This window comes from Gobio gobio, assembly GCF_949357685.1.
Source record: "Gobio gobio genome assembly, chromosome: 3".
Lineage (NCBI taxonomy): Eukaryota > Metazoa > Chordata > Actinopteri > Cypriniformes > Gobionidae > Gobio > Gobio gobio.
Window position 1 is genome coordinate 22,625,002 of NC_137099.1, and position 120,265 is coordinate 22,745,266.

The window sequence follows — 120,265 nt, forward strand, 5'->3', positions numbered from 1 at the left end:
GTTCTAAAGAACAGCATTTATCTGAAATAGAAAGTAAAAAAAAAAAGTTTTTGAAGGATTATGTGACTCTAAAGTCTGGAGTAATGATGCTGAAATTTCAGCTTTGAATCACAGAAATTAAATGCATATTCAAATATAAAAAAAGTTAATAAATGCAGCCTTGGTGAGCAGAAGAGACTTCTTTAAATACCATTCTCAAACTTTTGACCAGTAGAGTGAGAGTGTGTGTGTGTGTGTGTCTGCATGAATGTGTATTATATTTATATATATATATATTATATATATATTATATATATATATATAATTTTTTGTGAGATCAACATTTTCAGAAATGTGCATGTTTTTTTTCCATAATTAGGACGCCACATTTACCATATCATTATGTCAGATGCACAATAGTCACACATGGCAATAAAACAAACAAAATGCATGAATCTTGTTTGACAATAGGACAAATAAGTACAACTTAAATATATAGATACAAACAGTGCTTTAGTTTAGGTAGGCTACTGTTTGTTTTTCCCCGTTGTTGTTGTTTGATTAATATGAACTACATAGACAGGAGTGGGTATAGGCTTGGCTATATTGGGTTGCTTTCACTTTAAGACCTACAGTAATGCACACATTCGGTATATATATTTACATCGCTTTTTTAGTGCTATCGGGAATATCATAATTTTAATTGGTCATTATGCGAGATGGCAGGTAAGAAAGATTCGCCTTCGCTTTCACGATCGCGTGAACTGGAGAACTGAAGCTGAAGAATAAAATCTGTTTGATGTGTCTGTGGTACAATCCAAAAGAGCCTTGCGCCAATAACATGAAAGCTGATTGGCTGCAATTTAAGATGCATGCTGGTCTCATTTGTAGTTGTAAAATAGCGAACTATAGTTGGACTAGCGAAAGAACGAACTACAACACACACACACACACACACACACTAAAGCGCTGCCGGAGCATTTAAATGAGCAAGAGGTAGCGTTACATGGACGTAGGAAAATTAAGACCCGTTTAAAATTATTTAAGACCTAGAACTCAATACTTAAGCGAATTTAAGACTTTTTAAGGCCTAAAATTTTGATTTTGAAATTTAAAGACATTTAAGACTTTTTAAGATCCCGCGGGTACCCTGTAACTCTTGTGCATTTACAGCAATGTCAATTAATGTACACTGTCCCTGTCAAATAAATAAATAAGACTATAGAGCCAATGTCCCTCGAGTTCCAGTCTGTGTAGTGGCTGACTGCAGCTTGGACTTCCCCCAAGTCCCAGTCCCACAGAGGACACTGTATCACCTCAGTTGAGTCAACTGGAGGATTATGAGATTTTTGGTCAAGACTCAAAACCCAATACAGATAAACTTTTGATATAATATCTGTCTTTACACATGTCAACTTCTCCTATTTTTCTTTTAAAAGACTGTTACGAACTTTTAAAGATCTAGGGTTGGAACGTAACGTTTAGATATTAATAATGCTGTAATGGAGCGGGCAGCAGAAAAGACCAGACACGCAGTGAATAAGGCCAATTGATTTATTGGTACATCAAGCTGAAGCCACTAATATGTATATGTGTGTGCTATATTACAATGCAGTAAGGAAATATAAAGGGAAATAATAAACTACATGGGGAAAGAGGAACTAGGGCGGCGCCAAATTAAAGAAAAGAAGAAAACAAAACAATTCATAAACTAAGTTCCCCAAAACTCTCTAAACTTACTAACCAAAGAAAGATGTGAAAAGTAAAACCGAAATCTTCGGCGCATCCGACGCCATAACTAAACCTACTCTACATAAGAACAAAAAAAATACAAAAGGGGCGCTCACCTCTTACCTGGTGTGTATAACATTTGATAACTGCGGGCAGTATGTATATCGCGCGACCTGCTTACCTGTTCTCTAATTCCCCAGAAGGTAATAAATTACTCTCTCACATCTCACATAGTGCAAAAATCAAGTGTTGGATTCACACGCTAAATAACGAAGGAGATACAGGGTATAACAGGCTCTGAACACACACACATAAACGCTCTTCCTAATCAGGACACGCCGGAAGCCTTTAACCACCAGGGCGGCACTTGATTGGCTGTAGAGACGACACCTCGATGAAGAGTGACAGTCGTTTCCTCCAATCAACGGAGACCTGAGAGCAAGACAGCACAACCAGAGAACAGAGACAACAAAAAAAACAACATCCGAAACACGCAGCACGTAACACTCCTGCCCACAAAAATGAACTATATGAAATTTCATATATTTGTTGTTTCAGCAAATAACAGCACGATTATACTCTAGAGAGGGCATCGGCAAACACGTTCTCCGCACCTCTCTTGTGCTTTATTACCAAATTGTAACTCTGTACAATCAGGGACCAACGCATTAAGCGTTGATTCTGATTGTACATGCACAACAAAAATACCAGATGGTTATGATCCGTAAATACAATAACTGGACAGTTGGACCCAACATACACGTCAAAATATTGCAGGGCCATAAGCAGTGCTAGCGTCTCCTTCTCGATCGTTGAGTAGTTAACTTGATGTTTGTTGAACTTGCGCGAAAAGTAACAGACAGGATGATCAATCCCATCCGCATCCTCCGCACTGGCATCCACCTCCAATTTGAAAACAGAAGCAAGGTTAGGAGCCATCAAGACAGGAGCACTACACAAAATGTCTTGATCGACATAAACGCATGCTGACAATCGCCAGACCATCGGAACGGACAGTATAGACTTAAAAGCGATGTCAAAGGTTCCGCAATGATAGAAAAGTTCCTACAGAAGCTGCAATAATAGCCAGTCATACCCAAAAATCTACAGAGTTCTCGCCGAGTGGTTGGAGTTGGAAATTCAGCTATGGCTGTCACTTTCGCTTCTGACGGGCACACTTGACCTTGGCCGACTTCTTTGCCGAGATAGGTAATAGTTGCTTGGGCAAACTAGCACTTGACCAAATTCAAGGTCAGAGAAGCTTTAGCCAGACGCTCAAATACAGTGCGCAACAAAGATACATGTTCTGACCAATCAGTAGAATACACCACTAAATCGTCCAAATACGCATTACAGTTTGGCACCCCGGAAAGCACGATGTTAATGAGTCGTTGAAAAGTAGCAGGAGCGTTGCGCATCCCGAAAGCCATAACAGAATATTGTAAAAAACTGTCAGGAGTCACAAAAGCTGAAATATCAGAGGCACGGGAGGTAAGGGGCACTTGCCAATATCCCTTTAATGCGCGGCAGGGGAAAACAGTCTGGAACAGTAACTGCATTTACCTTCCGATAGTCAGTACAAAATCGAGCGGTGCCATCACTCTTCGGGACTAAGAGGCATGGTGAACTCCAAGGACTGCCACTAAACTTAGCAAGTCTGTCCTTAAGCAAGTAGTCAACCTCATCTCGCATGACAGCTCTCTTCGTGGCATTCACACGATACGCGTGCTGCTTTAACGGAGTAGCCTCACCCACCTTAATGTCGTGCTGCAGAACTGTAGTGCGAGAGGGAACATCATTAAACAAACAAGGGAAATCGCTAATTAGATGCATAATATCACCCCGTTGTTCTCCACATAAATGATGTGAGATCGTAATTCACTTAATACCTCAGAATTCTTGAGTCTAGCACATTGTTGATATGTATGTCAGGACCCTATACCGTCATCCTCAGCATCACAAGTGGCAGTCACTCTTCCTTACAGAAGAGGCTGTAGATACGGGAGCTAGAACAAGAGCTGGCACATCAACTGCAGCGACAACTTCAATTCGAGGAGATTCCCTACTGTGATATGATTTTAACATGTTCACATGGCACACACAAGACTTTCTCTTTCTGTCAGGGGTACAAACCACGGTGTCACTCAACTTCCTCGACACCTCGTAAGGGTCCGAGAAACGTACAGATAAAGCAGAACCAACGACCGGGAGTAACACCAACACCTGATCTCCTTCTTGAAACCAGCGCTATACAGATTTATGATCAAACCGACATTTCATATTTTTCTGAGCAATAGCCAATGAATCTCTCGCCATAGAACAAGCTTTATGTAAACGCTCACGGAATTTACTGACGTAATCCAATACATTAATGTTAGAACTGGAATCGAAGGACAGAATATTTTCCTTGAGCATTTTTAAAGGACCTCGGACAGTATGTCCGAACACAAGCTCAGCGGGACTAACTCCAAGGCTTTCCTGCACAGCCTCTCTAGCCGCAAACAAAACCAGCGGTACCCCCTCGTCCCAGTCCTTGCATGTATCCAGGCAGTACTTCCTGAGCATCGCTTTCAAAGTTTGATGGAAGTGTTCGAGAGCACCTTGGCTTTCTGGATGGTAAGCGCTCGAAATATTCAGGGTGGTCAAGACTTGTGAAAAGAGTTTAGGTAGAAAGCTAGTGCCTTGGTCGGTTTGCACGATCTTCGGTAAACCAAACGTAGAGAAAAATCTCACAAGTGCTTTAATGACCACCGGTGCTGTAATCTTTCTCAGCGGAATCGCCTCAGGGAAACGCGTACCACTACAAATAATCGTTAGAAGAAATTGATTACCATTACGTGTTTTAGGTAGGGGTCCCACGCAATCAACGATTACCCGCTCAAACGTTTCTCCCACCACTGGAATAGGGACGAGCGGCGCAGGAGGAATTACCTGGTTCGGTTTGCCAGTCATCTGACAAATGTGACAGGTGCGGCAAAAATGAGCGACGTCAGTTTTCAGGCGAGGCCAAAAGAAATGCCTCAGGATTCGATTATATGTTTTCTTAATTCCTAAGTGCCCAGATAAATCATGGTCATGAGCCAAGGATAAAACTTGTTGACGATAACACAAAGGAATGACAATTTGGTACATCACACTCCATTCCGATTCATCCTTAACATCGGGACACCACTTCCGCATCAATAAACCATTCTCAACAAAATAAGCAGATTTTCTCCATTGTGCTTCCTCCAAGGAAACAACCGCAGATAAACATTTCCGCAAAGTAAAATCTGTTGTCTGTGCAGAAATTACTTTCTCACGGGTCACAGGCAACTTTAAACAGTGCGAACTGACAGGAGAGGATTCTTCAACAGCCTTACATTCAACCGGCGGTAAAACGTCATCTGCAAATATAGGAGCAATAAGAGGACAACAAATCCAAAACATCTTTCTTATGAGCTTGGGCTCGCGTAACAGTGCAAACTGGAAATATTTAAGGATACGTCTCGGACAACTCATCAGCCTGATCTAGCACAGGATTATCAAAAACCTCCAACACGGGAAAAACCTTCCCACCCGCTAGATCATTGCCAAGAATAAATTCTACCCCTTTCACAGGCAGACATTCACAAACCCAGTACATAACTCAGATTGCAAATGCACATGATGTAAAGGAACTGTGACGTGACCCATTTCTATGCCCTGTACCAACACATTACTGCCGCAAAAAGTCTGCGCAGTGAACGGCAGTACACCTGCAACCACAAAGGATTGAGTAGTACCAGTGTCACGGAGCATTTTAATTCTCACCTGTTCTGTAGGCTTACCCGTAATAGAAATTAACCCTTCAGTCAGAAATGGTTCATAACTAGAATCTGGCTTATCATCACGCTCACCATTATCAACATCAACAGCCTTCACAAAACCAACGCTCTTGGTTGCAGATCCCTGCTGCTTTCGTTTCAGCACAGAACAATCAGCAATTAAGTGACCAGACTTGTGACAGTAGAAACATTCTCGATCTTCCTTTGGCTTCGGAACACTTGTTTTCGGTCGTGACTGATTAATCAGAGGAACAGACACGGTTTTATCATAACGGACGGTGGTGAATACGTTCTTATGTGTCAGCGCAAATTCGTCTGCAAAGACAGAAGCTTGAGATAAAGAAGTCACCTTTTGTTCGTTTAAATAAACAACGACACGTTCGGGAATAAGTTCTTAAATTCTTCTAAAAGAATAAGTTCTCGTAGCGTCTTAAAATCTGTGACTTTGCTCGACACGCACCACTTGTCAAATAAAATGCCTTTCTCTGACTGAAATTCTTTTTGTGGCCTCTAAACCGCTGCCTGTAGGCTTCTGGTACCAACTCATAAGCACGCAGAATTGCAGCTTTCATCATATCGTAATTTAAACTATCTTCTAAGGATAGAGTGGCACACACCTCCTGAGCCTTACCAGTTAACTTGCACTGTAGAAGTAAAGGCCACACTTCCCTAGACCAGTTTAGTGCAGTCGCGATACGCTCAAACACCCTAAAATGAGTCAACTTCTGCTTCTCGAAATTGCGGTACGAGGGAGATATGCTTGCTTAAATCAAAGGTGGATCCTGCTAACCCAGCCCCCGACGGAGCGCTAGCAGTCTGCACCGGTGGAGCTACTGGGACAGGTGCCTTTTTAGCTTCGTTCAACTCAAGTTCACGCAGTTTAACCTGCTTTTCCGTATCAATTTCTAACCTGCGAACTTCAAGACGTAACTTCATCTCAGCCCGACGACTCTCTCCTCGTTCATGCGCTTCCATTTGGACACTCGCCAAACAAACTTTCAGCTGGGTATCACCCCCAGACCCAACAGAGGACGGGGAAAAAGGCTCAAAGGGCGGCAGAACAGCTTTGGTCTCAGACCCCTCCACCTCAGCCGTTCCACCCTGCTCCTCATCACCAGACACACATGAGTGAACTTCGGAGCCAAGAGAATCTTCCTCTGCTCCAGCAGGCAAAAACAAAACACCCAGTTCCACCAACCTTTGTAAGAAAATGCTCTTTATATCTCGCTTCAGCTGATGCTTCGTAACCGCAATTTTATAATGAGCAGCCACACACAGCAAATCATCTTTTCTGCATTTATTAAGCTGCTCCACAGACGGCGCTTTAACGAAACTCAATCGTCCAAATCAAAATCGGCCATTGCCACGCCAAAACAAACAATAAACACTAACCACCCGGTCAATCAATCACACCCTACAAGCAAATTACGAAAATCATGGCCATTCTACTTCCCACTCCAGCAACATTTAATATCACAGGAAATTTTATTCCGGACGAGCCCCCATTAAATGTTACGAACTTTTAAAGGTCTAGGGTTGGAACGTAACGTTTAGATATTAATAATGCTGTAATGGAGCGGGCAGTAGAAAAGACCAGACACGCAGTGAATAAGGCCAATTGATTTATTGGTACATCAAGCTGAAGCCACTAATATGTATATGTGTGCGCTATATTACAATGCAGTAAGGAAATATAAAGGGAAATAATAAACTACATGGGGAAAGAGGAACTAGGGCGGCGCCAAATTAAAGAAAAGAAGAAAACAAAACAATTCATAAACTAAGTTCCCCAAAACTCTCTAAACTTACTAACCAAAGAAAGATGTGAAAAGTAAAACCGAAATCTTCGGCGCATCCGACGCCATAACTAAACCTACTCTACATAAGAACAAAAAAATACAAAAGGGGCGCTCACCTCTTACCTGGTGTGTATAACATTTGATAACTGCGGGCAGTATGTATATCGCGCGACCTGCTTACCTGTTCTCTAATTCCCCAGAAGGTAATAAATTACTCTCTCACATAGTGCAAAAATCAAGTGTTGGATTCACATGCTAAATAACGAAGGAGATACAGGGTATAACAGGCTCTGAAAACACACACACACACACACACACACACACACACACACACACACACACACACACACACACACACACACACACACACACACACACACACATACACACACACATAAACGCTCTTCCTAATCAGGACACGCCGGAAGCCTTTAACCACCAGGGCGCCACTTGATTGGCTGTAGAGACGACACCTCGATGAAGAGTGACAGTTGTTTCCTCCAATCAACAGAGACCTGAGAGCAAGACAGCACAACCAGAGAACAGAGAGGCAGAGACAACAACAAAAACAACATCCGAAACACGCAGCACGTAACACAGACGTCAATTCATCCAGCTATGAAAACGTCAGGAAGCTCAGTGAAGGACGCTTCGGATGTGTTTATGCAGGGATTCGCTTGACAGATGGCCTTAAGGTATCACTTATTTGACTTACAATATATTTTAACAAATTGTTTCTCACTCTCCTTAGTGTATCTTATGTTCACTACTTGAACTCTCAGACCTGTTTAAATTGTTAGACATGCTCTACATGCTTAGAGTTTAAATTCATGAAACTGATCATGTCTGTTCAAGGTTAATGAAATAATATGAACTCTGCTCACTTATTAATTGTAAATAATTCTAACAGAAATCAATTTTTTGTTTTGTTGATCTGGAGGCACTGAAATTCGTTGACAACATGGATATAGAATGGATCGACATTGTAAGTATTCAGTCAATTTTTCAATAGACAAACTGATAATTGTCAGTAGTTGAGGACTGGTCTACAGCCGTTCTCCATATAAGCTCATAAGAATTGTCTTTCTTCTAGGAGGGTTATCCTGAACCAGTTCCACAAGAGATCGGTCTGCTAATTCTTGCCAACAAAGGCCCCAGGGTGCCCCAGATCATCCAGCTTGTGGACTGGGATGAGCAGCCTGAACAATACATTGTGGTTCTAGAGAGGCCTGCACCTTGTGAGGATTTGATTGAATTTCTAGAACGCCACGGAGGCACCATCGAAGAGGACATGGCATCATTTATCATGAATCAGGCAGTACTTGCTGCCCAGACTTGCTGCCAACGTGGTGTGCTGCACCGCAGTATAACACTGGAAAACTTGCTGATTATCCCGGACACCCTGGAAGTCAAACTAATTGACTTTGGGTGCGGCGAAATCCTGACCGACGCTGGATACACGTCCTTTGCTGGTATGTATTATCCCTTAGAGCTGTCTTAATCTTAGCTGGAGAGTTAGAGGCTGTTTGACTTGAATGATTCAAGGTCTTAAAAAAGCACCATGTAATGGGATCCACCATTGTGAATCAATAGCATCAAATAATTTCTTGCATGCTAATGACTACCTAGTCAAAATGTTGCTTTAATACAAACTTTCTTTCAGGCTCAAAACAATACTGCCCCCCAGAGTATGATATAAACGACGAGTATCACGGGGAACCAGCGACAGTTTGGTCGCTTGGGATACTTCTGTTTGGACTGCTGTGTGGGAAATTTCCGGAGTCAGACGACTTGGAGGAGCTTAATGATACGATATGGTCCAAAGATGGTTTCTCACAAGGTAAGATCTTTGTTTCAGGACACTTGTAATTCTAATTCATACAAAATAGAACAAAGTAATAAAAAAATTGTCGTGTGAGTAATGCAGTAACATTTGGATCTTTCAGCTTAGACTCTTAATCAAAGAGAGCAGATGCGAAGTTTAAGGCAATAATAGGACTTCTCTTATCTTTCTTCACAGAATGCTGCGAATTACTTTGCTCACTCCTGCAAAGAAACCCAGAGAAACGGCTTGAATTGGTCGATGTCTGTCTCCACGACTGGTTTAAGTATTTTTATTGTCAGCCTCAGGATAACTGTGCGTTCACACCGCCGCCGGCGAGAGCGTCAAAGTGGCCGGAAGTCATTCATTCTCAATGGGAGCCCGGCGGCGAGCTCCGGCGAGAGCGGCGCGGCGCGTCTTGGACGATTTGGGCGTCAAGGAGAGTTGAAGTCAGGTCAACTTTATGGTAATGAGCTATGACGCGGTTCGGCGGCAACCAATGGGAATGTAGTAGTGCTCCGCTTGAGATGATTCTAGAGAACGCAGTGCTGTAAACTTCGGTTCCGACCACATTAGTTCCCAAGCAAATTAGAGGAGGTTGATCACTGCTGGTGCGGCGGGTTTGATAAGAAGACGTGCAACATTATTTATCCACCACACAAATGGCTTTTAATTGGTTTATTTCGTTAGCAAACATGTAACTATAATTGTTAAGTTCTTTCCATCGATCTGCTTTTTTTAAACTTTCACATTTAAATGATTTCATGAGGTTATATTATACGGTTATACCCTACTTGTGGTCAGTCAGCACAAATGCCGGTCAACATGAATGTTTGCTTTGCAGCCCCTTTAAATGCCGTTTCAAAAAGACCAAGCATTCGATCTACGTCAGAGCGGCAGCGCGTCCACGAATCTTTCTACAGCGTCGATGGCAGGGCGGCCAGAGCGAAGTTTGACGCTCTCGCCGGCGGCGGTGTGAACGCACAGTAAGGAGATTATTGGTAAGTAGGGCTGTCACGATTATGAAATTTGGCTGACGATTAATTGTCCAATAAATTATTGCGATTATGACGATTAATTGTCTGTTTTAGGGCTTTGGCGATTAATTGCCTGTTTTAGGGCTTTGTCGATTAATTGTCATACAAATTGTTGTGATTATTTAATTGAATCCCTTGTAAGTTGTCACTTGCAATAACACATTAATACACTTAAAGCCTTTAAATATTAAAGTAATTTAATCAATGAAAAATATGTATCTTTCAGAAATGTGTACATTTAAAGAAACAATGTAAATGTATATGAAAGTATAAATAATAGAAACAATCACCATAAAGTTACCATAACACATAAAGGACTGTCAATATCTCATTCCAAACTAAAGTAAAATATATATATATTTTACAACTTTGAAAATTCTGTAAATAACAGAAACAATGAATCACAAATATAAACTATGACCATAACAGAACAGGCCATAAAAATCAAATTCTGAAATAAAAACAATCATGCTCCTTAATGGCTTGGTAGATTACGGGAAAGAAACACTAGCATGTTGACTTTTTCTGGTTTAAGACAGCATCTAACTGGGGTGACAATGTTGCCAGCTGTACTGAACATTCTTTCAGAAGCAGTACTTGTTGCACATATGCACATGTAGGCTACTTTCTCGCCAATTTGGAAATTAAAGGAAACCTATGTATGACACGCCAATTCGTTATGCCATTTTGGAGTGCTATCAAGACGCATAATCGCTTTTCGTGTTTATCAACGCCGTTTCATTCTATCCCCCTACACTGCCCCTACCCATCACACACACACACACACACACACACACACACACACACACACACACACACACACACACACACACACACACACACACACACACACACACACACACACACACACACACACACACACAAACACACACACACACACACACACACTGCCCCTAAACCTACCCATCACAAGAAACATTCTGCATTTTTACATTTTCAAAAAAATAACATAATTTAGTATGTTTATAAATCCATTTACATTCACGCGGAATCACACGGCGTAGACATACACGTGGAGATTATGGTTTGTTTCGGCGTACACATACAAGCGGAATCACACTGCGTAGACATACACGTGGAGATTATGGTTTGTTTCGGCGTACACATACACGCGGAATCACACAGCGTAGACATACACGTGGAGATTATGGTTTGTTTCGGCGTACACATACACGCAGAATCACACAACGTAGACATACACGCGGATAGCTCAAAATGCGTACTGATAACACGCCATTTGGCTTTAGAAAGTTAAGCAAAGCCATGATGTCATGTTGATTGGCGTTGTCGTTTTCGGCTTTGAAACTAAATCCATCTTTGTTGAATAACTGGGCTGCTCTAACTCAGGATGGAGAAATCAACAGGGCAATATAATTTGAACGTAATGCTCAGCGTAATGAATTCAGAGGGAGACCGGTAGAAGTAGAGTGCTGCAGGTACGTCGTTCATGAACGAATGATTCTTTAATATGACTCGGGACTACCGAGTTGTCTCAGAGAGTGATCCGTTCATTTTGTTGGCCGCGCGTGTGCGCAAAATCCCATAGGTTCTGTACATGAAACAGAAAATGTTAGTTCATCCCTCGAGTTCGGGTTGAGTCTTTCGTTCTTCCTGTTATGCTGAAATGACTCAATTTTTTATTTTTTTTTCATTTTGCTGAACGAGATTCAAAGATCCGAGTCTGTAAAATGATCCGAACTTCCCGCTACTAACTACAGGGCCCCCTTGTGTCTTCTAATAGTGGGCAATAATAACGATCACCTGTAATGACCGCGATTAGACCAATTAATCGCGATCAAACGATTATTTTTATAATCGTGACAGGTCTATTGGTAAGTTTACTGTCAAAACTCCAACATGATACAAGACAAACAAAAGTTTGATACAATATCTGCCTTAACTCAGGCACAAAGCAGTTTTCATTTCAATCATCTTGTTTTTCTTTTAACAGACATCAATTTGTGCAGCTATGAGATCGTCAGGAAGCTCGGCGAAGGAGGCTTTGGAAGCGTTTATGCGGGCATTCGCTTGACAGATGGCCTTGAGGTATGACTTATTTTACTTGCATTACTTATCTATCAATGTGCTCTTGCCCTGTCTTATACTCAAATCACTGTCTTCTTTTCAAGCATTCTTAGTGTATCTTATGTTTACTACTTAGAGCACTTGACCTCTCAGACCTGTTTAAATGGTTAGACATGCTCTACATGCTTAGAATTTAAATTCATGAAACTGATCATGTCTGTTCAAGGTTAATGACTGAAATTATGTGAACTCTGCACACATATTGTAATTAATATTAACACTAGGGATGGGTCGCGATTTTCGAATATTCGATTAGTTATTTAATTATAAAATATCGAATAGTATGTGCGATTATCGTCCAAAAAAAATCCCCATGTTGTCGGTGCTGACGCGTTCATGTAACCAGAGGCGCTGCCAATAACGCTCCTAAAAGCTGCCAGTCAGCTCTCAGGGTGTTTTTATACTGGACACGTTTGCTGCGGTCCGAGTCTGATTGTTCCCTCCGCCTCCGCAGTGTTGGTCTGGTTTCACACTCAACTTGAACCCTGGTGCGTTTGCGTTCATCTTACGTCATAACAAACGTGCACAGGCGTGATAGAAAACAGAACGCGGGTCAATATATTGGGCTTTTTTCAATTAATTTGGTGCTATTATGTGCAGCTGAGTAAACGACACTTGGGTTTACCGTATGTGTGTCGCTTGAAGGCGGCTTTGCTGCTTGCAAACAGACTCTTTTGAGGAGACGGTGAATTGCCATTCATTTGCTGCCCTGATTGCACTCTATGCGCGAATACACTGCAGGCTCGCTCTCGCGATCGTATCTCAGCTAAATCATCAACACTATCATCTCTTACGTGTATGTTATTGAACTAGTGACATTGTAATCGGCTAAAACGCATGCGCTGGTTACTTTCTTCCACAACAAGTGCGCACCCGAGTGCTGTTTGCACATTCACGTGAATCACGGCTCAGCTCCGAGAGCAACCGAACTCCGGTTGTGTGTTCTCGGGTTCGGTACCTCAGTGCACACCAAGCTCTGTAGGTAAGCTTTCACATTGGCAATTTTTCATGCTAACCGTGCCCCATTCCGAACTAAAATGCCAGAGTAAAAACGCCCTGAGACAACAGAAGATTAACGTCTCACGCGCACGCTGTAGACTTGTGGCATTTATCAGGTAACTTGGGGCGATGTCACATTACAGTCATATGTTTCAGCAATAATATGGCTTGAGTTGATATAGCCTATTCCCTAATGAATTAAACAGTTTGTTATCATACAGATTGAGAGTGTGAATGGTCTCTCTCCCTCTCTCTCTGTTTATGTGTGTAGCCTATACATGCGTACATGCGTGCATGCGGGGGAGGAGTTGCGATTTTCGAATAAAAATCGAATAATTCCCAGCGATCTTCGAATATCATTTTTGCTTGAAATGCCCATCCCTAATTAGCACAAATCTATTTTTTGTTTTGTTGATCAGGTGGCACTGAAATTCGTAGACAAGGTGGATATAGAATGGATCGACATTGTAAGTATTCAGTCAATTTTTCAATAGACAAACTGATAATTGTCAGTAGTTGAGGACTGGTCTACAGCCGTTCTCCATATAAGCTCATAAGAATTGTCTTTCTTCTAGGAGGGTTATCCTGAACCAGTTCCACAGGAGATCGGTTTTCTAATTCTTGCCAACAAAGGCCCCAGATAATCTGGACTGGGATGAGCAGCCTGAACAATGCATTATGGTTCTAGAGAAGCCTGCACCCTGTGAGGACTTGTTTGAATTTCTAGAACGCCACGGAGGCACCATCGAAGAGGACATGGCATCAGTTATCATGTATCAGGCAGTACTTGCTGCCCAGACTTGCTGTCAACGTGGTGTGCTGCACCGCGATATAAAACTGGAAAACTTGTTGATTAACCCAGACACCCAGGAAGTCAAACTGATAGACTTTGGGTGCGGCGAAATCGTGACCGACACGGGATACACATCCTTTTCTGATATGTATTATCCCTCAAATCTATAAGGTTTGTCTGAAACTTTGGTGACGAGTTAGGGGCCATTAACAGGACAAAATCTCTTTCTTCCAGGCACAACACAGTACTGTCCCCCAGAGTATGATAGAAACGGCGAGTATCACGGGGAACCGGCGACAGTTTGGTCACTTGGGATACTCCTGTTTAATCTGCTGTGTGGGGAATTTCCAGAGTCAGAAGCAGGGATGGAAATTAACTTTTTTGTCCACCGGCCACTGTGGCTGGTGGATTTCAAAATCTACCAGCCACTCAATGTTTTTACCAGCCACTTTCTTGTTTTAAACTGACAATGTGTAACTGCATGTGAAAATTAATACTACAAGCTCTACAATACTTAAGCAGTTTATTTAATCTCAAGTCTCAATGAAATACTGACATTTTCTCTTTCTCTCTTACACACAAACCATGAACTGATATACATTTCATTCAGTGCTTTAAGTGGGCCGGTACGCGCCAGTACTCAGTACCGCCACTTCCAAATATAGCTCTTGAGCGTACCGCCACCTCTCCGTGCGCCCAGAACGTGCTTTTATCGTACCGGTACGCTCATTTGCGAGCAGAGACTACATTACCCATACACACATGAGTTTTACAAGTGAAAAGCGCATGCATCGCTTTTGCCGCTGTCAGCGTCAACAACTCAAAGTGGTCCGGAGAGGGTGTGCGAAACGCGCAACCATAGATGCTCGTTTAAAATATATGGTTAAAATACAAAGCACTTGTTCCGCGGTGACGAGGACGAGAGTGGCACCACTTCTACCGATGACAACAGCCGCATGTTGTAGCTGGGTCGTTCCTGTTATACAGTGACTTTTCTGTCTTTATGATTTACTTACTCATATTTTCTATAAAATGAGTCACATAAGAAATGGCTTAAATTATAAATGTAGGTCTTCTTTATCACTTAAACAGATATAATAGGTATTAAAAATACTATTTTGTATTTTGCACACCTTTTTATTGATATATGCATTGAATTTTATCATGTCCTCAGTGCAAAGTAATCAACTTCCACAAGAACTATAAACCATGAAATGATAAAAATCTCAAAATATTTTTAGATTATGTTATAGAATAGGCTAAACTACCTCTAGTTATACATATAAATCATGTGGAACTATAGTTATTTTTTTTACAATTGTCTTCATTTACTGTGTCCCTGAAGTCATCTTCCACCCTGTTAGTATGTATTTCTCGACTTCCAAAAAAGACCACAATTTCATTGAGACAATTTTCAGGAAATTACATAATTAGTTTTTCCTGCTGGAATTCAACCGTACAAAATTAAGTTATGGTCTTCCACCCTGTTAGGCGAGTCATTTTTAAATAATAATTTGACAGCAACGTTAAATGTTTTGCATACTTATGTTTTATTTTGGGAGGTGAGGATCATTAACAGCATATACAATATATGTTTTTGAACACATTTTTTTATTATTTACCATCCTGTTGGCAAAAATGGGTACAAAAAGTACCTGTTCTTAATAATCTAGACATTCTATTCATCAATAATAGTTTTATTATTGTTTCAAGAATTAAAAACAATACCATGATGGCATAAGGGACATATACTATCCAAGAAAAACTTGTTATTGTTTAACATTTACATTATTAACATTTTGTGATAACTATGTATATGTCCCTAACAGGGTGGAACACCTTCACGGCCCGTGTCCGAACAATGAATCTACCCATAATTATTATTTTTTTAGTCCCTGAGCTTGACCAATATGTATTCCGACTAGTTAAACATGTCACCATTTTGGTAGAATGCTAAAAACTGAAAATCATGTACTTTTTTTTCAAATATTTATGAAGCCAAAATGTTACCGCATACCAGGAATGACCCAGCTATAGTTTCTAACTGTGTTGCTATTTGATTAGAAAAAAGAAAGAAAAAAGTTAACATTGGCCTGTATGGTAGCCTAATGAGGTGCTGTCAATGGTCTTGCTTTGTAAATAAACCCTTATTGTAACAAATGCTATAGTTAAACAATTACAAGAACTATATGTTAGTTCTAAGGCTGAGAACAAGTTAGAAAGAGCTTTAAAATACGGACCTTCTTGAATTATTGACTAAACAATCCCCCCATAACCACGCCCCCAACAAAGCCCCGCCCCCTCTGGTGAGTGCCGGCACTTTATTTTTTCCACTTCAAGCACTGCATTTCATTAAATGCCAGATTAATGGATGTGGCATTTGGATGATTCGTGGTCTTTTATGACCTAATACTTAATGCAAAGAGTAGCTCCTAGTGACAAAATTCTAAGAAAATTCTTAGAAATGTGGGCGTTTACTCTTAATATTAACAAAAAATTTCTAGTAAAGAAAAAAGTAATTCAGAAAGCATCTTAACCCTTAAAAGAGGTCTTAAGGTCAAATTTGTTAGGAGCACGGACAAGGACTTTTAAGAGGCTTAAGAGATTCTTTAGCAGCGGAGAAAATGACGAAGAGGGAGAAGAAATGTGTTGCAGACAATGGATGACAGTGACTTAGTAAGACGCTATAGATCGTGCAGGGATCATGTTTGTTGCATTAAACCCAACTTTCAAACCACCAATTAAATAGACATGCCAGCAATCAGTGTAATTGGAAAGAGTGGAACAATGTTTATAGTTCTAAGCCAATCAAATACCTTAAAGGAAATTAACGGCATGGTAAATAATAAAAGGATTTATATACACATATATATATATATATAAATATATATAATGTGTGTGTGTGTTTGAGTGAGAAAGGACAATTTGCGCTTGTAATTTCAAAGTGAAGGCTTAGAATAGACCCTATACTTAAAAGCAGTCCTTTTTTCCCCCTTTTGGGCAATCAACCAATCACAGTCTTCAAAAAACAGTGTCATACGTAGCAACGGGGTCAGCCCCGCCTCTTCACTAAGATAAAAGTTTTTGTATTTTCCTTGCTCAGAGTTGCTCTCAGATCGGTCCCGAATAGCTCTTAAGCTAAGACTCCTACGTAAAAGTTTTTACGCTAAATTAGGAGTTTTCTGAGAGGACTCTAAGAATCTTTATGAATACGGGCCCTGCAGTTTAGTTTAAAGAGGAATTAACCTATCCTTGCTGTCATTAAAACACCGTGTCACAGGAAAACTGATCAAAGTAGCACCTCCACATGTCTAAATTCATATAATTTTTGTTTAAATTCTGAGTAATGACTTTATGTAATTTCAGTGCATATCCCCATTAATGAAACTGTAACATTAATGTAAATGTGTATATCAATATGAAAACCGTTTTAAATTTTTCTTACTTCATTACACTCTAGTAAAAGAGTTTGTGCGCATTTTTCTTCAATACATTTTGAATTACATTTGGATTTTACTAGATGTATATAGCCTAAAACAACAGGCACAAATAACAGTTGGATTTAATCTGGCTGATAATGTGGATATAACATATGAAATGGAGTGGAAATTAAATGTCATTAATTCTTATAATCGTTCTTCTCACATTTATTTTCTACAATCTAACTTCAGTTCACGACCTCACCATCTGTGTCGCCAATTCTCTTTGTCTCCAGAATGTGCGTACGCACGGCTGTTAATCGGCCCTTGGGGTCCAGCTGACCCCACTGGACTTTTCCTCCATTTTTAAAAAGTGTTCCCTTCATCTCAGGGCCATGAGACTCTGTGACTTTTCCTAAATAATCTATCTAAACATGCACACACAAAAAAATCTGGGCTTGATTTGGTTGTTCTAAAAGGTGTGTAAAAAAAATATATATATATTTACCGTTTAAGTCCATTGAAAATGAATGGGAAAGTGTAAAAAAAAAAAACATTTTACTAAATCCAGTATAAATCTGAAAATTTCTACATTTATATCAAGGTCTGGTCCTAGAGCATAAACACAAAGTAGAACGCACACACACACTATTTTTATTGAAATTGGCAAATCTGAAAGATTTTCATACATAAATGAAGTACTAATACTAGAGCACAAATGCAATATGGAACATTCATGAGAAAGAGAGGGAAAAGGGCAAATAAAAGAAAGATGAAAGGCAGCTTAACTTTTGCATAACTTCCCTTTGGACCTCTTGTGGAAGTTTTTCCACAAACCTACAGATGGTAGTATTCTATCCCTAACACAGAGCAATGTCCAAAAACTATTTATATTTAATTAACCCTTTAAAACCGCACGCATCATATTTGATACACGAGTTTCTAAGACATATATTGAATCAGTGAGAGCAATACTTTCTTTGAAAACCTATTTTATCTATTTTGGTACGTGTATTCTGCCATCTTGTGGAATTTCACTGTACTGCAGGCAGTAGAGGGGTGATTTTTTAGCTTTTCAAAATGGCGACTGCCATTGGATCAAGACAGACGCTTTCGGCAGGAAAATAAAGGCTAATTTCAAGTTGTTAAGGTAAAAAATAATATTGGATTGCGCCTGATATAATTAATTTAACACTTTCTGAATTGAAATAATGCATAATTACTTAATAATTGAATCGTTAAATTACAAGTAAATCATGTTGGAAATTGTGTATCAAATTTGATACTGCAGGTATTAATGGTGCTACCACAATGCAAACACACACAATATTGGGATGATTCAATTAATGGTAATAATGAATGAAATGCCATATTAAAATATATATCGTGTTAAAAATGCACATATTAAATTTAAAACTGCAGGAATAAGGTTCTTTATCCCTGAATGTAATCTACAATATGCCTATACCACAATGTCATCTTACAATACATTTAGGTTATTTTTACAGTAACAATTCCTCTAAAATTATACTCAATATGCTGGAATCATCAATTTTGTATGTGTATTTTTAGATGTCAAAAAGATTAGAGGAAGAAGAGAGAAAAAAAAAGCATCTTCAAAATGTAATCGACATAATAATGGATGGCAATTCAAGTGACCTAGAGCAGTTAGAGGAGGAGGAGGATGATGATGAGGAATGGATTCCTCAGGCCATGCATGATGATGGAAGTTCACAGCAGTGATGAGGAAGATTATCAAGCATTGCACCAACAACCACTTCTCGCATGTGTACTGTGAGAAGTGCAAGGTGCATCTTTGCCTCAACAAAGACAGAAACTGCTTTCGTGACTACCACAAAGTGAAATAAAAGGACTGGAAAAAAGATCTATGTAAAAAAAAAAATAAAAAAAAAAAATAAAAAAAAAGAGAAAAACTGCCTAAAATGTTCTCTGTTTTCAAAATGTTAAAGGCATAATTGATTTTTTGTATATAAGGTCTACACTGTTGCAAGCAAAACGTTCCCCAAAAGCCTGATGTATCAAATGTGCTACAAAAAATATATCATAAACAAAATGAGTTGGCAAAAATTTTTTTTGATTTTGATTCAAGGCTTAATAAACATCTAATTTCCAAAAATATATAATTTTCTGCCATTGTTTTAATGTGTCAGCCTTTAAAGGGTTAAGATCATCATTCAAGTGATTTTTTAATAAAAAAAAATATATTTTTAATGAGCCAATTTATGACAGTTAAGTATTTGTGCAGTAAACAGGTAAAAAAAAAAACTACCAAATCAGCACAAAAACAGCATAAATGTAAAAAAAAAAAAAAAAAAAAAAAAAAAAAAAAAGTATATTTCCTTATGCAATCGCTCTGTACAAGTTTGGGGTCTATCTGACCCCAAGGGACTCAAACGTAAACCCTACTTGAGGGACGATTAAGGGTTAAAGGTGCGCACATTCTCTCGTCAAGTTTATTTTTTATAGATCACAACCTTTGCGTGAGAACTAGCGTACGTACGTTTCCAGCCCCGTTTTGTGCGTATGCAAAAGGCCACGCAGTGACAACAGTCTGCACAAACGCCGATCAGCATGATTGTTTGCTTTGCAGCCCCAGTTTTAAAAAAGACCAAGCATTCGATCTACGTCAGAGCGGCAGCGCGTCCACGAATCTTTCTACAGCGTCGATGGCAGGGCGGCCAGAGCGAAGTTTGACGCTCTCGCCGGCGGCGGTGTGAACGCACAGTATACCCAGCCCACTGGCTCCGCCGTTTTTTTTCCCGCCGACGGAAAGGGGAACGGGAGAGCGCGAGGGACACGCTCTGAAAAGAGCGCTAGCCGCGAACGGAGGGAGGAAATGGGCATACCCTCGCAGTGAGAGCAGCCGGACCCGACTAGAGCAGCGTCCACGTGGGCCTTGCCCAGACAGATCACACACCCGTCGTGGTCATCCTTCTAGTGCAGGTAAGTACTGCACATGCCACACAAGTGATATGTTTTTCTCCGTATTGTATAGAAAGGATACACCGTAGTGTTTCACCAAAGAGCGCAGGGGAATGGCGTGACAGCTCGCGGGATCGCTGGCGATTGAGCGCGCTGAAATACAGCAGGCCGCTGACTCTCGCAGGATGTCCGGGCTGGCTAGCTCGCTATTCCGCTGCAGGCTTGTCAATTCATGGTGAAAGGTGGTGTAGTTTGAGTTTATCAGCGAAGATCGTCGATGAAGGAGATTAATCTGACGTTTTTGACAGTTACAGGGTATTTTATATGCCCCTTTCGCGGGTTTTGCGCTCTGCTTCGCGGGCTTTGTGCCCATTGGTTCGCTCAGATTACGCTGTTCTGCCATTGGTTCATGCAGTTCCCACTGGCCAGCCAATAGCATGCGAGATGTCTCGACACTGTTTTGACTGGGCAGTAGCACTGCGTGATTTTACAAATTACAGAGCGTGTCTCAATCATAGACCAAGCTCTCCATTGACTTTGCATTGCGTCGCGTGAGGCTGCATCCTTGTCATTTGTAGTCGAGACCAAGACCAATGTGTGTTGAGACCAAGACAAGACCAAGACCAAGGCAGGACAAGACAGAGTCAAGACCAGAGCAGCACATTACCACCTGAGAAATGACTTATAACTTATAGTAAATTACTTATAATTAATATAATTAGAATTAGACATGGAACTGTTACTAATCAAATGAAATCATTAACAACAAAATTCATCTTTGTGCTACAGAGGTCATACAGAAGATGCATCTGAATTGGTAAATTACAAATGCATAAATGATGTTGAGAATAATGTTTTTTTTTAAATATTGAATGTTTGTTAAAGCAATATCATGTTTGCAGTCATGCTCAAATTTGTGAAAACAGCTCTCTTGCTCATGTGATATTGGTTAATTATATCATGTTATAAATCCAGATCTCATACAAGAACTCTTTGCAACAATATCTTGAATTTTGTGAGCATTTGTATGAATTTTTGGTGCCATTTTTGACACATCATTAATTTCTGAATCGGCTATATATTATATTGAATATAATTAATATCATAAATTATTACTGATAATATGCCCATATTAAATTTAAATTCACTGATTCGTGGTACCTTATTCATTCCATGCTTTAAGTAGATTTTTTCAACTTCCATTATTCAAACTATTTTATTTGAAAACATGTTTATTGTGACTCACAATAATTTGTTTAGAAGGCAAGTTAATTTTGAAAAACAATGTCTGGCTTGGAGAAGAGCCATTTTCCACAGACAGTTCAGGATGCTCTTCGGGACCACACACACAAGATCAGAATTAGAATTAACATAGCTTTTAACAAAAATAATTTTGCACTTAAAATATATTTTATGAAGTTTCTTTCCATAAGACCATTTGACCTTTATACAAATAAATGTCTCAAACAACCTGGGAAACATAGGCTAACTTTACTGAAAACAGCCCACCTTCATACATACCAGATCTCCACACCTTGTTATAAAATAGAATAATTATTTTTGGTGTAAACGTTTTCCTAACAGTCATCCTGAAAGATAAGTGATTGAAACATATGTACTCTTTTTGTTGAGAAATAATGAAACTTTCACAATCCTAGAATAACTTACTCTACTCTTACTCTATCCAAACTCTGTGAAGTGTGAAAAGCTGTTGAGACGTTGACAGGTCAAGCATCCCTTCCACTAGAGCTCAGACACTGAAGTTCAAAGATCTTAGAGTACCTCAATTCCACATTTCCTGGTTAAACCACCTCTATCACCATTATTCAATCAATATGAGATTTCACTACAAGATACTTTCAAGGTCTTTCCTTTGAACAGTCATTCAGTGTAATAAAGGCAGGTAAAATTGACACTGAGTAAACTTGTGATGCTTGCTTTAAAGTGACTGAACGGTTTAGGCTTATATGGTGGTAAACACACAAGTGAAAAAACACAAACTCACAATAGTCTTTGTGCACTGCTTTATTCAAGGCATGCAAGTATAAATGCTGCGGGAACATGGCAATAACCTAGAAAGTTTGATGCACTCGGTCCAGTGGCCAAAGACATCACAGATGTCACAGTAAGTCGCCCATCATTGGGACTGCTGTGTGGTGTGCAGCAGGGAATCTAGCATCTGGTCCTGGGTGGGACAGTCTTCGGTGTTGTGTAGGTCGAAGCAGTCGCATTTGTCACAGAAGAGATGAGGAGGGGGGTATTAATCGTTGACTCAGCATGTAGTAATGTATGAACTTATACATTAACAGCTTTTTTGCCCAATATACTAAATTTTATTTGTATATGCTGTCTTCAGACTGCCGTGGCGTGGCATGTGGCTCTGCAGTTGGTCTGCAGTTTACACTGTAAAAAATTATATGGTCAATAAGTTATCACAACATATGTTTTTACATTATTTTAACTCATCAAAATAAGTTAGGCAATTTTCAACTTATTTTTATAAGTTATACAAGATACAACTCATTTTAAACTGAGAAAGTCAGTTTAACGTAATTTAAGTTGAAATGACTTAAACATCTAAGTTGATTGTACTTAAAAATTCCATGCTGCAACTTGGTTTTTTTTTACAGTGTATTGGCAAACCATAATAAGCCCTCTACCATACAGCAGTTTGTTGCCCATAGTGTACTACATGTTTTGACCAACAGGGTGCAGCATTGCAGCAGTCTAGACTCACATTATTGTGCCCTAAGGCGAGGTCAGCAATGCATGAGGGTCCCCACACCTCTGAAATCTGTATGTATTGTATACCTATTCTTGCTATTAAATAAAATAAATGATCAAATTAAAATAAAATTTAATGAGTGCATGGACAATTTCAAAAATCATGTATAATTGCACAAAATTAATTGATTGATTGAGCTTTATTGTAATTGTCACAAAACAACGAAATTTAGTTAAGCTCTTCAAGCAATGTCCAGGGTGAGTTGAGTCTTTTGTGATACAACTGGCTTTCTTTTTCAGTCGGCCAGTGTATATGTCTGACAGGGGTATGAGTGGGGTCCCAATTATTCGCTGTGCTGCTTTCACCATGCGTTGTACGTCTCTCCTGTTTTCTGCAGTGCAGCTGCCATACCACACACTACAACAGAAGGTCAATAGGCTCTCACTGCCCGCACGGTAGAAACAGCAGCTGTTGTGGGAGGTTGGACTGCTTTAACATCTTAAGGAAGTAGAGTCTTTGCCGGGCCCCCTTTACCTGGTGAGAAATGTTAACTGAACATGTAAGGTCTGCTGAGATGTAAACTCCTTGAAACTCTCCACTCTCTCCACCTCCCCTCCTAATACACAGAGAGAGCGATGCTCAGTGCATCTGGATCTTCTAAAGTCTATATCATCTCTTTAGTTTTTGTGATGGTAAGGTCCAGATTATTGTAAGTACACCACTCCACCAGATGTTGAACCTGTTATGCGTTATCAGTCCTATTATAGTAGTATTGTCTGGAAGTGTAACTATGGTGTTGGAGGGGCGAATGGGAGTGCAGTCATATGTGAAGAGTGTGTAAAGGAGAGGGCCGATGACACACCTCTGTGGTGCTCCTGTATTTAGGATCAAAGTTGACAAAGTGCAGCCTCCCATCCTGACAGTTTGCGGTCTGTTACTTAAAAAGTCCAGTATCCATAAACTCAGTTAACTGTCCAAGCCCAGATGTATCAATTTTTGGAAAACCTGTTGAGGAATGATGGTATTATTAACCCTTGTACGGTCTTCGTTTGGGAATTACACTCAGGGTCTTTCGGGTCTCAACAGACCCCAGGCAACAAAATGTAATTTTGTAACAAAACAATTGTTTGTTTTTTTTTAGAACAAATGTAATTTTACTCTGTTTATTAATGTTTTTACTCAACATCTGTGCAGTTTTTGGAGTATTTATAATAATTTTTAAATGTATATAAATAAATTTAAAATATATTTTTTTAATGGATTTTCACACAAAATCACACGTTTTTTTTAAATGTAAAATTCACTTTATAAAAGACCCAAATTTCTAACTTTCATTCGTGGGGATAACATGGATAATTTGACATGGTTTAGTGTGAGATTGTTGCCCATCTTTTGGACAATACAGTTTTTAAATTAAAATAAATGACTTTTACCAGTAAATGGCTGCAGAGCTCCACTATTTGCTATTTGACTGACTGAAAGACATCTTTTCACAAGTATTTTTCAGTTGGATTCATATCTAAATGTTATGAAATCACAATCATAATTATAACAATTCAAATGAATATATTTTGTCAAAGTTTAGCATTTTTTTGTACTGAAAAAATATTTTTTTCAATGATGTTACATTAGAATCAAACCTGAACAAGAGTTGGAGTCTTTAGAGTTTATCATTTACTTCAAACTGAATTTGAAATAAATCTGATTTTCTCATAATTCAACAAATTTAATCTACACTTCAGTTACTAACTGTAACAGAACAAAAATGAACAGAAATGAACAGTTATATTACATATTGAGTAAAAAATACACAACATGAACATCAAAATGCAATGAACTGAACAGCAATAACAAGCAATAACAAATGTATTCCTGTGTGAGTGTGCGCATTATCATTTTGCATTGTGGATGCTTCACTTCATTTCTGTATGCGTGTTTTGTGTTGTTTCTGTTTTTGAGGATGAATTTTGTCCATTTTCTAAGCAGCTTGAGTGTGACTTTTTTTTGTCACACGAACATAAAAACAGATATCAATCCAAGAGAGTGTTCGAGAGTGTTGACAACCGTACAAAATATCATGCCATTTGGACAAAGGGAACTTTTTCTTTTATTTGAGCAAACGTCCTTTGGGGTCAGAAAAAAACAGAAGACCGAAGAAGGCTGAACTAAAATCAACGAACAACATCCTCACATTTTTGACTGGTCCAGATGTGAGGGCATGTGTGAAGAGCTGTTCGGATGATTGCGTCATCCGTTTATCTGTTGATCAGATATGCCAACTATAAATAAATAAATTATTATTTATTCATAATCCCAAACTATTTTTTGTTACTACAATGAAGTCAGCAAGTTGGTATTAACGACCAGTCATAAAAAAATAGAAAGTAACAAAATGTGAAAAGAAAGTGGTAAGTGAAAGTGGTTTTGGGTTAAGTTTACCGGAAACTACAGTTGGTAAATAGAACTTGTTCTTTGACATTTGGATGCATTTTTGTGGGGAGAAGCAAATGGAAACCTCAGTATATGTGTGTGGGCGAAAGACAGGATATCCCACAGCACTCAGCCATTAGCATCACACCCACAAAAGCATGAACAATCTAATAGAACTATTCCCTGAGCATAAACTTGTCCCTTTGTGTCAGTTATTGACTTCTGCTCATAGGAAATTATTGATCAATTTCCACATCCTTTCTTGAGAAAGACTAAATCTGTGTGTGAGTAAATTCCACACACAGATATTACGAATATTAGATCAAAATTGTGGCTCGTTTTATGAATCCCTATACATTTGCGAGCAGTGTTTCTCCAGTGATCAAAAAGACTCGAGAAATAAATCCTCATAACTACAGTATGATTCTCTTTGCAACCTGTTGCTTTATTTAGGCTAAATAATATTTTTTTAAATAATATCTGCCATTCATGTTTCTACAGAAATGAAAATGTATTTAATGTACAGTATATTAAAGTTCATGTCTACTCTTGACTTTAACACTTAATTGAATATGGTTTGATATTTACTGGTAAACTGGCTAGTTTGGAAATTATTGGTGATTGGAAATTGATTGAAGTAATATCTGCGCTACTATTTTAATATACACATGAGTTACAGATTATAATTAGGGGGATTGAAAAACAAGAATGTAAGGTTTGCATGTTAATGTTTTCACATCTTATGTTTATGGAAACAAAATATGTTGTTAAAAACATAAAATATATTATGACATTATGGCCATAATTTGCATATTTTGGACTGTAAACGCTTTAGTTTCCTAAAGAATCCTTATTTTGTTTTAGTCTATTGACTAAGAGTACATTTGGAAATCCTTGGACTCGTTCCCAGCACAGTTTATTGGACGTGGCCAAATCAATACAGTGTATCATGAAGCACTTCAGAGCATCCCATTGTCTTTCCCCAGATTCAGACTCCTTGGCCGAATAAAAAAAGATTCCACATCACTGGCAATGGTGTGTAAGTCTCCATAGTTCTGTCCACTCTGCCACTTCACTATTCAATTCACTGCAATATTTATAGATGTACATAGATCATAGTCATAGATAGATACATAAATGTAGTCTAAAGCACCACAAAATATAGTGAAGAGATGAAGTACTGGAAAGAGGTTTATCTGTGCTTTGGTGTTCTGAGTGACTAATGCTGATATAAAAGCACTATGGACAGGATGTAAACAACCATTTAGCTGAGCTTTTATCTAAAGTGACTTTTTACACTTTTTACAGGTAAAGTCCCACGAAAGCAACCGGAGGTCTTGACAATTCAAAGGCGACAGTTCATAATCTTATAATGTTTTGGTTCCACTAACCCACACTACAAGACTGACAGGCTTGAGTGTTGTGTTTTAGTCTCACACTGAATAATTATAATTATATACATTGAAAAATAATTATGCTTCCAAAAATGTTACAATTATTACCTGATTTGCATACAGAAATAGGTGTACATGATAATGAAGTAAAGATTCCATCAAATGTGCACACCCTTCTTACTTTATTGAAAAAACATAGTATTGAAATACTTATTCAATGTACTGTACATCATGGCCACGGAAGCCGCTTCAAACTCACTTATCTCGGCCATGGTGGCCGTTCTCAAGTTCTCTCTTTATGTTTGACCAGGTCTGCCATGGTCTCACTCCAGACACCCAGCTGGCACTCCAGACACCCGCAAGTCAGCTGGCAGTCCGGAAGTCCATCTCTCAGTCAGCTTTCCTCAAACGCTCATGTGACCCAAAATACACTGCTGAAAAAAATTAAGGGAACACTTAAATCACACATTGGATCTCAAATAATTAAAAATTCAAATGTGCCTGTATTCACTCACGACAACGTCTGGGCATGCTCTAGATGAGATGGCGGATGGTGTCCTGAGGGATCTTCTCCCAGACCTGTATCAGGGCATCAGTGAGCTCCTGGACAGTCTGTGGTGCTACTTGGTGGCTTCAGATGTTCCAATACATAATGTCCCAGAGGTCCTCAACTGGATTTAGGTCTGGGGAATGTGTGGGCCAGTCAATGGCATCAATGCCTTCATCATCACCAGGAGGAACCCAGAGCCCACTGCACCGGCAACAAGGTCTGACAATGGCTCTGAGGATTTTCTGTACCTAACATCAGTAAGGGAACCATTGGTTAGCACGTCTGTACGACCCTCCAAGGATATCCCTCCCCAGACCATTACTGACCCACCACCAAACCAGTCATGCTGGATGATGTTGTACGCAGCATAACAATCTCCACGGCATCTCCAGACTCTTTCACATCTGTCACATGCTCCGTGTGAACCCGCTCTCATCCGTGAACAGAACGGGGCGCCAATGGTGGACTTGCCAATTCCAATTCTGACAGTTTGGTCAATGCCAATTTTCCAGGGATATTCCTCCCCAGGCCATTACTCACCCACCACCAAACCAGTCGTGCTGGATGATGCTGTACGCAGCATAACAATCTCCACGGCATCTCTAGACTCTTTCTGACAGTTTGGTCAGAAACATGCATACCTGAAGCCTTTGTAGGGCTCTGGCAGTGCTCCTCCTGTTCCTCCTCGCACAAAGGAGCAGATACCGGTCCTGTTGCTGGGTTGTTGCCCTTCTATGTCCCTGTAACGGTTTTGCTCCCGGTATCTCCTCCATGCTCTTGAAACTGTGCTGGGAGACACACCAAACCTCCTTGGAACGTTACGTATGGATGTGCCATCATGGAGGAGCTGGACTGCCTGTGCAACCTGATTGGGTTGCAGGTACTGCCTCATACAGACAGTGAAAAGAACCCTAACAAAACACAAAACTAAAGACCAGGGATGCAAACGGGTGAGGGGTAAAAAAGAACATTGCGTGGATAGAGAAAACATTCTCCGAGGTCAGGACACTTATTTTTTAATTTTATATATTTACTTTTCATGCTCATTTCTAGTCACTATTAAAAGGGCACTTGAATGTGCTGGGAAGATGAATGTGTATATGAACTGTAATTTGTGTAGTAGAAATGTGAAATTATTTTTGAATTTGGTGCCTTCTAGACTGAGAAAAGACAGAAAATGTATTTTTGTCTCATGTGGATGAAAGACAACAACTCCCAGAATGCACTTGCTTCGCTGCCGTACGAGGCCACTCCCAAAGCCACGGCTATTGGTTATCACTTGCCCACCATGACACCGCCCCATAGTCGTTTTGATTTTCATACAAATACAATAATTTCGTTCAGTTAGAGAATAGACACTACAATTAAAAACTGAACGTGTTTTTTAAATAAAGTGTGAGTGAGCCGAAAGGAAGTCACGTCACAGACGCCGCAGGAGTCAGATTTCATTCATCACGAGAGAAGATCTGAGCAGAGCTGAGGTAAGCGTGGCAGTCATTCACGACGCGTGTCCAGTCTGGCGCGTTATCAGATCGCATGTGGAAGCTAAACTTTCATAGGAATTAATTGAAAAGTTGAAACACTCACTTTGCTTCGCTCTGCTATTAATGCCCGAGCCAAGGGGCAGCGGCCGTGCGCATTTACATTCTATGAGTGAGATCCCTCCCCTGTGGGCGGGTTGAAAACATGCGGAACTAGCTCCTGTAGTCTCTAGCCTCTGGACAAAAATCCTCCGATGACGCAAAATGACGATATTTGCGTCATCAAAGGATTTTTTCCAAAAATAAAATGCATAATTCTCTCGTCTCAGGGGGATATGAGGGGGAAAAGTACCATAATTTGAATATACTACCGGGTTTCTACTGATACAAAGCTTAATGCTAAACCACTGAAGTAACCCTTTAAGTATCTTTGCATCTGCCTGAAAACTAATTCTAACAGGTAGGTAAAAAAAAGTGTTTGTTTTATGTAGGGCAAAACAACCCTTTATAAAACACAAAAAGGATTCAATAGATGTGGGAGCTGAAGATCCCGCTGGTAACAAATGCATCAATATTTGGATACTTTGTAAACAAAAGACCAGTGTTGGTTACGCATTACAAGTAACTTGAGTTACGTAATAATATTACTTTTTCCAAGTAACTACTAAAGTAACGCATTACTTTTCAAATTTACAACAAAATATCTGAGTTACTTTTTCACATTAATTTGACTGACAGCTCTCCTGCCCCAATGTTGAGGAAAAATAAGTGCAGAGGCGTGTGTGTGTAAACATGATGGTTATTGTAGTTCCAGACTAAATGTGAGCATTTATTTATCTCACTTGCACAATAAAGATTCTGTACTCCTCAAAATGAATAAAATCAGTCAAATGCAAAATCAGAGTCCTATGCAAACCTCCAATAATTAAATGTTAAATAAAACAACAATTTTTATGCATAATCTACCTTTTATATTTAATTTACCAATGTCTTGCTGCTGACCTCTGATGATGAAAATTACTAGATTTTTAGTTTTTATTGGTAAAACTTTTTTCTCCTGCATCCTATTCTACCAGTATCCAGAATGGCAGCACAGCAGAGCTGTGCCCTCTACTGTTCATGCGTGAATTTGCATTTTTACCTCAGCCTGGGGCTTATTATTTCAATTTTGGTATGAAGAGGTCTTTACCGTTGCGCAAAAATATAACTTTTTTGTTATAAACAAAAACAAGCCCAGCCCAGGTGAGAAAAAGTAACGCAAAAGTAACGTAACGCATTACTTTTCTTAAAAAGTAACTCAATTAGTTACTTTTTAAGGGAGTAACGCAATATTGTAATGCATTACTTTTCAAAGTAACTTTCCCCAACACTGCAAAAGACCACCTCGTAAGTTAAACCCTACTTCGTATGACGTTTAGCCACCCGAATTTCAAGGGCCCGCTTCCTTTGTTTTGCTGCATGTCTCAGCCTTGCCCGCTTTTCTTCCTCCAAGGCAACCCTCTTGCTCTCTGCAGCACTACTGGATGGCCGATAACCATACTCCTCAGACCTCCTCCTGCCTTCCATTATACTGTGTTGGTGTCTGGCTTTGTCTGTTGCTCCAGCAGATTTAATATTTTGGCTCAGCCTTTTATCCACTTATTCTCAATTCTTTCATTCTAAAAATAACACAAAACATTACATTTTAGCATCCAACGCCCCCTTTCAACCTAATCAAATCCTTATAAAATTAGGAAAAATAGTCTAAATATTATGAAAATTAAAATATTATTTTAAAAACCTCCAATTAAAAACCCCTACAACTGTTTGATTTTGTGTTGCTGTTGAAACATTGAAATATATAACAATAAGAGAATAGAGCAGAACATAACTTTGCAGAACTGACTTTATTTGCCTGTAAATCTGTCATGCGTTGCTGTAGAAATGCAAACAATAGGAACATTCTGAAACGCCAAACATGAAAAAGCTTAACGTGGCTTAATTTACTAAGACAGTGTTATTAACAAACCAAACTTAGTAAACACCATACTAATAAAGCATAGGCTACATACACAGAAAAGCAGATGAGCCCAGAATATGAACGCAACACGTTTAATTACTTATTATTTTCCTCCCATAAAGAAATCGCTTAACGTGCTAAGACATTGATATTAAAAGACCAAGGCCCGGTTTCACAGACAGACCTTAGCCTAAGCTGTGAAACCGGGAGCAAACGTAGTATACTAATAAAGCATACTATACAGAAAAATTGGGTTTGTGCAGAATTTTATGTTTTAATCACTAAGCATTTTCTTTATAATGGTTTTGGGAGGAAAACACAACGTGTTGCGTTCATATTCTGGGCTCATCTGCTTAGCTGTACACATAGTATGGTTTAGTATGATGTTTACTGAGTTTGGTCTGTAATATCACTATACATGAAGCCAGGGGTTTTCAAACTGGGGTCCGGGGACCCCCAGGGGTCCTCAAGAAGGTCCTAAGGGGTCCCCGGAAAATTTCAGAGAAGACAAAGCAAAAATGGATAAAGTCTATCAAACATTCTGTTTAATTTCTAAATGTTTCTTGTTGTATACATACTTTACAGAATTGTATGCTTGCTTTGTATCTTTCTAGTGAGTATTTCTCACTATAGTCCCCTTTATCTTGCTCACTGGGGTTTGTAAGGCAGTATTCTTAACGCAGGACGTGAGCTGCTTACATACATTTATTGTGAAAGCTGCTCATACAAATATTTTTTCATTGAAAAATGTTCTTCTTCAGGTTTATAGGCCTACATCCAACATTAAGTAGCCTATAGCCAATTTAAGTTTGGAAACAATATGTTGTATTTATAATGTCACACTTGCTACTTATCTAACAGTTTAAAGGTATTTTCATACATAAAAATATATAGATGTATTTTAGGAAGGGGGGTCCCTCATAAAATTTTCATCATATTTGGGGGTCCTCCTTGGCATCATAAAGTTTGAAAAACCATGCATTAAGCCACGTTAAGCATTTTTCACGTTAAGCGTTTTAGAATGCCCCAAATAAGATACCAGGTGACGTGATAAAAAAAAAAAAAAAAAAAAACGATTTCAGAACACAGAGTATGAGGGGAGAGCAAGTGAAACCGTGCACGTGCGAAAAGTCCCTTAAAATATTATCTCCCGCGCGCAGCAAAATTTCTCGCATCCCCATGCTGCCGCCCTTCACTGCTGCTTTAACATATAAAGCTAAAAATATGGCAAGTTCCGAAACTGAGGAACACGTTTGTGTTGTCTGTCACAAAACCCAACAAATCGGCAGTTGGCATTTTAACATTTCTCTACCACCTCACCTTACTAGGCAGTTGACTGGCTAGCTAAATACTGTCCCTACGTTGACAAACACACAGGCCTCTTTTATACCTTTATTTAACATTATTAATACATTTTATTAATAATCATTTTAAATTGCAAAAAAATAGAACAAAAATAAAAATTAGAAAAAGCGCATTACTCACGGTTTCAAGACTCCTCCTCGTCTCCTCAGCTCATGCAGTGAGCGCTGCAGTCCAAATTATTGCTGTTGTCATGGTCACGCACAAGACGCATTTATTTTAATTTTTTATATATGTATAACCTTGTAATGTCACTCTTCACAAAACGAGAGAGAGAAAAAAAATCGGCCTGAACGGACCCCCCAAAAATCGGATCTCGGATATACGCAAAGTTACCCATTATCTCAAAAAGATGAATTCTCACCGAAAGGAGTTTGCGTCTATGAAAGACAAATCAGTCGGAGCAAGAATAAGGAAAGAACAATTGTCTATGGCCACCACCTGCAATCTTTCCCTTTTGGGAGGTTGTCGTGGCTGCTGTTGCCTCTCCAGTGACCTGTTGTCACTTACATTTGCACCAAAACAGAAACTGATTCAAAATAATGTATGCTTCCTAATTGGACAGATTGATATCCCTGAAGTTAAATTGACTTGGTGTTATACTGTGATGATTAAGTGTTACCTTAATTTTTTTGAGCAATGTAGCCTATATAAAACAGTGAAATCTTCTACCTGGTCCTCTCTTCCTGCCCTGTCCTGGTCGCCTACCTGCTCATTCTTGCTGGCCACCTAATCAGGGTCTACCCTGGCTCCTCGAATCGTCGGATGTGGTGGTCTTCTGTGTTGCTCCGGGGATCTTCAGTTTCATCTGCTCAGCTGCTCCGCCATGTCAAGTCAACTCACCGTTATTGTTATTAGCGTTTCAAAGCAGTTTTACAGTGATAAGAAGAAAATGTCATTGTCCAGTTCAATGTGGATACATTTCTGTTGTAAAAAAGTTATTAATTTAGTACATTTATACAGCAGCTCTGGAGAAAACAGTGATGTCATCGTCCAGCTCACTTCAGTTCTCATACAATGGTGTCAGTGCAGGCAGATCAATTGTATTGTTGAATATTGAGTGTCCTTTCTTTCACGAATGCACCATTCCTCCATCACTGCTGCGCTCCCTCACTCACACTCTAAGCTCCAATTCTCGTCACCTGCCGCATACAGGTAAATCATAGAGGTTTGGAACGACATGAAAGTGAGTTAATGACAGAATTTTCATGTTTGGGTGGACCATCCCTTTAATCCATTACTTCTCCATTACCTAAGGAACTGCACATGCATGGGAGAGTAAAAAAAATCTAATTTATGACCATCCTTTAGAACTGACTTTAACAGCAGCCACAAGTAAAGCCTCAAAGACCAACTAAAAGGTACTCCGAAGACTAAAAGCAGAGGTAATTTCCTTCTTTTGGGTAAATTGTACCCGAGTGTATAGTTTCAGACAGCAGTATTTTGTTAATGATTAATTAGTTAGCCTTCTAAAGACACAGATGGATATCAAGAAGGCCTCTACAGCTACCAAAAAGTCTTTATCAGATGCAATCAGAACACTTGTTTGTATGAACGTGTTTTGTGGCTATAAATTATGCATCTGTATATCCGCTGGATATCGAATCTTTAAAGGTTGATGGGACCACAGTCAATATGTGGGTTATCCCTGTAGAGATTATAATTATAATGGTTTCTAACTGCACCTCGTACGATATAGATTTAAGAGGGAAATGTGTTTTCATAACTAATTATGTATTTCCCCCAAGGGCATTTTAGTACAATCAGTCAGACATGGCTCATCTAAGCCAGGAGTGAGTTTGTTAGTGGTTGTGTGTGTGTGTATGTGTATGCGTGATCAGATTATAAAACACTAAAATCTTTCACATATAGGTTAATAATAAAGGGAGAGCAAATTCAACAATGAACAGACAAAAAGAAGAGAGATGAGATTTCAGACTTGTACGGATGGACTGCTCTATATAATTTTTTTTTTTACATTATTTAAAAAATATTATCTGATGAGTGAAATTGCTCAAATATTATTGTCTGTTTATAAGCAATTTACATTTGCTACATTTTTTCATTGTCTAATCCAAACATATTTGATATTATTTTGTTTTAATCTAGACATATACCCTGATTCTATTTAAATATATATAACTGATTAAATATATATATAACTGACTGATTATAATTTATATATATATATATATATATATATATATATATATATATATATATATATATATATATATATATATATATATATATATATATATATATATATATATATATATATATATATATATATATATATATATAAATTATATATTTTACAAATGTTATAATTTCAAAATATTTTTGGCAACACATACAGTACACAAATTACTTTTAATAATGATTCCTGACACATCCAAGCTTACTTATCTCAACCATTGCCGTTCTCAAGTTTTTAAATGTTTCCATGGATTCATTTCAAATTAGCTTTTGAGAACCAAAAATAAATAAAACATTTGAAATAATGGCACTATTCAGGAAAGTTGTAACTGAATTTATAAAGTGGAAATCTCTTTGTAAGTAAGTATGGAGAGAAAGAGAGAGAGAGAGTGAGGGGAGGGGGGGGTGGAAGGAGGGCGATAAACCCTACAAACCAGGTCCACCTCAAGAAAACATTTTATCCCTCACTCTGCTCTTGCTCTCTCTCACACTTAAATTAATTTTCTCTCTCTTTTTTCTGCCCGAGATGTCATCACTGCTGAGGGAAGAGATGGACAGAGTCTTGTTCCGAGCGGAGGGACAGAAGCTGGTGGAGTTTATAGAAATAGAGGAGCAACAGCAGGGACGGCATTTTCTCTGTGTTTCTAGTAAGAAAATTCAGCTTATTTTGTGCATAATTATTTGAGGTGGCATGCGCTGAACTATTTTCCATCAGAGAAATGAGATACTGGATGAGATACTGAGGAGAATAAAACGAACAGTGGGATCATCTGGGGACACAATCAGATATTGTCTGTGAAGGAGTAAGAATTGTAAAATATATCACTTTGTTTGATGAAGGCGTATAGTAAAAAATAGAACCAATGTGTGTTTAGTATCTAAGGACAAAGAAGCTCAGATCTCAGTGGTCTTGTGTCGGAGAGTTAAGCATTCACGGACCAAGAAGCTGCAGCACTGTGGGCTGGAGGACAGCTATGAGAGAACAGAGATCTGGGCCCTGGAAGAACTGCTGATTCTGGATGGTAGAGATCCAGATGTAGTGAGTTGAGTTCAAACATCCCCCTCCAATTTTTTATGATTATACCTGCTATGTAACTGCGTGAACGTACAGTATTTTGTAGTTAAATCTGAGCTAGACTTCAAAATAACGGTTTTGATGTGTTATATTATACTAGGAAGAGGTGTCTATTTCTTTCCATTGAAAGATGTTCAATTTGTATTTCTCTGCTGTGTTAGGATGATCCCTATTTCTTGATGCATTTCGACTCTGTGCGGTCCGTCAGAGCAGTGAGCTGTGCTGCGAAATACACTCTGGCCCGCTGTCTGCTGTCCCTGAGCAGGAAGCATCACCACACGGCACTTAAATTTAAGAACTTTGACTTGACGTACATTCAACCCACTGCAATGTATTCAGATCGTGGTGACTGTGTTGTCCTTGCGCAGATCTGTTTCTATGCCTTTAATCTGGTGTGTCTTTCCTTGTGTCCTGTGCCTCTGTAGAGAAAGCAGACATTCTGTTTAATCTCTTATAAACTGACCTTAAAAACATAAACTCTTGATGTTGACCAAACAAAGTTAATTTCAGTGTAACCTGTAATACCCTTTGGGAGTGCACAAAGACCATGCTTTGTGTTTTGAGCACTTAGCCATGCTTTGAGCACTTAGACCACTAACTGTAACATAACTCCAGACTGTCCACAGTGTGTGTGAAATCCAATTTGTGCTTGAGCAAATGCAACACAAAAGGGTGTTTCTGATGAGCAATGCTGTGACTTGAATTTTAAGAATGTATATTTAGCCTATTTATTAACTGTTATAAATGCTACATTTGCCACATTTTTGCTTGTGTTTTAGCTGATTCATGATCAAGCTATACTAATATGATTTATCATTGTAAAAAGTGAAACTTCTTGGGGATATTACAGCGTACACTTTTAATAATCTTATGCGAGCTAATTTGGTGGAAACTGTTTTCACATTTCTGTGCTGTGCTTTATGTGAATAAAATATTATTGACATTGCAAAATTATGTATGTCTCACTTTTAACAAATTAAACATTTGGAGATTTTGCTAAATAATTGTAACTGTGTGCAAGGTAGCTTTAACTCTCTGCATGCATATTTTTAGGTCTCCCAAATACTGTGGGCCACTAAAAGCTGAATTTTATAGCATGTAAGGGATAAAGTACAATCAGACGGTAATTTTTATTTTTTTTTGAGTACATATTACACTTACTAAATGATAAAATAATTACGTGAAAATAAAAACCGGGCTATATAGAAAATAAATAGTTTAGCGACCATTCATTATACGACAATATTTGACTGCAGAATTCCACCAGTCAGGGTGTATTCCATAGAGTCGTGTAACAAAATATGATAATATTATGTAAAAGTTTAAATGTGCACTTTACCACTCTCTTTTTGAACGATCAAATGACACTTGAGCCAAACCGCCTTGTCGACGTCATACATGCTTTCAATGTTTTGGGTCCATCAATTGGGTGGGGTGGCTAAAACGTAGCCTGAATCAAAAGAATACATTAATTCACTTTTAAAAGCAATACCTTATTTGTAATAACCATTCATTTCCACAAAATAAACTAACATTTCGTCTAAATATATTAAGGATTCGAGTTAATTTTTTTGCTTGTGGTTTTACTGGTAACTGACATCTCACCCTGTTTTTGAACGGCGGAGCGGAAACGCGCCTGGCGCCAAATTTCAAGTTTGGATGGTTGAACTGAAAGCAACGCAGAGGTTCTTTGAAGTTGTTATCACGTATAATATAGCGGTGTATAGCGTTATTATTGTATTTTACTCGTACTGTGTTTGATCGAAATGTACATAAAGTCTATTGTACTAGAGGGCTTCAAGTCCTACGCCGAAAGGACGGAGATTAACGGATTTGACCCGTTTTTTAACGCCATCACCGGACTGAACGGCAGTGGAAAGTCAAACATACTCGATTCCATCTGCTTTCTGCTGGGAATATCTAACTTATCACAGGTGGGTTTTAATACAAGCAAATAATTTGTTATGAACACGTAGCCATATGTATAAAACAGCTCTGTGATGGGAGTTTTTCTGTGGCTGCGTTTTATTTTTTATTAGTTTATTTATTTTGTTTATTTAATAATCAAACAATATTTCGAATGGTTCTATTTTATAAATCACTTATATGACAACAAGAGCCTTAAAAGTTTAACAGAATATATGTATACATATATTGTTGACGTGACATGGCATTTTCACTGTTACACAAGATAAAAAATTGTATAATTAGAATTGTCATCATTTAAAATGCAGTAAATGGTTAATGTCTTTTTCTGACATGAACCTATTCATATAAAAACGGCTTTGCCTTTGGAATAACATTTTTTTTAAGCCAAATCTCAAAATTGTCCTATGACTGTCTCAAGCATGGTTCAATAAATTACAACTTCTAATATATCAATTAAAAAGAAAGGCATACCAATGTTAATAAATACCTCAGGCGTAATTTTAGTAAATGATGTCCTCCGGTGTGACAAGGTTATTTAGTTGAAGGACCCCATTCAGGGTCATGTGCACATGGTAAGATTTTGTCTCAGAATTGTTCAATTATTAAATTTTTTTTGGGAAGCACTATAAAAGTGTTAATTTCTGTTGTCCTTTGGTTCGACACCCCTGTATTCTTAATTATTTCTGTCACACCATAGGACACGTTTCAGTAAAAATGTTCAAAAAAACAGTGAAAGAATTGACAAAGTTAGTGACCCCTTATATTTTCTCAAACATCAGACTTCACACTACATAACAATATGCATTTTCTTCTTCAAAGGTGGTGTTTTTACTGCTTATTTGTGAACTACCCATATATATATAATTTGTATTTATTTTTTGCAATACAGAGGGTGACTTTTTAATAAATTATAGATGCAAGTTGCAGAATTCAAAAGCTATAATAATACTGCTTGTTCTGGTTTGTCAAACATTGTAGGTCCGTGCCACTAATCTCCAAGATCTAGTGTACAAAAATGGCCTGGCTGGAATTACCAAGGCAACTGTGTCCATTACTTTCGACAACTCCAACAAGAAACAGAGTCCACTTGGTTTTGAGACACACGATGAGATAACCATCACACGACAGGTATTCAGCCAGAGATCACAGATTTTAGAGATGGCTAGCAACAGGCATCCAAGAGCAAGTAATCCAGCTTGTGACGCTGTTGTGTGCAGGTGGTCATAGGTGGACGCAACAAGTACCTCATCAACGGTGTGAACGCAAACAACCTGCGAGTCCAAGATCTGTTTTGTTCAGTTGGCTTAAATGTCAACAACCCTCACTTTCTGATCATGCAGGTAACAACCACAATACACCCATCTAGGAATTGATGTGGCCTAATAAGATTTTTTTAATAGAAGTATTGGATATTCATATTCTTAAAGGAGTGGTTCATTTCAGAATTAAAATTTCCTGATAATTTACGCACCCCTACGTCATCCAAGATCTTTGTCTGTCTTTCTTACAACGGTTTGAAGGTCTAAATTGCAGTTTCAATGTAGCTTCACAGAGCTCTACACAATCCCAGACAAGGAATAAGGGTCTTATGTAGCGGAACGATAGGTTGTTTTCTAAAAAATATACAAATGTATATACTTTTTAACCAAAAATGCTCTTCTTGCTCTGCGCCACGCATTACTAAATCATGTAGGAAAGGTCACGAGTGACTAAGGCAGAAGTACCGCAGTAGGGCGAAAAACTCCATCTGTTTTTGCTCCAACTTCAAAATTGTCTGACATCGGTGGTTTACCTTTATTTTTTTGTGAAGGGCGTTTGAATTAGTTGATTTACTTTCCCTTTTGTAAACACTTGATCGGTACTTTTGCATACGTCATGCGTGACCTTTCCAACGTGATGATGTAATGTGTGGCGCAGACCAGAGCAAGAAGCATTTGTGCTGAATTATATACTTTTAAAAAAACCATTTTTTTTTTAGAAAATGAACGATTGTTTCGCTAGATAAGACCCTTGTTCCTCGTCTGGTATCGTGTAGAGCCCTTTGAAGCTGAATTGAAACTGCAATTTGGACCTTTAACCCATTGAAGTCTACTATATGGAGAAAAATCCTGGAATGTGTTTCTTCAAAAATGTATTTTTGACTGAAGAAAGAAAGACATGAACATCTTGAATGACGAGGTTGAGCAAACTATCAGCAAATTTTAATTCTGAAGTGAGCTACTTCTTTAACAACAGGCCATTTTATTTTAAATTGAATGTGAATGGCTGTTTGCAACTTATTTTACTTTTGTAATGTGGCATTTCCCCCCCTCAGAAATAGTAAATGGGGTCAATTTTGATTTCATGTTGATTTTGAGACCAATTTCTATTTGGATTTCCTAATTCAGTTTTAGTTAGGATTCACATTCCCAGTAACTCTAATTTTATGTTTATTTCAGGGGAGAATCACCAAGGTCTTAAACATGAAGCCTCCTGAGGTGAGATGTGGTTGCCATTTGAATGTACTTGGTTGTGCTATAATCAAATTTGATTGTAGCAATAAAGCTTTCAAATAAATTGCACTGGATTGATTATTGGATGAAGTGACACAAACATCCATTGTCTTAGATGCACGTTTATGTTTTTATTTTCTTATGTGGTTTTTTAATTATGTTTTTGTTTATAGATTCTGGCAATGATTGAGGAAGCGGCAGGTACCAGAATGTATGAGTGCAAGAAGATCAGTGCTCAGAAAACTATTGAAAAAAAAGATGCCAAGCTCAAAGAGATTCAGACTGTATGTACATTTATTTAGATATTCATTTTTATTTAAATGACCCAACAATTGGAATGATATCTCAGATATCATCTGTATATGTTTCTGTTTGTGTGAGATAGATCCTGGATGAGGAGATCACGCCTGCTATGGAGAAACTGAAGGAGGTATGTTTTTTTTTTTTTAAAGAATGCAAAAGAATGTTCTATTTGTTCTGTGAAACCCAAAAGAATTAATAATGAATAGTAACTTTATAATTTAATGTATTATTAGATTACATATCATTATGTGTGCATATATTCGATTACAAGTCATGTATTTTTATGTTGGATTACAAATTATGTAGCATTCACATCTATATAGATAATGAATAAATAATAAATAAATGAAATGTATAGGCTAATTAATAAATAATGTAATCTAAAGGCTATGCATTACTCTGTGCCTCTGTTTCTTTGTGCTGCTGACCTGTATTTCTGTATTGAAGCTTTCTAACACCTTCAGTTCCTTACTATGGACAAAGTACATATAACATGTGCAATATATACTTATCGTTTTTTGTCATATCCTATCCTTCACCCTTGCTGCTTAGGAACGTGCATCCTACCTGGAGTACCAGAAGCTCATGCGTGAGATCGAGCACTTGAGTCGACTGTATGTGGCGTACTTATTCGTGTGCGCCGAGGAAACCAAACTGAAGTCTACTGAAGAACTGCAAGAGATGCAGAGCTCCATCGCACAACTGCAGGAGAACATGAGACAGAACGAGGCCAAAGTGAAGGAGCTGAGCGCGGAGATACAGGAGTTGGAGCGCAGGAGGGACAAGGTGAGCAGCAGAGCAGACAGTCAGGGTTACGCTGATCTGAAAATGGGAGCAACAAGCATTAGTATATTCTTATATTATTAGTATATAAGAAAAATATCCATATTTAAAACTTTATCAAGTAAAGTTACAGCCGATCACCTTCCGTGGAAAAGTGTTGAAATTTCCTTCTCGCAATTCAAGATGCGTACGTGACGTCTGACGAGTGACGGTTGGCCGAAACTTTACTTTATAAAGTTTTATATATGGATATTTTTCTTACACAAACGCATCGATTCACTTCAGAAGGCCTTTATTAACACCCCAGAGCCGCGTGGAGTATGTTATTTGATGTACAGAGGCACTTTTTATGGACTGCAAAAACAGAGCAACTATTACTGCTATTATAATGCTTGGATTAGCCTGGACTTTTTAAATATAACTCAGATTTTATTCGTCTGAAAGAAGAATGTCATATACACCTAGGATGACTTGAGGGTGAGTAAATCATGGGATAATTTTCGTTTTTGGGTGAACTATCCCTTTAAATGATGTTTGCGCTTTCAAATGTGCACTTCAAATGATCAATGCAATCAATCACAGTTCTAATCGCAAGAAAGCATGTCAAAATGACTATTCCCAATCCCAAACAAAATGTTTGGCTCATCGAAAAAATTTAATTCTGCATTTATTCACTTTCATGTTGTTTTTGTGCGTCACGCAAGCATTTGAATGTCTGTGTTTACTTCAGTATATGCACTTTGTAAAGCCGTCGTGTTTCTTCAGAAGACTAGGGTTTGGGTTAGACCACTCAATTGATTCATTTATTTTTACAATGCCTTTATGCCTTTTTTTGTTGTTGATCTTTTGAAGTTTTAGAGGAATGGACTTTAAATGGAGGGACAGAAATCTCTTCGGTTTCAAAAATACCGTAATTTGTGTTTGGTAGTTGAACAAAAATCTTAAAGGTTTGAAACAACATGAGGGTGAGTACATGATGACAGAATTGACCTATCGGTAAGCCCCTCCCCTCGAACGCAGATGAGCCAATAGCAGTTGAGTATCAGTTGCGCTGGGACCGGAACTCTGACATCTTTAGGTGTCAGCGCCATAGAGAAACATTGAAAAATTCGAAGCTCTCATCGGTTTGATGGTGTTTATGCTACAAAAATGCTAAAATGTCGTGCCTGAGGTACTGTAACACTGATTCCAGGTATCCTGAGAGGATTTTCAGTTTGTCATACTCTCGTTAAGTTACGATTAAAGTCCCTGCTAACATACAAACCGTAATAACTAACTGTTCTCACGTCATGTAACTTAAAGGTCCTGTTCTTCGTGATCCCATTTTTCAAACTTTAGTTAGTGTGTAATGTTGCTGTTAGAGCATAAATAATACCTGTAAAATGATAAAGCTCAAAGTTCAATGCCAAGCGAGATATTTTATTTGACAGAAGTTCCCTTTCAAAGCCTACAGCGAACGGCCGGTCTGGACTACATCCTGGTACTTCCTGCTTTAATTACGTCAGTAGAGCAGTTTGTTGACTAACCTCCGCCCACAAGAATGCGTGAAAAAGGGGGCGTGGTCTTGTTGCTCCCTCGTGGAGAAGAGGAAGTGTTGCGTTCGGTTCGGTTCGGTTCGGTTGCGTTTGTCGCCATGTCGTTCAGACGCTGTTATTTTCATCCCGGAGTCAAATCACCTCTGTTTGGCCTTCAGGGGCTGTAGTTTGAGCGCGTTCATCTCCCCGTTATGGTAAGAGGCGTGACCTTTCCGGGCAACGCGTGTAAGCTGCTGTCGAATCACAACACGGGAACCGCTGGCACAATCAGAACTCCTTACGTATTTCTGAAGGAGGGACTTCATAGAACGAGGAAATTCTCAGGCCGTTTTTAGGACAGTGAAAACAGCGGTATACAGATAAGTAAATTGTGTGAAAAATACTGTGTTTTTTTACACATGAAACATGAACACATGTTATATTGCACACTGTAAACACAATCAAAGCTTCAAAAAAAACACGAAAAACGGGACCTTTAACACTGTAAGTTAGGTCAAAAACACGAAGGTCTACATTTCAGTGCCTCTCCATATTAAACTGGTTATATGTAAATTAATTTAATTTTAGATATGTTTAAGGTCCACATTATCTGTCCTACTAAGGAGGACTCCTATTTTGATGGGTATTATAGTCTACGGGTAACGTAGTGAAAGGAAGAGCTTGCACGCAGTTTATCGGAGTTGTTTTGCAGATGCAAAGTTTGCCAGTTATTAACTGCACCCTCGAAAAGGCATACGGTCTGTGTATATGTTTGTTTACTGTTAGTTGTATGAGTGTTTTTGTGTAATTTGCTCTGTATGTTAATGGTAATGCAACAGAGCGAGATAGTTTGTGAATGAGACGTTAATGCAGTAGGCTACGTTAGCGCACTTCTTATGCTTTGTTTGTTCAGCTCTTACCATGATTTTTTTGGAGTGAAAAAGGACATAATAAACTTGATAAACCTTCAGTAAAGTTTGGCCATCATTCAGACGGGATATACGCTACATTCTGTGTCCAAAAACATCTTGGGATAAGGTTTGCACACTGACAGCTGTCATTGTAAGATATAGCAACTCTGTTTGTTTGTCCGAGTTAGCAACAGTAAGTTAACCAAGGGGGGCGGGGCTTACCGATAGGTCAATTGACATTTTTGGGTGAATGATACAGTATACCTTATAAATACAGTAAGGTGAGCCTTGGATAAACCTAACTGTATACTAACTATATTGCAAATCAATACATATCGCATTTTGTTATCTCGATATAACGATCGTTACACTATTAATTTGATCTGGCTGTATTGTGTTATAAATGTTACTGCAGCTTCATCTGCTGTGTAGCTTTTGCAGAGTGAAGATGGATTAACTGTTGTGTGTGGAGAGGAAAACTAATTTATTGGGAATGATTTGTGGTCCAAATGAAACGCATTCAAGGACCACAGTCCGTTAAATGGTGTGGTGACCTGTGTTTTAAACAGGTAGGCTTTCTTTTACCTGAACAGGTTTGGTAATTGAGTATTTGTCCTGTGGAGACTGAAGGTCTGTAATAGAGGGTGAGATGGTGGGTAATGGACTGGCAAAAAGTATTAAATTCTTAGTACGGGAAAAGATTTTTGAATATTTTATGATGCAAATTGATATCTGTTAGAAAAGTGTGCGGTTGATTGATTGAATATTTCTGTCTCCTGTTGTATTCCATTAGCATGTCTCATATCTGTGTCTGTCTCTCTAGGAGGTTGGGGGGGTGTTGAGGACTCTGGAAGAGACCCTGTCTGAAGCGCAGAGAGTGGACACAAAGGCCCAAAGCGCTCTTGACCTGAAGAAGCAAAATCTGAAAGATGAGACCAAGAAGAGAAAAGAGCTGGTCAAAAACATGGAGGAGGTAAAAATAATTTGTATAATACTGGCGAAAATGTATGCAATTCAAATGATTACAAAATAGATTGAATCAAAATGAAAACAAACTAATAAAATAAAAGTAAAGATTGTGATATACATCAAGATATTGCCAGAAATCAATGTTGTTGTTTTTTAATGTAAATTATTTAAATGTTAACTTTCTTTGAACTAGGATAAAAAGATGATGTCGGCTAAAGAAGTGGAGGTTGCCAAAGCGCTGGAGCGACTGAAGGCCGTGCAAGAGGAGGGGCAGAAGGATGCAGAAGCGCTGGAGGTGGCTCAGCAGCATTTTAAGGCAGTGTCAGCTGGTCTCTCTGCCAATGAGGATGGAGCTGAAGCCACTCTTAGTGGCCAGATGATGACCTGCAAGAATGACATAAGTAAAGCTGAGACAGAGGCCAAACAGGTGACCGTTTTGGCCTTTTAAAGACTGTCAACAAGTCCAGTAGTCACAGTGATGCGGGAATGTTTGTTTACTATATACTTCAAAATATTCATTCACTGTACATGCTGTATTATTACTCTGATTAATAATGTCCCAAAATGTTTTAATATTTTTGAAAATAATATACTTTTATAATATTTATACTTTTAATGCTCACCAAGGTTGCAATTATTTGATCAAAAATACAATAACTTGCACTATAATAACAGTAATATTGATTTGTAAATATTCTATTTTTAATATATTTAACAATGTGTATTCCTTTGATGACAGCTGAATTTTCAGCATCATTACTCCAGTATTCATTGTCACATTATCCTTCAGAAATCATTCTAATATGCTGATTTACTGCTCAAGAAATATTTGCTATTATTAATGTTGAAAACAGTTGCTGCTTAATATTTTTGTAGAAACTATGATTCATTTTTTCTGCATTTTTTGATGAATAGAAAGTTCTAAAGAACAACATTTATTTGAAATAGAAATCTGTAACATTATAATAAATTTTTTTACTTTCACCTTTGATCATTTTAATGCATCCTTGCAGAATAATTTTAATTATTTTCTTTAAAAAATCTTAATACCCTAAAGCTTTTGATAAATTGTGTATATTATATTATTTAAAAAAGAATATTTGAAAAGTGATTGTTAGTGTCTCTGTTCTGTGTTTTAGGCTCAGATGAAACTGAAACACGCCCAGCAGGAGCTGAAGTCTAAGCAGGCTCAGGTCAAGAAGATGGACAGTGGCTACAAAAAAGACCAGGACACATTTGAGGCTGTGAACAAATGCATAGAAAAACTACAAGCTGAAATGAAGAAACTTAACTATGAGGGTACTAAAAACATGTTGAGTGTGATTGTAGTTGAATTAGGTGCAGTTAATTCAAGCCTAATTTTTAACTGATAAAGAAAATAAATGGGGAGGGAAAGCTGAATGTGAATTGTAAACTCAGATTCAATTCAGATGTTATTTAATTCATAACGTAAGTATTAATTTTTTTTTTTTAAGTCTAAAACGTTTTTTAATAAGCAGATTGACTTGTATGTTCAGACGGACGTGAGGAGGGTCTGTTGGAGCAGAAGAGGCAGTTTTCACGGGACGTCAATCAGCTCAGAGAAACCTACGAGTCCCTCATGGGGCAATTCCCGAACCTGCGCTTCGAGTACACGTGAGAACATGCAGGCCGTTTTCATTTAGACTCGTTGCTTAAGTGTCATCCATACACTAACAATTACAACAGTGAATCTAATGGTACTGTGTGTGTATGTAGGGACCCAGAGAGGAGCTGGGACCGCAGTAAGGTGAAGGGTTTGGTGGCAAATCTTTTCACTGTAACTGATGTGTCAAACGCTACAGCCCTGGAGGTGGTTGCAGGTGGTCGACTCTATAATGTAGTGGTCGACAACGAGGTTAGTTTTCCTTTAAGAAGCACATGGGCGTAGCTATTGATTCGATTTGTTTGTCATATACTACAATTTAAAAGTTTGGGTTTATATATATATATATATAATATATTAGGGCTGTACAATTAATCGAAAAATAACCGAAACCGACATTCAGAATCTCTAACCGACATATTTTTCCCATGTCGGTTATTTCGGTTTTCTCGTGACTCCGCCCCGTCAGTCACATCAAGTGCAGTTTGCAGGCACACAGAGATGCAGGAGCAGTTATCTGTGTTTATAGATGTCCAGAATCACTATAGTAGCTGCATGTTTTACAGTTTATACAGGTCAGTTAATTGCTGTTCTTATAGTCTATACGCGCTGCCACCGACACACACAGACGGCGCGCGCAAGCCCCGAAGCCGCTTTCACTTTCGTGCTCATAAAGTTTGTCAAGTATGCGTTTAAGGCTTGCCAGTTTCAACATTTAAAGCGATTGTGCGCTATTCAAAAACAACAATACGTATCCGTTCAGTGTTCAGCTTCTTTCTGTGACACAGAGAGCCGAGCCGTATCGCTTCTCTGACAACACGCGCGCGCGCCCTGAAGGCAGATCTTTCACCTGCGTCACGTGAAGATCGCGTGCAGAGAGCAGCGCAGAAACGCAGTGTAAACGCTGTCCTGTGACTAAAGTAAAGGCATACATTTTAATACCTTTGCAGTAAGTACACACCACAGCTTACTAATGAATAGAGACGGTATGAGTAATTCACACACACCATCACTCTCTCATTGATGCATTCAAATAAATGTAATGTAGGCCTACAGTGTTAATTTATCTGTATCTGATGTACAACAAACAGAAATCTGCCCTATAGACAATAACTGCTGAAAGTGAACCGTTTCCTTCAAGTATTTTAAAATCACAAAGAAATGCACTTTTTCATTAGAAAAAAAAATTCCACCTTTTAATAGTAGAAAATATTTACAGTACAAACCTTATCAGGAACTTACTCAAAAACCTTATGATGGCGAAAAAAAAAAAAAAGCAAAATAATCGTTCATTAATCGTAATCGAGGTCAGATGTTCAATTAATAGAGGTTTTTATTTTTGGTCAAATCGTTACAGCCCTAATATATATATGTCCATATAATCATATAATAATGCTTTTATTCGGCAAGGATACATTCAACTGATCAAAGTGGCACTAAAGACGTTTATAATGTTACAAAAGATTTCTGTTTGATATAAATGCAGTTTGAACCGTATTCATCAAAGAATCCTGAAACATGTATTATGGTTTCCGCAAAAAAATAAGCAGTACAACTGTTCTCAACATTGATGATAATAATAAATGTTTCTTGAGCACCAAATCAGTACATTACAATGTCTGAAGGATCATGTGACACTGAAGACAAGAGTAATGGCTGCTGAACATTAAGATTTGCATCACAGGAATAAATTACAGTTTAAAAATATATACATTTAAAACGGTTATTATGATAATTCACACGTATGATTTATTTTTAATGTACACTACCAGTCAAAAGTTTGGAAACATTAGGGTTTTTGAAAGTAGTCTCTTAATCTCACCAAGGCTGCATTTATTTGATCAAAAATACAGCAAAAACAGTATTATTGTGAAATATTTTTACAATTTAAAATTAACTTTTTTTTCTATTGGAATGTATTTTAATGCAATTTATTTCTTTGATTCAAAGCTGAATTTTCAGCATCATTACTCCAGTCTTTAGAGTCACATGATACTTCAGAAATCATTCTAATATGCCGATTTGCTGCTCAAGAAACATTTATGATTATTATCAATGTTGAAAACAGTTGTGTAAAAATTTTTTTTTCAGGATTATTTAATGAATAGGAAGTTCAAATGAACAGTATTTGTCTGTAACATAAAGCTTTTATTATATGTCTATACTGTCACTTGATCAATATAAATAAATACATTCTTACAGACCCAAAACTTTTGAACGGTTGTACAATGTTACAAAAGCTTTCTATTTCAGATAAATATTGTTCTTTTGAACTTTCTATTCATCAAAGAATCTTAAAAAATCTTTTTACACAACTGCTGTGTTTTTGATCAAATAAATGCAGCCTTGGTGAGATTAAGAGACTACTTTCAAAAACAAAAAAAACCTTAATGTTTCCAAACTTTTGACTGGTAGTGTATATTAAATTAAATAAATGTAGCCTTGGTGAGCATAAGAGACTTCTTTCAAAAGCATTTTTACAAATCTTATAGACTGCACTTTTGAATGGTAGTTTGTCATTATCTAGCAAAATTATGTTTTGATTTTAAACTTGGCTATTTGCAGGTTACTGGAAAAAAGCTCCTGGAAAAGGGTGAACTGAGACGCAGATACACCATCATTCCTCTAAACAAAATCTCTGCACGTACCCTCAATGATAACGTAGTGCGCGCTGCCAAAAACTTGGTGAGTGCTCTGCTATTGAGCTGTTGTTGATTTGATTATGATTTGTTTGAAATATTCTCAGCTGGATTTTTTTTTTAATGAAAGGAAACCCTTTTGTTCTGTGTGGCAGGTTGGGCCAGATAACGTGCACACGGCTCTGTCACTGGTAGGTTATGAATCGGAGCTGAGGAAGGCCATGGAGTATGTTTTTGGCACTACGCTGGTTTGTGACAGTTTGGACAATGCTAAAAGAGTTGCCTTTGACAAAAGTGTGAGCACCAAAACCGTTACGCTTGGAGGAGACGTGTTTGATCCTCAGGGAACATTAACAGGAGGTTTGTATGTGTGTAACTGTCTATAACTGCATGAGATACAGACCCTCACAAAAGTATTCAGACCTGTTATAGCTCAAACTATTTGTTCTGGGATATCATTTTACGAAATTTTCAAATGACCATAAATCTTAACTTTTTCCTCTTAACTTTGATGAGAATTTTGGGGGAGTAAGCGCTAATTGTCATGAAAATATATGTAAAGTCCTAAATCCATTCCTAAAGTTTTCCTACATTTTCCAAGAATAAGCTTCTTGAATATTTTTCTTCTTCTTTTGATATGGAGGCAATTATGACCTGTATTTTGATATACTATTATAGTATTTTTTCTCCTATTGGCTTATATGTGAATATTTTCTGTTTTTAATTTTTGTTTAAAACTTTAATATATTTTTTGTAATATTAGTACTTCAACTTAAATTTCAGTTATTTACCAAGGCAACACTTCTATAATTTTTTTCCATCTATTATGTTTTTTTTTTGTTTTTTTTCAGCTTTATTTCAATTATCAAAACGGTTTTTAATAGTTTTAGTTTATCGACAACACTGATTATGACCTTTTGTTGATGTGTTTTGTGAGATTCACCCTTGAGAATTAAATTCTAAGTAGAGTTTTATAGTTCAGTAGGTGGAATTTTTGGCTCTGTTTTATGCTTTTGGCAGATCATTTATTAAATGATTAGCTAATCTTACATTTGATCACTTTATGCATACCCTGGGAATTAACCCTTGAGCTACAGGATTGCTCAAAGATGCCTCTTTGCTCTCATTAAACTGTATAATGTAAACGTCACCATTACACTGGCTCTCCATTCTTTCTGGTTATCACTTTCGGCATCAGCCATTGAAAAGCCTATATTGGTGGACCACTATTTACAAATAGAATAATAATAATACCTGTGGGGTTTTTATCCAGGAGACAGATTAGTTTACAGTCTGAATGCATTTCCAAGGCATAGTAGAACATGGTGTTTTTAATAACTTGTGTGTCTGTGTAGGTGCACGTGCTCAGACGGCCTCCGTCCTGTCTAAACTGGCTGAGGTGAAGGACATCCAGGACAGTCTGAGGTCTAAAGAGGCAGAACTCACCGCAGTGGAGTCTGAGCTCAGCAGCCTCAAGGGCACAGCTGAGAAGTGAGTCTCTGTCCAATATATAACCTCTTAAAAATCTGACCAATCAGAACAAATGTACAAGGTGATTGGCTAAAAGGTTTAGTTTTGTTTAGTTTTTTTCTTTTGTGTTCTCCTTCAGATATCGTCAGCTCAAGCAGCAGTTAGACCTGAAGACTGAGGAGGCTCGGATCCTAGAGACCAAACTTCAGCAGAGCTCCTTTCATAAACAACAGGAGGAGCTGGAGAACCTGCGCAAGACCATCGGTACACACAAATACCTCTCTTTGCCATAATGGTGCTGAAGTCAGGGCTCTGTACAGTTACACAATAGGACCAACTGTTGGTTTCACTGTTCTTTAACCATCCTGGTGCTCCATTTCTTTAGAGGAGTGTGAGGAAACGCTACAGAAGACAAAGGAAGTTCAGAAGAAGGCGGAGGAGAAGTACAAAGTTCTGGAGAACAAGATGAAAAACGCTGAGGCCGAGAGAGAGAAAGAACTGAAAGCAGCCCAGCAGAAGCTCAACCAGGCCAAGAGTAAAGCAGATGCCTACAACAAGAGACTGAAAGAGAAACAGCAGGTACTTTGTTTACTATAGTCCTATTCGCACGGCAATTGTTTCTCATGGTGACGCAAGGTATTTTCAAGTTTATGGGGCTAGTTTGTGATTTTTATTGCTGTCTGAATCCAGTTTGTCCATGTTTTTCTTCCACCACCTGTATGAAAATTCCTAGACAAATTACATAGGTTTTTTTTTTTTTTTGGTCTTTTTTATCTACATTTTAATTGCAGTTCAAAACCACATCTCTGAGTTTACGTGAAGGGATCAATCCAAAAGACATTTTGTAAATCCTTTTTCACAGGAACAGTATGGTAACTGTTGCATTCTTTTGTAATGTGCGTTTATTATTTATATATATATTAGTGCTGGGAATCGATTAAAAAAAATAAACTAATTAATCACATTTTTTTCAGTAATTAAAGGTAGGGAAGGTAGGATTTGGTTAAAAAACTTTTTTTCCAAATTTGTTTAAATTTTCTTTATATATCAATACATAATTAAAATGTAAGTACTCTGAAAAAGAAAGTATGAAAATTGAGTGCCTGTAGACAGGGGCGCCGCTAACAATTTTGGGCCCTATGAAAGAATTTGATGTTGGGCCCTCTACCACACCAACCTAGCTATCCAAAATCTTTGTCTGCAATTTAATAATACTGACCAATTAAGCTCCGCTCGCTCAACCCAGAATGCCCCAATTGGCTGAAACATTGATTAAAATTAAGATACAGTTTATACAAAACAAAACTTCACAATCATGTCTGATCAACTCCATTCATCTTATGATGTGTCCTATCTCATGCTGTTCACTTTTCATAATCGACATAGATTGACAGATTGACAACATAGACATAAAAAACAACATTATAATATTAAAACATAAATATAAAAATAAATACCTTAATGGCTGCAACAATTATAGCACAGAGAAATTTCATGTCGGAGTGGGATATGTGTGAACGTAGTTTTACCGGTGAGCATGAGTGGAGCGTTTTGCTGGATTTTGCCGGAAATGGCATCATTTTTATATATTTGTAACTCTTTGGTAGATTATACATTTATAATACATTACTACTAGTACTGTTACTACTAATAAAACTGATCTATGGGGGCCCCAAAAGTGTCTGGGCCCTTAGAATCGTCCTAACTTTCCCCCCCTTAGCGGCGCCCCTGAACGCTAGGCAAAAATGGATATAAAAACGGACGCGTTATTTGCGTTAAATATTTTTAATGCGTTAAGCTGAAATTAATTGCACTCGTTAACTCGTTAATTTGCCCAGCCCTAAAATATGCAAACATATATATATATATATATATATATATATATATATATATATATATATATATATATATATATATATATATATATATATATATATATATATATATATATATATATATATATATATATATAATATATACACATACAGTGAGTGAGAGCTGATATAAAAACAATCATGCAAACTTTCGAAATGGGCCATTTATTTTGGTAGCAACAGATGCAATACAATTTTAATTTATATCAATATCAATTGTATATAGTGCATATTTTAAGTCTTGCACAACAAATAATTTCACTAGTCGACAAAGTAGCCAGGTTTTTTATGGGTATTTGCGATTATTTTTTTTATGTAAATAAGAGGTTGCTAACTTATTTCTGTTACCTTCTTAAAATTACATCCATCTGTAGGAGAGAGAAAAAAGCAAGATAAACAAAAAACATTTAAACCATAGTGTCCTTATTTTATTATTAAATATGATATTTACATCAATATTATCATTACATTTCAATATTATTTTCCGAATTATTACTTTTTTTGTCAAGTTACTCTTATTTATGTAGCGCTTTATACAATACAGAATGTTTCAAAACAGCTTTACAGTAGCTATGTTTGCATCCGAAGCATTGTGAATTTAACATTGGAATAATTGGAATATTGCATTAAGAATTTCCAAATAAAACACCGTTTCCATCCAATGAGCTGAAGAGAACAAAATCGTCACTTTCTGATAAACTGCCTCTAAATATCACTAAGAAAATTGAAAGTTGTAGCAGTAGGAGAAGCCACTGTATTTAATAATTTTGTATATAATAAATTTGCTTAGCATTCAGACGAAACGCAATAAAGCTATCTTGCTTTTAGAGGCGGATACCTGCTCTTTGGGAACGCAGTTCTGAGAAGTAATTGAACCTCTTTGACGACAGACTTTGCTCAGGTATTTCAGAACAACCAAAACAGCATTTCAGATGCTGTGCAACGAGATCGGTCTGCTGGTTGGTCCGGTTATGCAGTCCTATTGCAAAATCTTTTTTAATGCATCAAGGAATGTATTCTGTAAATGTGTTTCCATAGTAGTTTATGTGCATGTTTTATCGGATAAAAAGTTTATCCGACTCAATTGAGCACATACGTTTTTTTATGCACATTTTTAAAAAATCGGATATCCCAAAATGCACATAAAAATAGTTGGATGGAACTGCTAGTAATAAACGGGAAAGTAATGATTCAATGATACAAACAAACTTCAATTCTGCTGTAAAGCAGCTCTAGAAAGACAATAGTAAACAGTCATTATTCAGGTGAAATCAGTTCAGTTTAACTGTGTAAAGCTCATCATTATGGAATGAGTTGAATTCATCTATAAAGTAGCTGTTATCATTCAGCTCAGTTCAGTTCTCATCCAATAGTTTCAGTGTAGTCAAGTCAATAATATTAATATTAAGTTATGTTTTACACTAACCACATGAGAAGTGCATTTTTAGGTTTGTAGGATCACAGAACTCACTCCTCCACTGTGAATAAATTTGAACGCATGAGTAGGGTTGGGTGCCGAAACCCTATCTAACCTATTTGTAACCAGACCGAATCAGAACGCAGATTTCGGTGCCACTTAAATTCAAACATGCTTTCACACTTTGGCTGTCGCCAAGCATATCACAACTATTCAGTGTTTTCAACCACATGTTTATTTTAGGTTTCAGACACTTACTAGCCTGGGAAAACCCAGACAACTTCCGGCAAATTTAGATTTGCTCTGCAAGTAGTCTGGCAAAGAGCCCATTCAAACCCATTTCTAAACCCTAGAAATCGCGGCACCAATTAGAAACGTTGGGGCGGGCTTTACACGATGACGACAGCGCAGCGACGTTGAAGCAGATTTGCCGCTGCTGTGGAGCATCACTCGTTCGAATCAGCTATCGCGTCTGTTTTAAGCGATTTAAACTTTTCCTTTTCGTTAAAACCCGAGCAAAGAACAACACTCGAAGCCTTCATATCTAAAAAAGATGTTATCGCTGTCTTACCGACTGGATTCGGCAAAAGTCTGATACCAGCTTGGCCCTTTGGTGGCTAAACGAATGGGTCTTAGCGAGAGCCCTCTGGTAGTGTTAATGTTTTTGCGTGAATGTAGTTGTTTAAAGCTCAAATATGTGGTTTATTTATAAAGAGAGCGCCTTTTTTAAAATGTTATTTGCCGTTTTCGGAGTTGTGAGCGCCAGTGGTTCAGCGGCGCTCAATTGATCATTGAGCCCGCCGAGAGGCGCCTTTCCTCGGCCAGTCCTTCTGCCGTCTGCCGCTGGCTCTGATGTCCCTGTAGTGGTTAAACCGTCTCGTCTTGTGTAGATCTAACGGCTGATCTTTGCTCTCATTAATCTATAATTTGTTCCTAGACAGATCGTTTTGTCTGAGGGCAAAGTGAAGTTTCATAACTTTATATTTTTAAGATATTAAACTTTACCATTGTAGTCTCCTAGCGCTGACTTTGACTGAATTGCTTTATTTATTGTATAGCTTCTTATACCTTTTACTTATACTTTTATGATTGCTATGGATGATCACACATAAACTGACATTTAACAAAAAGAGACTGGGTTGTGTTTTGTGTCATATTTAATTTATTACAGTGAGATAATCATAGCCTATATTGTGTGTGTGTGTGTGTGTGTGTGTGTGTGTGTGTGTGTGTGTGTGTGTGTGTGTGTGTTTTTAAATGTAAACGAAAAGAGGCTGGGTTTTTTATATTTCGTTTTGTTATAAACATGCATTGAAGATAATATGCATTGCCTGCACTACATATACAAATATATACTGAGTGATACTGTCAAGAACGCTGCTTGTCCATTAGCAGACTAGGCGGACTAGTTTCCTCCCGTCCTCGGGAGTTCGTTCTCCGGAGTCAAACTTGGTAAGTCACGGAAGCGAGTCAGAAGTTTGCGTACGAAATATGTCATAAAAAACACCACTGCCTCATTTCATAAAAAAAAATAATAATAATTAAACATAATAATAGCCACACGAATGTGGTTCAGGCAACGCATAGCTAGGCCTACATTGATTATCTTATATATTATTTATAATAAAACGAAGTATAAAACACCATGCCTCTTTTCGTTTACATTTTAAAAATAATATATTAAACATTAATATGTGGTTTAGGTAAAGTGACCAGATTTCTGAAATGGAAACCGGGGACATTTCCTATTTGAGAACACAAGTACAGACAAGAACGCATATGAGAAACGGCCAGAGTCTCAGATGTTTCTCCGTCGCTCTGCATACGTCATCTCCCTCATCGCTCTGATTGGTTTTAGGTCTATCCAATTGCGCCGAGAGGCATTTGAGCGACGCCCGTTGGTGACGCCCCTTTGGAAATGATTTGTCTATGAAGCTTTGCCAGACCATAACTCAATTACTACTGAGAATGGTCTGGTTTTAACCAGGCTAGACACTTACAGTAAGTACTAGCAAAAAATACATTTATAGTTTGTAAAATATCCACTGATGGTCTATGGAAGCGGCAATAACAATCCTTTCAGTTATACTTTGACTTCGTGTTTTATTCATATCAGATACGCATTATATGCATAGTTAACTATATAGTTTACTCTATTCTTCTCCCAGTTCACCGGTCACTTACTTTCATGTATTTCGTGAGATGTGGATGAATTGACGTGTTGTAAATTCTCTCAGGCGCAAACTAACATGGCGGCGCCCATCATGCATTATAGATCAACTAACATCATCATTATAAAGGGTTTTAAATGACAAAACACATTCATTTGCACATGAAAAGGTTTTTGAATATTTTTGATAAAAAAGGAAAAACTAAATAAAAGCGATATCTGTCATACAGCACTATTGTGGCTGTGGTGTCTTACGTGAGAAGCATGACGGCATGGAAATAAGGCAATGTTCTAATATTTAGCCAGAGAAGGCAACAGGTTTTACAGTGAATTTATGTAAATGTGTTGTTGTGTTTTGTATTTATATTTATATATTTAAGTATACTTTAACCTTTTAATAAATTGTTCAGTTTAAAGAATGTTTTTAAATAAAAAGCCATTGTTTAAATGTCATCCACCGTCGTTTTTAGGCTCCGGTACTGTTTTTAAAAGTAACGATTTGGCAACGGTATCGCAAAAAAAACCCCAACCAAACCCTATGCATGAGTTTTATTGCTGAGGAGCCATGCAAAAAGCCCATGAGAAACAATTATTGTCTGAATAGGGATTGTGACACACACAAAAAACATTTAGGAGCAGAATTTTGATCACTGAAATGTATTTTAGATCTAATCTGGGTTTGTTTTATTTGTCGTGCATCAGGTTCCTGATGGTCATGGAAAACCTAGAACCATCAGGGATGTTTTTTTCTGTAGCCCATGAAATTCAAGTTGCTCTTTGTAAGTTCAGTCTCTAAAAATTTTAGTAATCCTGAATGACTGCAGAAGTTGTGAGGATTCATGGGTCAAAAGGTGTGGAAATTCTGTGGTTTAAACCGACTCATTGTGTTTCAGGTGTTGAGACTTTTTTTTTACTTTTTCTTTCTTCTGTAGGAGGCAGATGCAGTAGCTCTGGAGTTGGAGGAGCTGAAGAGAGAACAGGCTGGATATGAACAGCAGATTCAAGCTGTAGATGAAGCTCTCAAAGCCATTCAGGAGCAGATCAACACAATGTCCACAGAGGTTTTGGCCAGTAAGGTAAAGATATAACTACAGTTGCCTTACAAAGATGCCCCTTAAAGGTTATGCATTTCATTTCTGTGCCATATATGTTAACTCACACTTTGTATGTTTAGGAAGCAGTGCGTGTGGCGCAGGAGCAGCTGTCCCAGCAGAAGGAGGTGATTCTGGGACAGGAGAAGGAGATTAAAGGAAAGACCGGAGAAGCAAACCGCCTCAGAGAACAAAACAATGACGCCCAGCTCAAAATCAAAGAGCTGGAACACAATATCAGCAAACACAAGAAAGACAGCGCTGATGCCACAGCCAAGGTCAGAGGAAGTGAATGATACCAACAGAGACTAGTGTGTTGCTGATTAGATTGAATGTAATGTTTGCGTGTGTCCAGGTGGCCCGCATGCTAGCTGAGAATGACTGGATTTCCTCTGAGAAGCATCTCTTCGGTCAGCCTAACACTGCCTACGATTTCAAGACCAACAATCCCAAAGAGGCTGGACAGAGGTTGAAGAGACTCGAGGAGACCAAAGACAAGCTGGAGAGAAACGTCAACCGCAGAGCCATGAACATGCTCAGTGAGGCTGAGGACAGGGTATGACATTTGACCTCTTTAGTGACTGCTGTAAAAGATGCTATATATACTATAACAAATACAATTTTTTGAAAGAAGTCTTGTATGCTCACAAGCCTGCATTTATTTGTGTAGCCTGTGAAATATTACAATTTAAAACAACTTTTTTTATTTCAGTATATTTTAAATGTAATTTATTTATTTGATGGCAAAGCTTAATTTTCAGTATTATTATTACTATTATTTTTATTAGGGCCAAGCACCGAAGGTAGGCACCTATTGTAATTGTTGGCGTTAATATTATTATTATTATTATTATTCTGCTTTAGGAGTCTATGGCAGCCCATAGAACCGCTTGTGGGAAAGTTATGAACTTTGGCGCACCGACAGAGGACAGTCCAAACATTCACCATGGCAAATTTGGAGTCTCTAACTTAATCCCTTTAGCGCCACCACCTGTCCAAAGTTTGACTTAAGTTTGTGCTAAAAACTTTTGAACCGTAAGGGCTAGAAACAAAACAAACAAAAATCCTTTGATTCCTTTGCTTAAGAAGATTCGACATCATATGATCTAATTTTTTTTTGCTTATAACTTCTGAATGGTTTGCCCAAAAATCTTGTTATATTCGGGGCTGCATGCCGAGTTGAATGATATTTAATTTGTCCATATCGGCCATTTTGGCCATCAGACATTTTGAATTTTTGTAGTAAAATGCTGTATTTGTATGAATGAATTAGCTATCTTTATGAAACTGTATGAGTCATCGGCATGACTACCCGAAAGGAGCCAGAGAAGTTTCAAGCCAGTGCCACCTAGTGGTAAAATCAAATATTCACCTTATAAGTTTGTGTTTTGTTTACTTATTTTCACGGGAGTCATATCCTTAGATTCCTGAATCCTTGCAGAGTCCAGTGATACCAAACATGCTAGGTTTTTTAGCATTTAAACCACTTTCGTGAAAATCTTTGAAACCGTTAGTCCGATCAAGACGAAACCACTGTAGGACAATCGGAATCATAGCAGGTTGACAATATGCTTAAGGCCAAATGTCAGTTTTAGGGCTGGACCAGACTATTCGTTCGGCGAGTTGTATTTTCAATTTTGGGATTTGAATATTTTTTTTTTTTTCCCTCCACTTTTTTTTCTCGCACACCTGGCATCCCCCTCAAAAACGGTTCTCATTTGTGCTTGAATATGTTTACCCTATAAATTCTGGCAAATTTTTTTTTTTTTTTTTTTTTTTTACAATTATCTTATAGTCTAGCCGTTTTTAATAGGATGGACAGTTGAATAGAAACCCAACCTCGTTATACTTAATAAACATATTTCCTTCTTAGCCTAAGTGTTCCCTGCAACTGGAGAATATTCTCTGTCTAGAGTGCACAACTGCATGAGCTTATATGGAAGCAGCGCATGCCTGGACTTGTTTTTTGGGTTAAGCTGTGTTCGTTTGACATTGTGGAAAATATAAAATAATTGAATCAAAATGTATTAGTCTTTTCACCCGTTAGGGATGTGACGGTGAGAATTTTCCCTCTCACCGTCACATTACGGTGCCGCAGTGGGCTATTGATGTAACCGGTGTAATGCCTATCGCAGCAAGCCTATTACCCGTTATTATCAATCTATATGAACCTACTCTGAAGTATAGTAGCTTGTCACTGGGACATAGCAGACCTGTGGGTTTTGAATCACTTGTGTAGTGTCTGTTCTCGGAGCATATAAGCCCTACCCGTGTGAGGCGCGCCGTTTTTCGAGATGCCTGCGTTTATTAGAGAGAAGAATATGTTCAGCCCGTTCCCTCCGAAGCTTTGAATATTCAGTGTTGATTACTACCGAAGCTTAAAAAAATGGTATTCGGACCAGCCGTACAAAATTTAGATAGCAAGTGGCAATATGCTCATAAATACAAATCCTAAACAAAATGATATTTTCACCAAATTTGACACTTGGTGGCACTATAATTCAACAAAACATGAATTTGGCTCTATACAACTCCATGTATTTATGTCGGGTTTCAACCTTTTTGCTTTGTCTTCAAATGTCTTTAATCGTATAATAAATAATTGCAATTATCATTATTAATAAAAAAAAATATTAATTTTTTTTTGTCTACCTTCTTTCAGTACAATGACCTGAAGAAGAAAAAGAGAATTGTTGAGAATGATAAAGCCAAGATCCTGGAAACGATTGAAGAATTGGACCAGAAGAAGAATGAGGCACTCAATGTGGCATGGCAGAAGGTAAAATACCAACCCATGAACAATAACCTTTTACAATGAATTACAATCACAACTAGTAAGAAAAAGATCAGACAATCATGATGCATCTGGTTCAGTACAGTCTGTGTGATTGCAGGTGAACAAGGATTTTGGCTCCATATTCTCCACCTTGTTGCCTGGGGCAAATGCCCGTTTGGCTCCACCCGAGGGGCGTGGTGTCCTGGACGGGTTGGAGTTTAAAGTGGCTCTAGGGAACACCTGGAAGGAGAACTTGACAGAGCTCAGCGGGGGTCAAAGGTCAGCCTTTGCACAACTCTTTTACTAAAAGTGGCATATCGCTGCTAGAATCAATAGCCATTTTGGTTATGGCTCTCCAGGTCACCATTTCTTGGCCACAGATCCATTAGAGCATCGGATCGTGGACTGAGCCAATTACTGCATATTTCCCAGTACATGTGCTGCCCATTGATCACCTGATGCATTTGTTTCAGGTCTCTGGTGGCGCTCTCTCTAATTTTAGCTATGTTGCTGTTTAAACCCGCTCCCATTTACATCCTGGATGAAGTGGATGCCGCTCTTGATCTCTCACACACGCAAAACATCGGACAGATGCTGAGGACACACTTCACACATTCACAGGTAATACACATACTCAAAATGATAAGCTATACGTTCGTTTTCCAGCGCATCAGTAATACCTGGCTATAACAGGACTGTAACAGAAACTGATTGAGCAATTTTTTTTCTTTGCAGTTTGTGGTAGTGTCTCTGAAAGATGGAATGTTCACCAATGCAAACGTGCTCTTCAAGACCAAATTTGTGGACGGCATCTCCGCGGTCACTCGCACAGCTCAAACACACGAGGGAAAAGTTCTGGCCCAGCGCACACAGGACAAAGCGAAGGACAAACGCCACCGACAGATACTGGCCAGCTAAACACAATGTCTGGATTGCACAAATGTTTAAGCTTTTATTACTTTCAGTTGAGGAAATGAAATGGTATATTTAAAATTGTCAGTACTAAAAGCTTTTTTGGACTCATCTGATTTGTGCATCTAATGCACTCTGTAAATCACCTCTTTCCATTTACTTATTTTAAAATGCAGCTGTATTCATACACGCATCTTTTCACATTATTATTGACATTATGGAGTGTAGTTGCTATGCTACTTTTTAAACCCTGCTGTTTTTACTGAGTCTGTTTTTCCTCTCTCTGTACACTATAACCTTTCAGTATATTTGTTTATAGAATTACTTTGTGCTTTTTCAAACTTTGCAGGCTGCTTTTGTATAAATAAAATTAGTAAAAAAAAAAAAGGTTGTTACATTCAAGAAAATTGATTATCGTTTGCCTTTAAAAATAATTAGGTGTTACTTTGCTAAGAAGTGTATTTGATGTCATAGAATAGTGGTGTAATTTACACTTGTATTGTCTCTCGAGGCCTCTAAATATAACGCATACATTTTCATTTATGCAGTTATCAGCCAGATATTAAAGAGATTAAGTGGAATAAACAAGTCAGATATGTTGTAAGAGAGAAGTATGTCCTCATCTAAAGATTTCATGCCGATTTGAACAAATACACCAAAACAAAATTCACTTTATTTTTAATTTGAGGGGCACAAACTACAAAGGGTGAGATGAGACCCAGCATAACATGGCTCCTTACAAAGATTTAATTTATCCATTATGGAAAATTTATTTTCTCACATGCAAAAATGGGCAAAGACCGGTTTGAGGTTTCAATTTCATTTATGTTACAAACTTCCCTTTAATACACAATCTTTACACCACCCCTCATTCATTTAAAAAAAAAAAAAAAATCAATTTTGGATAGATCCTTGTCCCTTCTGCTCGACTTTGTCTAACCTCCTTTTCGAACAGCACTGAACGAATGAAAGCAAAAGGTTGACAATACAGACAGTTCTCAGTCAGTATCCGGATGGGAGAATTTCTTTAAACTGGAGGGGTGTTTACATAGAAAACTGCAGTAGTCACTCAACCCCTTTGAGTGTTATAATGTATATGGTGCACAAGGGCAGATCTGGCCCTGATCTTGACAAAAAAAAAACAGTTTCATGTGTATAACTGCAGCAAGCCTTTTGCTTCACAATCTCTATGATTTCCAGAGCAGAAAACAACCCCAGATGTTTGTATTCTCACACTTGCACAGACTTTAACATGGTTAAAATGGTCGGTGAAAATGGCTAATTGTAGCCGAATGTAGTCTTTGCACATTGGTTAAAGCATTAGGTCAAATACTTAATACATGGGGGAAAAAAAGGTTTATGGCCTACACAGAGCTAGTAGAGATTATGGCAAAATATGTGAACTCGGGTGTATATGACATGGCCGTGAGGATTATTACTGAAATGTACAATTGAGATCCCCAAATCAACCCTCAGCTTGTGTGTACAGGCAGGTTATTCATGGCAGGGCTTGTATTTTTCTTCTCATTGTCTGGGCTTTGTCCTTCAGGTCTGGACGGCTGTCTGTTTCCATGGTGGCTAAAGAACGCTGAAGCTGTTGCCTGCTCCTCTCAGACAGACACTCCCACTGATCACTTTCTATAAACAAAGCAGTGTGAATCTTAATAGCAAGAAGGTTTCTATCCCACTTTCATACCTGCTTCTCTGTCTTTTAATTCACCTTTCAGACACTGAAAATGGTCATTTCACGTGATTCATGCAAGTCAGCGCACCTCAGTATGATGCCTTATAAAGTAGCATTCATAAGCATAAGCACTGCTTTGTGTAACCGCTGTAATTCTGATTTTTCATAACCACCATCTACTGAACTGTTAGAGAGTGAATTCACATTTTCATTTGACTTTCTGCTGTTTTTGTTCAGGCAAATTATATACATACATGATCATTTATTTGGCTGAAATGTGAAATTTATCACTGTAAAGTTGTTTAAATTGTTGATTTTACAGTCTAGGATGTTACCATAGACATTGGTGCTACATAAACAACATGTAGTTCTATTCTATTATCAGATTTTCCTGATACAATTTCAACTTCTGAATTTCTTCACTGGTCCGGAGTCTGCAGGTGTGCACTTTAAAAAGTGTCTTCAAGATTTCAGGTACTTCATTTTAAATAGATGCCATGGCATGTTGTCTATATCACTACAGAAAATAATTTAGATTCACACTTGGAACATTTGAAGCATGATAAAAATGACTACCTTCAAGCCTCTTCAAAAGAAGTTCAACTACCACCAAGCCATCTGTTCTTACTGATGAATAGCTTTTGTTTTCTGTGGGAGAAAAAGAATGATTCTCATGAGCCAAGTCTGAATAAAAGGTCGATTTAAAGGGACAGTTCACCCAAAAATGAAAATTCTTCTGTGGAACATAAAAGATAATATGAGAAATGTACGTGTTGGAAATCAATGTCACAAAATAGTTTTGAACATTATTCAGTGTCTTTTTTTTGTTCAGCAGAAGACATTAAGTCATACGGGTTTGAAAAAAAAATTTCAATTTTCATTTTTGGATGAACCATCCCTTTAATGTTTAGAAGTTCATGAGAAACTCCACCTAGTGGTGATGCCAGGGCAGTGCAGGTTTCTGACAACATCTCAGTCAGAAGAGCAGCGTTCTGATGTTCCTTATCCAACAGCAACAACCTAGAACACGCACACAAACACCAGACAGTCAGTAATAAAATCTTGAATGCTGTTAAGCATTTCATTAACAACTTTACTACTTTACTCTTTCTACCTGCTGTTTTCACCCAAAAATGGTTTAAAAATACACATTTTGAAGTTTAAAAAATCATACATTTCCATTCAGACCCAGATAGCACAGGTACATCTCTAAGATGTAGGGGTGTAACGGTACACAAAACTGACGGTTTGGTACATACCTCGGTTTTGAAGCCACGGTTCGGTACAGCAGTTTTACAAAATTGCTTTTTATTTATTTTTATTAAACAGTGGTTTACTGAAAAAAATGTGTCTGTCCTTAAATGAATTAAATTATAACAAAGTTTATTGAAGATATTGCTGTAAACTATATAGGGAGCCCTTACTTGCACATTAATATTAAAGTTTAACAACAGAGCCTAAACTATTAGCCTACCGTAAATTCAATTGCTATTTATTTTTAGGTATAATAACCAACACTCAAATAACAGTACGCAAACATGTAAACTTCACATAAGGCAGTTTTTTCAATAACTTCTAAATCTAATTATAAACTAGTAATGAAATATAATCATTTATACACAGTGGCTGTCATTTTCATGACAGGTTTATTTAAACATACAAAAAATAATCAAGATATCACTAACAGGTTAAGTAGAATATAATGAATATATAGGCTAATCTAGTGCATATATTTAGTGAAAGAGTTGATTTCTCTAGTGAATACAATTGTGTGGACACTGAATGACTGCCTACGGTAACGTTTATGTTATGTTAAGTTATATTGACGTCTTTCCGCCGTTGAAACACTGATGGAGCAATTACACCACATATGATACGTGACAGTAAGTTGTAATGTATCTTCAACATACCTTCAGTATGTTCATTCATGTTAATTATTTAGGAGGAGATGATCGAGCGCGGTTGCTTGAACTAATGCGCCTATACAGTGTTCAGTCACGCCACATTAAAGGATTAGTTCACTTTTAAATAAACTTTTGCTGATAATTTACTCACCCCCATGTCGTCCAAGATGTCCATGTCTGTCTGTCTTTCTGCAGTCGAAAAGAAATTAAGGTTTTTGATGAAAACATTCCAGGATTTTTCTCCATATAATGGACTTCAATGGGCTCCAAACGGTTCAAGGTACAAATGACAGTTTCAATGCAGCTTCAAAGGGCTTTAAACAATACCAAACGATGAATAAGGGTCTTACCTAGCGAAACAATCAGTTTCTGCAAGAAACCGAGCAGTATTTATGCTATTATTTTACCTCTTATCAGACGAACGTGATCATCTCTGAGCTCAGCCATAATTTCCGCTAAGTGAGGTCAAAATATGAGCGTGGTCATAGATGTATAGGTAGATGCCTCATTAGCGCTTGCACGGAACAGTAGAATGAGGCATCTACGATCGATATATCTATGACCACGCTCGTATTTTGACCTCACTTAGCGGAAGTTATGGCGGAGCTCAGAGATGATCACGTTCGTCTGATAAGAGGTAAAATTATAGCATAAATACTGCTCGGTTTCTCGCAGAAACTGATCGTTTCGCTAGATAAGACCCTTATTCATTGACTGGTATCGTTTGCTATTGTTTAAAGCCCTTTGAAGCTGCACTGAAACTGTCATTTGGACCTTGAACCGTTTGGAGCCCATTGAAGTCCATTATATGGAGAAAAATCCTGGAATGTTTTCAAAAATATTAATTTATTTTCGACTGCAGAAAGAAAGACATGGACATCTTGGATGACATGGGGGTGAGTAAATTATCAGCAAAAGTTTATTTAAAAGTGAACAAATCCTTTAAAGAGCGTCAAAACGGCATTTATTGTTTGAATTTCGTGATAAAATGGACATGGACAGAATACTTAATATGTTTGTGTGGGAACTCAGATTGAAGTGTGTTCTGCGCTTAAAACAAGCCGACTGTTAACTGTTAACAATTGCATTCGGAAACCGTTCCGTACACACGTGCACCGAACCGGTTTGGTACAAATACGTGTACCGTTACACTCCTACTAAGAGGTCTGCGAAAGAGCGCTTCATCTAGAAAACATCTGTAGTGTGCAAACATCCGATAAACATCTCAGAAAAAGCAGTTTTACATGCATCATTTTAAACATCTTTAAGACGTTTCCTGTCAGATGTTAAATAGTCATTTAGGAAACGTCTTTGAGACATATTGCACAGGAGAAAAATACATTTGCAAATGTAAATGCAGACATCAAATAGACATCTCTGTGATGTATGTGTGCTATCAGGGGAAGTACATTTCCTTCAGGCAAGGCATCGGTTAGAAAACGTTCAAGATTTTTAGTGCGAGCACACTCTACCCCTGATAGAAGACCTTCATGGCTCGCAAGACTCCCAGTTGAACCCTCCACGTGCTCAGCTTCAGTCTATCACACATTATTCTACAAACTTCATTCTGGAACTGATCTGCAAAACAAAACGCATTCATCATACATCACTCTGCCCCTGTATGCGTGTGTTTCTAAGACTTGTAGCTGAGGCTTACTCTGTGTCTGAACGGTTTTAGGCCAGGCCTTTCCAAGCGTCTCAAATGCACACAGTAGAACTTCTGTCTCTAATTCACGAGCTTTAACATCGTCCTCATCATCCTCATGTCGCGGGGAACCGGCGTTTGCTGGCTGATTCTAAACAGAAAATAAACACACAAAATTGTATGTTTTTAAATTGGATACTGGATGCGGAGCTCCCAAAAATAACACTTTGAGGAATATTGTTACACTGTCACTCAATTGACTGAAATACCAAAGCGGAGTGGGTTAAAAAAAGAAAAAGAAGAGAGATCTACTGAGAATGTAAGGTTTACTGCACCTTTTTAATGAGAGGAAGAACAATGTCAGTGATTTCCTGAAAACGATCCACCTGCGTCGACTCCAAGATGTCTGCCGCACTGCGTAAAGCCGCCATTTTATAAACCAGATTCTCCTTTTTGCATTCCTTCAGCACCAGATCCAGCACCTCGCTCACCGTTGGCTGACCTGCTGCAGGCTTCTGTAGCTCCACACTACAGATATAAAATCACATGTATTTAAAAGGTATTGAATGTACTGTTCTTCTCACAGGTTTACTAACCCAGACTCAGCAAGATGCTAATATTTCTTTTTACTGTGAGTTTATGGTTTCCCAACATACACTGCACATTTTCCCAGTGGCTCAATGATGTTGTCAGGACAACTGAGAGACTCGTACAACTCACCACAAAGGGCAAAACAAAATATTAAGAATCCAAGGTCTGAATATGATCATTTATGTAAATATAGTATTTTTCTATTGTGAAATATAACTAAAAAATGTGTTTCGTTCCGAACAAAGATCAAAGCACAACCATAGCGCATCTCACAGCAACACTCAGCGGTGTTTCATTACTGAATAATTCAGCGTTTTGAATGAATCGCTTGAGTCAAAGATTCAAATGACCCATTCATAAACAACTGCCTCATTCTTGAATGATCAGCCGTTTGAATGAATCTTCTGTTTAAAAGCATCTTTTTCCCCCCAATATTTCTTATTTGTATATTCAAAAAAATAGTTAAAACAATCTCATAACATTATTTAATGCTGTTGTAATTTTTCAGTGTAGATTTAATTTGATTGGTAACAGCCCTATAGCGTCTTATTCAAATAGAATTTATTAATCAAATTTAAGAATTGAAAATGAAAGATGAAGCATACATTTAATAAGATTAGGAGAGAATTTTTTTTTTAAATGCCCTTGGGGTAAATATCACAAGTATGCAGATTTTAATATGTCAAACACTGATGAGAATATTGCTTCAGAATAAATTATATTTACACCACAAAAAAAAAAAGCCAGTTTTTTACTCGGACAAGAGAATAATCAATTTACTTGTCCGAAGGGCAAGCACAAGACAAGGCTTTGCCGAGCCCTGTTTAAAAGGATTTTTCACCCAAAACTTTAAATTCTCTCATCATTCACCCTCATGCTTTCCCAGACGTATACAACATTCTTCAGATAAACACAAACAGATTTTTAAGAAAATAATCCATCTCTGTGAGTCCATATAATGCAAGCAAATGGGGGCTGCTCGGTTGAAGCTTGAAAAACCACACAGAGATCGTCACTGTAATCCATACAACCATCGTGGATAAATCAATGTCTTCTGATGTGGTGTGTGCAAGCAAATTACTAATATCTTAAACTTTTAACTATAAATCATTGCTTCCAGCCAACTGTTCTAGGCGCGTTCACGAGAAGTAACGCAGGGACAGCCACTTCTCGCACAAGCTCCACAACGCACCTATGTCACAACGTCTCTTTCATCAACACTTGTATGACTGTAGATTGGAAACAATGATTTATAGTTAAAGTTAAAAAATATTGTTTGGCTTCAGAAGATCCACTGGGGTCGTATGGATTATGGTCAGGATCGCAATGTGTGGTTTTTCAAGTGTTCACAAGCGTCACCCATTTAATGGCATTATATGAACTCACAGAACTGAATTATTCTCTTAAAGAGCACCTATCATGGAATTTTGAAATTTACCTTTCATGTAGTGTGTAACATAGATCTAAGTGAACAAAAACATCCTTCAAAATGTTGAAATATGACAGTACACCGTATATATAGTTATTTTCTTTCAAAAGTAAGAGTCGACTCTGAGTAATTTTTAAGAATCGTTAGAAGACCGAAGCTTTTTCTCTGACTAGATGACGTCAACTTGTCAAGTTATTTGAATACGATACGCCCACTTATTGCGCTCCAAGACGCCAGTGAAAACTAGAAAACATCATGGCGACGAGACGCTGTGTTCTGAAGTGCCACTCAAAAGCAAACTTTTTTCATCTGCCCAAGGATGAGCATTTGAAGACTAAGTGGCTTGAAGACAAACCATACATCGTCGCGATTGTGTGTTTATTTAATCGTCAAATGTCTCTATTTGCATGTTTCGCGATCTCAGGAAGCTTTTATTATGGACTTCTATTATGGCACATGGTTCTTCTTCGTATGTCTGTACCATATGGACTACATGTGCACAGAGCGCCCTCCGGCTGCCAGGATGAATTGAAAACAACACATAAGAGACTCGATCGCTCATGATTAGGATACATCTGCGCATTTTGAGGAAGTATTGAATAAAAAATACTCCTCTGTTTAGAAATTTGACACAGACATATGAGAATCTATCAATATGTCTCCTCATCTGCACACTTTTGAACTAAAAGCCCTGAGGGATGTTGATTTGTCGCGAGTCTTCGTGAGGAGAATAGAGGAGTTTTTTTATGAATGAGATCAGCTGAGGCTCATATTACAATCAAACAGTACCGACGCGGTTTTCATATTCATAACTCCTATCACATATTAACAAATTACTGTCACTATAAGACTTTGATGGGCGTTCCGTTTCCGAAAATATCTGCACAGACTAAACCAATCACAACTGACAGGGTCATCGGACCAATCACCGCAGATTATTTCCACATTAGTTCCCAAGCAAAATAGAAGAGAGGTTGATCCCTGCTGGTGCGGCGGGTTTGAAAAGAAGATGCGCAACATTATTTATACACCACACAAATGGCTTTTAATTGGTTTATTTCGTTAGCAAACATGTAACTATAATTGTTAAGTTCTTTCCATCGATCTGCTTTTTTTAACTTTCACATTTAAATGATTTCATGAGGTTATATTATACGGTTATACCCTACCTGTGGTCAGTCAGCTCAAACGCCGATCAACATGATTGTTTGCTTTGCAGCCCCTTTAAATGCAGTTTAAAAAAAGACCCTTTAAATGCAGTTTAAAAAAAGACCAAGCATTCGATCTACGTCAGAGCGGCAGCGCGTCCACGAATCTTTCTACAGCGTCAATGGCAGGGCGGCCAGAGCGAAGTTTGACGCTCTCGCCGGCGGCGGTGTGAACGCACAGAAAGACTTTGATGGGCGTTCCGTTTCCGAAAATATCTGCACAGACTACATAAAGGCGGAGTTTTGAAAAGTGAATCACTAAAGGAATCATTTGAGAATCGCTGTCAAAACAGGTAAAAATAAATACATATTATAAGAAAACTAAAGTCTTTTTTGTCATTGCATGCATGCAAAACTGTTGTTGGGGACTTCTAAAACAATATTTGGAACATTTTAAATGCCATGATAGGTGCTCTTTAATTATCCTTTGTGTTTATCTGAAGAAAGAAAGTCATATACATCAGGGATGGCATGAGGTGAGTAAATGAGAATTTGCATTTTTTATACATTTAAGATTTTCTATATTTTTTTGCTAAACATCTTACAGATCCTGTAAATTTGAGCACAACTATATGTGTGTGAAAGAAAAAGACAGTAGAGTCTAACCTGCATTTAGACACTACAGATCCAACAGCTTTCAACAGCTCTTCCTGTGAAGATACAAGCAATTATACCACTGAGTTTCAAACCACTGAGATCATGCTTCTCATGTCTCACTAAAGTGTCCTTGCCCAGGTGCATAAAGTCTGTCCCTCAGCACAGAGTTTGAGAGAGAGTATATTACCTTCCCTGCCCAGGTGCGTCCTGAGAGCCCCTGTAGTAGTGCACTCAGCACCATGCCCAGGTGAGGTGCCACCAGTGAGCCCGTTTGTTGCTTAGCGATAGTTGCCATGGCAGCGGCACCCTGAGCCTTCATCTTCCAGGACTGAGATTGCAGAGCCCTCTGAGTAATGGCTATGAGCTCAGTCATGTACAACCTGATTCCACCAAAGCTGCCTGAAGATACAGAATGCAAAATAAAAATGAAAAAGTTGGATAGAAAACAAATTCATTCATGATTTTCACTTAAAAAAATTTATTCTGTCATTTATTACATTTATTTTTGATGAAATCGGAGAGATTTATATAACTATCACTACTCAAGCCCCAAAAGGGTAGAAAAGACATCATTAAAATAATCCACGCGACTTCTGTGGTTTAACCTCAATTTTCTGAAGCGACGCGAGTGCTTTGTTTGCGCCAAAAAATATTAATCTCCAATGCACGGTCACACAACAACGTCTGCTCTCGCATTAACAGAACACATGCGCAATGGTGCTTCGTGAACGCACGTTGGAGATCATGTTATTATATTTATTAATAGGCGTGAAAATCGGACGGTTCATCATGATTTGATATGATACTGATTCTCATAGCCAGCAATACGATATTTTCCGATACCTCAAAAAATTTAGCGATATGATTACAAAACGATTCGATTCAGGGCTATATCAGATCGATATTTCGATATTATGTGCCTATTTTACACAACCGGGTACCCGTTAATTTTTATTAACTTTATATAATAAAAATATATAACAAACATTTATTATTTCATTCTGCACCCTGATTGGGCAACAACATATTATAGACATTTCATAGAACAAGATATGCTATTGGTATTCTTTCATTGTATTGGAGCCTTTCATATTATATTACTTTTGCACAGAGCAGCACAAAGCACTTTGTGCAGAATGATTCGCGTGAAGCAACACAGAGTCACTCACAGCGTGCATCGCTCCCATGCAGCAGTTTATTGAGCATTTTCTAAATTCTGTACCTACTGAAGCACAAAAAATAAGTAAAAGAAGAAGCTTTTTTCACAAGCTCTGAAAGGTAATTTAGATGAGAATGCACACATTGGAGATAATACATAAACTGACGTGTGAAATTGAGGAGAGTGTTAAAACAAATGTCCCTCTTAAATGTATAAATAGCCTACAGGTATCATTTCATTTTTTTAATGCATTGCATCGATGCATCATATCGTTAGACATTAGATCATCTATATCGATGTATTCTTACACCCCTGTTTATTAAAACATTGTTTAATTATGTTTTTTTGCTTCATAAAAGTAATCCATATGACCCAAGTGGTTTAACCTACGTTTTATGATGCCTTTACTACCTTTCTGGGGCTTGAAAGTGGTAGTTGCGTAGACTGTGAATGGAGGGACAGAAAGCTCTCTCAAAAATATCTTCATTTGTGTTCTGAATATAAATGAAAGTCTTACAGGTTTGGAACGATATGAGGGTGAGTAATTCATTTTCATTTTTGGGTGAACTAACCCTTTAATTAATTCTCTCATGACGTCCCCTAACACACAATGTAATATGCAGTAGACTACTGTTCGGGGTCAATAAGATCTTTTTTTTAGAAGAAATTATACTATCGTTTAACTCATTTTCACAGTTCTCCCTATTAAATCCAGTCATGTTGCAGGATGTTTTGTCTGGCTGTAGGGGCGTGTTCAGGCAGGAAAGTGACACGAATACACACCCTCTATGTTCTGATTAAATCTAATTGTATGATACCCAACACTATAAAATATTACTAAAGCAATGTCGATTTAGCTTCTAAAAAAAAATCTACATATGTAACAAAAGCTAAAATATCTAACAGAAATATGGCTATATCAAATATAAAATATATTTCTGGTGATGTTAAGTTTAGCAACATGGTTAATATAGATGATTTCAGTTCTGCTTTTTATTTGCCCACTGATCCCTCCTCATTTCAAAGATTATAAGTATGAGAGCATTAAGACAAGTTTTAATAAATGTCAGTAGCAAATAAGGTAACAGAGTTGGCAAGTGGGATTATTTATATGCAACTGTTTGAATCGTCCATTTCAATGAATAAATTCACACCTCACATTCAATTATTCATGTGTCATTACACAAAAATGGTTGTGTAAGTGCAATTATTTCTTTAAAAATAATTGCATAAATAGCCTAAACTAAAATAAAATCCTTAAACATTGGAAGAAAATAAGGGAATGGGTTAAATGAAATTTGGTCATTTTTAAAAATGGATTTTAGTTTGTTCAAAATGAAAATTATGGGTCATGAATTCATCTTTTCTCCTCTAAGGGTTGTGAATCTCAACCTACCAGGCACATGATCCTGCCAGACCTCAGTCCACAGGTTGGCCTCAGCGCTCTCTCCTTTCTCTTCCTCAGGCTCCTGGTGCATGCCCAGAAATGCCAGCGGCAAAGCCACTCCAGCATGAGCCTTCAACACATCAGGACTGTAGTGACTGATGGCATGCACCACCAGACAACACGAGGACTTATACAGCACCTCTGTGAATCACAGAAAAGCACTTCACAAATCTAGACGGCAAGAAAGTTTATACAATTCTAATTTTCCTTTAACTTCCTTTAATGAAGGTGAGGAAATGATGACCCCATTTTCATGCAATTCCAAACCCATAACTTTATCTTCCATGGAACACAAAAAGAGATGTTTTAAAGTTTCTTTTTAAAGCTTGACAGTCCATTTTTACGGTTCCCATTTGTCATAAGGAGCAACGTCGGCTTTATTCTTTTGTGTTCGTTGGAAGGAAGTCAAGTCAGTTGGTTTTGGATGGGCATGAGGGTGAGTATATGACAACTGAAGTGAAGTGAATATTACTTAACAGTCAAATTCCACATACCCTCTTTTTCTAGGTACCAGGTGCTCAGTTTCTGCAGAAGCTTCTCAACACTGCCATCTTTGGCTGTCTGATGGGGAAAGCAGAGTATTGTTTTGTAGCTCTGTAGTTACCTCAGGTTCTGTTGAAATATGTATTCATTTGTGTTTTCATACCCTGACCAGATGTCCAATGGCAAAGGCAAACGACTTCTGAATGACACTACTACGGTCATTGATCCCATTTATGAGTGCACTCATGAGTTTACCTGTGGGATAAAAGACATCCAAACACTCGTATAAGATTTTTATACTTAATAAACTTGCAAACACTATAAATCCTCTGATCTATCGGTGTGTGTTACCTGAATATGGTGTGAGATCTTGAGGGCACTGCACTGTCAATGACACAATCACACTGGCACATCCTCCCTATAAAAGCACACACGACTGTTAGGGCCAGTTCACACAGAACACGTTTTTCCATTCCATTTTATTCTTTGGTTATTCACTGCCACAAAGTAAAAAAATTAAATGTTTTATTAATGATGAGTGTCCTTCGCAGGATCACACAACTGAAAGCTCATTGTAGCTATTTATTAGGGGTGTTCGATTCTAGGTTTTTTGGAGTCGACTCCGATTCCCGACTTCCAATGTAGGAGTCTATGAAATCGACTCCTTGACTCCATTTACTTTACATCAAAACAGGGTCAGAAATAAGACAAAATTGCAGTTGTTACACACTTAAATTATTTTCCCCCGACACAAAGTCTTAAAATCCCCTTATTAAAACCGCACACTTTTAGCATGACAGTCCAAATTAGTCCAATTTAGCTATGATTTGATGAGTGCCTATCAACGTTTCTACCTAGCGGTTGACGATACCGAATTTTACAGAGAAAAAAAGTCACGAAAAAAGCTGGTGTCGAGTGATGGCGCTAAACGCACATGATCATGGTCTTAAAAGGGAAGTTAAAGATACTAAATACATACAATAATGTACACTTATTGATGTGTTTCTTCTTGATGTGAGTTTATGATTTATGGTTAGTTTAATGATTATGAACACAAGGTTAACCATGGAAAACCAAATCTATATTTATTGCATTAATATACCATCAAGTAAACTAAAGCTAGCATGGAGGAAGCCTATGTATAATTACAAACTAAAGTCGCTGTGACTGTTTTCTATTTCTAAAGTAAGCACTCAAATAAATGTGCTCCTGTGCTGGAATCGACCCCAACTCTGGGACTATTCAGAGTCGAGGAATCGACTCTTTTGGAGTCTTTTACAACATCTTGCGCATGACACTGTTCTAAAAAAATTAAAGTTTAACTTTTAAAAACGACGCCCCGAGACCAATCGTTTTTCCCCCATTCCACTGCCCGTGAAACTTTGCGTTCACTCACAAAACGTTGTGCAATGATCCCTCAAGAAATGTTGTGTTCGTTTGCAAAACCTTTTGAGCTCTCGCAAAGTTTCTTGGCGGAAGTTAGGAAAAGGTACATTACTGACAAAAATAAAGCAAGATGTTTACCTTTGTACCAAGTCCAATTCCACTCTTTAGTAGATCACAAAGTTTGGGAACAAGCTCTCCTAACACAGACACGTCCAAGTGCTGCAGACACTAAAAACACAAACACAGTGCACACAAACATCACTATCCAAAACACACTTTTAAACATCCTGTAAATGTGGCTATGTGCATATAGATGTTATATGTAATTAAATGCTCATGTAATTAATGTAAATAACTAGATAATAAATATGCTAAGCTTATAAGACTTTCATCCTCTAAAAAGGACAAATTGGTATGTTCCAATTTGTTAAGTGAAATTAACTTCTAAAGATGCAGAGGACACTGTTAAGTTAGCTATTTTATAATAACAAGCCAGGAACACAAGTGAAATTCAGCATAGCTCTCTTTATTTCGGAACGGACATCATACTCCGTCTCACCACTCATATGTCCGTACTACAACAGTAGCATCACACTGTGTTCAAGTTCCCATTATAGAACACCTCCCACTTTTAAATGAGGACTCTTTTCTTATAGTAAGATGTTGAAAACATCTTTCCTGAACCTTCAAACTTGAATTTAGTTACAGGTCACCTAATTTGCACATTCTCATAAACAACTTTTTTTTTCTCTCTCATGTTCAGGAGGCTGTGACACTGGCCAGAACTGGTGACAAGGTGATCTACTCATGTCAGTGTCTCTGGACATGTTCCCATCCCTAATAGCACGCATATGAGTGTCAGTGATACTCTGTTTCAGGGATGTGTCAGTGGTTTCCATGGAATTTTGAGGTAACGGCCTATGAACTGCCCGCGTGTGAGTGCGGTTTGTCCTGATCAGACCTCCATCAGTGTGTATAAAGTAAGAACTAGGTTTTTCTGCTTGACGAATGACAGTCCCTTGTGATTTCTCTCTCTGCAGCCACACGCTTTGTTCAGTCGGTAATGTTGGTAAGGGATGTGCCTTGTAACGCATGTTGTACCTGCATTGCTGTCTCTCTTTTGCCCAGTTGTCTGATTCCCTGAATATCTTAATGTTTGGCCAACGAGTGGTTAGAAAAGTTGTAAGCTGTGGTATGGTAGAATGCAGTTGTCTCCCCATTAAGAGTTGTGCTGGAGAGTACCCATTCTCCAGAGGGGTAGACCAATATGTCATCAAAGCTTTCGATTTCTCACCACCCCCTTTCCAGAGTCCTTTCACAGTAGCCACTGCGCGCTCTGCCTCCCCGTTTGCTTTTGGGTATCCTGGGCTGCTGGTGATGTGTGTGAACTCATATTCCCTGGCAAAGTTCTTAAAGAGTGCACAGCTATACTGTGGCCCATTATCGGACAGAACAGTCTCTGGTATTCCATGGCGGCTTAACACCTCTCCTAAAGCCGCAATGACAGTATTGGCTGTGAGCAGTGGTTTGTGATCCGTCTCCAGTCTAAACTTTAGGCCCAGGAGGTAAGATGACAGCCGTTCGCACGCCCACGTGGTGGCTAAGGCCTCCTTTTCAATTTGGGCATAATGTTTTTCTGCATCAGACAGACTCCGAGAGATGAAAACAACCGGTTTCCATGTTCCATCTGCCTGCTTTTGATTCAGATCCCAAGCCAAAGGAAGAAGTGTCAGCAGAAACACGTCTCTGCTTTTGGGGAGTATGATGCCAACACACGCTGTGAACTCCGTTCTGATGTTAATTTCTGAAAAGCCTCTCTTTGTGGTGATTCCCAGCACCATTCATTTTTCTCACGGAGCAGATCTTTGATTAGGCGGGTGTAGGATGCAAGGTGGGATAAAAACGTAGCCAGATAATTAGCCATTCCCATCACTCTCCTCACTCCATCTACCCCGGTTGGTTCAGGAATCTCCAAGATCGCCCTATCTTTGTCGGGATCTAGTGCAACACCGTCTGCCCCAATTTGGTGCCCCAGAAACATCATGTTGTCCGCTGCAAACACACTTCTCGTTTAAAGTCAAGCCTTCATCTCTCGTCTCTTGTGCAGTCTCTCGATGTGTTGCTGTATGTTCTCCCCATAGACTAATATGTCATCAGCATCAGCAACAACTCCTTCACAATCTTCCAGCATCTGCGACAAGCAGCGCCGAAAATGCTCTGGGGCTGACGAGATCCCGAATGGTAGACGGTTGAATGCTTATCTCCCAAATGGGGTGATAAATGTTGTCAAAAGTGAGCTTTCCTTAGACAATGGAATTTGCCAGAAGCCGGAGGTAGCATCCAGCTTTGTGAATACTTTGGCACCAGCAAGCATCGCAAGTGTCTGCTCTACAGCTGGGAGGATGTGACGTTCTCTCTGCACCCACTTATTTAGGTGCATCAAATCCACCCACAGCCATATCTTCCTTGGGCCTTGGGCACTACCACCATGTCTGCACACCATAGAGTGGGTTGAGTCACTTTAGAAATCACTCCCATATCCTCCATGCGTTTAACTCTGCTTGCAACATCTCTCATTGGCAGGGGCACACGGCGTGGAGAAGATAGAGCATATGGGACAGCAGCTGGCTCCAAATCAATTTTGTATGGCTCCTTTCATTTGAAGCCAGAGAACACTGAGGGGTATTCAGCTATAATGTCCTCCTGTCGCTCTTGTACAGTGTAAACGCGCTGTATTAGTGTAAGGGCTTCAATAGCAGGGAGCCCTAATAGACCAGCAACTACATGAATGTCCTGTTCTGTAGCTTTATTTTTGATGCTTAGTCACCCTTTAAATCTTGCCTTCACATCCAGCCTTTGATTACCTGGTCCAAACAGCACTTTCCCAGGCAGTTGCAACACCATGATTTATACTTCTGCGTTGGACCTGCGCCGTAGCCTCTACGCTGTGGGCTACACGTCGATTTGACAGACACTGCCTACGACGTAGCTGTGTGAAAACGGTGTTTTCCCCATTCAGCACGATCAGTTCATTGATCCATCCATCAGTTCCTTTTTTATACACCTCTCCAAGAAAAGCAAAATCCACCTCCTCATAACTCTCTGACTGCCCCTCTTTTATGTTATGGACCCCTCTAGCTGACTTAATTTTTTGCAAAATGCCCCTTGCAATGACATCTGCAGTCAGCATCTCTAGCTGGGCAGTCTTTCCAGGGGTTATTTTTAATGTTTCCACATCTACCACATCTAAGTGACAGGTTGTCTGTTTTCATTTTAGGTGTCTTTTGTGATTTCCTTTCCTTCTTGTGTATAGCCTAAACGTGTCCTGTCAGCTGCTCTGCGCAGTATTGGCTGTTGTTTTTTCACTGCTGCACTTTGCCTCACTCTCGTTATCGTTTTCTCCAGCGTCAGATCCGCATCCAACTGCAAGCTTTCTGACAACTTGGCATCGCGTATGCAGACCACGATACGGTCCCTTATCAGATCTTCCTTTAGAGCACCGAAATCACATTGCTCAGAGAGTGAATGAACTGCTGTAATAAATGACTCGATGCTCTCTCCCGGCTCTTGAGTCCGCTTGTGGAATCGCACTCGTTCGAAGATAATATTCCTCTTGCTAACGCAGTGCTTGTTAAAAGCCTCCATAGCGGCAGTATATGATTTCTTCTGAGCACCACTCAATGGTAACACATACAATATATCTTCGGCATCATCTCCCGCCGCATACATGAAAGTGTTTACCTGATATTCCTCTGGCTGTTTATCCAAACCAGATGCGATTTTGAGCACTCGAAACGCTTCATCCATCTCTTGTATTGGCCATTCACTTGTATTGGTAAAGTCGACTTGCCGGGCAGAGCTAGCTGTGAGGCTAACATCGATGGGACTGGCGCTCTCTCAATCTTCCCCTTATTTCACCGGCATGCACCCTTCTATGGGTTCAATTTAGGTTCAGTTTGCTTCTGACACCATGTTTAGTTAGCTATTTTATAATAACAAGCCAGGAACACGAATGATATTCAGCATAGCTCTCTTTACTTCGGAACTGACAACATACTCCGTCTCACCACTCATATGTCTCATAACAGTAGCATCACACTGCAAGTTCCCATTACAAAACAGACAGGGACCCACTTAACCGGAATGCAGCCTATACATCTTAAGGATGGACTTAATGGTGTCTTACCATATTAATGGTTTCCATCATAGGAGAGGACTTGGCTGCACTTAACCTAGCAGCATCCATGGCACTCTGCCACAGAAAGAAAATGTGAAAATAATAAGTACAATATATTAAAAAAATGTGAGGTGTTATAATCTCACAGTGACCAAAATAAATAGCAGAAATAGGTAATTTTTCAAACTCCCTTCTTTGGCCAATGTTTGTCCCGTCTCAAACTCACATTATTTGCGGAGCCAAAAAAGACCAACAAAGAGAGTCAAGTTTTATTCTTAGGTGATTCACTGCCACTTAGTAAAAAAAATCTAATGTTTTATTAATGCTTCCTCTTTTAGCAGAGTGCCCTTCACAGAATCACACGCCTGAAAGCTCATTGTATCTATTTATAGAAATGTTTATGTTTATAAGCAAGTGTACATTTTGTTTTATATGTCCCTTGGTCCCATTAATGATCACTTCTGTGGAACGGAATGAGGAAAATTAGGTTCCAATTAGTAAGAGTGGGAAAATGTGTATACAGATGTATACACTGATGTACAGATTGCATTTGAGTTATATTAAAAAATGTTATTGTTACTGTTTGAGCGGGTTAAAACTGGTCTCAATTGTTTATAGAGGGGAGCAGAAACTGAACCTGATACCTAACAGTACTAATGTTTAAATAGTTTTGCTTTGCTCACCTTCTCCTGCTCTGTGGCTCTGAGACTGAGGTAGTTGAGCACCTGTGGTTCCAGCACGCTCAGGGCCTCCAACAGAGCCGGAATGAGTCGAGGAGCATGGGGCTTCAGACGGCTGCCCGCTGTCTTACAGATCTTCACTAGAGTTTGGATACTAAAACACAGCAATACTCGCACTTATACTCTGACCATTTATTGCCGTTTGGGTGCGTGTGGCTGGTAAATGCTAGTGTTTTACCTTAGAGTCCGCACTTCGGATACGTTGCTAACAATGCCTTTGTCCAGTAAAGTTGGCAACAACACAGCCACTGTCCTTTGTGCATTAGTACCTGTCGATTCGCACATGCGCACACACACCTATTGGACAAAGACACACACACACACAAACATACGTCAGTTATCGGTGGTGTCCCGGAGTGGAAAATCATTGGGGTAATCCAGTATTCGGTGCTGCAACTCACTTTACTGAGAGTCTTTAGAGTCAGATCTGCTGCTTTACGAACAGACTCCTACAACAGGAAACAAATAAGACGGTCAAAAAAAAATAGCTGTATGTCAGAAGCAAAGCACACAGACAAAAATAATAATAATTACAACAGACTTTAATTTCTCACCTTAATATCATCCAGGACCCGAAACAGAGTCTCCCAGATTTCTGACAGGCGGTCGATGATATCACTTGCCTGCCTTCCACGTACGAGATCGTTCAAAGCCAAGCAGCTGAACAAAAAATTAAAAGGGTCATGATAAACCTGATCTAGCATGGGTGGAAATCAATGTTCTTCCAAGCCTATCTAGACACATTACCTTGACTCCCGCACCCTCCACATGTTACTAGTGAGGTTGGATATGACATCTTGAAGAATTTCCTTAAAATATTTCTCCACCTGCCAAAAACAAATATAATTATGATAACAAATCATTAAAACTACAGTGTCCCCAATTTCTTTTAAGCAATGCAATTCATTATAATGTCTTACAATGGATTTATCTGTGACGAGAGCATCCCAGATGCTAGTCATGGCCTGCCTGATGGCCAGGTTGGGGTCAAACTGGTATCTATAGAGGCGGGGAACCAACTGAGGCAGGAAAGGAGCCATCTGCTCGCCAGCCTTGGCTGCAATGATGTTAAATCCAAATGCTGCCCCCTACAGCACAGGAAGAGTCAATCGTTGCATGCTATTGAAAAAGGCGCTGAAAAATTAAAGTTGCCAAGCTATAAACATTCACATTGTGGTTAATATAACTGACCTTCCTGGAATTCCACATGGCATGATGATTGGCAAGATTCATGAACTTGTAAACAAGATCTGGTTGGTTTAGATCACTAGCCAATGAACAGAGCTCTTTGTAGGTGGAGAGCCCTTGTCTACAAAAGTAAAAGATTTTTCATTACATTTATTAGAACACATCATGTCTGGAAATCACATTAAGAATTAAATTCTCAAATATGTGAAGTCTTACTCACTAAAATGTTTCGAAACAATCTGAAACTAAAGTGAACTAAAAGAAGGACGTACCCATCAGGAGCTTTACCAAGAGCCTCCCCCTGGAAGACTTCAGTGTCCTCTGAGACGGCATGTTTGACTCTGAAAACAAAATGCCACAGCGTTCAAAAGAGTCAGGGGCCAAAATGCACCTTGCAATGTGTACAAGTGTCCAACATATGTTATTCTGGATCTTGTCAGTAGTAATTGCACTATGTTCATGGGGCTTGGTAGGTCTACATAATGCTATATGACAAATCGTACTCTAAAAGTGAATAATAATGAAAGGAACCAGAAATAAGCTGGTTTATTAATACCTTTTACCAGTCATGAGAGTTTCCACAAGGGTTGATACCAGTTCCTGTTGATCCTGTTCACCTCCGAGCTCATAAACCAACCCAAGTCCTTTAGATGCCACATCTTGACTGAGTTCTACACACAGATCATAACTATGAATCTTGCCCGGAAGCTCTCAGACTTTAGATACTCAGTCAAAATGTAATGTGATATTTAAAAGAGCACTACGTGACTCACCGTCTGGATCAGACAAGATAGAGATAAAGGCTGTCTGTATCTCCTTCAGATGAGACTATCACAGACAAAGAGAAGACGACAGACATTTTGTAATGTCAATGTTTCCTTGTGTGTATAAATGAGACCGAGTGTGTTTGTATGTATATTTACCTGTATTTCTTTGTGATGGCTGAGTTTCTTGACTAGAGACAAGAGCCATATACAGGCAGCCTGCCGGACATGAGGGTTTGGACTTGGTATGTATTTAGACAAGACAGAGTTTAACACCCAGGGCACTATATCATTATTCGTCATATCTGTTAGAGGAAGAGATAAATTATTTAAGTGCACAACTCTGAATCAGGGCTCAATATGCTTGTCAATAAAACAAATAAAATAATGAGGAAACAATCCATTTCACAGTGCCCTTGTTACACATGTTATATGTAGTTGTAGTAATAACTATAAATTATGCATAATTACATGCAACGAACTAACCCTAAAGAGCATGTAGTTCATTAATATTACTCAGTTCTTAAATGTATAATTACACTGTAACAAGGAGAACTTAAATACATTTTAAATAAATAATATACACAGTGAAGTGCAGGTGCACATTAGCCATGTTTCCACTGTCGGGCCAGTGCAAGCCAGGGCTTTTGCTGGGCTTATAGCCTCGGACCTGAAGCACCGATCCCAAAACCATGCTGCGTTTCCACTGTCGGGCCAGAAGCTCTGCATCGCTTCACTAAAACCCGCCCATAACACGCCTCTCTGGAATGATGTCACAAGTGACAGTGGAAAAGCGACTGTCGCTGGCACACACTAGCATGCCCGCTTTTGGCCCGACACTGGTATTGTACTTTCACACTGACATTATTTCAGCTTTGTTAATAGAGCTGTGGCTTTATACAGAACAAAAAGTGACTTCAGGGATTCCAGATTGAGTTCCTTTAATAACGGCAATACAAATTACAAAATGTAATTTACTTGATTTTCATGACATTTAATTTACATGAGAATGGGGAACATTTATATCCAAGTGGTAATGAATGTACATGGAATGGAACCTAAACCTAAAAATGACTTTATATTCCTGATGCCTCGTTCCATGTTGCCATTATTTTTTTCAGGCAAGTAAACAACTAAAGTATCTGAAAAAAAAAAAAAAAAAAAACTTTCCCTTGTGTGGTTGAGCCCTGTCAGAACACACACAGCTTCCTCTCTCTGTCTATCCCATACATACTTACTGTCAGGAGGGCAGTACTGGTCTTCAGTGCATGTCCACACATCTCGGGCAGCTCCAGAGCAGCTTCCTACAGCAGCATTAGTTAAAGCCTCTCCCACTGTAAACTGTAGCTCCACCTGCTTGGCCTAAAGAAACAAAACAAACATCAAACTATAAATGTGAAGAAATAGCAACAGTGTTTTTTTCCCCCATATTTATTAAATATACAAGACACATTGAACATTAGCATAGTAAATAAAATGTTACTTTGTGTCTGTGTGTGTGTATATATATATATATATATATATATATATATATATATATATATATATATATATATATATATCCACCAAAAATATAGTCTAAATATAAATAATAAAATAAGCCACACTATAATAGTCCAGGGCTCGACATTAACGCTTGTCCAGGACAAGTGGATTTTTTTTTTGAAGGGGCAAGTGAAAGAATTTTACTTGCCCGACTGGTCAAGTAGCCTGATTAAAACATCAATAACAAAAATTAACTAGGAAATCACCAAAATTCAAGAATGATTCTGCATTAATTTAGTGTAAGTGGCGATCGATAGTGGATAATAATATATAATATAATTAACTGATGGTAACAAGGTTGCGCTGTTGACGCTCGCGCAGCCTCTCGAGGAGAAATTGAATCAAAGGAACGCCGCTCACACAGAGAAACTCAGTTAACATACTGCAGTAAAAACTTGAAAGGTGGAGTTTTCATATTTATAACATATGATACAGTTAGGCAACATCACACAACCAAGAATGCTGTTTTCCTGAATACCATCACGATTGAAAATGTGACACTGATTTCATGAGACAGTTCCATAAACGTAGATGCAATATTGACTATTTTTGTTCCATTTCAGCAGCGAAAATAGTCCCAAACAAAGATCCCAGCAGAATCATCACGCATCTCACAGCAACAGTGTTACTGAATGATTCAGCGTTTTGAATGAATTGGTTGAATCAAAGATTCAATGACCTATTCGTAAATGACTGCCTCATTCCTGAATGAATCAGCTGTTTGAACGAATCGACTCAATGACTCACTCATTAAGGTCATGGTCTCCTGACGCCCCCTACTGGTGGTTTAGTTTTAGGTTTAAACATTCTTTCCAACATTTATTTCTGTATTCAAAAATATTTAAAACAATCTCGTAACATTATTTAATGCAGTTGTAATTTTTCAGTGTAAATTTAATTTGATTGGTAACAGCCCTATAGTGACTTATTCTAATGTAATGTATTGATCAAATTTAAGAAAATAAAATGAAAACTGAAGCATAACCTATATTTAATAAGATTAGGGGAAAAATGCCCTTTTAAATATAAACAAATATCACAAATATGCAGATTTAAATATGTCAAAGCTGATTGAACACTGGTGAGAATATTGCTTCAGAATAAATTATATTTACAACACAATTTTAAAAAAACTAAACAAAAAATCCAGACAAGTAATTTTTTCACTCCGGACAAGTCAATCTGTCATTCACTTGTCAAAGGACAAGCATGTGAACAGGCTTAATGTCGAGCCCTGTAGTCAGCATTTTATTTTGAATGAATGAGAGTTATAATAACATTATTTATATTGGCTTTAAAGGTGATGTGTCACACAAAGAAGGTCATAATAATCACCTCTACTGAATCCATGAGACCCTGCAAGATTTTTTTCTGGTGTGGGAATTCTCCATCTCCCACTGGCAGGAACCCAAGAGTCTGGATGGCACGTTCTTTCATCTGACAACACAAACAGCAGCTGATCAGTACACCAAAATATTAATAATAATAACCTCAATTTCAGTGTGGAAACAGAGTAAAAATGTATCCACACAGAAACACTTACTGAAATGAAGAACGCACATATCAAGTATACAATCACACTTATTCACTCTCTGAGTGTTTTGTTTTACCTTGCCAGTCTCTTTGCCAGATGGGATCCTGGCAAGCAGATTATCCACTAGACTGAGTTTAGTGAAGCCATTTCCATCCGTTGGTATCAGCAACACGCTGTTACGGCCAATCTCACCCAATGCTGTCACAGCAGCAACAGTCAACAGAGGAGACTCGCTGTCCAAAAATGAACCTGCAGATAAACACATTGATAGCTTTAGTTAAATTAATATAATTGGATTGATTTGCTACAATAGTTAAAAAGGTGAAGTATGTAAGATTTTTATGATAAAATACACAATCTTAACACAGTTTATTGTTCATTGACTATTAGTATGCCATTAATGGGTTTATCTCCCCCAAAAGTGTAAACATTGTGCTTCCCAGGCACCATCATCGAGAGCAGTCCGCTCAGAGACAGAGCTGCATGCGTCATAATCTGAAAACCACATTTTATGCATCTTATGCACTTTATTCCTTTATCATTCATTGTATTCATTTAGTAGTTGTGTTAGCTATTCTTGTTTATGTTTTGTTAATAAAAAATATTACAATTGTGTCTTCCTTGTGCTGATAATACAGAAGTTAGAAATCTCACCAATCTTTCAGATAAATCAGCTGACCAACTCTCCCCACTTTACATACAATCTAAAATGATTGAACAGCCTCCTGTTTGGAGTGTTCTCATACAGCCAAGGTAAAAGACCTTGACTAGTGTCCCAAACTAAGAGAGGGGGAAGGTGGTCATCTGATGTAGTCATAACCACACCTTAAGTGAAGTGTGATCCAAAAATCACAACGTCAGCAGTGACGTGAGTGCCAATCACTATCTTACTTAGCGTCCTTGGATGGACGAAAGTAAAATCACTACAACTTTGTATTGTGTGAAGCTGTCTCCTTGTCATTTCTGACTTATAACAAAACAGAACAATGTATGAAAGCTGTTAAGTGACAGTTCTGGGTTTTTTAGCTTGTTTGCTGTACGTCCAAAGTTTTAATAAGCTGTTGACCTAAAAAAACAAAAACGAGCGCGTAAGGACACAAGGTCTTACTAGGCATACTAGAAACTTCTAGGCAGGTGTGTTGAGGCAAGTTGGAGCTAAACTATGCAGGACAGTGGCCCTCCAGGACCAAGTTTGGACACCCCTAATTTACTTAAATGCTTAGTGACACATAGCAACACAGCTAAAAGTATTCAGAATATATTGGAGCTTCTATTGAAAGTAGCCCAATTTTACATGTTGAGACATGCCTTTACAAGCACCCATAAGATCAGTATTTGTAAAGTTTGAATTGGGGGAAGCACGATGTGCGAAACGGCAGTTTGAAAAACATGCTGTATTTTTGTAATTCCACTAGGAGCCACTAGTGACGCAGAAATGACATATTTCACGCATGACTAATGAAACAAATGTTACGTAACTAAAGTAATATTAGTAACACTTTACAATAAGGTTTCATTAGTTAACATTAGTTCATGTATTAACTAACATAAGATTAAAAAAAAAAGTATTAAATGTTGAAATTAACATTAACAAAGATAAATAAATGCTTTATAATAGCAATTCATTATTAGTTAAATGTTAACTAATGAACCTTATTGTAAAGTGTTACCCAAATATTACTAAAGAGCATCCCAATACCAAGTGTCGAATGTGAAACTCTGTGAAAAGGCACATACCGATAATTTTTGTAGCCATGGCAATTAGTTCCTCATTTTCTTTGGGAGTGGCTTCAGTAGGCATTAAGCTCCGCCTCTTACTCATGTATCTGCCCACCATGTAGCCCAGAGCCAAGATGGCACCATGCTGAGTCTCAGGACTCTAAATGTATATAAATAAATAAAATAAAATAAAATATATACATTTCTAAAAATGTGATCAATTTCTCAATTTAAAAAGATATTTAAATATTTTTTTTTCCATACATGCATGTCTTTAGTTGTCTTGATCAGGTTTTGTACAGCAGTACTAAGTTCATTTCCAGACATAGTAGAGACAACCATGGCATACAGTTGTGCTGCCAACTCACGCATGTCTTCTTTATTAGTGTTCATGAGACCCTGCAAAATTAACATATGTAATGAAAAATTAAATTTTTATAGTCAGACATGAAAACTCTCCATTCTAGAGCATATAATATATAATATAATATAATATAATATAATATAATATAATATAATATAATATAATATAATATAATATAATATAATATAATATAATATAATATAATATATAATATAATATAATATATAATATAATATATAATATAATATAATATAATATAATATACACATACAAAAGTTTGGGGTCGGTACGTTAAAATGTAATTAATTCCTGTGATGTCAATGCTGAATTTTCAGCAACCATTACTCCTTCAGTGTCACATGATCCTCTTGAAACCATTCAAATATGATGATTTTGTGCTCAAGATTTTCTTTTTATCATCAATGGTGAAAAGAGTTGTGCTTGTGCTGCTTAATATTTTTGTGGAAGACCATGACAAATTATTTCAGGATTCTTTGAAAGTTCAAAAGGAAAACATCTATTTAACATGGAACTTTTTTGTAATGTTATACTGGCGGTATTCTTTGCAACTTTTGATCAACTTAATCCATTATTATTAAATAAAAGTATCTATTTCTCTAAAAAAAAAATGTGTCTAGCCCCAAACCTTTGAACAGTAATATTATATAACATTAAAATAAAATAAAATAATTACTTTAATCCAGTCGATTTTGTCTACAAACTTGGGAGTAAGTTTCTCTGGGCACACAGAGACCACTTCCAAAAGACAGTACATTACTGGAATACCTGTATAAATGAATAAGATGACAACATCAGATCACACAAAATAAATTGATCATAATCCACTTAATTAATCTCCTTTAGATTATGTTATACATATCACATATATTATAGGTATATAGATTGTCGTTGGAACTATAGTTTTCTATATTGGTGAATACACTGAATACACTCCACCACTTGATATTTAAATTCACACAGTATTCCCATGTTGCCGACAAGCCGACACAGACCGGGCACTAAAGGAACTGTATAGGTCAGTGAGTGAGCAGGAAAGCGCGCATCCTGAGGCTGCGTTTATTGTGACCGGGGACTTTAACAAAGCCAACTTCAAGCGAATCGCACCCAAATACCACCAACATGTTAGCATCAACACGCGAGGGAACCGTGTTTTAGACCACTGCTACTCCCCCTTCAAGGAGGGTTACAAGTCCCTCCCTCGCCCACCATTCGGCAAATCAGATCACGCGTCCATTCTACTTTTGCCCGCTTACAGGCAGAGACTGAAACAGGAAGCACCCGCCCTCAGAACCATCCAGTGCTGGTCAGACCAATCGGACTCTATGCTACAGGACTGTTTTGATCACGCAGACTGGGAGATGTTCCGGTCGGCCTCTGATGACGACATCGAGGTCTACGCTGATAGCGTAACGTGTTTCATCAGGAAGTGCGTAGATGACGTTGTTCCGACCAAAACAATTCGGCTGTACCCAAACCAGAAGCCGTGGATAAATGGGGATGTTCGCGCGGCACTCAATGCGCGGACCTTCACTTTTAACTCTGGTAATGCGGAGGAGCATAAACAAGCAAGTTATGCCCTCCGGAAAACAATCAAAGCAGCAAAACGCCAGTACAGGGACAAGATTGAAGGACAGTTCAACACCACCGACTCCAGAAGCATGTGGAGGGGAATTAACACCATCACAGACTATAAAGGGAACACAAACTCCACCGTGAACACCGCTGCCTCTCTCCCGGACGAGCTCAACACCTTTTATGCTCGCTTTGAGGGAAATAACACCGCCCTCACGGAGAGAGAGCTCGCGGCTGAAGATACAGAGGTTAGTGCACTCTCCGTATCTGAAGCGGATGTTACCCGATCCTTCCGGCGGGTGAACGTCCGAAAAGCTGCGGGTCCAGACGGGATTCCCGGCCGCGTCATCAGAGCGTGCGCGCGCCAACTGGCTGGAGTTTTCACGGACATTTTTAACCTGTCCCTCTCCCTGTCTGTGGTCCCCACATGCTTCAAAACGTCCACCATTGTTCCTGTACCTAAGCAGTCAAAAACACTATGCTTAAACGACTGGCGTCCTGTTGCTCTGACCCCCATCATCAGCAAATGCTTTGAGAAACTAGTCAGAAACCACATCTGCTCTGTTCTCCCCCCCTCACTGGACCCACTGCAGTTTGCATACCGCAAAAACCGCTCCACTGATGATGCCATTTCATCAACAATTCACACTGCTCTCTCCCACCTGGAAAAGAGGAACACATATGTGAGAATGCTGTTTGTAGACTACAGCTCAGCATTCAACACCATTGTGCCCTCCATACTTGACATTAAACTCCGGGCTCTCGGCTTAAACAGCTTGTTATGCAGCTGGATCCTGGACTTCCTGTCAAACAGACGCCAGGTGGTCAGAATGGGCAGTAACATCTCCTCACCACTGACTCTCAACACTGGAGCCCCTCAGGGCTGTGTTCTCAGCCCACTCCTGTACTCTTTGTACACACATGACTGTGTGGCAACCCACAGCTCCAACACCATCATCAAGTTTGCTGACGATACGACGGTGGTAGGTCTCATCACTGACAATGATGAAACGGCCTACAGAGAGGAGGTGCACACTCTGACACGATGGTGTCAGGAGCACAACCTCTCCCTCAACGTCAGCAAGACCAAGGAGCTGGTGGTCGACTTCAGGAGGAATGAGAGAGAACACCGCCCCATCACCATCGATGGAGCACCGGTGGAGAGAGTCAGCAGCTTCAAGTTCCTCGGTGTCCACATCACAGAGGAACTCTCATGGTCCGTCCACACCGAGGCCGTTGTGAAGAAGGCTCATCAGCGCCTTTTCTTCCTGCGACGGCTGAGGAGGTTTGGAATGAGCCGCCACATCCTCACACGGTTCTACACCTGCACCATAGAGAGCCTGCTGACTGGCTGCATCACCACCTGGTACGGCAACAGTACCGCCCGCAGCCGCAAAGCCCTGCAAAGGGTAGTGCGCACGGCCAGCTGCATCATCGGAGGTGAGCTTCCCTCCCTCCAGGACATTTATGTCAGGCGGTGTGTGAAGAGAGCTCAGAGGATCATCAGAGACTCTAGCCACCCGAACCATGGGCTGCTCTCACTGCTGCCATCAGGCAGACGGTACCGCAGCATCAGATCACGCACCAGCCGACTCCAGAACAGCTTCTTCCCACAAACAATCAGACTCCTTAACTCTTGACCCATCAGGATCATAACACACACTGGACAGAATATCACTCAGCACAACCCACTGTAGATAAACACACATTATATACACATTTATTTATCATACAGCATCTATTGCACTTTGGATTTCAATTTTTCAATCTGTGAATAATATTTTATACTGTACATTGTATATTATTATTACTATTATAGCGTGATGTATATTGTTTAGTGTATGTTTAGTGTATATTGTTTAAAGTATATGTATATTGTAAGTATGTGTATATTGTTTAAAGCTGTGAGAACTACACTCACATTGTGTAAATTATTTATTGTTTATTGTAGAGTTTACTGTGCTGTGAGTAATTGTGGGCGCATCAGTGTAATCTGATGCTGCTTTAAATGTTGTACATGTCATGTCATGACTACCATGTTGCTCGGAACTGCACCTAAGAATTTCACCTACTGTTGCACTTGTGCATATGTAGAGTGACAAATAAAGTGATTTGATTTGATTTGATTTGATTTGTGCCCACCACTATTAGAAACCATAATTTGTAATCTCCCTCACCTCCTACAGCTGACAGCAGCTGTTGCAGTAATTCAATGTATACTTGAACTGGATTGGCCTCTCCTCCTTTAGCGGAGGAAGAAGCTTCATTGGACAGTAATGACTGAACATAGCGTCCAATAATAGGAGCATCATCCTGCATGTCCATCAGGCTCCGAGTTGTGGGCGTGGCTCCAGCACTAGAAGATAGACACATCCTAAGATAAAGAACTATCTGTGGAAACAAAAGAGTAAAGAAATGCATTTGTTCAATTTAAAATACATGTGGCCGTTCATTCATGAAATTAAATATTGGAACAAATCTTAAATCTAAAGACTGAAAATTTACCTCTCCAAATGTGCCAGGATTAAAAGGCAGCGTTGAAGTACCAATAATGTATTTCGCAGGAGTCTTCAATCTCTGTGCAGCCTATGACAAATACATAAAGGTCAGCCTCTATACATTACTTAAGCTGGTAGCCCTCACCTAGTTTTGCCAATTAATCACTGCATAAAACACACTGGGATCTGCAAAAAACATGTAAATGCAAGTGAAACCACATTTAAAGATTCAATTATGCTTTTTTACATTTTTAAACCTTTCTTTAGTGTGTCATGTTGCTGTTTGAGCATGAAAAATGTCTGCAAAGTTACAAAAGCACAAAGGGAGTTATTCTCTATATCAGTAAGCACGGTTTCTGAACTCCCTGAAGCACCCTGATTGTAGTCTCAAGTTCTCTTCCGGGAATGTACACATCACAATATCCACCATTTAAATAATTCCCGCCAAAGGCATATGCAATAAAAAGGGTGCAAGGCCTAGTTGAGTTGTGTTAGTAGTGTTGTCACCATGTCCAAAAGACAAGCTGTTTTTTTTCACCCCAGATCTAACACGGTTAAGATAAGGAGTGTGACATTTCCGAAACGCTCAAAGCATTTGACAGATCACTGTGAAGAATAAATAAAAAAAATTCAAAAAAATTTCAAGACTTCGTAAAAGGGGTGCTTAAAGGGACAGTTCACCCAAAAATGAAAATTCTGTCATCATTTACTCATCCTCAGTTTGTTCCAAACCTGTACAAGTTTCTTTGTTCTGCTGAACAGAAAAGAAGATATTTAGAAAAATGTTTGTAACCAGCCAGATAGAGCAACCATTGACTGCCATAGTATTTTTTTCCCTACTATGGTAGTCAATGGTTGCTCTTTCTTCTAAATATCTTCTTCTCTGTTCAGCAGAACAAAGAAACTCGTACAGGTTTGGAACAACTTGAGGGTGAGTAAATTATGACAATTTTCATTTTTGGGTGAACTATCCCTTTAATGATGCGATTATAAGATAAGCTGAATTTTATTGTTCACCCGTAGGTTTCAAGAGAGACCGCGGGAGGTAGCCGCTTGGTCATGAGTAGAGATGTCACAAGTACCGGTACTTTGGTACCAAGCCGGTACTGAAATTATAAAAATGTGACGATACCAGGATTTCTGTAGTACTGGTAGTACCGACTCCCGGGTATATTCGGTACCCGCAGTTGCGTTCAGTGGCTTCCGTGTTTATCTAAGCGCAGGGCTCCAGACTGTAGCTGAATATTATACTAGTGTGTGAATATTAAACCTCAAAATACTATTTAAATATTACTCGTCCATGTTCTGCGTCTCTGTGTGAATGACGGGGCGCAGAGGCGCAGGCGGCCGGGCGCACACGCGCGTGACACTCGCTTGCTGTCTTTGTAGTCTCTGCCGTGTGTCGCTATCATAGACTGTACAAAAAATATATCACTATATGAGGACACAAACGCATAAACCATCACTTCATGAGAATTTACAGTTTCATTTGAGAAAACTGTCATATCATGATTCATGAACACAAACACTCAAAAGTGTTCACGGCAAAAATTGAAATTGACAGAATACTGTATATCAGGCTACCGTTGTGCTACTGCAGATTTAGCTACGTCTCTTTGTAATAATAATAATACGTCTCTACTAATCATAAAAATTATGCCTAGATGGTTGATTATTTTTCACTTGATTTATTTTTTTATAAACAATGTTTACTTTTAAACAGCAGACAGCCTTTAAATGTTTGTATTATTTACTTATAATTATTATCATCATGAATAATAAACTTAATACATTTAATACGTGTTTTAAAATAGTAAAATAGTTTTTTTTTAATAAAAAAATTAAAAAAACATTTAGCTGTGGTACCGAAATTGGTAAAGAGTACCGTAAAATTGTTATGGTATTGGTACCGACTACAGGAATTTTGGTACCGTGACATCCCTAGTCATGAGTCATGACACACCATCGGAGAAGATATCTATAGTAATAATAACAAAATCAAAACCCCACACCTTTTCGTGGATGTAGCTGACCATCTCAGGGAATGATGGCATGGGCCTTGATCCCTCTTTCTCCGTCTTCGTAGAGGGGAGAGACCTTAGAGCTCGCTGAGCCTCCCCAGACACCTCTTCACGACTACAAACACAGGTCATATGTACAGCTTTCATGACAAAGCTTAATATGAAAACTTTAAAGAACACCAGGAAGTGCACGTATATACTCACGGATCTCCTGCAGCCAGCAGTAAGAGATATCTAGAGGCTACGTGATCAGGGGCAAACACTGTGCTGGCAAATTTCATCGCTACCTGACGCACCTGTACCTCTGGCTAACACAAAATCATAAGCAACAGGACATTACACACTGCAAGTTATTTTAATAGTTTATATTTAATCATACTCAAATTATACAATGTTATTTAACCCAAATTTAAGTTCAAGTGTGTAATTTCTTTAGTTTTGACATTTGTATTTATTCTTTCAAGGTAATTGTAATAAGAGTTAGATAGCAAACCTTTGTGATATATGCAGCCACAAGCGCTTCCATTAGGTTCAGAAGTGCCCCCTGAAGATTAGCATATGCTCCCACCATCATTGACAAAGCCTCCTGTATGGCCAATCGGACATCAGATTCCTCCTGTTTCCATTGAGAGAAACAACGTTTAAATTATACAACAAATCATATAGTAATAACTGAAAAACTCATGTATAAAACGTGTTTCAAACAAACCTTGCACATGGACTCAAAAAACTGCTGTACCAATGCAATGTCTTTCGTGAAAAGCTGAGGCATTCGACTAAAGTGTAAAAAGTGCAAAATAAATATTACACATATTTATTTCCATTTTTTAAATGAATTTTAATATTAAATTGTTTTGTTATATATTATTTTAGTTTGTTATAAAATGATTGCATTACCTTGAAAGTTTTCCAACAGCTGAGTAAGCCATGCATAGTAGCTTGGGGTCCTTATAATCAAAAAATAAATTATAGTCACTTTGACGGAAACTTCAGAAAAGCCATAATTTGAATCACAACTAAAACCTAAATTGTTCATCGTGCATTCATACCTCTTTATATTCATTAATAAGCTTGGTAAGTCCATTCAGTAGCATTAAACCCAAAGGTTTGTTGGTATCAGGGCACCTTCAAATTAAAACACAATTATTAGCATGATGACAATGACAGTGGACAACAAAACGGACCATCTAATGCACATTAAATCAAAGCAGGGGAGAACTTGTGAAAGTAGTATGTTATGATCAGTAAAATATTGGTTGTATTCATGACTATAACACATCAACCCATCAAAAAAAATGTTTTAGTAAATGTGACTCTTACTGGTCATTGACACTTACACCATACAGATGTGATGTACAAACTGCAGAGTGAGGGACAGGAGTTTGTTGTTGGTGTTTGCTCCGAAAAGTCCATCATAGACAACCTGAACAAACAGACAATCACTGTAACCATGACATCCTTTGAACAAGTTCTTCACGTTCTTTCTATCAAACATAATCTCTGACCTGTATATTAGCAGGAAAGCATTCAGCAGCCAGTCTGGAGCGAAGAAGATGAGGCAGAATCTTCATCTTGACTCTGGTGCTGACCGGCTCATGCTTCAGCTCCTGCTTCACTGTGGCACCCTGGGTAAAAACACACACCTCATGTAGAACACCTCACTGAATATCAAAGTAATAACGATATTAGACGGACCATGTGCAATGCATGTACTTACTTTAGTTTTAAGTGGAATATCACCCAGGTAAACTTTATACATTTTGTTGATAATGAGCGGATTGTTCCAGTCAATGATGCTGCAGTACAAAACAGGATGCAAGAGATGAGTTTCAATATTATATAAAGATCTCATGATTTCATTTGACATCTCATCAGAGAGCCTTCACCTCTGCTTGCTTTTCAGTTCCAGATCAGCTGCTGTGGCAACACTGTGTCTGGTGTCACTTGAGGCCACAACTAAGTGAATGACAGTTTCAACTTCAGGTACCTGCTCTGCCTCTATGAACTTCACAATCCCCAGCTTACACTGCAAACAGAATGCTAAAAAGATTAGTCACTGAAGAATAAGAAAGAAAATGCCACAGAAAGAATTTAATCCATTCATTCTTTAAATAATTATTGGTATAGACAGAACTGAGGTATCTCGAAATCTTCCATTATAAATATCCACCAACACATTTTCTTAGCAATCTCACCTGCTCCAGTTGCTCTGGGCTCCACTGAGTTTCTCCAATGACTCTTTTAACTGCATAAACGCTCATTCCTGGAGGAGGCTGAGGGAGACCCACTGCTGCGGCTCCTGCTCCAGCTCCCCCTTGTGGGGATGAGGGGGCCGGACGAATTGGAGGCTCATTCAATACAAACCTTTATATGATATCAAAGAGAGTTAATGAGATTCAAGAAAACAGTATTACCATTACCAACTACAACCCATTATACACATCTAGCTGACATACCCATAAGGCATCAGAAGAACATCCAGCATGAACTCTAAGAGCAGTTGTACAGTTTTGGGCCTCTCCGTCAGGACAAATGGGGAAGCTTTAGATGGCTCTGATGGATATTTCATATGATACAGTGTAGGGATAAGCAGGTGCATCAGACTAGAGAGAGAAGAAACAGACTACATTATCTTTACTGTTCAGTACTGACATATCTGCAAAAACAATGGTCATGGTTACACTTTATTTTACAGTATGTGTACTTACAGTGTACTAACCCTGTAAAGTACTGGTAATATAAGGTAACTACATGGGTTAAGGTTAGGTTAGGGTTAATACCTAGTAATAACCCAGTTATTTTAATTGCTATAATAAGTACATAGTCTATACATGAGGAACAGGACTGTCAAATAAAGTGCTACCATGGTTATTAAAAAATAAAATAAAAATTATATATATATATATATATATATATAATTATTATTATTATTATTATTATAGCTTTGCCACCACAGGAACAAATTAAGTTTTAAAATATATTACAAAAGATATATTAAATTGAAATAATATTAAATCATATTACAGTTAAATAAATACAGCCTTGGTGAACATAAGAGACTTCTTTCAAAAACATTAAAAAAACTTTTGAAAACTAGTGTATATACACTCTAAAAAAAAAGGTTCTATATGGCACCAAAAATGGTTCTTTGTCGTAATCATAGAGGAACCACTTTTGGTGCTATATAGCACCATATCTTAACATGTTCTGTATATGGTAGCGGTGCTATATAGCACCTTAGTCAAAGAACCGGTGAAGAACCTCCGAAGCACCAAAATTGGTGCTATATAGCACTTAAAAAGGTTCCCCTATGATTACGAGCCAAGAACCATTTTTGGTGCCATATAGAACCTTTTTTTTTAGAGTGTAATACAACATATATTGTATAACAAAATATTTTATCATGCATTATAAATGTGTTCATATCCAGTTACGTTCTACCTTAATAATAAAAACAACATGGTTTCTTTTCAAATAAAGTTTAAAGTAACCTGTCCTGCTGGGGCTGAGGTTTGCCCTCCATTGCTGTAAGTAGAGTAGGTGCAAGCTCACACTGTTTGGACACCTCAAGCCTGGGATAGCCCATCTTTATGTAGATGATAGTGAAGTTCTGCAAGCACAAACACACTCAACCATGACAATGAAGTTCTCACTATATAATATGGGAACATACAACCTTGGTATAAAAAAAACATCTCAAGGGTAGTCACAAGGAGTATTGACAGTGGTAAACATGACATGTGGGTATGCGATCATACCGTGACAAAAGATGCAGCAGCAGGATCCTGATACTGAACCAACAGTGTCTCTACAGGCAGCTGAATCTTGGGTCGACTTTTTATCCTTTTGTTCAGGTGCACAAGCAACTCCATAACCTGGAAAAGGGAATAACAAAATCCAGCTTTTTAATAGATCTTCCTTGAAATCCTTCTCATGGGTGCTATTTACTGACTATCAATCACTAGAGCAAAGGAAAGAAAAGAAAGATCAAACTAAAAAACAAATATTGTAAAATAAATACATTATAAATAAAATCTAACAGTACAGCACTATAATGAGTAGAGAGAAAAAAATAATGTAACAATAGAAATAATAATTTACACATTTATAATATACATTTTTCAGAATATAAATGATGTCTGCCAGGTAATACTTGGGGGTCTGTAGAAAAATAAATAAATGTAAATAATTAATATATAATATATATATATAAAAATCTAACAGTACAGTACTATTGAAAAAAAGATATAATGATGTAACATAATAGAATTGAAATATTCTCCAAATAATATTTAACACATATTTCAGGATGGGGGTCCTTGCACAAGGATGATCATATTTGGGACCCTGTTTTACACCTGGTATTAAGATGCGTTTTGGTCGATCGGATTACAAGTGGACGATGCTAAATACAGGTGTAAACCACTTCCAGAGGTAGTCGAAAACGCATTTGAACCAAGCCTGCCACACTTGTGTTGAAAACTGAAGCCAAAGCATCTCGATCGCCCCCAGGTGGTTAGTCCCAGTATAGCTCATGACCTCCGCCCTTCCATGTATTGTAATGGATGCGAGACAATTTTTATCACGATGATTTAATTTCAAGTGTTCGTTTTTTAAATAAGTTTTAGACCTACTTGACGGCTTCTCTGAGTAAAGTTGTCACAAAAAGACTTTTTTCTGGATTTTCGGGAGGAGATTTGAACTTTAGCTTTAATTTCTACATTTCCATAACTGTTTAAGCCCTATTTCACACCAACATAATGAGTTGTTCTGCATCTGCGAGAGTGTGGGCGGGCTTTTGATATCGTGGCTCTACTTCCTGCTCTCTACTGTGCAGACTCCGGTCCCGAGGTCACTACTGTGCAGACTCTGTCCCAAATCTGTGCAAGATGTCAGCACCATATTCGGCTTCACTTTTCTTCAGTGGAAGGCATGTGGGGTAATGCGGCGGTTTTTTAACATATTACATACATTTGTTCTCTCACCATTCCTGATTTCTAACACACACTCACAGTGTTTTCGACATGGAATTGTGGCTATCAGAGCAGAAACAAAAGATGATTCTCTCCGTATGTTTTTCCGTTGTCTCTTTGCACATTCATATTGTGCAAGCTTATTTGGTCCATTAGATCGAAAGATCTGGGGGGAAAAAACATTAATTGATCCACCCATAGACCCTCCCCTCTAAGAAATCAGGACAGAAGTGGTTTAAAGTGGACAAAGGAGACGGATTAAAACACCAGGTGTAAACGAGAACGTGTCTCCCTTGTCTATTTGTGATCCGATCGAAGCAAAGCGCATCTTAATTCCAGGTGTAAACAAGGTCTAAAAGACTGAAAACACTTTAGGGGAAGTAGCCTATGTTTTGAAGTAGTATCGCTCAGCATATACAAAAACACATTCACATGTACAAAGCATACATTTTTTCTATTATCCTTTTAAATAATTTTTACAGACCAAAGGATCCCCATGTAGACTATGAGCCAACACAGGGACTCCTACATAAATCAGCCAACCCAGAAAATATCAATGTTTGCAGTAACACTTTATAGCTTTCATTAAGAACATTAACATTTTCACATATTGTATAATGATACACAAAAGATTGTATTAAATAATTATCACATAAAAGAAACAAGTTAATACTTGTCAAAAATGAAAGAAAAATTTGTATATATATTTTCCACTGACCCCTAATTGAAATCCTGGCTCTTCACTAAAAACAGCTTTCTCTCACACACTTACTTTCTTGCGCACCCCCTCTTGCACACTGGAAAGTTTGAGAAGGACAGGGGGAAGGAATTTGGATATAATATCCTGTAACTGCTCATCTGTCTCTGCATGACCCAAGCGCATAAACACACGCTCCAACTGGTCTATGATAAGGAAACAAAGAGAAAGTAAGCAACAGATAGAGTGTTCAAATTGAAAAAGGACCCAAATTAATTTGAATGGAAAGACTTTCGCATATAATTCCTATAAGATCACAGATAAATAAGAAACTTCTCATTTATTCGAATTCGAAATATTTATTACAGGGACATTGAATGAAATCTAACTGTTATTCCATGACATGAGTGCATTTCACCGGCTCTCTATGAATGAATAAACGAATCAACTTAACGTTACAATAAAACTATCTAACAAGCTTGCAATAAACAACAGACAATAAGAATAACTGTAAATATAGAATAACCGTAAATATAGACGTTCAAATTCGCTAGTTAGTTAGCGTGCGAGCTGCATAGCTTCACTGCTAACCAACGTTAACGTTTATTATCAACATACTTATTTCTCACGCTGTCAATAAATGACAACCGGCCCTGGACAACTATGACATTGAGATAACGCTTATTGTACGAAAAATACAGGTTGTAGCGTCCTCTAATTGAGACAAAATCAATAGAAACACTTTCATTTTGGAGCATGACTGAGCATTGGGCCTCTGTAAGCACACACTAGCCGACTAGCTCCAAACTGATATTCACTTTACAAATATTATTTACGTAACTACTGGTAAGCAAACAGACAGCACAGCACCATGAGCTCTATCTTCATTTGAGTGACCAATTATGAAGACATTATTGAAAACAAACATGCAGTGATGAAGAAATAAAGCATGTAGAATGAGTTAAACTTACTGAGCTCGTCCTGTGCAGCCATGTTTGAAGTGAAGTCACCAACAGCAGCACTGCCACTCCTATAGAGACAACATCTCTCTCTCTCTCTCTCTCTCTCTCTCTCTCTCTCTCTCTCTCTCTCTCTCTCTCTCTCTCTCTCTCTCTCTCTCTCTCTCTCTTAATTATTTTTATTTTATTCATATAATCAAATCAGACTAGCTTAACATATAACTTTTATATTGTTAATATTTCAAGATTAGCATTTACTGGACTGAAACAGCTTTACATGATTATCCATTTGTTTTGTTTTTTAGAAAGAAATCATGTTTGGCTTCTCTCAATCATCATTGCATTCTATGTTTTACTCCTTGAAACTAGCTTTGATCATAAAAGTTTAATGTCTAAATATTGAGATCTTTTTCAAAATGTTTAGAGCAAAACTGTGGCTCTTTGTGGCATTTACTTTATGTCTTTGAGTACTATTTTTCAAAACGCACATTTGTGAAAAATTAAAATAATTAAAATAATTAAAATGTGAAATATAAAAAGCACACAGTTTCAAAATTCACCTTTAAGGTTGCATGTAATTTATATTGTAGAACCAAACAGAGCTGCGTTTCCCAAAAGCATTGTAAGCCTAAGTAGATTGTTTTAAAATCAATTTAGGCTTATGATGCTGAAAATTGTAGCTCTGGACAGTGTCAATATAGGTCTTTTTTTAATGTTCTAAAAAATATATATATTCAAAATTCCATAGAGAACCCACTGAGAATTAGCCTTCTGAATTCAGTTTGCTCTACAAAGTGTTAGCCTACTTCACTCAAATGAAAATTTAAAATTTCCAAACTCGCTTGATATGTATTTTGAGTCTATAAAATAGTCTTTGTGTAATGAATGTAATATATGTTTGTGATGCCCTTTTGTTAAATTTTTTTAGTTTTTTTGTTTTTTGTTAAATGTCTTGAAGTGATTTGTATTTTTGCATCAAAAAATATTCTGTCAGCTAGATTTCATTATTAGAAATGTGTGACTATGAGGAAGGAGATGTTAATGGCCTATACCCAACATTTTCAAAATCCCAGCACATAGAGACTCTTTCACCTAGATATTATCATATAGAGACTGTGTCTGTTCCCCGAATAAGTAAATACAAAAAAACATCAAAACCATTCCACAGTAAAAATGTCATTGATGTCCAACAAATAAACAACAGATATAATACAGATGAACAATTGATAAAGCTTGGGTTGCTGAATATTCGATCCCTTTCCCCAAAAGCGCTTATTGTTAATGATATCATTACAGATAATAATCTAGATGTGCTGTGTTTGACAGAAACCTGGCTAAAACCTGACGACTACATTACTTTAAATGAGTCCACCCCCCAAGATTATTGTAATAAACACGAGCCGCGTCTGAAGTGTAAAGGGGGAGGGGTTGCTGTAATTTATAATAATATCTTTAGTATTACTCAGAAGTCTAGTTTCAAAAATAATTCCTTAGAAGTTTTGGTGCTTTATGTAATGTTATGTAGTGTAAATGATAAATCCCATTTAACATTTGTGTTTGCTACTGTATACAGGCCACCAGGGCACAATACAGACTTTACCAAAGAATTTGCTGATTTTCTATCAGAGTTAGTTCTGGCCGCAGATAAATTACTAATTGTTGGTGATTTTAATATCCATGTAGACAACGAAAAAGACGCATTGGGATTAGCATTTAAAGACATTCTAAACTCTATTGGAGTTAGGCAACACGTGTCAGGACCCACTCATTTCCATAATCATACTTTAGACCTAATATTGATAATAAGATCATTACCTAGTATCGTGTATACTTAATTTAGCTAAGGTTGAAAAGCCGCCCCCTCGTTTAAAAAATGGCAGGACAATCACTGCCGCCACTAAAGATTGCTTTTTAAATAATCTTCCTCATCAGTATCATCTCCTCAGCATCCCAGATAGCTTAGAAGAACTCGATGTTGCAACAGAAACTATTGTCTCTCTCTTTTCTAGTACTTTAGACACAGTTGCTCTGTAGCGCTTAAAGAAGATTAAAGAAAATGGTCCAACGCCGTGGTACAACGAGCACACTCGGGCCCTTAAAACAGCAGCCAGAAAAATGGAGCGCAGCTGGAAGAAAACAAAACTAGAGATCTTTCGTAAATCGTGGAAAGAGCGCATGATCGCATACAGAAAGGTCGTAAAAACGGCTAGATCTGCTTATTTCTTGACTCTCTTGGAAGAAGACAAACACAACCCTAGGTATTTATTCGATACAGTAGCTAAATTAACCAAAAATAAAGCTTCAACTTCTGATGTTTGTAAACAGCACACCAGTAATGACTTTATGAACTTCTTTACATGTAAGATTGATAATATTAGGAAGAAAATTTTAACCATGCAGCCGTCTACTACAGTATCACATCAGACAGAGCATTGTAGTGTCACTGAGGAAAAATTACACTCATTCACTGCTATAGGAGAAGAAGAATTGGCTAAACTCGTTAAATCGTCAAAATCAACAACATGTATGCTTGACCCTGTACCGACTAGGCTATTAAAAGAGATGCTACCAGATCCTCTTCTTAATATCATTAATTCGTCTTTGTCATTAGGATATGTACGGAAAACGTTTAAGTTGGCTATTGTTAAAACACTTATTAAAAAAACGCAACTTGATCCTACAGAATTAGTCAATTACAGGCCAATCTCAAATATACCCTTTCTGTCAAAAATACTTGAAAAGGCAGTGTCTTCACAATTATGTTCCTTTTAAGAAAGAAATGGTATCTGTGAAGATTTCCATGGGAGATCTGACAAGATTTGACAAGGGAGACAATCCATACGGATTTAGACCGTATAATAGTACTGAGACTGCTCTCATCAGAGTTACAAATGATTTACTCTTATCATCCGATCGTGGCTGTATCTCTCTATTAGTGTTACTCGATCTTAGCGCTCTTTTCGATACTATCGACCACAACATTCTTTTGAATAGACTCAAAAATTATGTAGGCATTAGTGGAATTGCATTGGCATGGTTTAAATCATACCTATCTGACCGTTATCAGTTTGTAGCAGTAAATGAAGAGATGTCACACCGATCACAAGTACAGTATGGGGTACCGCAGGGCTCAGTGCTAGGACCGTTGCTTTTCACCCTGTACATGCTACCAGTGGGAGATATCATTAGGAAGCATGGCGTTAGTTTTCATTGTTATGCTGACGATACTCAGCTCTATATTTCTTCACGGCCTGAAGAAACTTACCAATTCACAAGATTAACGGAATGCATAGCTGATATAAAAAATTGGATGACCAGTAATTTCCTGCAACTCAATTCAGAAAAAAATGAATTTTTAATTATTGGACAAAAAAGCTCCACAAGTAGTAACCTAGAATACTGTCTAACACTTGATGGCTGCTCTGTCAAGTCCTCGTCGTCAGTGAGGAACCTGGGTGTGCTCTTTGATACCAATATTTCGTTTGAAAGCCATGTTTCTAGCATCTGTAAAATTGCATTCTACCATCTTAAAAATATATCTAAATTACGGAACATGCTCTCAATGCAAAATGCTGAACAGCTATGACCTCAAGGTTAGATTATTGTAATGCTCTACTGGGTGGTTGCCCTGCTTGCTTAATAAACAAACTCCAGCTGGTCCAAAACGCAGCAGCTCAAGTTCTTAGAACCAGGAAGTATGACCTATTAGCCCGGTTCTGTCAACACTGCATTGGCTCCCTATTAAACATCGCATACATTTAAAAATTTTGCTTATTACTTACAAAGCACTAAATGGTTTAGCTCCCCAGTACTTGAGCGAGCTCTTAACACATCATACTCCATCACGTCTACTGCGGTCTCAAAATTCTGGCCAGTTAATAATACAGAGAATATCTAAATCAATTGCAGGCGGTCGATCCTTTTCCTATTTAGCACCTAAACTCTGGAACAGTCTTCCTAGCATTGTTCGGGAAGCAGACACACTCTGTCAGTTTAAATCTAGACTAAAAACACATCTCTTTACTATGTCATACACATAAAACACTTTTTCAATTAAATGATTGTTAGGCTGCATTAACTAGGTCAGCCGGAACCGGGAACACTTCCCATAACACTTGATGTACTCGTTACATTATCAGAAGAATGGCATCTACGCTAATGACAGTCTCTCTGTTTTATCCCGAAGTCTACTGCAGTCAGCCGGATCCAGGCCGTATCCAGATCAGATGGTGGACCTGCGCCCAGACAAGACCAACGCAGGATCCTGAAGTGTCTGCAGAGACCGTGTCAATTAGACTCCCCCTGAAATTGCCTCATCGACACGGCATCCTCAATAAATCCCTCTCCGGCGTGATGAATCCGATTGTTCGAAAATTACAATTAAAAAATTGTTAAATCGATATGTCATCCTCAATAAACCCGTCTCCGGCGTGTTGCCTCCGATCTTTCGAATATTGCTCTTTAATAATTGTTTCATCAATACGGCATCCTCAATAAACCCGTCTCCGGCGTGATAACTCCGATATTTTGATTATTCCTATTAAATATTGATTTAATCGACACATCATCTTCAATAAACTCGTCTCCGGCGTGCTGCCTCCGATCTTTCGAATATGTCGATTTATTATGACCTCTGACCTGTAAAGTTGCCAGAATAATAATCATACGCTGTTTGTTAATTGGCCAGAGGAGAACTGGCACCCCGACTGAGCCTGGTTTCTCCCAAGGTTTATATTTCTCCATTAGGTCACCTGATAGGGTTTTGGTTTCCTTGCCACTGTCGCCTCTGGCTTGGCTTGCTCAGTTGGGGACACAAAATTTTTCAACTAAATATCCAAATAAATCTAATTATTAAACTAAATTAACCATATAAACTAAAATGACTGATCTAATTACTGATCTAAAGCCCACACTGTCACTGTATGATAATTGAAATGAACTGATGACATCACCGTTTTCTCCGGAATGGCTATACGGCTGAATAAAATTCTGTTACATTATTTTCCTGTTTAACACTGTGAAGCTGCTTTGAAACAATTTGCATTGTTTAAAGCGCTATATAAATAAAGTGGACTTGACTTGACTATACCACAGATGATCTTAAAGCCACAATATGTAGTTTTTCGTTTTTAAGCTAGAGGTAGCTTATTATAAACAAAGGCGTAGCTTGATGACACCTTGATTTCACTGAGCTTTTATTATGCAACAGTCGCCGCTTCCGCTTCTTCCGCTCATGCGTATGTGGGATAACGCAGCACTGTTTTATCATATTACACACATTTGAGTGTGTTTAAAGTTATGTTATAATGCTACTCTGTGCGTTCACTCGACGTATGCTATGAGACACTTGTTGCACACTGCAGTAAGCTAGATTGATATTAGGCATGGTAAAACATTGTACCTGTGGTAAATCAAGAAAACCAGATTTAAAAATAAGACTGTGTTGAGCTATATACAACAATGATTAGTTTTCTGTCGATGAATGTATCCAAACTAGGGTGGCCATACGTCTGGATTTTGGCCGGACAGTCTGGATTTTAAGCCCCCTGTCCGGCGTCCAGCACAACCTCAAGCCGGACACTCATTTGTCCTCCTTTTTGGAGTTGCGCTGAAAAGTTGCTAAAAAAAAACCCAGCTCTGGAATCTTTATTGGGAAGCAGCAGCATAGCATCTAATGCCGTAAGATCTCTGGTCAAACAAATAGGCCCTTTTCACATTTCCGGGTTTCTCAGAGCGGAAATCGTCATAGTTGGGTTAACTATTGTAGTTGTAAATGAGAGAATACATTAAATATGTTTTGGTGTACCCATTTGCTAAAGAAAAATGCCACAATAGTGATTTCACAACTTTCAAAAAGAGGGAAAAATAGAGTGAGATTGATAACAGCAGTGAAAAGAGAGAAATATGTTAATTTTACCATCACTCATAGAAGCTGTATTAGAAACACCCTCACAGCAGCGGTAACTTGTTTTTTGTAATTTAATACAAAAGTAATAAAATACAAAGTATTAGTGTTATAAATGTACATCAATTAAAAAAACTGAAATACAAAAAATGTTGCAGGATTTTACGATATTGATGACTGAAACGTCAGACCTCTATTAATCCGGAATGGACAAAAGAGCACAAATTTATATCAAAAAGCAGTAGAGACGCTTTTCATGGATTTGGCACTGTACCAGATCATTTGTTTATTTATGTATTTCTTTTATTTCCAGAAGTCCAGAAATGTTATGTTTTCAGGCACTGTGCACTTTGCAAGACAGTTTCATCTCAGTGGTCAGTTTTTGAAACAGAACATTGTCTTAAATAAATAAACACTTTTTTGCCTCTTACACATCTACTTCAAGATAAATCGTAGATCAAATGGTCTGGCACTGAATAGAGTAGGCTATTTCAGAATCACTGTATCATGATACCATCGATATGATGGACAAAATTGTATTGTAGTTGCGAGGACAGTCCTATACAAGTCACTGGACGAACATTCGAATCAGATCTGCGTTCTGACCACTGATCTATATATAGAGAACATTAGATCAGGTTCTGACCTAGAGAGCGCAGTTGTCGTGTATAGATATGAAATAGCTTCAGAGACCGTTTTTTTTTTTCAACAGCACAGTATCATTATTTCTGTCTCACATTAATTCAGATTATTACAGAAGTACTGAGATAAAGGTTTACCAGATACCATATCATCTACATTGAAACTGGCACCATCAGCTGGTCAATGGCACAGAGCTGGTAACTTATTTTGGGCAGCTGTAGTGCAGCACCCTGTTTGGCTACTATGTATTTAGTGGTGAGGACTACCAGCTCCTTCAAAGGCAAGGGCAAAGTGGCACCACTCAAAAAGCTCCAGAAGAACACCAAATTTCAAAAGGCTTTCAGGATGGTGGATGAATTTTAGACAGTTTGGCTTGTTGTGTATTGAGTAGAATATTTGGAAAGAGCAAACTTATGTTGGGGTAACAGTTTAGGACCCAGGACCAGTAGTGAAAAATGAAGACCAAGAGTCAGGAGAGCAATTGAATTAAATAAAAATAGTTTACTGAAGAATAGTTTGCAGTTTCATCAGCAGAAGCCAGCTTCAAGTCTCACAAGGAGTTTGTAGGCCGCGCTCCCTCTACCAGCCTATCGTACATACAATTTCTCAACAGATATAATGTTTTCCAGGTAATCAAATAACACAATCAAAGAAATACATCTGAATTAAACGCCTATATTTTTTAACTGAAGGGGTGTCAATAAACTGAATTAATTGATTGTAGCTACTCAGTTAGCTTAGGGGCTATGATGAATAATTAAAGCTTTGCAAATTAACAATTCCACGAATGATAAAAACTTGAATTTAAAGGTGAAGTGTCTAAAAACAATTCTATTAAATTGATGGCAAAAAAAAAAAAAGATTTGTCCCCGCAAAACTTTGTTCTCAAATTGTTAAAGTTAAAAACATCAGTATTGCCTGACTACATGTATTTAGCGTGTATTAACGTTACCTGTAGATTTCAATTTCTGTACAGAACTAATCTTTTGCTTTTGATTGTTGTTTGGACCTTTCGGGATTACAATTCACCATCAAAATGACAAGTTTAATTATTCCAGCTGCTGTGAGAAAAGATCGGTCATATATATATGGTGCTATATGAATACAGATGACTTGTCTTGACGTTTAAAAACAAAGCAAAAATGACTTTCACAACAAAGCAAATGTGGCTGTGATGACTTGATGACTTCTTCCCAGTCTTGCAGTCTCTCATGTTCTTGCTCAGACGTGGACAGGCTCTGAGTCAGGTTGGGGTTGGACATCAGGCTTCGGCTCATGTCTCGAGATCAAGCCCTCCACCAAGGACAGTAAGTTATTTCCTATTCAATAGAAAGATTATATGAATAAGTCAACTCATGAATGATTTTTAGAGCTGATATTGTGTTTATTTTCCTGTTTATTACAGTGAAGCCACGTTGAAACAATCTGTATTGTATAAAGCACTATATAAATGACGGTGACTTGACTATAACAAGAACATTACAATGAACACAAATTTGAAAATCTCATTTGAAATAAGACAAATGATAATAATCCTACTCTGTCTGTTACACTTCCTCACACCTGAAATCACTGATCTCCTGAACTTCTCCTGAATCTACAGTAGGTCATCTCATCTATCTATGTTGTGACATCTGCTCTAACGTCAGCCGTTTAGTTGGATCCCGGGCTAGGCACTGACTAATCAGATCCCTGCATTCTGTACAAATTGTAATAAGGAGTTAGTCATGCATCTATGAAAACAGCATCTAAACCATGATTATTATACTGTAAAATGTTCCTTATCTTTACTTTGAAAGTAAAGTATGTAGTTTCTGCGACACTAGTGGCACAGGGCGGAATTACAAAATAAAGCATATTTTCAAAAAACCTTGCAAAAGCCCCTTTTGTGCATCGCGTCTTCCCCAACTGAAAAATCACAAACACAGCTCTTGTGAAGGGCATGTTTCAGGTTCAACATAATGGGAATACTTTTAGCTGTGTTGCATTTGTCTTTATGAAAATGTATCTTTCTGAACGGGTGCATGATGAGGCTGTATGGTATTGAAGCGCAGAATGCTTTGTATGAAAATGCTCTGTTCACTTTGACATGTTCATGACTTGTTTATGGTATAAATGCAGCAAATTTTGGCATTCACTTCTGTAACTAAAGCTGAATTTCTTTTCCCATCATGGCTCCGCCTGCTACAGTAGCTACGCCCCAAACTCTCACTATACCTTGAGCATTATATAAACATACTTCATCTTTAACTGTTTCTGTTCAGAGCCTTTGCTTAATGTGTGTGTGTGTGTTTATAAGGGTTATCAATATCCTTCACTCACTTTCGGATAAGCTGTAGTTGTGAAATGTAACGTTGGCTCATCTGATCTCTGTCCGATTGAGAAAGGGAGGACATCCATAGAGCACCATAGTGTACAACAGCACTCCTAGAGCCCAGACATTTGCTGGTACGGCGTGGAATCGAGGTTCTGTTAAGACTTCAGGTGGGCAGTAATACGGTACTCCTGTAAGCAAGACATTTGCACATGGTTGAGCTTTTTTTAAAAGCATCAGATCATTAAGAAGTCACTACATTCAGGTTTTGCTCTCGTAGCCACCCCTACTAAACAGCTGACCGCAGCCAAAGTCTATCAGCTTGAGCTCCAACGTGTTTTCCTTTATCAGGAAAATCTGCGCATGAATGTCATTATGAAAAACACCATGCTCGATGCAGAGATTTGCACTGCCAGAAGAGCCTGTCGCATGATGAACCGTCCTGTTGGTTCATACAGTACGGGTTTACGAACGATGTAGTCCAGCAAGCTCACGCAAGGCTCTGGAAACTCCATAACAAGAGTGAATGTTCGAGGATTTTCGAACCACTCGTATAGTTGTATGAGGAGCGGACTTATGGGTTCTCGCCTCATCATTAGCAGCAGCGCCACTTCTGTAACAAGAGGTTTGGGATGCCCAGGCTAAAGAAAAATAGTAGTCAGAAGGTTAGCTGGGTAAAAATCTGAAGAAAACATAATTTTTAAATGTATCTATTTAGATACGCCTTTTCACCTAGGTGCCTCTAGGCTTATTTGTCAATCACTTTTACACCTACGGGTGTATTAAAGGGATAGTTCACCCAAAAACGAAAATTTGATGTTTTTCTGCTTACCCCTAAGGCATCCAAGATGTAGGTGTCTTCGTTTCATCAGTAGATCACAAATGAAGATTTTTAACTCCAACCGTTGCTGTGTGTCACTCATATAATGCTTGTCAATGGAGTCTAATTCTATTAGAGTAAAAAAAACATGGACAGACAACTTCAAATTAAACCCAGCGGCTCGTGACGACTGAGAGAAACCGAACGGTATTTATGCAATTCATTTCACCTCATATCAGACGAACGCTTCAGCTCTCCAGACTGCCATCACTTCCCGTGAGTGAGGTCAAAATTCCGGCCGGGTCATAGATATGTATACGTAGATTCCTCATTCGAGCGATCCACGCAGGCACTAATGAGGTATCTATGTATATATCTATGACCCGGCCGGAATTTTGACCTCACTTACGGGAAGTGATGGCAGTCTGGAGAGCTAAAGCGTTCGTCTGATATGAGGTGAAATTAATTGCATAGATACCGTTCGGTTTATCTCAGTGCAAATGATTTTCTTCACATTAAAATGTAGTCAATCATTGGACAACATACCATATCATAAACAACTGAAAAACGAAAGCACTCACCCCCTCTTTCACCCATCATGTGAGCCATCGCAAGTCCAATCTGCAATAAAAAACATGCAAAATACAATACAAAGACCAATACAAAGAAAGGTTTTTTGGAAATCTTGGCCAACTGAAAAGTTTGAACATGAAAAGTATGAGCATGTACAGCACTCAATACTTAGTTGGGGCTCATTTTGCCTGAATTACTGCAGCAATGTGGCGTGGCATGGAGTCGATCAGTCTGTGGCACTGCTCAGGTGTTATGAGAGCCCAGGTTGCTCTGATAGTGGCCTTCAGCTCTTCTGCATTGTTGGGTCTGGCATATCGCATCTTCCTCTTCACAATAAGGTCAGGCGAGTTTGCTGGCCAATTAAGAACAGGGATACCATGGTCCTTAAACCAGGTACTGGTTGCTTTGGCACTGTGTGCAGGTGCCAAGTCCTGTTGGAAAATGAAATCTGCATCTCCATAAAGTTGGTCAGCAGCAGGAAGCATGAAGTGTTCTAAAACTTCCTGGTATATGGCTGCGTTGACCTTGGACCTCAGAAAACACAGCGGACCAACACCAGCAGATGACATCCCAGATAGCATTGTGACATTGAGTCAATGTTGAAATTCCATCAGAATCATCAATTTGGTTGAGGTTGAAATGCCAATGCTAAGTAATATTGGATCAATGTTGAAAATTCAATGCTAAAAAAAAATTGTGGACCAATGTTGAAAATTCAATGCTAAATAATATTGGATCAATGTTGATAATTCCTTGCTTTTCAGTGTTGAAAAGACAAACATTGAATCGATGTTGATTTTTGGTCAACTTAATTCTCCACTGGTGAGGCTTACTATCAATCTATCTGTCCCATCATTCAACATGTTAAAGCAAATCCAAATCAATTGGGTACATTTCTGGGAAATGTAAGCACATTCATTATTCTCAAAGGATGAATCTCCACCAACGAGTGTGTGGATTAACAAAGAACTACTACTATAAATTGAACTCAATGGGACAAACCAGTTGATTATTACAAGTAAGCATATTGTTAATATTAATGTTTTAATTTTTGTTTTAAAATCTCCTCCATCATGGAAAACATCTCCAATCCTCTAGTGTTTTCGGCTAGCTAGCACATGCAGAGATATATAATGACTGTCACACAGTCCTTAGTTCTTGTGGTCATCTAGTTATATAAATCATAGCCTGTTTTAAATGTATATAATGTAGGCTATTATTATTTAAAAAATCATGTATAATTTACATACATTTAATTATTTATCTAAAGAATACAGGGTTAATAAAGAATTTTTAATATTTCCCCTACCGATCAAATGCGCCACAATCCACTCCAGTAGGTGGCAGTAATGCACCTTCAGATCAAAGCGCGGCTTAACAGACTTCAAGCGTGGAAGAGACAGACAGGACAGCAGCAGTGTTTTTTTAGAGGTAAGTACACAAAGATTAAGACAATTCATCTTCAATTCATTTCATTTTGTGTTTTTATTTATCTTTATTTCTTACAACTTGTGAGCTTCTCCTGGGCGAGTCAGAGTGAACTGCGACGTTAATAGAGTCACGTGAACGCCCTCCGTACACAACCAATGGCCAGGATATTCTTTAAAGGTCCCGTTTTTCGTGTTTTTTTGAAGCTTTGATTGTGTTTACAGTGTGCAATATAACATGTGTTCATGTTTCGCGTGTAAAAAAACACAGTATTTTTCACACAATTTACTTATCTGTATACCGCTGTTTTCACTGTCCTCAAAACGGCTTGAAAGATTTCCCTGTTCTATGAAGTCCCTCCTTCAGAAATACGTAACGAGTTCTGATTGTGCCAGCGGTTCCCGTGTTATGATTCGACAGCAGCTTAGGGCACACAGAGCGCACGTTACCGGAAAGGTCACGCCTCTTACCATAACGGGGATGCATGCGCTCAATGATCTCTAAGTACAGCGTCCCTGGGAAAGCCAAACAAAGGTGACTTGACTCCGGGATGAAAATAACAGCGTCTCGACGACATGGCAACAAACAAACTATACGAACGCAACCAAACGCAACACTTCCTATTCTCCACGCGGGAGCAACAAGACCACGCCCCCTTTTTCGCTTGTTCTTGTGGGCGGAGGTTAGTCGACATACTGCTCTACTGACGTAATTAAAGCAGGAAATACCAGGATGTAGTCCTAACCAGCCGTTCGCTGTAGGCTTTGAAAGGGAACTTCTGTTAAATAAAATATCTCGCTTGGCATTGAACTTTGAGCTTTATAATTTTACAGGTATTATAAATGCTCTAACAGCAACATTACACACTAACTAAAGTTTGAAAAATGGGATCACGAAGAACAGGACCTTTAATACATTGCATTTCAGTTTGTTTTTTACCAAACCCTATCATATTTTTATTAAACTTTATTTCTTAAGCTGGGTATACCTCTGCGATTTTCGTCCGATTTCGAGCCGAATTCTGACTCGTGCAACTCTTCTTTGGGTCGGGCCGATTTTCAGTTTTGTCGTGCGTCGTTTGTTGTGAGGTGTTCGTTTATATACGTGTATCTGTGCGTGCAACGAGTAAGATGTGCATTTGTGGATCCAGTGCCGCGCATGCATTCATTGACTCGTTTGTGAGTCAATCCTATTTGATTCATTTGGATTGAGACAATAGGATTGACTCACAAACGAGTCAATGAATGCATGCACGGCACTGGATCCACAAATGCACATCTTAATCGTTGCACGCACAGATTCTGACCAACACTAATACAAAATTGCATTCACAATTATGTCTCTATTTGTACAAAATGCTGCACATTCATGTAATTCTGTATTTAGCACACACAAGTTGAAAGGAATTTGTTTGTGGATAATGGTGCATGTATTTATTAATAATTTTATTAGTAAAATCATCCCATATTCGTCCAGTGTACAGGGAGAAACGAGAGGCGATCGGACGGTCGGATGAATTTCTGGCATGTCAGTTCTTCTGGTCGCCCCTCGTGCGGGTATCGCACAGCTGAAGCAGAGCTACGAGCTAATTGCCCTGTTGGAGCAGTGAGGGGAAATAGGACAATCAGTTCGTAGCTCTGCTTCAGCGGTGCCTGTGTGATTAGCTCACGAGGCCCGGCCACAATTATAGAATTCCAATTTAATCTTTAATGCAGCAAGAAAGAAAACTAAAGAAGAATGAGATCTTCAAGTTCTGTAGGCAGCTAATGTTATATCAAACTGCAGAAATTTAGCAAACTGCTGCGCCTCCAGTTTGTGTTGTAAAATGGATAATCTCTTCCAAACCACTGTGTAGCCAATCCAGCTCCTCTTTTATTAATTTAGCTATTTGATTATTAATTTACTTGTTTTACTTTCACACTTTATTTGTTTATTTACTATTAAATACAGTATTAATATTAGATAAAAATAAGATAGATATTTGAAGATATTTTCACCTTGCTTTTCCACTCATTCCTCCTGTGTGTCTGCAGGTGCTTTAAAGGGAAAAGTTTATACGAAAATTCATTAAATAGTCTTGAATTTAAATTCGGCGTGTTTTGATTTTGATCACATTTCAAGTTTAACTTCATTTTGTAGTATTTGTAATGTATAATTAGTCACATTTCCAAATATTTACTAACATCTTGTTGTTTTAGGTGCATTACAAGTGAATGCTGATAAAAAGGAGGCATCAGAGTGTATCTTTGCTGGGACGGTGCAAAAATGGCTCCGTTACGCCCCTGAAAGGCTTGGGGGCACTGGTCGTGGTGGAAACCCCTGAGTTTAGAGTATTACATTCTTTATTCTACCTTTTTTCTTTCAGTAGTATTGTCCCATTTCTGTCTTTATTGGCGAGTTTCCATTTGTATTTACTTCCATTTTGCAGATGCAGGTTGTCATGTTTTTCACTTGTGTTATAAATTCTGATGTAATTGTTTTAAGTCAATGTGAGATTTCCTGATGAAACTGTGGGGGCATAAATAAATACATTTGCATGTAAACGGAAGGATGTTGTTTACTTTGAGTGACTTTTTGATACAAAATCATATCAATTTGGAGCCTAACATGAAAATTAACTGGCATAGAATCCTGCTGTACATAAAGCAAGATTGATTTTATAGTGTTTCTATGTTGATTCAGTGTTAAATATGTGATTTAATTAAAGTTGAAAAAATAGATTTTATGGCCATCTTGATCTATTTTTCATCGTTGAAGTAACATTATTTCAAGGTGCAAACCTGATGAAAAATCAATGTTAAATATCAACATTGTTTCAATGATAATTTGATTAATGCATTAACATTGATTCAATGTTGATTCAGTGTTAAATAAGTGATTTAATTGTAGTTGAAAAAATATTAATTTTAAGCCCATCTTCATCTATTTTTCATCATTGAAATAACATTATTTCAGGGTGCAAACCTGACGAAAAAAATCAATGTTAAATTTCAACATTGATTCAATGATATTTTAGTTGATGCATTAACATTGATTCAACAATGATTCAGTGTTGGTCTGCTATCTGGGATGGCACCCCAAACCATCACTGACTGAGGAAACTTTACACTGTACCTCAAGCAATGTGGAGTGTGTGCCTCTCCTCTCTTCCTCCAGACTCTGGGACCCTGATTTCCAAAATGTACTTTCATCAGAGAACATAACTTTGGACCACTCAGCAGCAGTCGAGTCCTTTTTGTCTTTAGCCCAGGTGAGACGCCTCTGACGCTGTCTGTTGTTCAAGATTGGCTTGACACAAGGAATGCAACAGCTGAAACCCATGTCTTGCATACGTCTGTGCATAGTGGTTCTTGAAGCACTGACTCCAGCTGCAGTCCACTCTTTGTGAATCTCCGCCACATTTTTTAATGGGTTTTGTTTCACAAATCCTCTCCAGGGTGCGGTTATCCCAATTGCTTGTACACTTTTTCTCTACCATATCTTTTCCTTCCCTTCGCCTCTCTATTAATGTGCTTGGACACAGAGCTCTGTGAACAGCCAGCCTCTTTTGCAATGACCTTTTGTGTCTTACCCTCCTTGTGCAAGGTGTCAATGGTCGTCTTTTGGACAACTGTCAAGTCAGCAGTCTTCCCCATGATTGTGTAGCCTACAGAACTAGACTGAGAGACCATTTAAAGGCCTTTGCAGGTGTTTTGAGTTAATTAGCTGATTAGAGTGTGGCACCAGGTGTCTTCAAAATGGAACCTTTTCACAATATTCTAATTTTCTGAGATACTGAATTTGGGATTTTACTTAGTTGTCAGTTATAATCATCAAAATTAAAAGAAATATATATAAAAAAAAAAATTATATATATATATATATATATATATATATATATATATATATATATATATATATATATATATATATATATATATATATATATATATATATATATAAAACAAAACAGGAACATTGAAACCAGGGAAACCGTTCAGTAATGCTGTACAGACAAGACTTCACAGTGAATGACAGGATGAACAAGCTAGATATAGGCAGAGATAAATGAGAGCCAGGTGTAAACAATGAGTGATGATAAGTCCAGGCAAAGCATTATGGGTAATGTAGTCTTTGATGTAGTGACAGTCCGGGGTGGAGTGCGTCTGGTGGTAATCACGGGTGACTCGTGCCCCGCTAATAAGATAAGATTGTAATGTGATTAAATAATTCACACACTGTAAAAAATGTTGTGCTATTTACTTAAAAAAAACAATACACATAATATTTTTGAGTAGTTTTTAAGGCTTGTTTTTAATGGAATCTACCTGAATAAATCATGTAAAATCTCCTTAATTATTTAGTCTATGAAACAAGTAACGTTAAAGTAATATTTTTAGTGAAATGTGCCGTTCATTTTGAACGAACTTTAATATGACTCGAGAACGACGGGTTGTCTCAGAGAGCGATTCGTTCATTTTGTGTTGACAGACACATAAGCTGATGTTTCACATATAACTGATGTTCCCTTTCGAGAGTACTCTCGTATTGCGTTTGCTAAACGCTATGGGGGAAATTCCTTTCCTCGAGATATTGAAGCAAATTTTTATCCAAAAATACCATATACACGCAGTGCAGCTGCACAGCTCTCAGCAGGAAGCAGCTGCGTGCTGATTGGCTGTGCCGCTGCAAATGCAGCAACCTATGGCCGCGGGGCGGGACGGACCAATCAGGTCCTTCTAAATTCCTGCCACAAGGGGCAACAGAATTTGCATAGCCAAGGGTATATAAGACCCTGTCTCGCAAGGTTAGTCAGATTAATTCTTCTTCAGCGACTTGCCCTCGCTGAGCTCTGGATCGAAGCCTGCCGTCGACACGCACCCAGCGGAACTCTGCAGCCTGAGGACGTCGGATTCTCCGCCTTCAACCTGCCTTCCAGCTGCGGCATCCGGCATATATCCTTTTATACCATTCTGTGTTTTTTACATATTCAAAAAGAGCCGAGACGTTGTTTCAAATGTCTCGTTCCTGCACCTCGCGGACGAGGATCGGCACATCATCTGCGTCTCATGTCTCGGACGAGACCACACGCAGGCTGCACTCAACCAGGGCGGCTGCCGGGAGTGTGACAAACTGACGCTGCAGACCCTTCGGGCTCGGTTCGCCAGTTTCGACCCGAATCCCGTCCCTTGCTCTCAGCCTCTCGAGCCACGGAAGAAGAAACGTCGCGACCAGAGGCCCCCGGAGCGCTCTGACGAGCATACGCCGGGCATGGCGGCTGCTACTGTTTCCTTCGGCGGACCGGAGGAGGAAGAGGATGACAGCCTTTCCCTTGCTGCATCCGAAAGCGGGTGGTCGAATACCGTCTCGGAGCACGCCACTTCGACGCGGACTGCCAGCGGCGCCATAACCTCAGTCGACGCTGAGCTTATGCGCCTGCTCACGAAGGCCGTGGACGACCTCGGCATTGACTGGTCTCAACCCGAGGAGCCCACGAGAAGCCGACTGGATGAGTGGTTTTTTGAGAACCGCCGTCAACCGACCGCTCAGAGATCCGCTCCCTTCTTCCCAGAAGTCCACGAGGAACTAGCAAAGTCGTGGAAGGCGCCATTTTCTTCTCGCGCCAAATCCTCTTTTTCTTCAGCGCTCTCGGTGGTCGATGGCGCTTAGAAAAAAGGATACCAAGCCCTTCCTCCCCTCGAGGAAGCCGTCGCTGCACACCTTTGCCCGCCCTCCGCCGGAGGATGGCAGTCAAAGGCTGTGCACCCTTCCAAGGCCTGCCCACTACTTCTAGCCTCGCCGGTCGAGCATACGGTGGTTGGGTTCACGGAGCGCTTCACCGAAGCACAAAAGGTTTCGCAGGCAATGCAACATTTCCTGCCTAAGCGTTCCAGCTCCTCTGCTAGCCGTCACACTAAAGCTGGACCAGCCCAGCCCACCAAGGCGGTGCCATCAGCTCACCAGCCTCGCGCGGCTTCTAAGCCCGGACAGCGTTCCCGCTCTACGAGCCGCAGCAGACCGACGGAGCGTCGAGGTCCCCGACCCAGCAATGTGTCAAAACCTGAGCCTCCGAAGCCGTCCTAGCCAGAGGCACAAAGAGAAGGTGGATAACACCCGCTTAGGCTGGTGTACCACCTCGCTCTCTTCTAAAACGTTCCCCAGCTCCCTTCAATCAGGTGGCTGGGAACATCACATTTACAGCCAACGAGCCTGCAAGCAAGCGCGCTCGCCTGTACACAAACGCCGTTTTCACGGCGACCCATATGAGTCATAAAAAGAGCTTTTTCTCTGTAGGCAGTGTGCCAGCATTAAAGCATGTACCCCTACACTCAATCACTCCCCCATGTTCCCCAGCCCCCTGCACTCAGGTGGCTGGAAACACTATTCTCACAGTCAACGAGCTCGTGCTCAAACGCGCTCGCCTGTACACAAGCACCAATATTCTATGTCCCCCGGCCCCCTGCACTCGGACGGCGGGAAACAATTCCCTCATAAGCGCCTTGGCGCAAAATTATCGGGCCACCGAGTCCCTGTTACTCAGCGACTCGCCCCACAGATTAATTCAGCCCCTGGCTTCGAAGGCCGAGGCCTGGCAGGCCATTCCCGGCATTTTGAAATGGGTGTTGAACATAATAGAACAAGGTTACTCGCTACAGTTTGCTCGCAGACCACCGCGCGAAAAGAGACAACGGTGAGAAGCGACACAAGTCACGTGCTTCGAACCGAGATATCAAAACTGTTAATAAAAGGGCCGGTGGAAGCCGTACACCCCTCACAGAGCGAGTCGGGCTTTTACAGTCGTTACTTCCTTGTACCAAAAAAGGACGGTGGTCTCAGACCCATCCTAGATCTCAGACATCTGAACAAAGCCCTTATGAAGCGCCTGTTCAGAATGTTGAGAATGAAACAAATCCTCGCGCACATTCGCCCGGGAGATTGGTTTTTCACTGTGGATCTAGAGGATGCCTATTTCCGCATACAAATAGCCCCTCATCACAGGCCATTCTTGAGATTCGCCTTCGAGGGGAAAGTATACCAATACAAGGTGCTACCTTTTGGTCTATCTCTGGCTCCCCGCAAGTTTACGAAGTGCATGGAAGCGGCGCTAACTCCGCTGAGGCTTTGGGGAATGAGAATTCTCAACTATCTCGACGACTGGCTCATAATAGCTCAGTCAGAGATACAGTTATTAAACCACAGATCTTGGCTTCTCAACCATTTAGAATGCTTGGGACTCAGAATCAACGTGGCAAAGAGTTCATTGTCTCCCACACAGAAAGTTTCGTTTCTGGGAACAGTATTGGACTCACTGCAGATGAGAGCGCGACTGACGTCACAGCGCACGCTCTCTGTTTAGAATCGAGCGGTTTCCCTCAGATCCGGTGCACGCACTCCTCTCAAACACTTTCAGAGGATGTTGGGTCTCATGGCCTCGGCGGCACCAGTTCTCAGACTAGGTCTGTTACACATGCGCCCCCTACAGCGCTGGCTGAATCGCCGCGTTCCAGCTCACGCATGGCTCTCGGGCCGATTGCAAATCAAGGTAGACCACAGCTGTGTGTTGGCTCTGGCCCCTTGGGAAAATCCCGTCTGGTACCAGACGGGCGTGGGTTTGGGCACTGTTACGAAGTGGGAAGTTATCTCGACAGATGCATCCAACCTAGGTTGGGGAGCCCTTCACGAGGGCAGGCCAGTCTCCGGTCTCTGGTCAGACTCGGAGATGAGCCTTCACATAAACTGTCTAGAGATGAAAGCGGTCACGCTATCGCTAAGAGCTTTCCTTCCATACATAGAGCACCACCATGTCCTGGTCCGAACGGACAGCAGGTCGGTGGTAGCCTATATAAATCGCCAGGGCGGTCTGAAATCTATCGATCTGCACACAATGGCGGAAGAAGTCCTAATATGGGCAGAGCACAACCTGAGCTCGCTGAGAGCGACTCATGTGCCAGGCATTCTGAATTTGGGTCCGGACATGCTGTCCAGGGGCAAAGTGTCCCCAGCAGAGTGGTCTCTTCACCCACATACGATTCAGACAATTTGGGGCAGGTTTGGAGAGGCAAAAGTAGATATTTTCGCCTCACAAGACAATGCTCAATGCCGAATATATTTCTCCAAGCACAAGGATGCGTTGGCCCACGAATGGCCCAACCTTCCTCTTTATGCTTTTCCCCCAATCTCAATGTTACCTCAGGTCATAGAGAGGATCAGGGAGAGCAAATGCGGTGTGCTTTTAATAGCCCTGCTTTGGAGAAGTCAACCTTGGTTCTCACTACTGAGTCAGATGTCAGATACAGCTCCGTGGCCGATCCCGCTGAGGAGAGACCTCCTCATGCAGGCGGAACGGCAGATCTGGCATCCCCGTCCCGATCTATGGACGCTTCATGTCTGGCCCATCAACGGGTACATGAGAACCTCTCTGAAAATGTATTGAATACTATTACTGAAGCTAGAGCCCCCGCAACCAGGCGGCTCTATTCAGGCAAATGGTCAGTCTTTTCGGACTGGTGTAAAGCGACCCCACATGATTGTGAAGTGTCAGAAGTGCTCACTTTTTTACAAGAGCTTCTGGACGCGGGTCGTTCCCCCTCCAGCTCAAAGTTTATGTGGCCGCTATAGCAGCGTATCACATTCAAGTGAACGGACTGTCACTGGGAAAGAACAATCTTATTGTTCACTTCCTTAAAGGGGCTAGAAGGCTTCACCCACCTCGCCCCCCTTCAGTCCCTATATGGGACCTGTCCACGGTCCTGGATGCCATGAAGAGTTCTACATTTGAGCCTCTGCATTCGGTGAGCTTAAAGCTCCTGTCACTATGACCGCTTTTCTGTTAGCGATCGCGTCAGTTAAGCGAGTGGGTGATCTGCACGCGCTCTCAGTGAGCGCCTCTTGTCTGGAATTTGGGCCAAACGACTCTAAAGTCGTCCTCAAACCAAGACATGGATATGTACCTAAAGTGCTTTCAACTCCGTTCAGAGCACAGGTCATTTCACTTTCAGCACTTTCATCACCGTTAGATGAAGAAGATGCTAATTTGCTCTGTCCTGTCAGAGCGCTGAAGATATACATAGAGCGTTCCGCTTCTTACAGGCAAACTGAACAGCTCTTTGTGTGCTTTGGCGGCCGCACCCGAGGGTGCACGGTTACAAAGCAGACCTTGTCACGATGGATAGTGGATGCTATCTCACTGGCTTATGAGTCTAAAGATCTCAGCTGCCCTATAGGCATCAAAACCCATTCTACTAGAGGCATGGCCTCTTCGTGGGCTTGGTCTACTGGCATTTCTCTGAATGATATCTGTGCGGCGGCAGGCTGGGCCTCCCAGTCCACTTTTATCAGATTTTATAATTTAGATGTCCCGGCCTTACAGGCTGGGCTTCTTGCTGTGTAACAGATTTAACCCCTTAAGGCTCGAAAAGTCCGGTCTGGGTTAAATATTGTATAAGTCATAAGCACATTCCTTATACGGCTCTCACAATTCTTGGCCCGACTATGTCTGGTCTATACATACTACACGTATCTCGTGTGTCATTCACATTAAGGGCCCGACTCAGGTGTAGCAAGCATGGCGTTTAGCAAACGCAATACGAGTACTCTTGAAAGGGAACGGTTCCCTGAGATGAGGGAACAAGTATTGCGTTTGCTTGACCGTGCTTTGCTTGCTCAGGGGTCACTTCACTCGATTTACCTGACTAACCTTGCGAGACAGGGTCTTATATACCCTTGGCTATGCAAATTCTGTTGCCCCTTGTGGCGGGAATTTAGAAGGACCTGAT

The 120,265-nt window shown here is 38.8% G+C and overlaps 3 protein-coding genes across 3 annotated transcripts; 2 read left to right on the top strand and 1 right to left on the bottom strand.

The window, feature by feature from the left end:
• Positions 1 to 35,100: 35,100 nt before the first annotated feature.
• exoc1l (exocyst complex component 1 like) lies at positions 35,101 to 36,074 on the top strand (the record flags this gene model as incomplete). The annotated part of the gene is made up of 3 exons (XM_079811889.1): positions 35,101 to 35,221; positions 35,450 to 35,613; positions 35,811 to 36,074. 3 exons carry the CDS (start codon positions 35,101 to 35,103, stop codon positions 36,072 to 36,074), a joined length of 549 nt encoding a protein of 182 aa, XP_079668015.1.
• A 1,226-nt stretch (positions 36,075 to 37,300) lies between these two features.
• On the top strand, positions 37,301 to 61,401 carry smc2 (structural maintenance of chromosomes 2). Its single transcript, XM_079813011.1, has 24 exons — positions 37,301 to 37,583; positions 38,557 to 38,706; positions 38,796 to 38,918; positions 40,017 to 40,055; positions 40,244 to 40,354; positions 40,456 to 40,500; positions 40,926 to 41,159; positions 44,405 to 44,554; positions 44,744 to 44,977; positions 45,690 to 45,849; positions 46,068 to 46,185; positions 46,288 to 46,426; positions 48,740 to 48,859; positions 48,969 to 49,173; positions 50,169 to 50,304; positions 50,423 to 50,547; positions 50,669 to 50,862; positions 56,677 to 56,820; positions 56,919 to 57,113; positions 57,191 to 57,391; positions 59,498 to 59,614; positions 59,730 to 59,890; positions 60,085 to 60,232; positions 60,347 to 61,401. The coding sequence occupies exons 1-24, from the start codon at positions 37,416 to 37,418 to the stop codon at positions 60,527 to 60,529; spliced, it is 3,600 nt and encodes a 1,199-aa protein (XP_079669137.1). The 5' UTR covers positions 37,301 to 37,415; the 3' UTR covers positions 60,530 to 61,401.
• Positions 61,168 to 98,886, bottom strand: ecpas (Ecm29 proteasome adaptor and scaffold). Its single transcript, XM_079813010.1, has 49 exons — positions 98,841 to 98,886; positions 97,945 to 98,075; positions 95,958 to 96,074; positions 95,691 to 95,809; positions 94,656 to 94,802; positions 94,395 to 94,563; positions 94,086 to 94,225; positions 93,917 to 93,995; positions 93,705 to 93,824; positions 93,537 to 93,622; positions 93,249 to 93,324; positions 93,097 to 93,146; positions 92,909 to 92,975; positions 92,693 to 92,815; positions 92,404 to 92,507; positions 92,191 to 92,314; positions 90,186 to 90,266; positions 89,858 to 90,071; positions 86,782 to 86,873; positions 85,988 to 86,122; positions 85,742 to 85,883; positions 84,081 to 84,253; positions 83,806 to 83,907; positions 82,164 to 82,287; positions 81,085 to 81,230; positions 80,935 to 80,989; positions 80,718 to 80,832; positions 80,434 to 80,502; positions 80,165 to 80,282; positions 79,894 to 80,061; positions 79,721 to 79,800; positions 79,528 to 79,633; positions 79,375 to 79,422; positions 79,152 to 79,270; positions 78,917 to 79,067; positions 78,243 to 78,308; positions 74,195 to 74,284; positions 73,022 to 73,088; positions 72,834 to 72,925; positions 72,682 to 72,748; positions 72,137 to 72,328; positions 69,769 to 69,980; positions 69,591 to 69,634; positions 66,092 to 66,284; positions 65,769 to 65,907; positions 65,584 to 65,689; positions 63,139 to 63,227; positions 62,784 to 62,855; positions 61,168 to 62,161 (listed from the first exon to the last, which is right to left on the bottom strand). The coding sequence occupies exons 1-49, from the start codon at positions 98,860 to 98,862 to the stop codon at positions 62,022 to 62,024; spliced, it is 5,481 nt and encodes a 1,826-aa protein (XP_079669136.1). The 5' UTR covers positions 98,863 to 98,886; the 3' UTR covers positions 61,168 to 62,021.
• Between the last annotated feature and the right edge of the window lie 21,379 nt (positions 98,887 to 120,265).

Bases quoted from the DNA above. Each gene is read 5' to 3' on its own strand.
- smc2 (XM_079813011.1), top strand. From the start codon at position 37,416: ATGTACATAAAGTCTATTGTACTAGAGGGCTTCAAGTCCTACGCCGAA. The intron at 41,160-44,404 runs GTGAGCAGCAGA...CTGTCTCTCTAG, and splicing joins TGGAGCGCAGGAGGGACAAG to GAGGTTGGGGGGGTGTTGAG. The intron at 44,978-45,689 runs GTGACCGTTTTG...TCTGTGTTTTAG, and splicing joins CTGAGACAGAGGCCAAACAG to GCTCAGATGAAACTGAAACA.
- ecpas (XM_079813010.1), bottom strand. From the start codon at position 98,862: ATGGCTGCACAGGACGAGCTCA. The intron at 94,564-94,655 runs GTATGTCAGCTA...TATCATATAAAG, and splicing joins GTTCTTCTGATGCCTTATGG to GTTTGTATTGAATGAGCCTC. The intron at 65,690-65,768 runs GTAAGCCTCAGC...TTTGTTTTGCAG, and splicing joins TAAAACCGTTCAGACACAGA to ATCAGTTCCAGAATGAAGTT.